Raw genomic sequence first — 144,179 nt, 5'->3', positions numbered from 1 at the left:
ACCGCGGACGTTAAATATGAGGATGCGAGGATGCAGCTCTTAGTTAAAGTCTTGGTGGCTCATTTCAATTAAACCATTTTACTACGCCGATGTATCGCTGCAGAAACTACTCAATCGTTAACAGCTCTGTCTCAGTGCGTATATTGGGAAGAAATTTTTCTGCCCAGTTAGAATTGCAGGAGAAGAAGTCGCGGATGGCTGCAGCAAGAGCTTCAGTGGGCGGTAAACATGCGGAGAAGTTAGCGTCGTCCGAGCACATTCTCTGACGTGACATCTGAACGGAGGGAACGCTGAAAAGGCATCACTTCGACAATTCTGGTTCAAACCACGTATAGCTAGCTACCTAGCAGATACTGCAGTAGCTTGAATTTACACCATTTCTGGTGGGTTACATTTCTGGCTAGGCACATTAACTAGAGTCCTTAGGGGAAAAAAAAGTGCGTTTCTTCGGAGCGCGATGTCCTACGGTATTAGAATTTAACACGCAGGACCAGAAATGTCTACATCTTTGTGAAATTGCATCGTCAAAGCCGAAACTATGGTTTGTAGGAGCGCACTCTTAAAAGGTTCTTCAGTTACGTCGCTCGCCCGCTCGCCTACCGTCAGTCGAAACTAAGAGGGGATGTTAACTTGGACGCCTGCGGGCACAAACGATCTAGACTTTGTTTTCGAAGCTAAACAAACACATCATTTGCAATGGTGGGCTGCAATTATTTTAGCCGAAATTGCTTTATGGGAAGCCGTTTCTTGAGACATTCCTCGTTTCCGGTTGTGCTGCTGGTCGCAAACGGAATCCGATGTCTGTGTGCACGCGCCCACCGTTTCGGCCGCGTTTCGATACCACCTCGGGCCACTTACCAGCATGTTTGCTACTTGAAGGCTCTTTCCTCGAATGAAGAAAAGACACAGCGTTCAAATGGCTCGCGCTGCTTTATATACCGGCCACCGACGCAGCTGCTAACGGTGCGTCGAACCGGCGGGTGCGGGGTGGGGGTGTACAGGGGGGCGGTGGGGAGGTGTCCGAGCGGTGGAGAGGACGTGTCTGAGTGAAAGGGAAGTTCTTTCCGGGGCTGCCGGAGAAGGGGTAGCCGGGGTGGAGGGACCGCACCGTCTCCAACGGGAGCAGGCGGAGAGCGGAAGAAGACGTGAGCGAAGCAAGAGAAATCATTCAGGGTTTCCTCTGGGATATTTCTTGCTTGCTTGCTTGTACTTTCGGCGTGTCCATCTGGCCGAGCAACGCTGTGTACTCGCGGTCGCGCGCCCTCTCCCCAACACCTCCTCCAACCTCTCTCTCTCTCTCTCTCTCTCACGGAAGCCCAGGGACTGACCGGCGCCTGCCGGCCGGCCGGCCACTTCGAGAAGGCCGCCGCGAGGCGTGGTCATCATCTCTGCCATCTAGCCGCCGGAGAAAAAGAAAAAACCTCCTTGCTTCCTCCACACCGTCGATTCTGCGCCTCGCGCAAGGGCAATGTGCAAATGCACGCGCTGCTTTCTGCTGCCGCTGCTGCTGCTAGGCCTCTTCGTACGACATGAGGAGGGGGGGGGAGGGGGTAGCGGGAGAGGCGTTTGCCCTTTCGTCGCTCTCTTAAACACTATTGCGATCGCACGCCGTTTTACCACGCTCCACATCGCCGTACAGTGGACGATGGGGAGCCGCACCCAACAACACCACTTTGCTTCCGATAACTCTTCCCCTTTCCCTCTCTCTTCTGGGCCCTCTGAAATCGCCGCATCCGAATCGTGGTGGTGGGGGGGTAGGAGGGGGGGTGATGAAAGTTGGCGAACATTCTTTTCTCTTTTTTTACTCCTCTCCACGGCCGCATCGGCTTATCACGTGCTTGTTAACAGTGCCCTGGAATCGCCGCTAGTACGCTTGAGTAGCACGGGTACACGCTTGAGTCCGGCTGTTGGGCTGTTACGTTCCGCCTCGTGGGCTGACACAGTCGAATGAGATTCAAACGGACGACCTTGGAAGGACGTTCCACCGCAGGCCGAGGTCAAGTCGAGTCCGTGCAGTGGCCTTTCTGGCTTTGGCGGTATCACTTTGCGATAACGAGGGCCGCTATAGGATAGCGGGGAAATCCACAGAGCGGCGGAAGAGAGAGAGGAAGAAGAAGAAGAAAAAAAGCTTTCTTGACGCATATAAAAATGTCGGTTAAGGCGACACAAGCGGCGGGATTGATAGAATATCGCACTCTTGTAACTGCGCACCGGTTTCGAACACATACGCACAAGCGCAATGAGTCAGAACCAACCACGGTATTAATGGTAATGACGTCTCAATGTCACTTTGTTTGTTTTGTTTATTGTTTTTGGATCGCAGTCTCCAGAAAAAAAAGATGTTAACCGGATGCAACATTAGCGTAGCATTACATTTCTTTAGTTCAATGGAAGGTATGAATTAGCTAAAGTATTTAACAATAAATTGCAAATTGAATTCCAGGGTCACTTCCAGAGAAAGACAAAGCGTGTTGTTTTTTACCTTACCCCATAGTCTGCCGTGCTGCTTTCCTTACGGTGGTTTCCAGAGAAAATTTACATTTGAGATGTGAGGAAATATAACTGCGACTTGCGGCTCACATGCGATAGTAACACCGATAAAGCAACGAAAAATTGGCCGACCTATTTCCCTAGTTCCCTAACTATGCAGGCTGCATAAGCCTGTAGCCACACTATCGTATTTAAATGTCGACTCTGACCGCTGGCTTAGCGGATATGGCATTCTACTCCCGAGCACGAGGTTGCAGGTTCGAATCACAGCCACGGCGGCGGCTACATCTTGATTGAGGTGGAATGCAAAAGCGCTCGTGTGCCCCGCTTTTTGGTACACATCGCAGGACTTTATTGTGTGCCTTGATTTTAATGTAGTTATGTGAACCGGACTTTGTGTTTGCTTTAGTGCACCTGTGACTGGACTTTGTGTTGTTGTGTTTCTGAGTTGACTTTCGGTTTTAGTGGGACATTAGTGTGCTTATGTGACTGGACTTTGTGTTATTGCGAAGTGGAGTTGGCCCTTAGTTCTAATGCGTTTAAGGTGATTACATTTTTTCCCCTATCTCTGTGGGAAAAGGAGTAGCCGGCATCAGCTAAAGGCGACACCTCCTCCTAAATATCATATGATAAAAGAAAGGAAAACCCAAGTGGGTCTAAATAAATCCGGAGTCCTTCACTACTACGCCCCTCGTCACCCATTGGGTGGTTTGGGACGTTAATCCTCAGTCTTTTTCTTCTTTATTGCCGATAAACTTCCAAGCTTGACGACTGTCCTGTAATATTTAAGAAAGTGCTATAACTATCGGAGCGTACAGGTTAGCTCATCCGCAAGGAACCCCGTTTAAAGGAAAGAAAGAAAGAAAGAAAGAAAGAAAGAAAGAAAGATAGAAAGAAAGAAAGAAAGAAAGAAAGAAAGAAAGAAAGAAAGAAAGAAAGAAAGAAAGAAAGAAAGAAAGAAAGAAGGAAAACAAATTCGTGCTCCGTGTGAGTGTACAAATGCATTTTTTTTTCTCATCTCGCATCATACGCTTCAGTTTCGTGTGTGCCTTACTGTTTTTCACTATCGCAGTCAAACGCACACAGGGCCGGAACCTCTTCCTTCCTTTGGCTGCGGCGCAGACCGGGGCTTGTCACAGGCTTAGCGTGACGCACCTCTGACGTCACAAATCCTGGAACAATGTCAGTGGCGTTGAATGTTGCGAATGAACGAAAGATGTGACTGACGAACAGACACTTTCTAGTCGACAACTGCCGCTCGTTCGTCCCGCAGGGCAAGCTGTCTAATTAGGAAAAATATTAAGCAAATTCAACGCACGTGAAGTATTTTGTCAAGTGAAGCTTTCGTGAAGTGGGCAATGCTATAAGGATCCGTCTTGTGCACTGCACATTGCAGCGTAGTGATTACGACGTGCCTGCCCAGCAAGACGGCAAGACGTAACAACTCCCACAAAGTGACTCACGTGACCAACGCGATCGCGAAGCAAACTGTCTATGGTATCGCTTCAGTTTTCGTTAAATCATGCCAGGGATCCGCCAAGCACAGAAATTGCAGTGTCACCAGGATCGGCCAACTTTACTGGCCAAGAAATTGACCTAGGAGATGTGCCAAACGCCGAGGAAGAAAACAAAGAAAGCTTCGCCTTAAGAAAAGATTCACTGCCCTTCCACTCTGAGAAGGGGGACCAGGGATGCTGTGAATCTGGGCCCCTTAATGGCGAACAGCACCACCGCTGTGGGTCGGCCCGGCATTACATCATCCTCGAGATCGGTCAACGTAAGGGGAGTGCTTAACGCCTGCTTAACTTCCGCCGCGGGTCGGCCCGGTATTGCGCCAGCTTCGGGACGGGCCCCCGTATGGGGAGTGCTTAACGCCTTGGATGGAAAGAACTTTATTTTAAATCCAGCAAAGTTTAACGAACGGGGCTCAATCTCCCATGAGGGGACTTCGAAGCCATGCCTCGTCACCGCCTCTCGGGCCTGCTGGACTGCCCACTCTTGTGTCTTGAGCTTGGAGCTGCGCGGAGCGGCGGCCCACTTCCACGCCAGAGCCTCCGGCGCTACTGCCATTTTAGCTGATATCACAGGACAACCCCATAACATGTGTGAGAGCGTCGCTCCAATTGCCTGACATAACTTGCAAAGAGCACTCGGGTACTACGCAGGGAAAAGGTGCCGCAATCGCACCGGACTGAGGAAGGTTTGTGTCTGCAGTTATCGCCAGACAACTGCCTGCCGACGTTTCAGTTCGGGGCGACGGCAGGGGGGGGGGGGGGGGGGGCAACATCCGCCTTCCAAGCTGGTAGTGCTTGGCAATGTCGTTGTATCTGACTAAGCGTTGTCGCGTGTTCCGAAAACCAATAGTTCCGAACTTGAAGAGGCAGTCTCCGATTCTGCGCGGCGGGTCAGTTCTCGCGCAGAGCAGTGCTTAACACCTTCTTAACCTCCGCCGCGGGTCGGCCCGCCATTGCACTAGCTTCGGGATTCGACCACGTATGAAAGAGTTTTGAGCAGTAGCCGGGCATGGCTGGAACTCAAGCATAAACAGCTCCGCTGTTGCAGGGGTACATAATCTTTGCGGCAAGGATATTTATGTACCGTGTCTTGTTGCACTGGGTAATTTCGTAGAAACAACAAAATGTGTGAGAAGTTCTTGCTTTATAAATTAAGCAAATTAAATCCCGATCGCATGCTTCCAATGTATATTTTGTCATTTCTCGTTAATCGTTGCGAGTTCGTAACAGCTAACGGTCATAGTTCACCTTGTAGCAAAGTTCGGTCTGGAGTCCCACGCAGCTCCGTCATGGCATGAATGTTACTATTTATCTAATTTGATTGCTTACCTTTAACAACAAGACATCAGGGGAACTTATTTGCAGATACCTGTGCAATCTTCAGAGAAATGACTACCGAACATGACATCGACCTGCTTCAGGCCTACCTTGGTGACGTCAAAAATTGGTGCCAACTGAAGGAAATTGAACTTCACATTAACAAAGTGTCAGCTTGAGATAGTATCCCGATTTAACAGTCACCTGCCTGTTTACAATCTAAATAACGTTCCCTCATAAATGCCAAATTCACTTGTAGTTACTTGGGCCTGCGTATGACATCGAAGTTAACGTGGAACCGTTATGCTGAATATTTAATTAAGAAATGCAACACGCTTTCTGACATATTTGCGACATCGCTTTTCACGTGCACTATCCCATTAAAACTTCTGCTCTATAAAACCCTGTTAATGTTAAAAATCTGAATAAGCTGCAGCTACATATGGGACCCGTTTCGCGTAAATCTAACACGTTCCCGTTAAACTAGTCCAAATAGCTCTGCTCGTTTTAGTCTTCAGGGTTACAACTGTGCCGCAGCGTATATTCAGTGAAGTCAAATCTGGACCGACAGTCACCATGGCAACGCGTCAAAGATTTACCTGCTGCGGTAGTCCAGTTGCTATGACGTTGCGCTGCCGAGCACCATGTACCGGGTTCGAATCCGGTCGCGGCTTTCCGCATTCCCATGGGGGCGGAGTGCAAAAGCGCCTGTGTGCCATGAATTGGGTGCACAATAAAGAAGCCTAGGTGGCCAAAATTATCCCGGAGTCCCCCCCGCTTCGCTGTGCCGCATAATGAGATCGTGGTTTTCGCAATGCAAAACACCCGGAATGTATGTTTTCTTTATTTAACGAGCCGAATGATTTCTTCTCTATCAATGTCTTTATTAAGCTGTATCACCACTCTGCGCTGCATACGAAATTCGTATCAAGTACATATTACTTGTATCACCGCATTGATCATGAGAGTCAAGATAGAACTTGTACATGTAACACACCACTTCTTTAACAGTCGTTTTTTCCCACGAAGATTGAAATATGGTAATGAACTTACCGTGGTGATGCACCTAATAATAATAAGGAAAATGTTCTAGAAACATTAGCTAATATTACTTATTAGGAAGAATCTTATACAGAAATGATGGTTGTTTTTTATTCTACTTATATTGTATCGCAATAATGGTAGCTGGCGTGTTCCTGTCTGCAGATGTGGAATTTCGTGAACGTTTTCGGTGTCGATGCCGACGTCGCCGAACAGCGGCAGCAGCCTCTCGATGTGTTGAATTGTCTCGCACCGTTCATTTTAGGATCCCCAATTCCTTCTGCACCCACGGGCAATACTTTGGTGAGGCCTTGTGAGGACCATCTGCAGTTAGGGCACTTTAGAACATGCACGCTGCAGGCGCCTTCTGAATGGGACTCAGAGCTCCGCGGGCACACGACGTTGTTCACGCAGACACCCTTTACGTGGCCAATCTTGCAACACTTGAAACACTGGAGGGGCTTCGCTACGAATGGTCGTACTGGATTGCTGACATGACCTATTTTGACGTGGGAAGGAAGGCTGTCTGCTTCAAACAAAATCTTCACACAACGTGTGTTTCCCAGTCTGAAAATCCTTGTAATGAAAATGCCTTCTGTCGTTAGCTTTATCAGTATTGGCAAGTCGTCATTTGGGATGGCAACGTCGACGTTATAAATGACGCCCGTAGCATCATCGCCGCCTGTAGGGATCATTGACTGAACCTTTACATTGTCAATCTCAGTTATATTACGCAGGTCTTGTAGAGCACTGCGATGTGAGGCATCAACTGCCAGGACATTTTTCCGCGAGTTTATTCGCTCGTCCTTAATCTCATTTCGTGCGATACTCTTGAGTAACGAAGAGAGGACGTGCCTGTTGAGAAGCTGCAAATTGGTCGCCGGGCCCACGGGCACAAAAAGCACAGTGTGCGGCCAGCGCAGAGTGTACTCTTCATGGTAGAAGCACTTAATTGGCGACGAAGATGCCTGCAGTAGTCTTCTTTTCGCTGATCTACTCATCACGACCTGGAAGTCATCGTCCAACGAGTCGTCGCTGTCCGAATATATCTCAGTCGCCTCGCTGTTCGTATCGCTTGACGCACTTCCACGTTTCCTAGCGGCTAGCCGCTAGACGCTAGTCGGCTATCGCTAGCCGCTTGACGTTAGCCGACCTGACGGCTGTACATCAGGAAAGTCCTTGGAGATCTCTTCATCCATTGCCCCAAGGAGGGAGCGGCAGGCCCCACAAATGCAGGGAAACAAAGTGAAAAAGCGAAGACAAAAGTACAAGCGTTCTATCAAAGAATCACTACGTCTTCAAAGTAAAAGAAAACCAATGAGCTTGAAGTCAGTGCACTTGTCTTTTCTTTTTTTACCTTTTGTCAGGCTTTGTCTGCAGCTTCTGCAACCATTTTCGTTTAGTGCCACAGTTCAAACTGCACAGAAACAAAGAAAAGCAATAAAATAAGGAACTGCTCTTTTCACTTGCATACAACCACGGTGACCTTGAAATAACTGGCTTTGTACATTGTAATTGGTATTAAAATAGCCCAGAACGATGGGATACGAGACGAAGAAAGACGCATACAACGAGCTGCCTCTCTTCGTATGGTCTCCGGTATTTTTGCACTGTATTAATCCAAGTATGTCGTACTTGCTCACCCAAGCTTCTACTTAGGTTTTTCACTCGGTCTTAATCTTTATCAAATATTATTTTTGGAATGTTTAACTTGTTACTTGTTACTTTTCGTTTACTTGTTTACTTGAAATATCTTCCAGAATCACCTTAGGGGCATTAGATAATGGAGTGTCGCATGAAACTTCGTACACAATCTGACTAGAGAGTCCACAGTATGCATATTACATACACTTGTAATTTGCGTAATACGTAAACGCATATGTCTAAAATTTGAATCTAAATACGAATATAGAATTTCGCAAATGAATTGGATGCTAGTAGTAATAATCGAATAGTGAATCGACCATCGAATAGCCAAACGCAGCTGCAATACTTAAAGCAAAAATAATTATTTTGGCCTAGTTAAGTAGTAGGCACGTACTGACTAGCGAAAAAAAGACAGCTAAAGATCAGTGACAATTAGAACCAGCTTTACACACAAGATGAGTAATTATGATTAAAAAGACTGCCTGAATAGCCTTCAACATGTTTCAATCATGTTGCAAACAAGCTTTCCAAAAAAGATTGGCTGATGCATGACTAGCTTTCCCAAAAGGATCAATAAATGCTTCATGAATAAACTTTCTTTTTTCTGATAATTGGTTGCCGAGGAAAGATTAGAGGCAATGGAAAATGAAAAGGAAAATTGTTGAAAGACTTGAGTGCCGCCGAAGCATGTAAAGGGGTCCGTTGCAAGCAAAGCATGACTGGTCGCAGCCCAAAACATGAAACTGCTGCATGACATGACCGTCAAAAACACTAAATGACATACCACAAGCAGAAGTAGCTGGCTGTCGTCAAGGCTTCCTCCGGGGAACCGAAAACAAAGCTTGCATTATCCTTTATTTTTGTTCTGCTTTGTTTCGAATACTTTTGTTATTATTTCACTTTTCATTATTCGCGATGCTTTGTTTAGCACACGGAGAAAGGTAACTAGATTTACCTTGGTTAGTTTTGAATATTTCAAAATACGAAATAGGTAATTTTCGTATACGAATACGAATATCCAGTGCGTGACATTCGATTCGTATTCGAAGCATTGAAAGAATATTCGCCCACCTTTACAGTAACATAACATATTCAAGGAATTACAGCAACTGATTGCTATGAATTCTTGAAACAATTACGAGTCAACGCTTCAGAAAGCAGGAAAACTAATACAAATACATAGTAGAGAGAGAGAGAGATAAATAGAAGGCATGAAAGGCAGGGAGGTTAACCAGATGCACGTGCGGTTTGCTACCCTGCACTGGGGGAAGGGGGTATGGGGATGAACAGAGAGAGAGAGGAGAGAGAGAGCTCAATTTCGCGCACAGTGGAAGGTTCGCACCGAGTTTACACATGGTTGCCAAGACCTGGTCGACTCGAGGTATTTCAACAGCGCTTTCGTGGCTTTCTGTGCCATCGACGCGTGCGGCCATGGTCCAAGGATCTTCATTGCCGAAAGTGGTCTAGAGTCCAGCTGGTTCAGTGCTGTCCGGAGAGCTTCACGCTCGACTTCGTATTGGGGACAGATGCATAGGATTTGTTCAATCATTTCTGTGGTTCCACAATAGTCGCACATGGGCAGATCCCTCGTTCCAATGCGGAACGAGTAGGCCTTCGTAAATGCCACCCAGAGCCAGAGGGGTGCTGTCGCCTGGTCACCCCTGAGCAGCAAACTTTTGATGGCACTTGTAGGTTTAAGAATAGCCCAGCCTATGAATGTAGCATATGGGCTCATAAAAATGAAAACAAAGAGAAAGAGGAAATAAGCAACTTGTTCAGGGTGCTAGAAAGAGATCAACGAGTCGGTCAGATTACGCAGCGAAATATGGAAATCCAATATAAGGAATGAGGTGAAAAATGAAGATAGACATATCAGGAACTGCCCATTGTGGTAATGTTTAAATTTAAAGATCATCATCATCATCATCATAATCATCATCATCATCAGCCTGGTTACGCCCACTGCAGGGCAAAGGCCTCTCCCATATTTCTCCAAGAACCCCGGCCATGTACTAATTGTGGCCATACCGTCCCTGCAAACTTCTTAATCTCATCCGCCCACCTAACTTTCTGCCGCCCCCTGCTACGCTTCTCTTCCCTTGGGATCTAGTCCGTAACCCTTAATGACCATCGGTTATCTTCCCTCCTCATTACATGTCCTCCCATGTTCATTTCTTTTTCTTGATTTCAACTAAGATGTCATTAACTCGCGTTTGTTCCCTCACCCAATCTGCTCTTTCCTTATCCCTTAACGTTACACCTATCATTCTGCTTTCCATAGCTCGTTGCGTCGTCCTCAATTTGAATTTAAACATAGTAGTATTCTACTCGCACACCGCAGCGGACGGCCCAACTAACGCAAGCAGCTTGACTTTGAAACACTATGCATTAGGACACCTATACGTACCCTCTAATGCCCATGTGCTTTCGCGGCACGAAAGTTCCCCAGGAACCGTCCCTTGTGTGGGGGCCGCGACAGTGATCAGTGATCCCACAATTGATGGTTCCAAACGTTCTCACAAACATGCGCACCTTCAGTGTTTCACAACGTATCATATCACGTTCTCTTTCATTGGATAATTCAGTGAAAGCAGTGTTCCTTTTTCTTTGACTCAGCTAGCACCTAACTGCGCACATTAGTGCAAAGACAAGCCATCATTTCACTGAATTGCGACGACACTATACATCTTAGCAGCTACCACTACCGAATACATCTATGATTAGTGTAAATGTTGTAGTACTATTAGTATCTCATATGTAAGGATTTGTCACTGTTAGGGATAAGGAACTAGCTGATACAACAGCGTGAGTAGGGTACTGGTTTTGGCCTTGGCATTACAGCCAAGATTTTCCGCCCATACTGGGGAATGGTGACGAGTAACAAGACCCACACAAGCGCTTGTATCCGTACCAACGTCTGATAAAATATGTAAGTCAATGTTCCTATAAAGCATCCAATACAATGTTTAATTGGCAATGGTGAAAGTTCATGATCCCTAGGAGCACAGGTATTTCTTAGAGAACCAATGATGGTTGCATTTGCTGCGTCTGTTGTTAGTGTCAGAAATATTGAGTCAGAATTAGATGTGTGCATGCATGACATAAGGGAGGTATTATTTGGGGGGGAGGGGTCGATTTGAGGCTGTATATTTGCCCACTTCCAGGAAATGTGCATTAAGTTTGTTTGCTAACGCAACTCCAGTAAAAAGAAAACCATTTATTGGCATTTCAAGAGATGTTGTACTAGTTTTCTTACCTATGAGAGGTTTAATTTCTTTCCAGACCTGCTTAGGTTGTTCCCTGTGTGTGAGAACTTATTTCTGTAAATGGATGACTGCTTTTTTTTAGATCTGTGTTTAGTATATTACGAAACTTTTTGTACTCGGCTAACTTCTCGGAACTTCTTGTTTTAGGAAAATCGAAGAACATCAAGTTCTTTTGTGCTTTATTCTTGCGATAAGAACCTTAGTTACCCAATCTTTTCGAGCCTTTCGGTGCTTTCTAATCGCTACCACAGTAAAAGCGACATTGTAATGGGTAATCACTTTTGTTATGAAATTATCGTATGCTTCATGCGATGGTTTGTTGTTGTCAGCAATACAAAGAAGATAGCCATATTATTAGAATCATTGGTTCTACGTGAGTAAATAGGAGTGGTTTGTTCTTTACTGAAAGCAAGAAAATACAAAGAACGATAAGTGGTCGCTTTGACCCGAGGAAAACACTCCAGAAAGACCACGTCACGAGGGAAGTTTATGTAACAGAGATCTGTTATTGTTGCTGACGATTTGTTTACTCGTTTTGGTGTTTAAATCATGTTAGCACCGCCATATAGAAGCGTCATTTCAGCTAGGGCCACTTGAATAGGAGATCTAACCATAACATCAATATTAATATCACCAAATGCAATAACGCGCCATTTAACTAAAAGACGACTCAGTAATTAAACTAACTAAATTTTCTAAAAGAGCTAAATTTAACTAACTAAATTTTCTAAAAGACGACTCAGTAAACTGAAGAATCCCAAAACTGAAGAGTATTCAGACTTCAAACTTCATAAACTGAAGAGTCACAAAATACAACCAATTTCTCTGTCGGCTGCGTAGGTTAGATAACCGGTGTACCATTAGGGTTACAGAATGGGTGCCAAGAGAAGGGAAGCTCAGTGGAGGACGGCAGGAAACTAGGTGAGGTGATGAAATCAGGAAACTTGCAGGCGCAACTTGTAATCGGCTTGCACAGCAAGGAGGTAATTGGAGATCACAGAAAGAGGCCTTCGTCCTGCAGTGGACATATACATAGGCTGCTTCTGCTTCTGCTGCTGCTGAAGATGGTGATGTTCCGCTCTTCAATAAACGTCTTTGATTACTACTTGGGTCACTGGGTATGCGCCAAGTCCCACAACATTCATTATATAAGACATATCTTGGACAATAACCTACCAAACATAAGATAGGTTGCTAATATCAGAAAAGTCGCCAATCATCTCCAAATGAATGCATGATTGCAGAGACATTTTGGGTTCGTTAGATGGAATCTGTTAAGAGACCTTCGTAGGAGTTTGGCCCACATATATTTTTGTGAGGGGTCGGCGGAAGGCAATATACAGCGCAGTATGTGCAGTTCACGTAGGAATTCTTGACATTCCTTACACACCCGATTGTATTATTCGCCTTCTTGCAGAGCCCGGAGAGCCGCATTCATTACCTCGGCCATCTGGGTTACTTGCAAGGCGCGCGAGCAGAGTGCGACTGCCACAGCCTGGAACCGAGCCCTCGACCTCGTTTTGACCAGCAGAGCCCCAGATACACTCAAACACCAAGCAAAAGCAAGTATTCGCCAGTGGTATTTTATCCACTGCGTTTAAGCTTCAAGAAAGGAGTTATAAATCCTAATGGGAAACGTCTTTATCAGAACAGCACAATTTATGACATGGGTGAGCAAAAAGAACAGGGGACAGTGTGGATGTCCTGAGTTCTGTTTGCTCTCTTTGCTGTGCCTCTTGTAAGTCCAGCCTTTGCAGTATGAATTGTTACCGACTTGCCCAATTTGCAACACTTACAGAGAAAACTGAGCTCTTGTGAAGTGTGCGCTGGTAGGCTATAGCACTCAGCATTTAATTCCACAACGTAGCCCTGCAATGGGCCATTTCATTACGAATGCGTCGGTAGGAGAGCGTGAGGAGGAAAGGAAGGTGTGGCAAGTAGAGTAGGGGCAGGAAATGCAAAAAGGAAACACTAAATGGCCTTGCACTGCTCCCTCGTACAACCTCCACTGTATTAGAGCCCCGTGGAACGAATGATGCAAGGGTTGGCAAGCAAAACCGTTCCCGCACATGCCCTCTCTTTCCACGTACCCTATAATTTTACATCGATAAGTCCATAAAGGCACTCAAGCCAAGGTCCGCCGCGACATCTGTTGCAGGTGTCGTCCCGATGTGTCTATGTCAGAACATGTCTCTACAACAGAAAATAGCATTTGTTTTCACCCACGGTTCACTCTCATACTCAACACCAATATTCAGACTTTCGGCAGCCCTTCACGGTTCTAAAGAAAAGGAATTATAATTGTTTCTTCCTCGCTCGTTATTCCCTATGTGATCCCGTTGACAGTCATCGTCCGCCGCGTCACCACCATTCACCATCGTCACCTGTAGTCAGCTATTGTCATAGTGGACGATATATATCTACACGGTGATCATTCTTGAGTTTTACGGAATTTTTTAAATATTGCCTGTGGTAGATAGCGCATTTCTTGTCGTTAAGTTGGATTATTTGAAGAGACGGACATTACTAGCACAAGAAATCAAAACATATATGAAACTAACCAACAAAAAGAAAGTAACTAACTTCTTAATGGGTTACTTCCTTGCACTTATTGCAATTTACGAATTGTAGCCGCGGAGATTGCAAGACGCGTCCACCGGATAGGACTAGCTCTCCAGGATGAGACCAGTTTCGAGATATTATTTCCCTATGTGTCGGAGGAAATACAGCGGCGTTCCACTTACTTTCGTGCTTCAATGAATAAGATACTTTTTCTTAAGGTAAGTGGACCAACAGTGCATTTTTACGTCGAGTTAGGTGGCGCATAACTCCAAACTGGCCTCGTTATGAAAATTCAATCCAAATGGATACGCCTGACAAACTCAATAGCTGCCATCCATAAACTGCATTATGTGCCGTAAAGTATAATAATTAACAAGATAAATAGGGATGTTGTTGTTAATTAGTGGGACACGTGTTTCAAGTTGTGCAAGTAATCTTCGCCTCCCTAAACAATCCAGCTCAAAGACTAGAATTATGTTACCTGCAACATGCTGTATTTAAAACGTTCAGCAGAGGCAATTAAGGCTGCTTACGTATATGAGAACGCGGAAGCATCGTAGTCGCCTTTGGGGAAATGTTTTGACTTAAGTATTCATCCGTATGTCATCGTGCACATTGTAAGCTTGCATAGCATTCCTTCTTTGTGCTCCCTTGCTTCGCCTTCTGTTGCGTGCTTCCGTGAGCGGCCACGTTTCACAGATGCCGCTGAGGTAGACGCTTCCGAGTGTGTGCCAGTACAGACAGCATCGATAAAGTCCGACGTGTGCAGGGACTCATGCACTAGCCACATCTCGTTACATACGCTCATGATTTGGCGTCGAGATTGCATCGCAGTAGACACAGCAAGGACGAAATCCGAAGAGCAAGTAACACGTGGGAAGCAGGGACGGAGGCGCAGTTACCTGACGCGTGCAATGACGCACGCACTAGGCACAGCTGTAGTCAACCACCGCCGTGGAGCCAACATGGTGTCGGAGAAGCGTGCCCGTTTAGCAGCCCGGAGGCCCCGGTTCGATTCCCGCCTAGACCGACATGTACCACATTGTCTTCCCAATTACTTTTCTTGGCTTTGTTTACAGAGATCTGCCTGACAGTTCTGACATCAATCGGAGCATTTTTGACGTGATTCTACCAATTGCGTCGTCAGCCATTTTTGGTACCATCTTTCGGTCACCCCGCGACGACAACGCCGGATTATCGCGTAACGGGGCATATAATGCTTTGACCTTAAAATTTCATAAACCTTAAAAATGAGCACCTATGGTGTTTTCGTACTTATGTTGTCTACGTGTATCTTACGGGGCCGCGCGCATCGGCTCCGTGGCGTTCTCCGTGTGTGTGCGGTCCTTCCATCGACGGTCATTTCCGCTGCGTCACTTTGCATTCATTACTGTCACGTAATTTTTCATCGCCCGCCTACGAGGTGCGTTCAACCTCCTCGAAAGCAGACGCCGATTTTTTTTTTTCAGTCCTATAACTGATTCGGCGAGATAAAGGCGCTGCGACCTGGGCCGCGTTGGCTGGGGCACGAAACGGGAGCACCCTCGTCGAACCTTCAAGACCGGACACGGTTCTTTTCTGTTTTGGTCGTTCATATCTTGTACTGTTGGCTGCCTCGGTCTTGTCTGCGCCTAGCCGCTGAGACTTGGCGTTGAGTCCCTACGTTGGGTCTACGGCACTCTCTCCATCCGCTTCGTACTTTGGCTTCAACGTCTTTTTTTTTTTTGCTTTGAGCAGTTAGTGGACGCGATACTGCAAGGTAAGCGCAATGTACCAAGCCATGGTCATTGCGCGACTTGGTGCTAATGAGGGATCCAGCATTCCGGCGGCCCTGTCTGGAAAAGCGTGTTAACATTTTTCCCAGGCGCGATTCGCACGAGATTTCGAAAGGCGACACGGTTTTCTTATCTAATAATTAACCTCGGCGTTCTCGCTAACGGCACACGATTGTTTGCAGTTCGTTTGCTCTTAGAAGTAGCAGCTCAATTCGTTGTCCGTGTGGGTTGTTGGAATTTCTCTACTGGGGACACCGCATCCGCATTTTGCGTTTTGGTACCTTTGAAGCAGATCTTGCAACAGATCTTGAATTACTACACCGAGGAAGCAGACCCCTAAGCATCCTGCCCTCCTTGTGGTTTTCCTTCTCAAGCAGCAGCTGGCCAAGCACAATGCGGCTTAGTTCCGGTGATTTGTTGAGACCCGTGTTACACTGAACGTGACAAATGAGATAAGAAATTTCGTAATTAAACCATGTCGTCCTCTTTCCACACAGTTCACAACCAACTGTTTAATTGCGATGAGCATTCTTCGGGAACTTCTCCAAGTTTGCGGCATGCTTTTCTGCGTATTTATTTGTCAGTCCGTATCAAACCTCACTCGCGCAAACTTCGGTCACTGGGCAGTCGATGGTATAATGGGTAGAGCGTCTGGCTGCTTTATTCATGGAACCGGGTTCTAAACCTAACTTGGGTCACTCGGTATGCGCCACTGGGTATGCTCTGCTTCTCGATGAACCTATCTGACTCCAACTTCACCCACTGGTTATGAGCCCCTGGGTATGCGCCACTCTTCACTAGCAAAAAAAAAAGACTTCAAAATTTCTCTAGTGCCGGCCGGTATCGAACCGGCATATTATACGTTCAGACAATGTTGTCTGAACGTTGTCTGAATATAGATGGACGCGCCGAGCGCGGAATTCGCTGTGGCTTCACTAGATGGCGCAGTGTGTCCCGTGCAAGGCGCGAGAAAGGAACCCGGCTGCAGTAGACGCCTCATGCAATACGCGTTTAGGCGGTGTTCGTACGTTATGCCACTACGTTGTTTCAATACCAATCGCATTAACGGCGGCAATCATCCTGAGATTGGTTTCTGCCGGAATGTTTAACGTCCAATAGGATATGTATACACACGCATCAGATATATATATATATATATATGTTATGTTATGTTCTTACGGCGTGATGTTCATAGCGAAAAAGGCGTGTGTAATCAGATGGAAGAAGAGGTGTCTGGGGGACACCGCTCCTGGTTGATCGCACACCCACTATGTAGACTCAGAACTGCGTTAGCTGTCGGTGGTTTCATTGTCTCAGTATTCAAGCGCAGTTGTCGATTTCGATATGTATGGCATCATCCTCCTCGTCATTACGGGAACACGTTTTTAACGCCTCTGTTGTCTAGGAGAAAATTTTTTTTGAATATCTCTAAGCGCCGTGCGCAACCTCGTGAAAGACGTATGAAATGTCAGATATCATGTACAACTTGCACACAGATTTTGTTGTTTTGAGGAGCTCGGTGTGTCGTTTCGAAGAAGCTGTTTTCAGAGACCGACAGTTTTTCCTAGTCACACTGTGTCAGTCGAGGACAACTTCCAGCACTTTGCAGATTTCTTGCTGATCTCCACATCCGTAGTCTAAGCCTAGTTTCCGCTACTCTTGTCCATGCCGCCAGGGCCGGAAATATTCATTAATTGAGGAAACGAAACCAAGAAACGAAACCCATGGTCAACGAACAGGGATTAACCAGCATTTGAGCCTATATGGCGCCTGGAGCAATCACGTGTGACACGTGGAGGGCACATGCGAGCTTCTGTCTAACACAGCTAATCACAAATTTCATCTTTTCCTTGTGCCGGAGCAGCTAAGAGAAGCCTTGAGCCTGACTACACGTACGCCTCCATACTTGGACTAACGCAACGACATATAATTACGCTCTGGAGCTTACAGAAGCTATAAACAAGGGTATACCCGTGAACGCCTGGCACTCCCCTTTCTTTTATTTCGCATGTGATTTTCTATCTGGAATGATCAAGCGAACAAGGAAGTTGCCGTGGGACCAGCTACAATAAAAACGGGTACGTATACACCGGCTAACCGAGCCTCACACTGCAGCTTTGCCGCATAACAAAGTGCCGACATCGTGGCCTTACCCATGACAGCACAAAAGGCGTGTAACAGCCGATACCCCCGAGGGCTGTATCAGAGCGTGAACCTGAACTTGAACGACAGCCCGAAGCTGTCTTGCCGAAGTGAGTCCTGCTGCTCCGTTCCACTTTGGACATCCATTTTCTTGCCTCCGTTAGCGTCTGGTGCAATTACGCGGAAGAAAAGAAGAGAAGAAAAAAAAAGGAAAGGAATGCAAAAAGGAGAGCTATAGTGTCGGGCGCCCGTTGTCGGAAAGATAACGGTTTCCCTAGCCATCGCGATGTTGCCAAAGCAGTCTATAGGTGCCTTGGGCTAAGCCCTGTTCGGGCTGGCTATTTTCTTTGCGTACACTTTTTTTCTTTTTTACCGGGATTGCTTGTGCTCGCTTTCGAGAGTGCCTGTGGTCGTTGTTTTCTGCGAACGACAGCGCAGGACACGCCGTGAATGCGGAGCGTAATATATTATCAATGGCCCGGTCTCGCAATTATGGCGTTCGCCCGTGCATGCCCATTGTGTGTCACGGGGTGCACTATGAATGAAACAGTCGGTGACTCGAGTCACGGCGCCTTCACCGCTTTTTACGCACAAAGGGAGTTGGAAACGAGCGTCTCTATTCTCCTCGCTATATCGGAAAGCAATTACAAAGGTGCTGTTGTCGTTTCACACAGGGCGTCGTCAAGAGCACGGAGTTTCGTGCAGTGGTGCTTACAGGGAAGCTACCAAATTGCACAGCCATAGAAAATGAGACGCGAAGCTTCCAGCGTGTGTAGGGACGCCCGTGGAAACATAGTTGCGACTATACACTGAATGAGGTCACGTGAAGCGATGTTTGTAGTGCTTTGACTACCCCTTCAGTTGTGGCAGCATTTAAAAAAAAGTGGCAATAGTTTGAGTGCGGCAAGAACGTCTCGGCATGAACGTCTGAAAAGCCAAAAAATCGCAAAAGGCTTTTTGCAGCGCTGCACAATACATACAAAAAATGTTCAAATGGCAGGGATATCAACAATACCATCTGCTCGTCTTTGATTCATTGTAGCACCAGTGGTTTGTTATAGGCCTAGCATAGCAGCTTTGGGCCTTGGTGCTGAAGTGAACGTTGCTGTTGACGACTACATATTGCGACAGCAACGCAACTACGGTGGACGTTAGGTTTGTCCAGCTGTTATATCGTGGAGTTCCTGAGCCCCCTAACGGCCATCGACACAGTATGAAGTCGCCGCCCGGCCACACAATAGCACTTAGACGCGAAGCATTGCGATTATGTTTTGATCGATGACACAAACGTCGGCGGGGTGTAGCAACGGGGCTGCCCCATCAGTCATTCTCAATCAACCGTGTAACTGTTTCTTATGCTACATGCTCTAGAAAGAGAGATAATTATAAAGAAAGGATTGAGAGAATGTTCGTATGATCAAGTTCATTGCGCAGTAGAAACAGTTCAAACAGTTGCTTTGCTGAGACTATATGGTAGATGCAACATAATTACACGTCCTCAAAGGTAATCCAGGTCATTGCACAGACTGCAACGTCTCTCGCATCCAAGATGTCAATGTAATGGTTGAATTGCAGACACTGATAAGGTCACTGAGCAGTCAACAACGTTTTACATTCTTGCAGAGCGACGCGCTCAAAAAAACAATCGTATATGCTTGCTTGACACAATTTGCCTTGGGCTGTAGAGAAACTAAAAAAAAAGTAAGAATCTGTTCGTCTTCGTCGCCTATGTCCCAATGGCGTCTTGTTTCAATCTCGTAAAGCTATCATCTCGCTCAGTCCAAGCTAGATCGAGAAGAAAAAAAAATCCAGACAGACGATCCATCAGCGCGTGCAAGAATTCAGGGCTGTCCACTTCCTCCGACACTCAACGCTCAGGCCCGCAAGCAGCTCGATAACGGATCGCGCCCCCGACATTTCCGGCGAGCGCTTTCCCTAACTCATTCCTGCACGCTTTAAGCAGTGCTGACCACGCCTGCACGACCACGCAACTCTTAATCCGTTTTTGTTTTTTCGGTCACGTGTAAACTGGGTCAAGGCTGCAAAATGCCGAGACCGAGGGGTGGTGTCCCCTAGTTGGAGACGTCTATTTCTTGCCGTCGTCGTTCTTTTTTGGTTTTCTTTTTCCTTCTCCATAGACAAGAAACAGTGCCTGCGCTGATAACGTTTTTAACCGTCACAGTTCCCGTTGCATGGTTGCGCAAATCCACCGCACTGGCGACATGAATTGCGTCGCAGACCGCTCAACGGCCCCGCATGAGGTGCACAGTGCTAGCTTTCCTTGCATGCCTGCTCATTACAGATACGTTGTAAATCCTGTCCAACGGGTACCTATGCTAATATACTTCCTTTTTCGTGTACCTGCTCATTATACGTGTGTGGTAGATCCTGTCCGCCACGTTAATTTATTCGCCAAAGCTTATTTCAACGAACTCACTTGAAAAAAAAAACCTCCATAAATAACTTCAACCCTACTGGAGCACTTATGAACGTTATTCCGCGTTACACCACCAGCAACACATTTTTTTTACCACTGTTACGAAGTGCTAATGCAGTGTGCAAAACAGTTGCTATTTTGCATGTTGTGCATCTCTGCTTTATATCCTTTTTAACACGTGAACTTAACGACAGAAAATTGAAGTTGGGATGATGTATCTCTTGCGAATGAAGAAGTATTGCCCTTTGTTGCAGTGACCCAACGTCGGCCGCCATGGATAGATGGTCGATAGATCTTTCAAGTTTGGAAGAATTAAGTTGTTCGTTTTTATAAACACCAAGAAGCAAAAAAAAATGAAAGATAACGAAGAGAAAGCAAGCCCACGTCGCTTACTCTGCACCCGCCGCGGTACTTCAAGGTCAGGGGTTCCCTTCCCGTGGTAAGTGGCCATATCCTTGTGGATTGTCGGACCAAGATGCAAAAAAGAATAATAATAAAAAAGAAAATAACTAGAAACGCCAGTCTACAATTTTTTTTAGTGCGCCACGTGAGTTAATGAGGTCCAGAGAGTCGAAAATACGACGTATCTTATCGCCACTGAGTACCTTTGAAACGGTAAAGTCAAATAATAAATCACTCGATGCTCCGAATCCCACGACAAAGAATTAACATTGAGGGTGGCACTGAGGGCGCACAAAGGACGCGATCGAATGCGATGAGAGGTTGGGAGCCGTAAACATCAAGCAGACGTTTTCCGACGAGCACATCAACAAATCTGAGATGTTTTGGTCAAGCGGTATAGTGGCACCCCGCCAACGTGACTCTCAAACTCTCTCCGTGAGTGGACCTGTCGTTTGTGTTCTTCTTCTTGAGTCCTGGTCTTCTGCACCTTGCCTTTAGTACTTCAAGCATGAACCAACTAGCCCAAGCAAGAGTTTTACCTGAGCAGACCGTCTTATCTAGTTGCCGTAACAAACGTTCCTGCTTTCGATACGTTACTACACACTACTTCTTGCTGCCCGCCACTCAAGCCTCTGTTTTGTTTCGTTGGTGTTAAAAACTTGCGGGCTACAATTTTCGAACATTCGACTAGCCTCAACGGCAACGACGTGATGGAATAGAGTACAGTGGCAATAACATCCTGACCGAATAAGAAAAATGAACACATGAAATAAGCGTGCTATAACGAAAAGGCCAGGCGTGGTAAGATTACAGCGCATAGCAAGGAGTCTGTGGAGAGCGCACTAAAGTATGCAGAGATGAGAGAGAGAGAGAGAGAGAAAGAGAGAGAGAGAGAGACGTTACATAAAACACAATTAAGGTGGAGCCACATGATCAAGATCAAACGCGTATCACATGCCGAGTTCTAAAAGAGCAAGATCATATCTTTAAGAACTTGCAATATTGTGCAGTTCAAACAAAGTGTATAATGAACAGGATAAAAATTTGACTCACAAAGTCACAACATCTTCGCATATGTTTTTTTTTTTCTTGAACGTACGTAATGATCAGCTTACAAGTAACTGCCGCCTCCTCCTCCAGTTCTGCTTATCCACGGATTCATTCAGGGAAAATTATGATTCTGACGGCGATTATCTTCCTGGCATATTTGCATAAGGATCACATGTATGATGTGGCTACAAAAGTCAACTTGCAGTGAGAGGTCGCTATTTTTTGCAGTGACAAGATATACAAAAGAGGCACACGAGTCAGCACTATGTAATTAAGCTGAATGCTTGATTGTCTGAAATGGAAGACTTAAACATATGTAAACAAAACATATCAAGAGCTTGCGGATGACATATTCGGTGCTGAAACACCGAGATGTTTCGGGAATTAGGCATTATCATTTCATCATTTCAAAGCTGGAAATTTCTGGGCCTGCTCTATGGTTTCGGCTTTCTGCTAACGACTGTAGTTTTCATGGAATACACACGTGTGTGTAGTTCATTACAGCCTCGCCAAACCTTAAGAATGAGCGTACTTGACCTCTGCGAGAAGTGTCACTGAGATTCAAGGAAACATCCGTATCAAGCTAAACATTAAGCTCAAGCGTCACGTTAATGAAGTTGAACTGCGGGAGCCGTGCGAAAGACTAAATATCGGCTGTAGCTGCTCAGTTTAAAAGAGCCGTCCGCGGGAATCACAAAGAAACTAAAATCAGGTGTGGTAGCGACATCTGGCGGCCAGGAGTTTCACTGCTCCGCATCGAAACCAGTTCTACGTTAACCGCGGCCGCCGCTACGTGGCAGCACCTACCGCTCCAGATTTGTTTGTTGCTTCTCGCGTGCTTGCTTCTGTTCCTCCTTCGCGAATCGCTCCGCCACTTATGCTCTACACGTGCGTTCCCGCCTTTTTTTCTGATTTCCTCTCGTGGCGATGCCTATCGTTTTTGACGCGAAATTCAATGACCCCGATTCGACCCGCCCTAATCTCGAGCTCGTAAGAAAAAGGAATGCCGGAAGCCGTATACGACGAGAAAAACAAAAAAAAGGAGCGCGGTAAAAACAAAAGCAAATGCAGACAAAAAAGGTGAAGCAGGAAATACTTGCCTCGTCACGTAGGCTGAGAGCGCACGGCGCCAACGCTCGGTCCTACACGCTACGTTCGCCTTGGTCTTGTTTTGGGCTGCGTTCGACGACACTGAAGCGAACTTACACGGAGAGCAGTTCCCTTGGCCGAAACGTCGTTCTGGCTTCTAAGCGTCTCTCGGCGGAAAACCGGTGGCCACACTTGGGAGCGGTAACATCGCCTAATAACGTGCGGTATCGTCATTAGAAATTGGCCACGATATTTTGCGAAACGTCAAACTGCGGCTTCTTGATTACCTAACCAGACTTAAGAGGAAGCTTTACCTCGTATGCTCCTATCCAAATACATATAAAAGGAGAATTCGCTTTTCTCGGCAGCCACTGCACCTCATTTAACGGTGTTTGTTGCATTTAAAAGAAAAACAAAACAGTGACTATTGGTTACGACTTTTAGATTTCGGTGGTCAATTTTGATTAAGAATTGGCGAAAATCTGAAATTTTCTAGAAACTAAATTGTCAAGTTCACAACACTCCAACCCAACAATGAAAAATGATATGACAGTTGTGTGAATTGCATCTAATAGTACATCTAAAGCGCACAAAACTGACACGTTATACATGAATCTTAAAAGAATTTAGTATTATGAAAATATAACTTTCGGAGAATCTTCTTACACAACGTAACGAATTCACGTAAGCTATAAATTTACAAATCGAATTTGTCTTCTTTGAACGATCTAATGGATGCCCTTTACAGAACCGCGATAACTGTTCTTGATTCAGAGCTATTAATTTGTAAACTTCGTGCTTCTATTTTTTTTCTGAAGCTTTCAATTATTTGAAAATTATTTTAACAAAATTCACGCCCTAAATTGAAATTCCGCTTCCAGCAGTCACTATAATTTAACTTTCTCTCTCTAATGTAGTAAATTCGATTAATATTGATACCGGGGTTATCTCAGAAAAGCGTTTCTACGTTTTACGTGTGTTTGAATAGGTCGCATCAGAGTTGGGCCCGAGCTAATGTTTCCTCTACCCGCCGTGGTTGCTCAGTGGCTATGGTGTTGGGCTGCTGAGCACGAGGTCGCCGGATCGAATCCCGGCCACGGCGGCCGCATTTCGATGGGGGCGAAATGCGAAAACACCCGTGTACTTAGATTTAGGTGCACGTTAAAGAACCCCAGGTGGTCAAAATTTCCGGAGTCCCCCACTACGGCGTGCCTCATAATCAGAAAGTGGTTTTGGCACGTAAAACCCCATATATTATTATTTAATGTTTCCTCTTAAACCTCGCAGTACGTAGAAAAAAAAAGAAAAACCCCGAAACAAAGCAATATTGCAGACCAGATCATCTGGCAAGATTTGTAAAAAGAAGAAAATTAACGAAAATATAAAGCATGTCTACTATGCTTTGGTGAAATACAGTAATACGCTCTTAAGCAAAATTACAACCTTTTGCCACACAACATAATCGTCATCTGTCTTGCCCGCATTTACTGTCTTTAACGGGGCAAGCCCGGTACTTCCAAGTCACGAACGGCATGCCCGTTATCAGCATGACGGAGCATTCTTGACAGGAAAGTAGCGAGCACAGCGTTTTCAAGGAAGGAAACGCAAGCAAGACAGATGACGATTACTATTGTGTGCCAAATATACACCCTAAAGGATGTACATTTGCTTAAGAGTGTGGCTGATATGTTTTATTTCCCTAAGAAAGTCTTGCAAGGGGATTTTTGCTGCAGGGTATAACGATGTATTGGACAGATTTACAGATATATTTAAGGTGAAGTTGCGCGGACTTCAGTGAACGGTAAGTGACTCTTAAAAATAGTCCAGTGAAGACAAAGTACATTTCTTTCCGTAACGCATGAATACTAAAAGCAAGAATTAAAATAGTGCTGAAAACTATCAATTTATAACTACTAAAATGCACCGATTGTCTTGTAGTCGCTTGTTTGGCACGAATGTTATAATATCGAATGGAGAGCGGCGATCGCTCAAGGCGCATCAGTTTAGTAGCAATGTGAAACCTAGCGCGACTTTGAAAATACAGCTCCTCGAAATTGCACTTAGGGATGATTCATACTGCATAGGGTAGACATGATGGTAAAAAGTCACGTGGAACATTAGGGTCAAATTTGGGGGACGCATATTGAACACGTTTCATGGATGCATATCTCGAAGCGCGTCTTATGTGCGGCCTTCATTTCAATGGTTATTTCTTGAGCATCGGCTTGTTTCATTCCTGCTTGAACAACATTTACAATTCAATAACTAATTACTAACATTTCAATGACTGTAAAGAGCCTATTCGAAATTATCAAATAATTCATGGTGCCTACTGTCACGTATAATTGTTTTTACGAAAATGTATTCTGTGTATCTGCGTAGCTCAAGTGCATAGTTTCTGAAAACTGCTTGAATATTTCTTTGAGACAAGTTGTACGGGTTACCGCTAGGCTACGCGTGCATGTGACAGGTTAATGATGTGGACACGATAGCCTAAGGACACATGAAACGACATTGAAAGCCGCATGACGTAATCTGTGACCACGGCGGTCGCATTTCGACGCCCGTGTCTCGTGCATCGAAGGGCCACGTTGAAGAACTCTAAAGGGTCTAAATTAACCCGGAGTTCCCACACTATTGCGCGCCTCATAGTGAAATGAGATCGTGGATTTGGCACCTGAATCTCCAGAGAGAGAGTGAACTTCATTGAGAACCAGCAGTTTATTCAGCTGGGCCTAAATCTACAGATTTTATTTTTTTAATATGACGTAATACGTCACATCGGTTTCCGCAAGGTATCGTTCCTGCGTTGTATTTTCCTGCGCATATTTTGATGCTGTGATTACATTTCACTTTCTCGACTCGCTGCGTCCTTTCAAGCGGACGTAAACAACTTTTCTTTTCTTTTCTTCTTTTTGCACATGGCATATAACACTAGGTCGCTGATTTAATCCGGGCCGCAGTGACTGTATATTGAAGGGGCGAAACGCAAGAACGCATGTGTATTTAGCTTTAGAAGCGCACGTTACATAAACCCAGGCGGTCAAAAATTAATCCTGGGCCCCCAGCTACGCCGCATACCTTGTAATGATATCCTTGTTTGTGGCACGCAAAACCCTTGACTTTAATGTAAACATTGATACTCCTAAGGAGCACGGTGGTCCGCCGTGTGTGCAAGAGTTCAGTTTCCCTGAATTTCGGCACGCAGTAGCGGGTAAGACTTGTCCTTCCAAAACGCGTATAAGTTCGAACTACGTATTCAAACTATGGAGCTTATTAGGGGTACCGAAGGAAGGTGCCCCCGGATTAATTTTTAGCCTTCCGGGTCTCTTTAATGTCCACCGACATCTACGTACGCGCCAGCGTTTCTTGCATTGCGTCCCCATCGTAATGTGGCCGCCGGGGCCGAGAGTCGCACCCTTGACCTCGTTCTCAGCAGTATAAATGCCATAGACACTGATTTACCAGGGCCTATAGGAAATACCTGTTAATACATTTCGAACAATAATTACGAAGTACAAACTTCTTCATGCTTTCCGGCAGTCCTTAACGGAGGTTATGCGAAAGTATGGCGTAGCGTACATCACTGCGTTAATTTCACGGAAAACACGCGAGGTTACCAGGCAGCACAAGGAAACGTAGGATTTCTCGTAAAGATGAGAAAGCACGAGGCACTGAGAATTCGGAAAAGCGTTTACAGGGACAGATGATGCCCTTCTGATAAGAACTGAACGGTATGGAAATTATTCTAGAACAAGCCAGGTCTTTACTACAGGTAATGAACCTTTTTCATTTTCTCGACATCCGTTATAGCCGCCGCTTCCCGAGCTCTGGTGTTAAAGCATCGCGCCGACAATAAACAGATGGAAATCAGTTTCCCTTGGGCGACCTGCGGTGTACATTTAAAGGCAAGGGCAGAATCCATGAATACGCTTGAATTCCCCAGCTACCGAGCACACCGCCACATGTCGATGTTGGAAAACAAGAACAATGCAGATGTGGGGCGCAAGGAACTATGAAAATGAGTAAGTAAGAAGCCAACCTTGTACACACGGTATTGTCTATTTCAAACGATCCGCGGCCTTCATTAACTCCGAACAGCGTCTTGAAGTCGGCACGGCGAAGACGGGAGGTGAATATATGCAAGAACGATAACACCACGCCAAAAACTGCAAAGCCTCTCCTTTCCTCTTTTTTACGCACACTTGAAAAATCGGTGAGCCAGACACAGCGGCAGCTACAGTAGCCCGATTCAAGTTTCCATATTCGCCTTTTTCATTTTGATCATCGCAGTAAATACGAATGCAGCAATAATGACGAGTACTGGCGTTACCCATGAGCGATGACAAGCGTGAGTAGTATGGGTCAACGTTCAACCCATAATGGAAGTTTTCTGTCTGAGTCAACAATGGTCAACTTTACGATTGGTCCGAGTATACCATACTCCACCCTACCAAATACCCTCCACGCCTCCCCCCCCCCCCCCCCCCTAGGCAGCCACGGCAGAAACGTTAGCAGAAAAGAAAGTGAAAATGTGGTGTTCTCTGTTATCGCGCGCATTAAAGGGATCCTATCTATATCTTGCGGTTCTAAGTTGCCCGTACTAAAAGTTCACCCTCTTAGTTTGCACTTTGAGCTACCCGATTCTTGGCGGATCCCCCAGGGTGGGTGCGTGCCAGTATATTACACGGATCTACATCTACATCTACTATATGTAGTACATAATCGCTGATAGGAAACCCTGTATATATGTATCCAATGCAGACGTGAGATCCGTGAAAAAGCAACACGCTGGATTACAGAATGAACATTGACTGCGCCGTTGTCTATACAAGGCACAAGGTTTCCCAACTATCCCACACGGAGCTAAAAAAAAAAGAAAAAGAAAACGCGGATCAATATGCCTGAATAAGACCAAGTGCACGCAGTTTTAGCGTTTTCTTGAGAAACCGTCCGCACTTTTCTCGTCCTTGACATCAAATTATTCAATTAAAGTAATTGTAGAACTATTGTAGCGCTGTCCTCACTGTCATGATGTCGGGCGGTCGTAAACAATCGTAAGAGGCGTGAAAATGAGGTGTTTCCCACAAGGTGAACCTCGCACGCTTACTTTATTTCCAGAATATAAAGAAAGCCCCCGAAAGCCCGCGCACGAGGCATGAGAAGCCCTTTGTCAAGTGCTCCAGAGGGCTTGTATATGCAATTTGCTTGCACCCTTGTGGGCAGCTGTACATTGGACAAACCGAGCGTTGCATGAAGGACCGTGTAAGGGAACATGCACGAAAACTAAAGAAAAAGGAGGATAAGGGCGCCACATATGGTGGCTCATATTACCGCGTGTTGGTGTGACGCTCGATTTTCTGAGACCACCGTTCTGGGCGGGAGCGGCAACGCCTCTTCTATAGGCTTGCACTTGAGGCCTTCTTTATCAAGAATAGAGATGGGTGGATCAGTGAGCCTTCTATCTCATTACTTGACGCGGACTTTGACTACTTGCGCAGCCGCCTTTGACGTGCATGTGCCTGTATTTTTTTTTTGCTTGGTATGCGCATGCGTGACAAGATGATATCTTGCGTATCCTTCCATTAAACAGTTGTGAGTGTAGCGCTTGTATTTTGCCACCTTTCTTGCCTCAGTAGTTTTTATCACGCTAAGTTACTACTTCATTAATCGACTGTCAAGGACGAAACAAAATTACTGCCATTTTTCAACAGCCACAAATATAGAGACTTTTACCTTGTGCGCTATTCCGGTAAACGGGAGTGGTTTGTGCGGATTACCGGATGGTCGGGGCGTAAACGTGAGCGGCCGGAGCGGTGAAGCCACCTGGTGTTGTAGAGCTCAACCAGACAAACGCATAGCTAAAACTGCAGTAACTCACCATATTCTGCTTCGCCACTCGTGCAAATTTTTGGCAGTGGCGTAATTGTGAACACGATTACGCCACTGTCGAAAATTTACGCCAGCAGCTAAGCGGAATATAGTATTTAGCTCTGTGTTTGTGTGGTTGAGCTTTGTGCCACCAGCTGGCGCCGCCAATCTGGCCGCTCACGTTGACGCCCCCGCTAAACCGGAAAACCGCCCACGCTTGCTCGAATACCGGACACGCTAAAGGTCTCTTATATCTGGCGAGGAAACGACGACGAACGATAAAATTTGTGCATGGTGGAACGTGGCTTCACAGTATCAGCTTGATTTGACGACACAGGTTTACTGTCGAGCGTCGTGATTTATTTAAGATGGAATTGTGAGCGTAAAACACTTGACTACTTCTCATCCCGTCATCAAGAGCGTACTTTCAATTACCACTGAAGTCGTTGATTTCTGAAATATGCGGATACCAATGGTTCTCTTGATCGAACTCGCGCAAATTAGGAAATTAGTCAGGCGGATTTTAATGGCCATTGGTTTCAATCCTCATTGAAATGGAGCGTATAACTGTGGTGCAGAAGAAACGTTACGAGACTTGCACGCAGCGTTATCGAAACACGAAGAACAACAAATATTTCGAGGACGCTAAAGCCTCGCACTTAAGAGTGGAACGCGATAGCATTAAAAGGTCCCCGACTGCTTCTCACGCTTCCCGGCAACTGGAGCGCGTGTAACCGTAATGTTTACCGGGAAACGCTGGCCGCGAACGCTATGCATATAGGCGGGCTTTCTCGTAGAAACGCGGTCTCTTTCGTGGGCCGCAATGCGACGGAGGCGAGCGCCGTCTGGAGGTGTTGCAATGAACCGGGCGCGTCGCTGCGTGGCCCCCGAGACACCCGTGCCGGCGCGCGCAAATGACGTACGCCGCGGCTGGTTTGTGTATGGTGGAAACACTGGAAAAGGGGTTTCTTTGAGTTTTCGCGTAACAGAATTATGTCTTCTCCTGCAGTCAAATTACAGTCTGAGAACTATCATGCCTTTAGCTTGAGTGTAAGCCATAGTTTGCGATTTATCTATGTATTTTAGCTTGAGAAATTCAATTAGTTCAGTAAATCCCTTGCGTCACATGGAAGGTCTGGATATGAGTGCTTCGAATACCTTTTCGCCTGAACGACGTCCGACGCCCACATCAGATTTTCCGCAGCACGAGCACCTTAACAGCCAAAACGGTACTTCATGAACGTGTGTCTTCTCAATGAATTCATGTCGAATATTATGCCCGTGCACTTGTACCCCGTGGTTCCCCGCGGTGACTGATTGACCGCAGCACTCAGCAGTATTTCTTCTCCGGCATGATTGATGCGAAAGTCAATGTTGTTCAACCCGTTACGGGCACCGGACGCTGTGTCACGCGAACGCGTCACGCCCGTAGCCGATTCAGGGAATGCATTCCAGGGATACATTCCCTGGCTGACACGTGTGTCCCTCTAAGGCACCGTCAACGGCGCGGCGCTGTCATGGTCAACGGCCGAGCGATTCCCCGCTCCTCTCACGTCGTTCGATCGACGCACTCTCCGACCTCGCTCCCACCTCGGCTGACCACGTGGGCTAACAACCTCAAGACCGCCGGCTCGTCGTATCTCGCCCGGGCATCGCTGTGCGCTCGACGACTTGTCAGGTCTAGCCAGACGCTCGACGTCTGCTGGCACTCCTGAAAGCTCAGCTCGATTGAAGCGCTGCGCATTAAAAATGCTCGGCGAGTTGTCTTATTTGCTTGTTGTTCGGCCTTTGTTTCCGTGGCACTGATTGCGGGCGCATTGCTTTTCTTGTTTTACTGGGGATAAGGCGAGCGGGAGAACGCGGTTCGACCGTGCCATTGATAGAAGGCTGCGATCTCCCGCTGGCGTCGACAAAAGAACACGGCGGCCTAATTGGCTCCAAGCGGCTGGGCGAGCGAGTGAGAAAAAAGTGTCCGCGCTTACATAAGGAACGAGCTTCGGGTTCCGGCTTTTTGAGGTATCCGGCAAGCTGCGAATGGAGGAGAAGTTGCTGCTTGGATGTGCAATATTATTCGGTATATACGGCACATGTGCGTTCAAAGATGATGCGGGCAAACGAAGAGGCTCCATTTTTAATAATAAATTGAATGCAGCATACAATAAAGTCAACGAAAGCAGCTTTTTCATGTAAATGTAGAATAATTATTGATGAGCGGCTAAATTGGAAATAAGCATCGCATTTTTTTCCAAGGACGTGCACCGAGGAATTCCTGTCACCGTAGCTCACTTGGTAGAGCATCGCGCTTGTCTTCTACAGTGGTTGTGAGTTCGGTTCCCATTGGGAGCAAGTCGTGCTTTTGTCACTTTATTTCATTCTATTTATTTAGTAAGAAAATGAAGCTCTTCGCAGATATTATGTGCATTCATAATTAGGCTTAGGTTACAACTAATAAACAACTACTAATGCGAATAGCATTCTTTGCGTTGTCCGACCAGTTTTCTTTCCGGCTATCTATCCAACAGTTTTTTTGGATCGATCACGAAGATAACGTAGTCTAAAAATGTGGGCCGATCTTATGGATAGTGCGGTCCTAAAATGCGGGCCTAAACCTCATTCATGGCACTCCTAAATGCAAAAATAAGAAATAAAAAACAAATATTTGAAAATTTTACCGGAATAATTTTAGTCTCAAAACACTGCTATTCCCATACTTGGGTAGGCATCGTAAATAAGTTCTGCTCGAATGTTTCCCCCTATGCTTCTCCTTGGTTTCAGTCCTGTTCAGCAGAGACGTGTGACTACTGGTGATTTATTTATTTATGGAGTTCTCAAAACAACTGACTTGCTACGACATACAAAGTATGAGAATGCTATGGAGTTTTCACTACAGGGAGTTATTTAACGTGCACTCAAGGGTTGCTAAGGGCATAGTACATTCACCTACACCTCATTTGAATGTAACGGGTGTGGCATGGAGTCAAACCGACGGCATTCTGCGAAACAGCACCACCCTGTAGCCCCTAAGCCAGCGTTTGCCTCACTGTTGGGTCGGCGAAACTATAGCTTTTGCAGTCTGTATGAGAAGCGGCTTGTTTTATACACGGAATTTATTTGCTCACGTCACGTGTCTCGCCTGCCTTTCCACAACAATGAATGTTATGCGACAAAAGGTTTATGACTCAAGATGAAATAAGCAGCAAGGAGACTTCTATGATACGCATTACTCGTCCTTCAAGAACTCGGGCGAAGTTTCGTGGCAGTGATAGTAAGTTTACTCGAAGCAAGTTGTCGAATTTTGGAAGGAGTGGCGCTTGCACGGGACTTATTACTGTTAATCCATTTTTGTCCATCTTTGCGAAGGTGCAAAGTTTGCCTATATAATATTAGAAAGCTTGCTTCGATTGACGTTACGTTTATACCGGAACGCAAATGAGAAAACATCAAAGCTAGATTCGTGGTTGGCCCTAAGCGAAATGCGCATGGTACCAATACTGTGGGTGTGCTCCGCTGAGCACCGTAGAAAAGAGTTAGCCACCCTCCCGCCTACTATGAGGCCTCAGCATTTCGACGCTTGGCGCGTTCATTCCTCCCCCTCGAGAGCCGGCGTCTCAAGACGTAAAGATGGGCAATAGGATATGAACTGACCTCCTCCTTTGCCCCTCCCCGTGTCCTGATGGATCCACTTCCTGGGGCGGCAGCTTTTTATAGTTATTTTAATAAACACATGATGTCATGCAGCGTCATATAGGACGCGACTGCTTTTCGATATGTTGCTCTGCTTGCAGTGATGGAACGCGTTGGAACTCGATCGATGAGGCTGTTGGTGCAGTTAGTCATATACGTCGGATCGCGCACGCAGTGGTACATTATGTATCTCTGTCTGTATTCGGTCATTTAACAAGAAAGTCGCCTTCATGAAATCGGACAATGTTCGCCTTTAAAGCGTGTTATGAACAGTGGTCCAACAAGGAATGTCTCAAGCTGGAGCCGTTTCTCGACGAGGAAACAAGGGAACGTCTTGACACATACAAACTCACGCATGCACGCACCCCCCCTCCACCCCCCCCCCCCCCCCCCACACACACACGCACTAGTATTGTTGATCAGACTGTTGATCACACCAAGCCTTCATCTTCCTTTAAACCAGTGTCCTGTTTGGATTCATAGCATGTTACAATGATAAGGTTGTATAATGCCGCCAGTGCTTCATTTGTTTGTGCTTGGAACGTAACTAGAATAATTTCTCGCTCTTCCATATCTTTTTAAAACTGTTTATTCAAACTCATTGGAACGGACAATCGTGCCGTTAGCCCTCTTAGTACACCACTTCCTCTTACTTCCCGGTCGTTCGTGAGGCACCCAGTTGGCTTCCATCGCGTGCAATCCGGTCTGGGAAGCGATTAGCTCGAGTCACGCCCAGCGGCCGTTCATTGGCCTTTCTCGATGTCTCGGTCAAGTCCATCAATGTGTCTACAGGGCCGTTACACGACACCCCTTGAATGTCTGGTGCACCTTCTACGAGCGCGGAACATTCAGACCTTATCACTTTCGTTTCGAAACGCCTTCTGAACGCCCTGGAGACATCTTTATTTTCGCATCACGACGCCCCAGTGACGTTCGACGTAACATCGCGAAAAGTTAATAACTCGCGAACTTTCGAGCAGAAGTAAGACATCAGCGTCGTCTGCTTGGTTGGCTTCAGCAGGCGTGACTACGGCGCTTAATGCAGCGTACACACGACACTCCACATTGCTGTGTGGATATGCAGGCTGCGTACCACGTGAGCTTGAGTGAATCGTTCCCGCTTCTCTCCCCCTCGCCTGCCGCAGATGGATTCATGTCTTCACCTGCAATGGGAATCGCACTTGTGACATCACGCGAGTGAAATTAAACACCTGGCCCTTGGCCCGAGAGTAAGTCGGGTTATTCCTGACTGCAATTTGCCTTTCTAATTTTTCGTGCAACTTCTAACTGCGCGCAGAATGCTGTCGGCTAGGCTGTCACCTGATCAATCAGTCCGAGATGAGGTTCGTCGTGTAAACTTGTATTTTTAAACTCAAGAGCGATGTGAATGTAGGTGTGCGCACAAATCATTAACTCCCTGTCTTTACGTTTAAGAAAGACGGCATGCCCCACTGCCTTTCTAGCAGCGTGCTTGCTATAAACCTAATTATAGCATAAATTTAGACCTGTATTGTGACCAGGCACTGGAGTTTACACTGGCCTCTTCTTGGATAGGGTGCACGTCCGCACAGAAGCTCACGGAGCATTTACTTATGATAAAGCGTGGAACACGACGGCACACGAACAAAGATAGACATGTTCTAAGTGACGCACCTTAACTATTGGACGGGGAAGAATGTACAAGTCATACCTCTACAAAAGAAGCTCGAGTACAACATGCGAACTTTGTCGCTCTTCATACAGTTGGCTCCGTATTCAGAATTGCACCTTAACTTGAGGTCCACGCTTGACTTGATATAAATGACGCCTGATGCAAACGCGCCCAAGACGCTCATTGCGTTTCCTTTGGTGCGTTCTCGACGGGCATCATTGAAATCAAGTCAAGCGTGGGTTTCAAGTTAAGATGTACTTACGAATACAGGGGTTGAAGTTACATATAGCTAGGAATATGCTTTTTGACTTATTCCTGCGGGGGACGAAGTGTCAACTCTTTCCCGACATCATCCTGACACATTCCTAAGGCCGAAAAGATGAACGCGCCGTGGCCGACATTGCTGTAGCCTCTCTGCCTACCTCTGTGCCGCGCGGCGTTCGGTGGAATCTCGCACACTGCCACTCCGCTCTCTCCGCCTGTGTCTAACACCCGGACGTTCGCTGATCGGACACGAGAACGGGCTCACGCGGCTGTAGGCCAAGCAGAGCGATAGAGGTCCTTCGCGCGAAGGGTGATCGCTACAGCGCGGACAAACCGCGCCCAGCGACGGTGGGCGCCCGTACGGAGAGGGGGCGGCCTTGCTCCGCAAAAAAACGGAGAACCGGCACGACTGACAGGACCCGAGGCATGTCTGACCGCCGCATGCGGCTGGCCGGTGAACGAGGAGGCCGCTTGGTCTCGCGGCTAAGCCTCGAGGGGGTGGCCCACCTTCCCCACACCGCACCTTGTATAAAAACCAGGGCCGGCCAGGAGAACAATTACTCGCCGCTCTCGGTTTGTTATCGCCAGCACACGCAAGTCGACGTCGCCGCCATGAACGCTCTGGTCTGTATAGCCCGCCTGAACGTGCCTGAACGTGCGCGACGTCGAGAAGCTTGCGCTTCGCGGTCGCGTCCGATCCGCGTGTATAGGCTCTGATCCTCGGATTCCACGTCGCACGAGGAGTTGATGATTTCGAGGCTCCCAGGGACGTCCTCCGAGGAGGTCGTCGGTCACGTGTGGCGTGGTCACGTGTGACCGCGCTAAAGTTCTCGCGCGTGGTCACAAGCCCGCGCACGTGACGCCGTCATCGTCACGGGGAACGTCGTGAACGTTTCAACACTGTCACGTGCTGCGACGCGGCGGACGTTTCCCATTTGCATTTGCGGCTGGACCGTGCTGCATGTGCAAGCCGCTCGACGTCACGCGAGGTCAACCGTAAGAAGCTTAGGGGTTTGCGAGTCGTGACCCAAGGACGCTAATAGCCTGCTGTGGTCTCGGTTGGGGTTTTAGCGTTACGTCATAGTTCCGTGTTGCTGGCGTAGCCATGCCTTCCTGACGCGCCCGTTGGAGATCTCAGGCTTAGAAACAATTGGGACAGATGTGCCAATGTGCACCTTTGAGGTTACAGGCCGGAGTGCTTCTTCAAAAACTACGTTTCTGCATGCATCTATCATGCTAGCGACTTTCGGCTTCTCTTGGAACACGTACGCCTTCCATGCCAGGATCTCTGGATTGTCGCCATAGATTCGTGTTAGTGAAGGATGTAAGTTCATTCGCAGGGGACTTTGTCTGATGGTAAGGAAGGGTGTACCTACAGTGAGCACTTCATGGAATTTATCAATTTCTTCAGCAACCTGCATCTGTGGCATATGCAAATTTTGTAAATGCCCATGCACAACTGCCCGAGCTTTACATTATTAAATCATTGAATACAAAAATCTTCATATCGTACCAGACTTCAGATTCTGCGAATAACTAGAGAGCAGTTTGCAATTACTACATATATTGAAGTAATGTCACGAGGTAATGCCTTCGAATTAGGTGCAACATTTTTATAATGCTTGCAGGCTTAACAAGCCTGAGAGCAGTAGTTCAGTAGCCAGGTTTACAAAGCCTACCTCTTCTTGGATAACATTTTAGGGCAAGTAGAGATGGACAAAACGGAGGCGCAGACACCGCGGTGCCCTAGTGGTGTAACCAGCACGCTAAACTATTCTACATCAGGTGCGCAAATAGGATATAACTTCTCGCCCACCGGGTACACCTTTCCACTAAACTTGTTCCTTCCTTGTTTGCCGCACAGGTGACGTCACAGTTGATGGATTTTTCGAACACTGATCCTATCTATAGTCGCGCGGTAAATATTTTTGGCAAGGCCCGGAGCGTGGCGCGGTTTCACAGCTTTTAGCTACGCACGATCGAGTGCCGCCGGCTAAAACCGCATTGAACGACGCGCTTGCGAGAATAGCGGATTAGATCTGTTTGTTTGTTTCGCAAAGCACGTTACTCTTGCTTGTTTATTTTTTGTTTGTTTTCGTAATATCTGCGCCCAAAAGAGGCGTCGTTTTCTTCGCGGCGCTTATCTTCCTCCTGATCACGAGGGAGAAGGCCGAGCCCGAACTTCGTATTTCCGACGCGAACGGAGACGGTGCGGGCGCGTAGAACTGCAAGGGAATTCTCGGCGTTCTCGCACTCGCTACTTTTTTTTTTTCGAAAGTGCACCCCCGATAGTCGGCTACTGAGGAAAGCACTCGACGCTCTTGCGGTCCGATATCGCGTTCTCTACCGGGCTTAATACTTTCCGTAAAGTGCTCCAATCGTTACCGGCCGTCCCGGACCTTGGCGTACCAATGTATGCGCCTGGCGCCCCGGCGACTCTGTTCACCTGCGAAGGGGGTCTCGAACGTTGTGCACCTCAGTTATGGCGGGCCTACGAGGAAACAAAACACGTAAAAATAAAATTAAGCGGAGCACAACAGCAGGCGGACCGCAACGTCTTATAGATTCACGGCGCGACGATGTATCTGCATGCCGGTTTCTTACAAGGTTGCTGCTTTAAATGCACGAGGTCGTTTTCCTCGTGTTTTGCTTAGCTCCTCCCCCCCCTCCCCCCTTCCCGCTTCAAGGACCCCAAGCGCTCGAAGTGGGGTGGTTTCGATTAGCGTTAAGCGTTCGCATATTGCAATGGAAAGACAGATGGCGAGACTCTCGGTCTCAATGTTCCCGTGCCGACTGATCAAAGATTCGGGGAGGAGCTCGCTGGGTTTATCTCTCTCTATCGTGGTTCTCGGTTACACTGCTGATCCTTGCTCGGTTAGATAGCAAGCTTAGAATTAGATTAACTGTAAATGCATTCGAAGTTGTAGACCAAGCCCAGCTACCGCGACGACGGTTTTATCCTGATCGTGGGCTTTACGTTCGGAGGCTGAGAAGCACTTTTGATTTGTGGGTGTTTCCCGGAGACTCGGCTGCGACCTTGTGTCTGTGACCTGTGCTCCCATATTGTTCCACGTTCATTTATCTGTCTAACAAGGCTAGATAAGCTGCAGCTGAGAGGTTTACGTTTTTTTTTTCAATTTCGCATGATCGGTTGTTTGGAACTAGCCGTATAAAGTAGTTGTGCAACAATGAGAAGATGCGAGATCAGTGAACGTTTAATCTCTAAGTGATCGAATTTCATCAGTTATAATCTAGAGAAGAAACCTCAGTGATTTTTAGTTAATCAATATCCCCTTTCGGCAGCCTTTGAAAGAGAAGTAGTGAGATTGTGCTTGAAGCTGGAACATGCAATAAGAAATCAATGTAATGTTAACACCCTTCCGGGGGTAATGTGTAAAGCTTATCTTCAAACTGGAGGACCATGCTCCAACTTGAACGACATTTTACATGAGAAAAGCACTTCGCGCATGAAAATGCATGCGTTATAGTTGATTAACTGAGCAAAGTTCCCGTGAAGCATAACTTTCTAGTGGCGCGAAATTAAAACATCACACTTGTGATGGTAAAGACTTAAACTAGATTACACAACACGGCACAGCGGAACCCTTCACCTCAAGCCTGTGCCTATGTCAGGGTCATGAATACTTTTTTTGTAGCGTCAGCTTTTTAGTCAGTACCTTAGTACCATCTGCAATGACGTACTCTTTGTAATATGAAAGTAAAGTTGTTGACCTCTGCTAAAGCAAATCTGAAAGTTGGAATCCATGAGCTGTGAATGTTTTTTTTATGCATATAGTAAGACAAAGGCAAAGTTGGGGCTTCTTCAAAAAAACATGCACCAGACAGTACATACGGAGACTTCGCATCGTATTACCAACACGGTCCTTGGGCTTCCTCTCAAGTACGAGTGAAACCACGTCCGCTATGTATTCTTCTCGCGCCAGACATTTTTAACGTAAGCATGCTTCAAATGAATTGCGGAGTCTCTCGTTTAATTAGTCAAGAGCTCCCGTACCAGTAATCCATGCAATTGCCCGTCACTGGTCAAGACAAAAGCTGACACTTTGTCGGAGCTCGTCGACTGTCATTGAGCGAACCACCTGTCTTCCGCAGTTGGCCACCATTCTTCTGGGCCTCGCGTCCTACGCCGCCGCCGGGGGTTTCACCGCCCCGTCGCCCTACGCCGCTAGCGTGTATGGTCCGTCTATCGGATCCGTTGGCTACGGATACGGCGGACGCGGATTCCTGCCTCAGGCCTACAACCTCCAGGTGAGTGGTCGTACCTTTCCTTTTTTATGAATCACTGAAGCTTCTCGAAAACGTTTTCGAAAGCAAGTGATGCGTGCAACGTCTTTCGTTGGTCCATGTAATCGCGATACACTTGTGACACTTCTCAAGCTTTCGTCCTTCCATTCCGTTCGTTCGCATCGTCACATTGTGTTCGAAGCTTTGAGCACATTGTGATACACAACATGTATCGGCGAAGAAAGGCCGGGCCTCACCACGCCTTACATTTTCATCGAGCCCACTTGGGTTGCTGCCCACGAGTAAGGCTCTCAGCAAACCTTCACGCGTACATAAACCGTCACTTACCTTCGTTTCCTCCATGCCCAGTGCGCTTCAATATAAACTTTGTGCTCACGTATGCGCCAAAAGTAACAATCGGAATCGCTTTATTGTGCGTACAATGGAACGAATGAATCGCTGAGTTTATGCTTGTTAGGGTCACAGGATAGCCAGATTTTGAAAGCACATGTCGAGTATAGAAGAGCTAACTTTCGTTCCATAAGTACAGGTCCTTGTTTGTGAATTGTTTACGATTGCGATCGACTTTCTGGTGCGTTTAGTTTCCCTCGCGACAATGCTCCTTGGAAGATAGCGCGTAGATTCCTTGTCACCCGAGAAATGTATTTTTGCTTGCTTCACTCAAATTTCTTACTGATAGTCTGCTTTTACTGGTTCGATATGAGAACGTATTACCGAAAGCTTTGTATGGCCGCATGTGGAGCCATAACAGTGACGGCGGGTCACCACGACTGCATCATCCTGCAGCACAGTTGCTTCGACGATCAAATTGGAAGTTGAGCATTCTGGTGGGCATATATTGAGCACTTGGCGCACTAAGGTGTCCTCAGGTGAGCCGGGCGAAAGATAAAAGGGGATTCAAGCTAGTGCGTTGCTTTTGTCTCGCTCTTCACGATAATGCACTCGTTTTCAGCCTGTTTTCCACAACCTTCAGTTATCGTGCCAAGTTGATTCTAGTCCACAAAAGCAGTCAATAGAACTTCTATACATGTTTGCTTGTTTTTTTCCTGCAGGCTTATGGTCTTACAGTTCTTGTTTGACCAATGCCTGGGGACTTTCAGCAAATAATCCAATGAACAAATGAAATAGACTCGCTAACTTTTGTCCTGGGCTTGCATAGGCTGTAAAGTGACGAATTTATAAGTGTATAAGAAGGCTGAGCAGTCTGCAAGAAGTCATAAGAGAACCTGAAATTCTACAGACTGTGCGAATTCTTTTCACGATCGTTCGCAGGTGCGCTTTGGCGGCGGAATCAAGGCCGGTGCCGCCTACGGCGGCTACGGACACGGAGGATACGGTCTTGCCGTCGGTGGCTACGGACACGGCGTCGCCCTCGGCCACGGTCTTGGCTACGGAGGATACGGACACGCTGTCGTCCTCGGCCACGGCGGCTACGGACACGGTCTTGCCCTCGGCTACGGTGGTTACGGACACGGTCTTGGATACGGAAAGCTCTACGGTTAAACGGTACACTCCAAGTGCACGATCCTGAGGCGCTCTGCAGAGATGACTGCCGTCCGATCAATTTTTTTACGCCATTCTTCTTCTTCTTCTACACCGTAAGCTGCTAGGAGCAGTAAATGTATAGCGCGTTCTGAACTAAAGCAAAGTTAGTGACAGGAGACACTACTTCCGTGTCCTAGCTAGTGCACGAGGCCGTTGTTCGTCTCCTGTCAAGATGGATCGCCAACAGGCCCAAATTGCCTCCTTAGTTATATACATTTCTAGCTGGTAAGAGCTCGCATTACGACGTCCGTCCTTGAGACATGGCACATACATCTAGCGCGTGGTACAAACACGTGACACTTGCACGTGGTTTGGGTCATGCCTCGTGCCACCATCAGCTGCTAAGAGCTCGTCTTCGTGGATTAGGAGTCTGCGGACAATTTTGGAGACGGTGGCCACAGGGGAGCAAGAAAGCGTATTAAGGTTAAACTTTGTATGAATGGAGTAGACCTTATGCACAGCTGGCTGAGGACTATAAAGATTGGCGAAGTTGTAAAGCTTAACATTGACCAGCAAGGTTGCTATAAACCTAGGAGAACACAGTCGCAATTTCTCCAAGGATGTTCGTGTAAGCTTTCTAAAGACTTGGATCTATCTGTGTGATGGCTAATACTGAGAGCAAAAGATCGCAATCGAAAAAAGTTATTACGCCTTTTAAGAGGTTTGCTTAGGCGTACGAGAATTCGTGAGACGGGGGGAGGGGAGTTGAAAGCTGGACAAGGATATTGATTCTCGCAAAATAAATTGTCAGGTACCTGTCCATTCTCTTAAAAGGGACACTAAATAAAAAAAAATGTTTCCAAGTGTTTTTGTAAATTAGACTTCGTCAATACCACGAAGGCACTCTTACTGCCAGAAGAGGCTGAATAAGGCAGAAATGAAGTGAAAACGAAAGACAGTGGGCGACGACTCCTTCAATTTCTTGCACCAAGTTCCCGTGACGTCACCATTTTGTCAGCGTCTGCTCCATTACGATTACTTCTTTTATTGCTAAGCATGGGCTGAATTGCATTTAAAGGAAAAGCTGGAGTCTAAATTTAGCTTGCCTTAGGATAGTTTATTCGTACACAAGAGCTTAAGTACGAAAAAAAAAAGATACATTGAAATTCTTGTCGCCACACTGGTTTACCAAGAGCAACAGAAAAAGGAAAAAGAAAGAAAGAATATTGGCATTCATTGTGCCTTTTTAATAATCAATATCTTACGGCGAATATATTAAACCTAGAAATTTTAAGAAAAAACATATTGTAGGACTAAACCAATTTAGTGCTTCTCGTTAGTGTCTCTGGCAGCATAGCTAAGGGTTCCATTGCCAGGCTGTTTCGGAACGTGGGCAGCCGGGCTATATATACGGCTCTCTTCGTCTCGTAATATGCTCTGGCTACAATTTCATTTTTTTTTCTCTTTTTTCCGCTTTCTTTCTTTTTCAGAACTCACCCAAGCCAGCAGCTGCGCGCGTGTACATTAACACAGAAACCCGGGCAAAGGTTCCGCAGGACGGATACGCCGTGTGTTCGCCGTCGGCCGATGCGATGAAACTCGAGAGTACAAACACACCGAGCGAGTATCTACACAAAAACTCTAACAAAAAACTCTACCCATGTGACATGCATTACACGTGACAAGCACCATTCCACGGACCACGAGACACAATAAAAAGAAAAGAAAAACGTTTTGTAAAGCCTGCCTTGCGAGTTACTGGTTGCGTCCGCGAATATCAACTTGCGAATCGCTACGCAGAAATTATAAACGTTTAAACATATTACGGGTTACATAGTTCGCGCTCACTGATGAGACCACTGCATCTGTGCGTGATGGGATCCTTCTCACTCGTGTAGTGGAGCACCCATGGACGTGGTCACATCTGGAACTGCGAGTTGCTGAAAGGACGACTGCTTGACGATTATGAAATTAATGATGGCGTTAGGACTACGCGAAACATTCGGATCTCGCGTGAGGAGTTAAACCACCAAAAGCTGTTTCTTCGCCCTGTTGGCCTGGCAGTGCAGCAACAGTTTCAATGAGGGCGTGCTGTAGGCTCGTGCAAAAGTTTTGAATCGTCACGCCGGGGGTTTAGGACAGCGCGTCAACGTGCGAAATACGGTAAGTTGGCAATAAAACATGCTAAAGCCTACATATATCGTTCGCAGTCAACGGTTGCGACGAAAGTTCGTGCGGTCAAGCATCGCTGAACATCTCGGTAAAGGACCAAACCCTAATACGATGTTGGCATATCGGAATCGCATACGCTTCCCAAGTATATTCACTGTTAAAGAAGACCCGGCGTGGTTGCTCAGTGGCTATGGTGTTGGGCTGCTGAGCACGAGGTCGCGGGATCGAATCCCGGCCACGGCGGCCGCATTTCGATGGGGGCCAAATGCGAAAACACCCGTGTGCTTAGATTTAGGTGCACGTTAAAGAACCCCAGGTGGTCGAAATTTCCGGAGTCCTCCACTACGGCGTGCCTCATAATCAGAAAGTGGTTTTGGCACGTAAAACCCCATAATTTAACTGTTAAAGAAGGAAGATGCATAGCCAGCGCATTTATTAACCTATTCATGCGGAAATGCGCCGTTGTCGCTTATATCCCGCGAAGAAACGTGACAAAAAATTCCGAGCGAGTGATATCGGTTTATCTGTTTGAAGCGTATGTTCTTTTGTGTGCTTTCGGGGGATTCTGTTCAGGTTCAGCACACGCTATACGTCTGTGTTACACCATCCGCCTTCGTGTTAGCGTTCTTGAAAGCATCGAGCTCGCTCTTCGGGAACGACTCGGACCGCGTGAAACGTTGCTTTGGCCGTATGCACCGTCGCCTGCGCCCAGTGCCCGGCGTGCCAAAGGCTTGAATTATAACAGCGTCCGGCACGCGTAATCGAGAGTTGCGCGGCGCCGCATCAGCGAGGACATCGCGTTCCCGCCTTCTCTCCTTCGGCCAGCGGTCAGTTCCTGGGCGGGGCAGGCGAGAAACCCAAGGCGCCCGGCCTTGTTTCAGGTATGCGCGCGAGCATGGCCTTCTTTTTTTGTGTGTGTGTGCTGTTTCGAATGAACGTCGGCGGAGGCAACGACGAAGGCGCCATGGCTGGCGACAACCAACGCGCTGCCCCCGATTGGGAACGCCGGCAATGAGTCGGACGCCTGCTCCTGGCACGCTGGGCTTGACGCCGCGGCGAGGTCTATGTGGGAGATTGTTTCTGCAGCTACCTTCGTTTCTTCTTTCTTTCTGAACGTTTGAGCCCCGGGGCAAAACTGTGGACGGGACTCAAGGAGAGCTGCGCGAACGTGCCACTGATAAAGTATGCCCCTCTCTGGCCTCCACCCTTCTCTTCGCTTCCTCTGATTCGCTGCTTTGGCCGGACACTGTACGGTACAAATAGGCCCCAGTGTGTGCGCGTGCGTTGACGTGTGTGGTATTGCGTCAGTTCTTACGCGTGTCGCCCCCCCTGAACTGGGAAATGGTTTGGATGGCTTCGGGGTTTTCTGGTTGTTCTTTTCGAAAAAAATCTCCGTCCGTCTTGAGTTGTGATCTTGCGTAATTTATGCACGTCACGTGACTGTTGCCGAATCCCTTCCGGGAAAGCCGTCGATGGCGTCAATCACTTTGTGCCCGCGAACTAAGAGATGGTGCTTTTTTTTTTAAATGAAAGCGATAAAGTTTCGGGGGAGATAGCCCGCGTTGGGAAACACTGGGGTGCCACACGAATTTCGCAGACATCTTTGCGACCACTGCACTATAGCAGAGAAAGCAAGCTGCACCTCCCTTTAGTTTTAGTTGAGCTATTCCCTGTTGGTGAGCCCTGTTAATTAAGAAGCCTCATTGGTGCGCCAGTACGACGTCAGTGACGTCATGTTTAAGAAGGCTATCTACTGGCGCGGTAACATGTGTTCGGAGATTTTGTGCGACGAAAACAACATTAATCACCCGACAGCAGACGGGCTTACCGAAACTCTGGCCGCCAGTTTACCACGGGTCTTCCTTAGCAGGCTTCCCCTAGTCCTTTTTTTAAGCGCGAAGCTTACAGGTAAGTACGGTTAGTGGAAGTGTTTCAGCCAAGACCACGTGTCAAAACGACGCCGGTTACCACATGTCTCATTCAACTGCATGTAAAATTGGCATCTTCGGTGACGTAGTTTTCTCTATCAGTGAAGCGGAAGCTCTACAACTAAGTTTGCATCTTGCAACGCCCTGATGAATCAGTATAATGTCACTACACATCAAGGTGCAGGTGGGAGTATAGGTGCGCTGGAGGCACTGTACATGACGTAGTTTTTCTAAAGTGTCGCCATGGCCAATCTTCGGCCTTTACATGCCTGAGCGCTCGTTCTCGAAGTATAGTTTTGAATATTTGTCCCTTCTCTTCTGAAAACAAGAAGTAATCTATCTTTCAGAGTGTTCAGGCAGCATGAAACCTGTCACATTCACCTCGACCGAAGCAGAGTTACAGAGTACGACATCAACACATAACTCAATGTGAAATTCCTTCAGGCAAAACAGCCGTATCTTTTTAGTTTACTTCTGAGCAAAACTAGGTAATTAATGTCGAGGTACTTCTCAGACGTTACACCTTCAAACGTTGTACCCTTAAACGCTTTTTAATGGTAGTTATTGACAAGGCTTGTGTATGCAGGCGCGATGAGAAATTTCAAGAAAGAGTTCGAAAAAAAACTTTTTTTTTTATTTGCAGATGTCAGAAGATATGTGCATTCCGTTCATGAATCCGTCAGTGCAGACACTTTTGTGGATACTTCGCACGTAGATGACTGAGCCTGTTCACGAGCAGCTGATTACATAAGAATGACGGGTCATGTATACTCTTCGAAACAACCCCCTTATTAGTCAAGCGTTGGCCGACTGAAACTAGAGCCGTCGTCTTGACAACAAGGTGTAAGCACGCCAATATGAGTCGGAGTTGGGCTGACTAGTGGCGTAGCCATGTGGTAGTACACTGGACATGTGCCCCCCCCCCCCCCAAGACATTTATGTGTTTATATGGGGCCTATCCAACTCCCCCTTCCCTCCCCTCAAGCTCCCCCGCCCTAATCAAGTGTCCCCACCCTACCTCATTGCCACTGATGGTCATGGTTTAGGAGAGTGCTGCAATAGGTCTTCATTGACGATTAAAAAAGAACTTAAGAACCTTCGCTTGTCAACGACACGGTAACAAGGAAGAGAGGGTGCAAAGGAGAAACAAAGATTAACATGAAAGAGGACGCGAAATCAATGCGTAATTACGTAGTAGTTGCGAAATTCACGATCGTGTTACACTCAATAGTGATAGCATAGAAATATCTCGTGGCGAGAAATGACGGCTATTGCAGAAACAAAAGAGAAGAATAAACGGGACAGAAAACTGTGTGAACGGTGAAACACAAGAATACAAAATGGCGAAGATTTTGTCCTACGTCATCACGAATTTTGACTAAGGCCATAAATTCGGGCCGCGTTACGACGCTCCTGGTAAACGATCTACAGGTGGCAGAAGCACGAAGGGTTGCTCTGGCACACACACACACACACACACACACACACACACACACACACACACACACACACACACACACACACACACACACACACACACGCGCGCGCGCGCACGCACGCACGCACGCACGCACGCACACACAAATTCCTTCCTCCTCTGCTTACTCTGCTTTCACCGGCGCCCGTTATCCTTTTATTTCTGGTTGTACACACACTTCGTGCCTAAGCATCGTCACTTTTCGGCGCCAGATGGCGACACCTGACAGCGGAAAGCCCTGCATCCTGCCTTCCCTCCCACTTTCTCTTCTTCCCTCTTTTCTTTTCCCCTCATCCATTCGCTCTTGTTTCGCCAGAGGGGAAAGACGGTGCAGGCACGGCGAGCGGGCTGCCTCCTGCAAGGCCATCGCGGGAGGCAATCGCCCCGCAAACCTCGCGCATTCGAGATGGAGCAGAAAGCCAGGCGGCGCGCGTTAGGGCGGCCGATTAATCTGCCGCTGCGGCTGGGACGGTGCGGGCGACCTACTCCCAGGAAAACCTTCGATGTGATAAATGTATGCATTAAGATAATCCTCCCCTCGCGCTCGCCGGGACCCTACAGTTACTCCCGCCGTAAATAAGAGCGCACACGCAAGAAGTGTACGTTTGAGGGGCACAACTCGGCTGCATTTTTTTTTTGTCGCTGCGAGTTGCGAGTTTAAATTGGCAGCCACTGTAGAAGGAGGAAACACACACACACACAAAAGCATACAACATTCGTTGTCAATTGTTTTTATTTCGCCAACGCATGTGTACGTGAAAGTAGAGGAGCCCACGGTAAAAGCTGTCTCTCGATACCTTGATAGAGCTGTGGATTCCCAAAACACGTTGGCGGCACTGCAGCGGCATCGAATGAATTGCGTACGTTGCTACAAATACTCGATTGAATTGGTAGAGCAATGCAAGTGGGGAACGAAATGAGCGAGTTATTTCTTGTGCTCCATCAGTATTTAAGTCTGATTGAAACCTGTATATTTAGCATAGAATCCTCGAAACTTGGAATCAAGAGTGTCTGAGAGCGATCACTCGACGAGACGCACTTTTTCTTTTTTTTTTCGTGGCCTTGAAAAAGTAACAAATGCCGCGTATACTCCGTTTTCGAGTCACACGGAATGAAACCAAACTAGAGGTGGAGACGACTGAATTTGTCAACTCCCTTCTCTTCTGGGAACAAGAAGTAATCTGTCTGGTAGAGTGTTCAAGCGAAGTGAAACCTGTCATATTCGCCTCGACCTTAACGGACCGAAGCGGAGTAACGGAGTACAACGTCAATACATAACTTAATGTGAAATTCATTCAGGCAAAGCAGGCCTGTCCAGGCTGAAGAGGTTACATGTGTCTAGGCGCAGCCAGACCAGTGCTAAGCAGCTGCGTGTCTTGAGCTCACGCAGCACTATTCGAAATGCCTCGCGTTCCCGATATGAGTTGCTGCAGAGGCCACCGAGAGGCACCTCATGGGACCTAGTCGACTACAGCGCACGTACTACCGTAGATACGTAGAACAACGAGTTCAGCGTATATTCAAGGAAGTACGAAGTATTGTCACAGTGCTTTGACGAAAGCATTATGACTCTAATTTGGTTCTCGGATCCATCTAGTGGATGGCATAATCTCGAGATGTACGAAATGTAAAAAAAAAGAACTAGAACCACTTCCTGCAACTGGAAGTTACGCAACCAAATAATGGTACCCAGCTAGCTGAGGCGATGACGCACGATTTGCCTTTGCGGAAGCTTGTCATGGGCCAAAGGCCAAAAAAACGAAGCGATCACCTTCTCCCGCATGTGGCACCCTCGCCACCGAATAAGCATCTTGTTGCGTACACGCATGGTTTGCTTGTGAATGGGTATTATGCCACAGCGGCACGCCAGATGTTCAATCTTCTGCAAGGTAGAAGAAAACAATGCTTTGTCGGAACTCCGACTGGCCGTCGATATATTTTTCTCACCGTGCACATTTTACCACGTCCATGTGTACCGATTTGCAAGCGCTGTCAGTGCCCAAATGTTAGCCGCCAAGAAAGACTTCGACCTCTACAGGAAATGCACCAGGAAAGAATAGCGTACCGGTTCATCCTAGCACACCTAGCTTTGAATGCTTCGCCATGGCGGTGTCGGTAACGAAAAAAAAGCCATCGCTTTGCAGTAGAGCTCCGGTTCCAGCACTCCCGCCGCGCGCAATGCTCCGGGAGCACCTGGAGCTCAAAGACGAAGCGCCTCCCGTTCACTCCTAGCTGCCTTCTTTAATAAGTCCCCGCGTGTAACTGACTCAGGGATATGTTTTAGCATTCATTAGGCTGCTTCTTGACAGGCGGATGAGGCAAGCCGTATGGATATCAATGACGGAGAAACGCGGCGCAGAGCTCTCGCCCTTCAGCAGTCGAAGTGACAGTCCCGGGAGCGCTTGTTCTGGCGGTAACGGTTGTGCGGCGGGCTCCGCCACGGGACCCACACACCGCCGAACAGTCCCGGGTCGGCGTCCGAGTCCCCCATCTTCTCGCTCTCCCAGGGAACGTAGTTGTCGCCGTATATGATGGTCTGCTTCATTTTCGCCACAACCTGCGTAGGAGGCGTCGGAGAGTTAATTAACGTGTTTTGCTCGTGTGGGACCCCCTCACCCCTCCCCCCCCCCCAAAAAAAAAGAAACCCTGTGCAAAGGAAAAGCGCATGTAACCTTTCGTCCCTCGTCGGCTGTACCTTCGAGCCAGTCCTAGGATGAGTTCGAAACTGTCGGGTAGGGTACCGTCCGTTTATTTCAAATCACGGTTTTTTTTAATGGGCCTATCGGCGTACACCGTAAACCAGGTGTTTCCCTCGGACGCTCTGCCATTCCGCTTGATCAATCCACAAACAAATGAATGAGTTGATCAGTAAGTAGCCGTCGTGGCATAGGTTGAAGCTGGTGAATTAATAGTGTGATCTTAAAAGGTTATTCATGAATTCGAGAGGGAGTATTGGGGGAGGTCGGAATTTTAGGGGTTGATTGTGTTTTGTTGACATTAACCCTTCCTGATGACAAGTAGAGCATTAAAAGGTTCCTGAATGGTCAAACACGCAGACACTTCTCCGCACACTATTTTTGGCTAAGAAGGTGCATGGCTTCAATTTACACCTTTCATCACGAGACCTGACAAGGCAAACCTTCATTCTACTCTTTACTACAATAACGATCGTTACCGGGTCATTACTGTGGCTACCGCAACATCACAAAGGCGGCCTTGGAAGTGATTTGCATATGAAATCGCTCTACAAAAGAACTTTCGTAGCCTATAGCCGACACCGTTCAGGAGCAACGCTTATGGCATCTGTGTGCCACAGGGTCACGTGACGATGAGATAACGAACGAATGAAACATTTGCTTAGTACAAATTGGATACGCAAGATCACGATAACACACGGACTTCCTCGTACAAGTGATTTGCATATGAAATTGATGTACAAAAAAACTTTCGTAGCCAATAGCCGACACCGTTCAGGAGCAAAGCTTATAATATTTGTGTGCCACAGGGTCACGTGACAATGAGATAACGAACGAATGAAACGTTTGCTTAGTACAAATTGGATACGTGCCTTAAAAGATCACGATAACACACGGACTTCCTCGTAGAGCCCTTTTTCAAATAAAAAGAAGGGTTCAGACTCACAGCGGGATATTTATCAACAACGTTATCTTGCTCGCACGGGTCATTGGCCAAGTCGAACAGGCACGGACCTCGCCCAAGGTTACAACCCTGGGGCTCCGCGATGGTCTTACAGTTCAGTAAAGAGCCCCTTTCTGTGGGGTCTGTCAGATTGAAGCCTTTGCCACGAAGCTGTTGAAGTACCTGCGCAAATGGACATAAACTATAAACGCCGCCCGGTAGTGCGTGATTTATTTACTCATAGTGAAACCCTTCTAACGATCAGACTGTTGAAGGTCCAACGCCACATAGCCCTACCTACCGGCCGTTGGGCGCGAAACCCTTTACATATTCAACAAGGTGGAGAAAAGGATACGTCACGCTTACGGCGTCTGAAAAGCCACATATCACTGTTCTTAAGTACATCACTCTTGAGATATGGATATATATTCATAGATATTCTGAAGAATTTACTGGAATATTTCGCTACGCATTTTACAGATAGCTTCAATTGATCTATTAGCCAGATTTCCCTCACCATAGCATCATATCATATGAAGTCACTCGCAATGGTCACAGCAAAAAAAAAAAAAGTTATTTTAGCTCTGCTGACGCCTCTTACATTACAAGCGGAATGCGTTAGCATCGTACTTTGCACGAATAATTAAACACAAGTATCTTCCCACCTACGTTTAACAGACTGGAATTGTATGATTCAATTCAGGTCCTAATCCTTGTATTAATAATTTTCTGCTCTTCAGTGCTACATTATCACTCACTGTCACGCTTGCTGCCATTGTGCGTACTTTTTGGGGTCCTCTCTGTTTGGACCATCTATCCGCGGTATTCAATAAAATAACATAAACAAATAACGATGCCTAGTATTTCTCCGTTGTTTATTTAACGAGGCTACGTCAGGCAGTGTATGGTCCATGAACTTCCGAAGTCATTACTTTTACACTGCTTATGGAAAATAGAAAGCAAAAGGTTATTAGGCAGTTAGTCCATTGATAGTATACAAAGTTTAGAGAAAGACCTCGGTAAGCTTTTTTTTTTATGTGGCGTAAATGTAGTTCTGCATGGACTAGACCTCTCATCATAGCATCATATGACATAATCAACCGTCATGGTTACAGAAAGCGGGATTCTCACACTATTAATGAGCTAATTGTATCTTATTGTTCTGTACTAATACCCGGTTTTCCTCTTCAGCGAATTATGGACAAATCTCATTCTAGCCATTCGTTATCTGTAGAATCCTAGCATAGTTCTTTTCACGCACAATATGCACAGGTGCGAAGACCTAAAGTCCATAAGCAGCCGACATAGTTCATAAAAAGAACTCGATGTATACTTTCTACAGAAGTAAAAAAAAAAAAAACTTGGACACCGTTAAGGCTGCTTACGCGTGGGAATGCTAAACCATTGTACCGTTTGTAGATCTCGGAGCGCCATGAACGCGCTCATGTTAAACACTAATGACGTGGCGCCACCTCCTCCGAAACTTACCAAATGATCTTTTCAAAGCCAATAATTTACTTTATTTACAGGAAGCTCCCCGAGAAATTTGATGTAATTCTGAGCATTTTCTTGACGTGTCTTTACTCCTTGCGCCGTCGGTGATTTTTGATATCATCTTTCGGTCACGCCGACTACGCCGACGGATTTTCGCGTAATGGAGCACATAACGCTTTCGCGTTAAAGCTTTAATTAAAGCGAAGCTCTCTTTAGCTGTTCCCCATTTCACTCGGACGGCTGTCTGGCCGTGCAAACTGGATAGACTTGATAGACGCCTAATCAAGAGTGATGACTTGGTGGTCCGATACTGGTACCAGTTCGAGATATATGTCCTCGAGAGGGTTTGTGACCTGCAACGAGGGTCAATCCTGGAGGAAGCGCTTTGTCGCAGCGTCGTGCCCTTCATAGCATTAACCAATAGATCTGACTATATGTTTCTGAAGCGACATATCTCAACAGTTCTAACGGAGAGCTGTCGCACGACTCTGACCAATCTCTTCCGGTGGCTTCTGTCCGAATGTCTTGCAAGGAATAGTTATGCGACCAAAGAATCACATTGTTCCAGGACTGTTAATGATGCAGTAAGTGTAAATTTGCAGGGAAGGTGTTAACGGGAGTTCCGCAGCAGTGCTCGTGTGACGGCGGCGTGCGGCAGCTTATAGTCGGTCTCGAGTGCCAATAATAAAAAAATAGAGCCAGCAACACAGCTTGCCTCAGACGTAAAGAAAAAAAACGGCCTTTTGACCACGAAGTCGGTGTGAACGGCCAACCAAACGCCGGCGTTTGTAGCTTGGTGCTAGATTTGGGTGGATGACAATTTTCTTTGACAATGTCGCGGCTTACATGTATAGCATCCTACATTGGCGCCACATCTATGCTGGTGAATGGCTCTGTTATCAACTAAATTACGCAATGAGAGAAAAAATGGCTGTGGCTTAGGTAAGGTTAAGCCCAGGATGCGAAGCATACTAGCCTTTATTTTAGTTGTTGAACCACTGTTTAGCCTGGTGAACTGCTGTTGCTTGGCTATATTTGGTTCGGCTAGACGAAGAAACAACTCATGCATTACTTCTTCGCCTTCAAGAGTGGAACGCGACAGCGTTCCCGTCGACCCGCCAAGGGGTGTAAGACAATGGGCTACAGGGCAGCGACTACGCGCCCCGCATTGGACGCGGTGAGCGTCGAGCAAAGCAGCGTTCGGCGCGGCAACGAAATGTGCGCCTGAGCAAGAGACGCACGCCTTAGAAACAGCGCGTTTCTAAGGCAACACCGCATTCACTAGAGGCGCTTTTGTACCGCTTTGAAGCGTTGTACTCGTGGCTCAGTGGTAGCGTCTCCGTCCCACACTCCGGAGACCCTGGTTCGATTCCCACCCAGCCCGTCTTGCAAGAGTTGAGCCAAAGCCACTTCTCCTCTGTCGTGACGTCACGGTGTCACGTGATTTCATGGTCACCGCCGCGCCTGAGGAGCTGGGTTGAGCCCTCGTAATATGCTTCGCATAAAAAAGGTTACCTAAATATCCTCACTGCAACACGTATGCATCTTCAAGCGCGTCATCTATTAAAGGGACACTAAAGGTTAATATTAAGTCAACGTGGACTGTTGAAATACCATCCCAGTAACCTCAAACGTTTGTTTCATGCGAAGAGACTTATTTTAAGAGAAAATGCGTTCTGAAGCGTCCTCGTACCTGTAGCGCAGTTCAAATCGCCCGCCCTGGAGTGGTGACGTCATGGTTTCACAGTGACGTTGCGCCGTCGGGCACGGCGCTACAGCTTTTCTGCGCAAAACGCGAACGCGTGGCCAGAAACAGAGCCAAGACAAAGCCGACATCAGCGCGAAAGCGGAACTATGGTGGCTAGCGGAAGGGAAAGCGCGCGACGATAAGCTGGTTCTTTATTTTATGACGCGAACTTTGACGCTCGTTGCAATGAACGACCCTGACAACGATACATTGGCTCGCGATGCTGGGCTCGACTTCAGCGATTTAAGCACTTCGTCTTCGATCTGCAGTTGTTCTTACGCTTCGGAGAATGCAGGCAAGACCGACGGAACGGCGCCACGGGAAAGCATTGCTTTGAAAGACACTCCACACAATTTCAGTAAGTCGACGTTGAACTCGCAATCCTCTGGACGAAAGTGCAGCGAGCACACTATGCGATTTTTCGGCTCTTTGCCAATGCGCTGTGGCAGAGTTATGGCACTTAACCACTTCGAACGGAGAGGTTCACTCGTTGGCACACAGTGATAAGTAATGTTCGATTCGCCGCTGCAACTGACCTTGGCCAAGTTCCGCGGACCGTTCGCGCATCCCACGACATCACATGGACGTGGCATTCGCGCTGCCTGTGCCAAATGCAAGTTTCGCGAGCCAGCAGAACCAGCGCAGCACGACGCAATGACGAAACAACTGAAACTCCAAGGCGCGCGGGCGCAGAGTCGAGTGCGCAGAGTCGAGCGAAAACGAAACTTTTCGACCACTCATACTACTCAAGGGTAACGTCAAAATGTTATTTTTTTCTTAGAATCGAACAGAAGTAGACAAGTAGCATTTTCTTCCGCCTTATAACCCAATGAAATGATCTTTTTAATACTAGTAGCTGAGTACAAGTGACATAAATTACCATGAGGAGTGCCTTCGTCATCGGGCTAGTACCGGAATGTCGCTGGGGAGTCTCGAATTGTGTCATGCATTTACCTCGATTTCCCGGCTACTAAAGCTCTGTTCGTGATTATATTGACGCCTTAGATGTTCTACAGCATTGCTTTATCACTTTAACTTGACTTCATAGTAACCTTTACTGTCCCTTTAAAGTGAATGGCGTTCTACAAGCGTTCCGCTATTCTGCACGTATACAATAACAATAATCGTCGATGTTTCTGCAGATTTGGTTTCAGAACAGTACTGATGTTTGCACCTTGTAGGCCTCGCCGGAGGTGATGCGTTTCTCGAACTTTGACGGTTGCTTGAGCTCAAGACCCTGAAGTGGGAACCACTTCGACTTCCTGACCCAGCTGACGCTGCGGTGCTGGGCGATTAAGCCCTTGTATTGACCCAGAAGGATCACGAAATTTTGGCGGGCTAGGTCGAAGTTGTGGATGATGGACTTCCTTGGCGAGACGAGGCTCTTGCTGATCGTCGGCCATTGGTTGAACGAATCGAAGTCGGCCAGGTCTCCTAAAATCTTCGCATCCCCGCCTGCGCAAGACAGAGTCGTCATTCTTGTCTGTACAAGCAATAGAATGGTTAAGAAGCAGCGTCGGCTCGGGTGCGAAATCCTAAATTCTTGTGCAAATACACGTGAAGCGTAAAAATTTTCTCTTAAGAAACCGCTGCGTTGATATGAATAAAATATGGTGCATTCATCCGCTTCAGGCAATGCGTGCACAATTGCGCATGTCAGCGCAAAAAGGGCATCCTAAGCAAGACCACTATATGGGGTGATAATGTTAAAGTTTTCCGGAATATTTCAAAATCGTCTATCGAAGATAACATACTTGTAGTCCTCACACACACGCGTGTGTGTGTGTGTGTGTGTGTGTGTGTGTGTGTGTGTGTGTGTGTGTGTGTGTGTGTGTGTGTGTGTGTGTGTGTGTGTAGGACTATGAGGACCTTTAACAAATGCACTTAAGACTTACTACACACACACACACACACACACACACACACACACACACACACACACACACACACACACACACACACACACACACACACACACACACACACACACACACACACACACACACACACACACACACACACACACACACACACACGTGTGTGTGTGTAGTAAGTCTGAAGTGCATTTCTTAAAGGTCCATTCAGTCGGTGAAAATTAGGTCGCTTTCATATTTTATAGTTGCTGCCACAAGTGCTACCATTATATGGAGCAATATCTTGGCATCGGTAACAGTTTAGATAATAATAATAACGCAGCGTCACGTGCGAGCGTAGCGTAGCCAACACTCCATTTTTGTGTCCTGATAACCAACCACGCCATCGGCGATGAAGTGACTAGCGAATAGCCAGACAGGCATATAGGTCCGCTTCCTTCGCTTTGACACAATGGTTCGCCCTTTTGGAATGCGCTCGATCGTTTCTTATTCGTTTCGGGGCGTTTCGGAAGGCACCGATGACGCAGCTAAACAAGCAAGACGTTTGTGACCGAGAGCTTCGACATTAACTTGTGCAGAACAGGGGCGATTACTTTTTTTCTCTTGCACTGGGATTAAATCTGACTGACGGCAATCGTATCCACTTTAATCGCATCCCGTCGACCCTTCACCCACTTCACCAAGTACGCCGCGCTCTCCCAGCCACTCGCTTGCGTACCGGCGACGTTTACTAGTGTCGGAAGCCAGTCGGTGACGTGCATCAATTGAGTGGACACTCGCGGGGACCCGTCGCCGAGAAGCGGGCTCCACACAAAGGCGGGCACCCGGATGCCGCCTTCGAAGTACGTTCCCTTGGTGCCTCGCAGGGGCCAGTTGAAGGACCAATTGCTGCTCTCGTCTTCCCGATCCGCGAGGCCACCGCTGGAGGAGACGAAAACCAGCACCGTGTCGTTTAGCATGGACCGGTTGTGCAGCGCGCCGAACACCTTGCCCACGGAGTCGTCCACTTCGGCCAGGGCACCTGCTTGTCGCAGACCGCGCATGCGCCAAGCGTTTGGAAGAAGCAGAGAAGGGCCGCTCGCCCATATTCAGTTGGTAAAGATGGACATGAAGCATATCGCATAATCGTATCAACGTGCTACCTTGCGTGCTCAAACGTAACTCTCCCACTTTCGCCGGCGGTGACAACGGCCAGGAGCGGCGCCTGCCCTACCGCCTTCCAGCTCAATCCAATTTCAGCGCGCGCTGAAGTGATCAGATCACTTAGTGGGCACTCATAAAACACAACCCCAAGTGAGCCCAGGAAGGCTTTCGGCTGCCCTTCCCGTGAGCAAAAGGATCCCTCTCCCCATTGTGGGCAGAACTTCGCACTGATCAAGAATGCTGACATTCAATACAGCTGTGTCCGCAGCACAGAACAATTAACGTAGCGAAACTTGACGTGCTGAGTTTCCCACTAAATAGGAACCGTCCTACTCGATACAGCCGTGTTTGCAGCATTTAACGAACACCACGAGGAATATTGATAGGCCTCATCAAGCCTTGCAAAGGATTCTAAAAGCATCTTCGGCTGGGAAACATGAGACTATAGGCTCCTGCGAACAACGTTCGGTAAGTGTGCGTCCACATTATGTTTTGTGAATTCTGAGAACGGCAGCGTTTGGAAACCTTAGATGACCCTTGTGCACCTATGCGGCATTCCTAATGGAGACGTACGAGTAGGTGCTCACAAAGGCAAATTTGTTCCGGCACCAAGAAACGACTACAGTCAGTGCTATCCAGAATTAAGTCAAGGAAGAACGCGAACCCATCCCGTTCTGCATGGGAAGGAATCGGGACTACCCCTTTTAGCTAGCATTAATTGGCTTAACGCAGCGAAGGTGGGACCGACGTGAAAAAAAAAATCCCGAACTGGATCATCTCGCCGATAACGGGATCTTTATTTCGTAGCTTTATACCACGTAAGGCGATTGTTTTGGACGTCGAGTCATATAAGGTATAGGCCATGGCGGCCGCATTTCCATGGGGGCGAAATGCAAAACATCTGTGTACTTGGATTTAAGTGCAGGTTAAAGAACCCCAGGTGGTCCAACCTTCCGGAGCCCCCCACTACGGCGTGCCTCATAACCAGATCAAGGTTTTGCCACGTAAAACCCCCCAATTTAATTTTTTTCACGTAAGGTACATGCTATCTTACCGGCCAGTAGGATCCTTTTTCTGTGTGCGATGGTCGCAAATGTTTCCAGGTGCTCGGGTGGACACTGAACTGAACCGTAGTCGTTGGCTGCCTGGACACCTTGATGAGCGATCAGCATGAACAGAGGCTGTAACGAAACCGTCAACAAGGTTAAGGCTTACAGATTTCTGAGCTAGTTGGTTCGTTGAAGATAATTGAGGTCATAGCGCTGAATTGACATGAACAAGAAATACATTTTGTTACGTCCTGTCGTTTTCCTTGTGCGTGTCAGTTGAACGCTATGACCTCAATTACAATCGCTATGGAACAACGAAAGTGGCGTAAATAACTGGTCATCGGGTGAACCCGTGCCCAGCAAAGAAGGTAACACTGAGCACAATGACAGCGGCGAGCAGAATCGCTGATATTCCATACCTGAAGGGCGGCTCAGGTGCATTGCTTATATATACATGACTCACTCGACCTTGGAGCGTTATCGCTCGAGCTCACTTAAAGAGGCCCTGAAGCACCCTTCTGCTAGGTGAAAAACTCGGTGGATAGAATGCGCTATTGAAGGTATCTCAAACCAGCATTGCACTCGTACGTGGCACGTGGGGCTCACAAGCGGAGTGCGAAGTCACATTTTTTTCAAACACTTCTTTCAACTTCTCATCACTCTTTCAGTGCTGCCTCTTGGCGTCAGCGGGCAGATTCCTATAGAGCCTTTCCGCTCGCCGATAGCTGACGTTATACGAAAAGTGGCTGACGATTTAACTCTTGAAAGAGCGTAAATTAGGGCGTGTTGGTATTCCATAACTGAGGTTTTTTTTAGCGCACGAAAAGGGACGAGAGACAGTGGCAAGACGCGGACACAGCGGTAACTTCCAACAATTGTTTTATTCCACGAAGCGGTACACAAATATATAGGTAACAGACACCACCGTACGCATGCGCATATGTACTGATTTCTAATCAAATGAGACAGCAACGAGACATGTGTAATGGAAAGTTAAGATGATATCGAAGATGAAAAGACGAACATGCATAGTAAAAAAACTTAACTAAAGTGTAACTCTGCCTAAGCATGAACTATTGTGGGCTGGCACCGTCACTCTATAGTTCACCCTGGCGTTGAGGCTGTTTGGACTCTCGTTAGCTTGCACGTTTCTCGTCGCGTCGGCATCAGCGTCGAGACGGCGTCATGCCTGCTACATGTGGCTTGTTGCGCGTCCAAGCCTCGGGGTGTCGCCACCATCGAGACGACGACAGCGCAGCGCCGGCAGTGGTAAACGAAGCGGCAGCTAAGCCTTTAAATAGTTAGCTTTATTTGTAAAGTAGTGTGGTTTTCTGGGCCAGTTGGTGCATGATGACAGTAAAGTGGTTCCAACAAGTACAGATGCGAGCACAAGAAAAAGAAGCGCACAGGGCTTGCTGCTGAAACTTATTGCGAATGGATTCCATAACTTCGCCGCCACGCATGCGTAGAAAAATAGAACAGTAACAAGGTTTGTAGTCAAAGATGAACGCGAAAAATCCAGGCCACACCACCTCCCGACAATGGCCACAACACGTGGATTAATTAGCGCGGTAATATTAAAAATTGAAGTTCCTTATCAGTGATATGGACTGTAGGTTCACTCGCACACAAATGCGCGCCAAACTTTCTTACGTGGAACGCTTCACTTATTTCTCTCTCGAGTGTATACTGCGCCCTCTCCCAACTATCGAACCGCTATGAAAAGCGATGATGCGCACTTTTTGACCACAAAAAAGCGTGCATAACTTTTTGTGATGCAAAAAGTGTACGCAATTTTTTTCAACAAAAGATGTGCATCATCGATCGGGTGTCATAGATATACCTCTCTCGTGCGGACGCTCTTACTTTGGCGAGACAAGCCGCTGCATCTATGAGCGCATGCGTGAGCACCGAAATTTGCTTCCTACTGGCACAGCAGGAAACTTACGCTTCCATTGCAAAAAATGCGAATGCTGACCAGTTTTTGATAGTGTTCCGATAGTTGGGAGAGATCGCAATACACTGGAGCGAGAAATAAGCGTAGTATTCCACATCAGAAAGTTTGGCGCTATAGTTCTGCGAATACCCGCAAGGTGGAGAGAGGTAACTAATTAAGAGAAAGCGAGACATCCACCCAGTCGTAGCAATTTCTACGAAGGAAACTCATACGGGTTCCTCTAAAAAAAAACCTCGCAGTTGAAAAATTCGTCCTGGTACGGGACTCGAACCCGGGACCACCACCTTCCTGGGGCACCCACTCCACATCTGAACCACCTGGTTAGCTCAGATGGCACGGCAGCCCTGTTTTCGAAATCTAGCATGAGACTGCTTTAATAATATTTATTTAATAATCTATAACGCAGTGTTTTGTTGACTATGACCAGTTTGCAAAATCATGAAGCCGTTCAAAGCCAGAATGACGAAATTTAGGCAAATTCCTGTACTGCCCATCGTTCCCATGTTGGCTGGCCCGCCCTGCATGCACCTGCTGAAGACACTAGCACCACACTTCCGTCTAGTAATGGTATCAAACTTTGTGGAAGATGCAGCGCAAAGGACGAACAGAAAAGCTGACAAAAAGGAAAACACAGACATTCAGATGAGTATATGTGTATCTAGATAGGTAACTAGGTTGATTCAGCGACATAGTCAGATGACATGTGCTGCAACGCCTGGCTATGGCAGATGCCGGAAGGGATGTTTCACGATTAACTGTAAACGCCTGCACAGCGAGTTATAACTGCATCAATGGAGGACCACGCCACCGGTCTTACTTACTATACGCTCACCTTCGACTTGTCGTGGTGTGCGATGATTTCCGTTGCCCTTTCCGTGAAGGCGCGGGTCGCGTATGTTCCCGTCTTGTTCCACAGCACCTCCCGATTTAGCCGCAGGTCGTAGCCGTGAAAGTAGTTGTACTTCCGCTGGGGAAAATTGCATAAACTTCACTCTTGCTGAAGGCAATAGTTATTTGGTTTTTCCATGCAAATGATCGAAATGCGCTTCTTGCCCACAAGCCACCGATTAAACAAATTGGAGGCCAAGTTCCCACAGATCAATTGAATTCTGGCGTCTTGCGTGGCAAAACCACGATTTGATTATAAGGTGCGCCATAGTAGGGCACTCCGAATTAATTTTGACCACAAGGGGATCTTTAACGTGCCCCCAACGCACGGGACACCGGCGTTTCTGCATTTTGCCCCCATCAAAACGTGGCCGCCGCGGCCGGGATTTGATCCCGCAACCTCGTGGTTAGCAGCGCAACATTATGGCCGATAAACCACCGCGGTGGGTTCAAATGCCCACGGGAATATGCGCAATGACGCACATTTTGCAGTATGCCCAGCCAATCAGACGACGGGTTTTCAGTTGAGATGACGTGACCTGTGGTCCCAGCAAAAAGCCGTGCAAAGCATTAGCGGGTGACTCGCCGGATCGTATGAACGCCTATTAGGCACTCCCAATTCTTTAAGGGAGCTTTCGTTTTCCACCTCCCAGGGATTGGTGTGGGTTAACGAATGTGTTCACCGAACGGATTTCTGAAGCAGTGTAGGAGTAAACTGAACCACTGCCTGAGATGGTGCGATACAAATTGGGCCGATCCCGGAGACTGGGCAATCAAGGTAGTGGCTTGGTCGGCAGATCCTAACACCAGTCTGCTACACATGTGTCCGCGCAAGCGTTCCACGTGCTTCCTAAAATAGGCCGATCCTGGGGGTAGTACATTTTGATAATCATGATTCCTGCTATCGCACTGCGCGATGTTACAGTAGCTGTTAACAGTTTTTTTTTTGTGGGGGGGGGGGGGTTACGTGCCAAAACCACGTCCAGATTATGGGTCACGCCGTAGTGGCAGTCTCCAGAAATTTCAACAACCTGGGATTTTTTAACGAGCACCTAAATCTAAGTACACGGGTGTTTTCGCATTTCGCCCCCATTGATATGTGGTCGCGCGACCTCGTGCTCAGCAGCTCAACACTACAGCCACTGAGCAACCACGGCGGGTGTTAACCGTATTACAGTTGTTATGGAATAGAATGTGCACGTCTCCTTTTTGCCTTTTTTTGCCTCTTTCTACGTATTGGGCGAAGTTGTCTCGTTGAGTGCATGTAGTAGGGAAAGAGAGAGAAATGGTTGTGTGTGAAGAAGGGGAAGCTCGGCCCTATCTTCTGCAGTTCTGTAGAGAGCACTGCTCAGCGCCAAACGAGGGGAGGGGGGGAGCTGGAGAAAAAGAGATAGAAGAAAAACCGGGGAGCCTCTTCAACAGCTGCGACGCGAAGAGGGAACACCGTAGAACATTCCAGGTGCAAAATGACAGCCACAAAGCATATCTCGCCGGATAGGCTCTGCGGAGGGTCTTCACGGTCACACGGGTTTGCACAGGTTGCACATATAAAGTGTCTCTTTCAATGGCGTTTAATTATAACGATACAAGAAAGGCTAGCTTAACGTTTGATCCAAGTGCGTTGAACCTCTCGTAACTTTTTTTTGTGTTCTTTGTGTTCCTACCACTTTCTAAATATTTCCCTGCTCACGACCCGAGCGGTGAATCGGAAACATTCATCCGGGTAACGTCTGTGCATTTGGTCTTTAAAAAAAAGTTTACTCTTGGGAGTCACTGAAAAATTCCTTGTAGTGTCAACCAATATGATATCATCCGAGGAATCGCAGAAATTCAAAGATAAAAGGATGTTTTCAAGTGTTCAAGCATGGTAATTTCGTAGCTTACATTTGTTAGAGCGCCTATTAAGGTCCAATTTGTCGCACTTTGCTTTTGCAGAGCATCTCCATCTCCTCAACAAAATTTATGCTAGAGACACGTGACCTAAGTGGCAGTAAGGCGTAGTAGAGTTCAGCTCAGCAAGTTGATCGTACATCGTCTTGAAATACTCGCTAAGGCGGAGTTTACGGTACAATGCCTGTTTGTTTTTTTGTTGCTGAGTCAGATGCATTCGCATAGTGTAAACATGCACACGTCTCACATCCGACGAAACGTGTGTCCAGTAGTCACCCGGTCCGCTCCACTTTGCGAAGGCCGTGTCAAAGCCGCGGTTCTCGGGCGTGAACTCGTCCTTGAAGAAGCCCAGGCTCCACTGCTCCAGTGAGTTGGAAGCGAAAGAAATGGCGAACACCACAGCATTTATTTACACTCAAAGCTTTAACATCATCTTCATCTTAAGCGCATACACCTGACACCCGAAGACGGCTCAAACTGCCCAACTAATTGTTATCCAACATTCACACTGAACGGTCACTACTTTTTGTGGCAATTCCCAGGAAAAAGAGACAGTACATGGGATATTATGCTAGAGTGACCTACTTACGGAGTGGTCATTATGCAAGTTATTAGGGCTGGCTGATGGGTGGTAAGGTGAATTAGCCACTGCTACATTTTGTTTTACTTGACGAAAACATTATCCTTTTCATTTAGCTAACGTAGTGTATTCAGCGAGACAACCATTCCGAAAACAACCTCCGCTTCTCTTCGCTCATGAGATTTGAGGAAGGCGTAACGTGGTAGCATTGAGTGTGCCTACATCCAGCAGCGTCCCAAGAACGCAATACGCAGCTGTATGACCAAAAAAGCACCCATGTCTGACTTTTTTTACTCGCTTGAGTATATTTATAGGGCATCTACAGAAAACACATTTACTGCGTAGAAAAACTTGAGGACCAGAGTATGGAAACTGGTGGCGATAACGATGCTGATTCTCTCTGGGCATGGCTTGAGCAATGACTCAGTCTTGGTAACTTAGACAGATATTCGCTGAAATTAGTGAGCTTTTAGTAACGCTTTGTCGTTTTCGTGTCTCAGTTGCTTTGTTTCGACGTGAATAGCCCGAAAATTGTCCTGGTAAAATTGCCCAAGAAATCTTAAGTTCAATGTCACGCACCTATTTTATTACAAGGAAGGTATGGGCGCCTCAATTTCGGTCTACATCTGAAAAATATACGGAAGACCTTATTACGAAAGCTGCTGTTCTAGACAAAACAACATATTGAGATCTGATGTGGTTTCTAGGAAATCTCAGTTTACCTTTTTACACGGCGACTGTTGGTTCGGCCCCACGAGTTGGAATATAAAGCTGTAGTTTAAAAGCTATTAGGAAAATACAAAAAAACAGAACTCATAGTAAGACATACTCATGGTTACGATCTCTGCTTTGGGACTTGCTAAAGATAGAGAATTTTGGGCCACGACTACGCGAAGTCTTGAAAATTTTACAGGTTTTGCCGTGACTGGCTTCCATTCCATCAATAGTAACATGTGCTAGAAACTAACAATAGAAAACTCAAACAATGACGAAATTTTAGTTATTCACAGAGTTAATCTAGATTACCCTTTCAATCTCTGACGCTTGCCAAAGTAAACATTGTGTCACCGAGGTAATAACCTCGTTGTATTTTTTTGCACCGTTTTGTGAAGAGTTCGCTTCTTCGCTAAAACACCCATTTGTACACCTGAATGTACAACAGGCAAACACCACATCACACGGAGTTCAAAACGTATGCAAACTACGCGAAAGTAGTTTGCGCGATATACAGCGTGTCCCAACTGTAATGCACCAAGATTTTAAAATATGGAAATGTCACGTAGTTCGAAGGAACCAGGGTGATGTTGTTTGCCGTCGCTTCGATTCCGGCTAACTTTTGCATTCCGGCTAATTACATAATTTTTCTTAACTAATTAATAAACTTCTCAAATATTATAATTAGATGAAAAGTGTCAATGAGAAAATAGTACAGCAACGTGGAAAGCTCTCAATACAGCTTTCTGTCGCTCAATACGTACTACATGAATGTTTTTCCGTGCGTGAAAAAAGCCCGCGAATACCGTAAAGTTCCTCGAGCGGCTAGTCGCAAGGCAACATTGTGTGGGTTCGCGGGCTTCTTTCATGCTCTGAAAAACATTTTTATGTAGCATGTATTGAGCATCAGAAAGCTGGATCGGGCGTTTATCATGTCGCTCTAGAATTTTCCCATTGACACATTTCAGCTAATTATAATTTTTAAGAAGTTGATGCATTATTAGGACTAATTATGTCATTAGGCAGAATGCAAAAAAAAAACATGATCTGTGTATCTCCAAGCGACGGCAAACAGCATTACCTTGGGTTCCGTTCAGCTACGGGGCATTTGTATATTTTGAAATGTTGGAGCATTTAAGTCGGGACACCCTGTTTATCTCTAAGAGTGGCCCAAGAAAACAGACTCACAACTCCAACGAAGTGCGTAGCGTAGCCCAAGTGCTTCAGAAACGTCGGTAGCGTCGTGAATAGTGTAGGGAGCGCAGTCGGTTGCGAAGGGTGTATCGTTCTTGTTATACCTACGGGTGAGAAACACATGGTTCGTAGCTTTAGCCTCTGTAGTCAGTACATCCATTGAAATAAGGTGTCTTTCACGTTTTTCAATGTCCACTATAGTCTAAGGGATAGAGAGTGGCCGAACCGGGAAAGCTCCCCTCGGAGCGAACGTTTCGACAACGTTTGGGAGACAAAGACAGGATGAAGATGCGTCGTGGAAACATTGGCTCCAGGTTGAGCATTCCCGTGTTACGAGTTATGTGATGCATAGGTTGTCTAATGTGAAAGGGTCCAGCCTGGAGCCAACGATTCGGTGAGCGGGCTTCTACTCGTCGCCCTTCGGACAAAGCGCCGGCGCAACAGAAATTTTGAGATATTTCACGCCTGCTAAACTGCGGCCCCTCAGAGTTTATTGCCCGTAGCCCAGCCATTACCTCTGCGCAGCATCGGGTACTAATAATGTAAGCCACTCCCATTGCGTGGCTCTATTATAGACGTTTCACCAGGAAAGATAAAGTTCGATGCCAGTAAGAACGCATGCTAGTTTGTTTCACAAGGAAAGCTTCACAGGTGAGCAAGAATAAGTTGTGTTTCTGTGTTTCCGATGCACTGAGTATTGCAGTTCAGCCAACCAGGAGACCAGCAGACAGTCAAGGAAGAGCAGATCGTTCGGCAAACTGAAGCACATGAGCGCGAATAAAGCAAAATGGCACTTGCGAAAACGATGGGGCACGGGTTTAGCAGGCGGAGCGAAGTTTGACGAAGAGGTAGTTCCGCGAAAATCGGCTTTTACTGCAATTTTGATGCCACGTTTTCCTGTCCTGGCGGCATGAAGACTTTGGCACCAGACAGCACGGTGACGCCCGCTTAGTACCTGCTCGGTAGGGATACACCCCGGTGAGGAGGCCAACCCTCGAGGCCACGCCGGAAGGCAGGGTGTAGTACTTGTTGAGGATGACGCCGTCCGCCGCCAGAGCGTCGATGTTGGGGGTGTGCATCTGGCGCGAACCGTGGAAGCCGACGTCAGCCCAACCCTGAGCAACAGGTTTTGTGAAGTAAAATGTAAAGTGCAATTATGCACCCAGGTTTACGACGCCTATTGGTTGCCGAGTCTGTCACATAAGCAAACATTTTAGGGTATGCGGATAACATAGTGACTGTTGTAGAAGGAACAAACAAACAAAGAAAAAAAAACTGGCAGTGGCTTAGCTCGGCTATGCCAGGATATACGTAGAAAAAAGCTAAAGCATAGCTTGGTTAGCCTTGGTTTATCTTGATTGCAAGTCTAAGTTAGTCTGGTTGTCTAGTTACGTTTCGGCCTTTAGTCAGTCGTTCGGCGCGCTGTTCATCTGTTTCCTGGGAGATTCGTTTCCTCTTCATCTCGTTCCGATGTCTATTCCAGGCCTTCTCCTGCTTATCAGAATTGTCGCCATCCACACTGCCGCCTCAACTGTGGTTGCGGCGCACGCGAGCTCTCCTTTTCGATCCTCCGACATATTATCAGACATGCGACGCAGCTGGCGAAGCGGGCGGAGGCGAACGCAACGACGAGGAAGGCGTTGTGATGAGGAACGCGGTGTGACGTCATGTGCCTCCTCGGAGCACCGCCACGGTGAAATCGCAAGTACGCGGCCAGTAAAGCTTTCGCTTTAAAAAGCTACGGCAAGCAGAAGTTCACAATTACAACTTTAAACCTGCAAACGCCGGCGTATTTTACGAGTCGTGCAACATTCTCAAAGTAAGGCATGGTTGGAGTCTTGCACCTGGTGGAAGCCTAAGTAATAGAAAGTGTGATCAGGCCTTTAGGTCCCTCATATTTGCCTCCCAGCACAAGAACTATAAAATGAGCTTCCTAGTTGAATGCTAGGGATAGTGTGTGGCGTATCGTGATAAAGAAATGGCGTACTATAATGAGAGGTTAATCGCGATGTGTACCACTTTATTTGACGGACCTTGTAAGACGTTCTGGCACTGTTTATCTCGCCTGCAGGTGCTGTACATCAGCCTCGCTATCTTCCGTCACATATGAAACATTTACAGCGCTTCTCCTTTGTCACAGAGCATGAAATTCCAGCGATGCATGATTAAATTATGCAGACTACAATTCCTTTACCTGAGGGTCGATAAAGCACTATGCAAAATAGTACTGAGCACATACTGTTATTCTATTTAAGACCGAGAACTGCGTGTGTCTCCTAGATTGTACCAGCGGTACACTTTCCAGTCAGCGCGAACGTATAGATTTGTGCGGCTGGTGTAACATTATTTCAATACTCAATCTCTAGTTATTTAGTGAAAGAAAAAGGCAACGCAGGAGATGAGAAAGTGTGAGAGGAAATTTTCCGTTTTCATTTTCGCACTATGATCATAGCCCGTATGGTATTGTATTGTTCAAGGTTTCAAAGCTCGCTAGGTAAATTCTTTCATTTTTTTTTATACGCTGTGTAATCCTTGTTTATAGAGTGGCTAATACTTCTTCCCAGCTGACGCTGTCGAAATTCGTGATGACATGGGAAACTAGTGTCGGAGCTTCCACGTGGCATCGCCATCTGCCTTTAGTTTCTAAGTGTTTCTTCGCGCACCAATCCTTCCATTAACGACATTTGCTATGATATACCAAAGTATAATTTACAATCAAGCCAGGTTTAAAATTCACCTGGCGTGTCAATTTTCTCTGCCAGGAACAGGTCAAGTTGATTCAATGCCACCAAGTCGACTCGAACGACTCGAGGGCGACGATAATCGGCAGGGCCCAGCGAACTCGGGGTCACTTGAATCATCCCCCCCTCCACCCCCCCCCCCCCCAGCCACACATCAGAGTTTTGGTACCTGAATTCTCCATACACAGCTAATGTCAGACTTTGGACTCTGGCTTCGCCACTGTGCCCCCATGAACCACTGCATTTTGAAAGTCTCTCGTCTGTGCACAAGTGAGTTGGTGCTTGGTGAAGCCATTCTAGCGCACATAAAACGAACACGAAGCGTTGTAACAGCGCCCGTAGTGTGCGGTTTCTTGTGTTTGGTTTCAGTTGCGCTGGCAAGGGCTTCACCACGCAACTGTGGCACTCATGATAACACGTGCAGCAAGCGGTGCGGGAATTGATGCGGTCGCAACTGTACAATGTGCGTGATACGACCTTCACCAAGTTTTCTGCGACTGCACATGCTTTGCCTACGCCATAATTGTCCTAAAATCTGCTTTGAATTTACGTGGCGGCTTTATGGAGCTCGAGCACATTCCGCAAGCTTGGCACAGCTCTGCTACTTTGGATGCAACGCAGGCGCTGTTAGTTTACTTCCCGGACACTGAGCTTGTTGCCGTGTGTGATTGTGCTTGTTACTCGCGCATGTCGTGTGCGTGTGTATCATGTACGAGTGGATAATTCCACGCATCACGAAAGTCATCCGCAGTAGCGTGCCAGGTGTACAACCAAGAAAACATCTGCAGCAGCAATTAAAGAGTGCCTGTCTCTCTCTCGAAAGCGTAGAGGTAAGAACGCCAACAGGCACAAGCACTTCTCGTCAATCTCGCTTGAGGTTTAATTAGCGCAAACCCTAATTTTGACTACGAGGGTTATACTCGGTCAGTCGTCTAATTGAGATAGTAAAATGCTGCACGCAAACTCACCAAACTTTCGACCATGATGACGACAATATGCGGCTTTTGCAGTCCCCAGGCGAGCGTAGGCCATAACAGCATGCACAGTGGCACCGCAATGCATCTTCTTAGCATCATGGCCACCTCTTGCCGGTCAACAAACTGTTTTAGGCTAGGTGCACGGCCCGCTGGTGTGCCTTCCGTAGTCGGGGACACTGCCATGCATCGTCATCGGGGCCTGTGAATACTTCAAGCACCACTGGATGTTTCCTATGCCACACGTGGACGGATGTAGTGAACGCTGTAGGTCTTCTATATTAGGGCCTTGATGCTTGCTTTGCCAGCCTCCTTGCTTGCTGGCATAGTGCGACGAATTTGACGGGAGCGTCACGTCAGCCGGTGCGAACAGAACGGGGGCGACAATTTAGTATTAGATGACAATTTACATTGCAGGTCTAGTCGTCTTGCGACACCACGCTACGCCATGTTGACTTTGATTTGACCTGATAATGATGATAATCTCGGTATGTTGTGGCGCACACCCTCTAAGGGAGGGACTACACAGGATTGAGGCGGCTCAAGAAAAAAAAAGACTCATCAAAACAAACGTTACAAAATTAATCAATAAAGCCGAGAAAATGAAATAAAAAGGTGAAATTGGGCAATCACGATCGGATGATGGAAGTTTCGTGTTTGTGTTTGAACTAAACGAATGAAGAAAGGACTACTAGGAGGAGATAAAGAAAAATAGGCGCAGTAATGTAGACTGCTCAGTGGGAGTCACAAATAAGCTTCTTTAGAAAAATTCCATGGCAATCAACGCCTAGATTACTATGGGTTTGCCTTATCATTTATGATCCGAATGATAAAAACACAGGAACGTACAAGAGCAGGCCTGACTAGCGTACAAGAATGTCCGATGCCCTCGTACTCCTCAGAGAGGAGAAGCGATGACATGCAAGGAAATAAAATCGACTTATCTGACCATTAATGGAATTTCTTAATGAACAAGACCTGCCCGCATTTATCTAAATACATCTGTGTAGTAAACTACGTAAGCTACATCTGTGGGGCACACCTGTGTGGTAATTACAAGTGTGTGGTAAAAAAACAAAAACAAAGATAGGATCTTCCTTGTTTAATTAATTCTTTTCGGCAGTGATCAGCTCAATACCATTATAGAGGGTTAACTAAGGGTACGGTAGTACTTGTCGATAAGATCAGCTGCACTCATAATAACGATGGAGAGATTGACGAAAAAAACGTGAAATTAAATAGAAACTATAACAAGATGAAGAAAAATTTTAGCAAGTTCGTTGAATGCAAATAAAACACAAAAGAAACGCAGTGACACAGCGAACCTCCCTATAAGCGTACTCGAAAGCTAAGACTTCCAAAGGAAGTATATCATAATGGGTTAAATTGGGCAATGACCGGCCATGTCGATCGAACTGTACTTGTGGATCTTGTTTGCCTACCGTCATGCCTGACGGAACGACAGTGTAGTGGTCCTGCCGTCAGACGTAGAGGCTTCATTTAGTCATCAAGTGAACGGTGAAGGCGGACTGCCCGGTCCTACGCTACAAGCAAGTGCCGCGCCGCGCGGTCACTGGCGCTGCCCGCTCCTGCGGCAAGCGTCGGCCTCCTGCCTCGTAAACGAGCGAACGAGCACAACGAAAGATGAGAGCGAACGCAGAGCGTAGTGGAGGGATGAAAAAAAAACGGCGAGAGCGAAGAGAGCGCGAGGAGGAAAGCGGAGGAGGAGGGTATGGCGGAAGCGTCAGAAGAGAAGCGTAGTGCCGCGAACGAGGGGCTCTGCGGCGACGATGGCTACGAGATGGCGCCAGAGTAGCGTTCAAATGCCTGCACCGAAACAAGGCGCTGCATGAGCGGAGGTTGTCGGCGGCGGCTGCTGTGAATCACGCCCACGCGTCACCCACGCGCTTCCTCTCACGATCCCACGATTAGCGAGGCAGTCGCGCCTCAGTTGGCTGCTTTTGCGACCCGCCGCACGAGACAGATTGTCAGCGCCAGCCCACATATCACGTATACACCTGCACTCGGATTTCGCAATAGGAGACATCGTAATCATCAGCGAATTTTTTAAAGCAAAAAAAAACGGTGATAACGCATGTGCCACTACAACGTCACATGCCTAGCTGGAGCACCTGATGACCTGATATATCGTACAGCGCCACATCAAATCTTTCCGATCGCACGGATGTGGCACATTAGACTTATATATAGGAGAAGTTGGAACATGGTTAGGTGAAATCGTCAGTAGTTTTGTTTCTTTTTCAGGTTAGATGAAGTTGTATAGGGTCCCGTAGCTGCGAAGCACAAAGCATATTTTTTCGCTCTTAAAAAAATCGGAATGACCAAGCACTGTTTCTTTTTTGAACGCGTGTCTGCGATAGTGATAACGGTATTGCCGAAACATAGACTGCTGCTTTCGCACAGAAGCGCTAGACATCTTCTGAAGAACATAACTCTAATCCGTATACATTCATGGTGGTTCACTTCCGGCATTGAAAAGATGGTTACCAGGCACACTGCTATGCTTGAATCATTCAATTTTATTGCTTATGCCATAATAGGTGTTCGCCCACGAGGCATAATAGTGTGCAGCGATCAACGTATAAGTAGAGCGAAGTCGCTATTGCAAAATAGAAGTGAGGCGTGCAGACAGGACACAAGAGTAGAGAAGTGGACAACACGAACGCCGACTATCAACTGAAGGGAGCACTGAGGCGAAAAATGAGACACAAAACTCATCTGCGCATGCTCAGGAATGGTAACACCACGTGTCAATCGGGTACACGTGCTGGTCAACGTGAGAGATAACTGTTAAGGCACTTAATCTCTTCCTTATGTAAAGTAATCGAAGGCTGACTCACGCACGCACTTCCACCATTATAGATATGCCATGCCTCTACCATAAGACGCGTATCTTCATTCTTATGCCTGTACAGTATCGCGCATTCATCTAACTCTGGCTTGCAGTTACAATCTCGGCAATGTAGCGAAAGATTAGAAGGCGATCCACCGGTTAAAGACCTTTTATGTTCCATTATCTATTATCTATATTATATATTATCTATATTATCTATCGCTATTGCATCTGACTTCCTGCAGAGGAAGTTTAACATTAATCAAAACTGGCGTGTTCTTCTGTTACGTAAATTTTCTCGTCTACGATAGGGAACATTTTACTCAACTCGAAGGCCAGATTTCTTGGAAAAGAGCGTTCTGTCTTTTACTTTAAGGGCGCAAGATGTCGCATGTTTCTGTGACAACGATTTGAGATTATTTAGAAATGGGATATCAGAGATAAACTGATAGTTTCTTTTTTACTTACCGAGCTTCGTAACTGGGGTGGACGGGATTATCTGCAGGTGTAGTCGTCAAGTCGATTATGAACACATTTCTCATTAACTAGCTTTTAGTGCGATAGCAAATATATGGACAGTCAAGGAGAATTTTCACCGTCAGCATCACCGTGATGTTCAAGATATATATATGCGAGATATACGACGGTGTGAGATGACCTCTTGCGCCTTCGATCAACTTTATTTATGTTCACACACACACATACATACATATACATATATATATATATATATATATATATATATATATATATATATATATTCAGGCGAAGCTTACACTTGTACTTTTTTGGTTAATGATCTTGGGGCGTGTTTTATAATTGCAGAATAGAAGTCTTCCAGTACCCAAATCACAACATTGTGCTAGAAACTTGGTACGTGTAGTGCCACTTTTGAGACCCACGCATTCAAATTGTGCCATTATATATATTGCTGTTCCAGTTAACTATTGCGTATAGCATATTTTCACTGTAACGAAAGCACACTTATCGCAACAGCAATGCACTTAGCTCCACATTTAAGTTCCTACTAATCCTAACTGACGCAATGAAGAGAGCTTGCAGCAGGAGGCTGTGCTTCGAGCACTCGCTGGCTTCAATTTTGTAATTACAGCGTGCTCTGTAAAGTCGGTGATTAAAAAGTTAACTTTATTGCTTTAGAAATTGGGGTTCATCGTGCCACTGTTGATGTACACCACTGTTTTAAAGCTCTTATGAAGCGCTGTTTTGAATGTAGTAATTTTTCTTTTTCTCGAATATTGCCCATTGAATACTCTCAGACTGCGGTCATTCAAACACTAGGTATACGAACTCACCATATGGCGCGTGACCAAAGCGCGAGAGGGGAAAAAAAATGGCTGTGGCTTAGGTAAGGTTAAGCCCAGGATGCGAGGCATACTAGCCTTTATTTTAGTTGTTGAACCACTGTTTAGCCTGGTGAACTGCTGTTGCTTGGCTATATTCAGTTCGGCTAGATGAAGAAACAACTCATGCGTTACTCTGCTTCGCCTTCAAGAGTGGAGCGCGACAGCGTACCCGTCGACCCGCCAAGGGGTGTAAGACAATGGGCTACGGCGCAGCGACTACGCGCCCCGCATTGGACGCGGTGAGCGTCGAGCAACGCAGCGTTCGGCGCGGCAACGAAATGTGCGCCTGAGCAAGCGACGCACGCCTGAGCCTTAGAAACAGCTCGTTTCTAAGGCAACACAGCATTCACTAGAGGCGCTTTTGTACCGCTTTGAAGCATCGTACTCGTGGCTCAGTGGTAGCGTCTCCGTTTCACACTCCGGAGACCCTGGTTCGATTCCCACCCAGCCCATCTTGCAAGAGTTGAGCCAAAGCCACTTCTCCTCTGTCGTGACGTCACGGTGTCACGTGGTATTGAAGGTGACACCGCCGCGCCTGAGGAGCTGGGTTGAGCTCTCGTAATATGCTTCGCATAAAATATCCGTTATGGCAATGCTTTGTCGTGTTGAATTAAACGCTATACTCAAAACCATTGAGGCATCGTTGGTCACTCCTCTGAGGCATGCGACGCCATTGGGTCAGTATAGCCGCGGCTAAAACGTGTTCCACAAACTACGCTAAGTGGCTGCACCCTATGTCATCAAGTGACAAAGCAAAAGTGCTTTCGCTCAAATGTCTTCTTTGCTCATCGACAGTCTAGTTTACTGGAACCTACTCTCGCAGGTGTAGCGCTGTTGAACAGTGGTTAAAATCAATCGCGGCAAAAATGCCACCTGCAAGCGGCCTCTAATCATTGTACATATCGACTGATTTGTCCACATACTAGAAGAGTGGACTGCTTCGCGAAATCAAAGCGCCTTCGTGTCAGTTTTCGCAAGCGAAAATTTATTGTCAACCTGTACAAGTTTATTTTCCTTTCAACAACATCCTCGCGCAACAATATATTAGTTTTCCCGAAGGAGCTGAGCGCGCCGCTCACTTCTTCTTCCTCCTGCGAAGCAACTCGATGTACTTCACCTCCCAGCCGGGCTCCTCGTCGAGGCCGTTGCCGTACGAGATGGTCTGACCCAGACCGAGACCAGAAGCGAATAGCTTCTGGTAACTGAGATCGAATGCCTGCGGGTCTACAACTGCCGCGGCGGGAGCAGCGTGGTGGAAGACGGCTGCTGCAGGAGCGGCGTGGTGGACCACTGCGCCGGCCGGAGCGGCGTGATGGACTACTGCGTGCTCCTGTTGGACCACTGTCACCGGAGCAGCCTGCTGGACGACGGCCGCCGGAGCGTGGTGTACGAGCGTCTTGACGTGAGGAACGGCAGCGGGAGCCTGCAGCAGAGCTGGAGCTCCGAAGGTGTGTCCGAAACCCAAGCCGGCGCCAAAAGTGGCCAGTGGAGCGGACAGGGCAGCAGTCTTGTAAGCGACGACCTGGGGAGCCGCGGCGACTGCAGGAGCGGCGAGGTGGTGGACCAAAGCTGGCGCCGGAGCGTGGGCGACGGCGACGGCAGGGGCAGCTGGAGCAGCGAAGGCTGGAGCAGCGGGGACGATGTGCTTCACATGGTGGACGGCCGGAGTGGCGTGGTGGAGCACCGAAGCAGCCGGGCCGGCGAAGGTGTGACCGAAACCCAGACCAGCTCCGAACGTCGCTAGTGGAGCTGCGAGCGCGGCTTGGCGGTAGGCAACTACGCTGGGCGCTGCCTGAACGTGCTGGACTACGGGGGCTTGTTGGACGAAGGTGGCTGGGGCAGCGGCGTGTACTTGCTGGACCACGGGAGCATGTTGAAAGACAGCTGCAGGTGCGGCAGCTGGAGCAGAGAAGATGTGCTTGACATGAGGTACCGCGGGAGCAGCGAGTGTGTGGCCCAAACCGAGACCGGCTCCGAACGTAGCGAGGGGAGCGCCCAGGGCAGCGGTGCGGTAAGCGACTAGGTTGGCTGCTGGAGCGGCGTGGACTAGGGCGGGAGCTGCAGAGAATACTGGCCCAGCAGCGACGGCCGGGGCGGATACAAACTGCTTCACGTGGTGAACGACAGGAGCAGGAGCTGGTCCGGCGAACACGGCAGGTGCTGGAGCCACAGCTGGAGCGGAAACGAAGTGCTTAACGTGAGGAACGGCAGCTGCGACGGCTGGGGCGTGGTGGACCAGAGCTGACGCAGGAGCGAACGTGTGTCCAAAGCCGAGTCCTGCACCGAAAGTGGCCAGTGGAGCTGTCAGGGCAGCACTGCGATATGCAAGAGCCGGAGCGGTGTGCTGAACCACGGCAGGAGCGGCGTGATGGACGACCGTTGGAGCGGCTGCTACTGCGACGCGGGGCGCAGCGAAAACTGGGGCATGGTCGAAGAAACTGGGAGCCGGCGCTGGAGCCGATACAAATTGCTTTACGTGCACGGGAGCTGGCGCTGCCGCAAATGCAGGTGCGGCAAGAGTATGGCCGAAACCGAGTCCAGCTCCGAATGTTGCCAAAGGAGCGGCGAGAGCAGCGGTACGGTAGGCGACGGCGGGAGCAGCGTGGTGCACAACCGGAGCAGCAGCGGCTACCCTGATGCGTGGGACGTTAAACACAGGTGCCGCTGGGGCGTGGTGAACAAAAGATGGAGCAGGAGCGGCGACGACCTGCCTCACAAGTGGAGCGTGGTGGACTACAGCCGTGGCAGGTGCAGGAGCACTGACGAAATGTTTAACGTGAACCGGAGCCTGCACAAAGAAGGGCGGGGCGGGTGCAGCAAGAGTGTGGCCAAGACCGAGTCCAGCGCCGAACATCGCCAGCGGTGCCGCTAGAGCAGCAGTACGGTAAGCAACGACAGGATCCGCGTGGTGGACTAGTGTGGCCGCTGGCGCGGGGGCAGCAACGGCGAACTGTGGAGCGGCGTGATGGACTACGGCCGGTGCGGGAGCAGACACGAATTGCTTAACATGCAAAGGCGCGGGAGCAGCAACGGCAAACTGTGGAGCAGCGTGATGGACCACGGCTGGCGCGGGAGCAGAGACGAATTGCTTAACGTGCACAGGCGCTGGAGCAGCAAAAGCTGGAGCTCCAAAAGTATGACCGAATCCCAGACCCGCTCCAAAGGTGGCTACTGGAGCGGCAAGGGCAGCAGTGCGGTAAGCAACCGCGGGAGCGGCATGATGGACAACAGCCGGTGCTGGTGCGGCCACCGTTACACGCGGAGTGGCGAATACAGGTGCGGCTGGGGCAGCTACAGCGAAGCGTGGCGCTGCGAACGCTGGCGCGGCGTGGTGAACAACCGTTGGTGCGGGAGCGGACACAAACTGTTTAACGTGGACGGCCGCTGGGGCAGCAAACGCTGGTGCAGCGAGTGTGTGTCCGAAGCCAAGACCAGCTCCGAACATCGCTACCGGAGCGGCAAGGGCAGCAGTGCGGTAAGCAATCGCGGGAGCGGCATGATGGACAACAGCCGGTGCTGGTGCGGCCACCGTTACACGCGGAGTGGCGAATACAGGTGCGGCTGGGGCAGCTACAGCGAAGCGTGGCGCTGCGAACGCTGGCGCTGTGTGGTGAACAACCGTTGGTGCGGGAGCGGACACAAACTGTTTAACGTGGACGGCCGCTGGGGCAGTAAACGCTGGTGCAGCGAGTGTGTGTCCGAAGCCAAGACCAGCTCCGAACATCGCTACCGGAGCGGCAAGGGCAGCAGTGCGGTAAGCAACCGCGGGAGCGGCATGATGGACAACAGCCGGTGCTGGTGCGGCCACCGTTACACGCGGAGTGGCGAATACAGGTGCGGCTGGGGCAGCTACAGCGAAGCGTGGCGCTGCGAACGCTGGCGCGGCGTGGTGAACAACCGTTGGTGCGGGAGCGGACACAAACTGTTTAACGTGGACGGCCGCTGGGGCAGCAAACGCTGGTGCAGCGAGTGTGTGTCCGAAGCCAAGACCAGCTCCGAACATCGCTACCGGAGCGGCAAGGGCAGCAGTGCGGTAAGCAACCGCGGGAGCGGCATGATGGACAACAGCCGGTGCTGGTGCGGCCACCGTTACACGCGGAGCGGCGAATACAGGCGCGGCTGGGGCAGCTACAGCGAAGCGTGGCGCTGCGAACGCTGGCGCGGCGTGGTGAACAATCGTAGGTGCGGGTGCGGACACAAACTGTTTAAAGTGGACGGGTGCTGGGGCAGCAAACGCTGGTGCAGCGAGTGTGTGTCCGAAGCCAAGACCAGCTCCGAAGGTCGCTACCGGAGCGGCAAGGGCCGCAGAGCGGTAAGCAACCGCGGGAGCGGCATGATGGACAAGCGCCGGTGCTGGTGCGGCCACCGTTACACGCGGAGCGGCGAATACAGGCGCGGTTGGGGCAGCTACAGCGAAGCGTGGCGCTGCGAACGCTGGCGCGGCGTGGTGAACAACCGTTGGTGCGGGAGCGGACAAAAACTGTTTAACGTGGACGGGCGCTGGGGCAGCAAATGCTGGTGCAGCGAGTGTGTGTCCGAAGCCAAGACCAGCTCCGAACATCGCTACCGGAGCGGCAAGGGCAGCAGTGCGGTAAGCAACCGCGGGAGCGGCATGATGGACAATAGCTGGTGCTGGTGCGGCCACCGTTACACGCGGAGCGGCGAATACAGGCGCCGCTGGGGCAGCTACAGCGAAGCGTGGCGCTGCGAACGCTGGCGCACCGTGGTGAACAACCGTAGGTGCGGGAGCGGACACGAACTGTTTAACGTGGACGGGCGCTGGGGCAGCAAATGCTGGAGCAGCGAGTGTGTGGCCGAAGCCAAGACCAGCTCCGAAGGTCGCTACCGGAGCGGCAAGGGCAGCAGTACGATAAGAGACTGCGGGAGCGGCATGATGGACAACACCGGGTGCTGGTGCGGCCACCGTTACACGTGGAGCGGCAAATACAGGCGCGGCTGGGCCAGCTACAGCGAAGCGCGGCGCTGCGAACGCTGGTGCGGGAGCGGACACAAACTGTTTAAAGTGGACGGGCGCTGGGGCAGCAAATGCTGGAGCAGCGAGTGTATGGCCGAAGCCAAGGCCAGCTCCGAAGGTCGCTACCGGTGCGGCAAGGGCAGCAGTACGATAAGAGACTGCGGGAGCGGCATGATGGACAACAGCCGGTGCTGGTGCGGCCACCGTTACACGTGGAGCGGCAAATACAGGCGCGGCTGGGCCAGCTACAGCGAAGCGCGGCGCTGCGAACGCTGGTGCGGGAGCGGACACAAACTGTTTAACGTGGACTGGCGCTGGGGCACCAAACGCTGGTGCAGCGAATGTGTGGCCGAAGCCAAGGCCAGCTCCGAAGGTCGCTACCGGTGCGGCAAGGGCAGCAGTACGATAAGAGACTGCGGGAGCGGCATGATGGACAACAGCCGGTGCTGGTGCGGCCACCGTGACACGCGGAGCAGCGAATACAGGCGCGGCTGGGGCAGCTACAGCGAAGCGTGGCGCTGGGAACGCTGGCGCTGCGTGGTGAACAACCGTTGGTGCGGGAGCAGACACGAACTGCTTAACGTGGACGGGCGCTGGAGCAGCAAATGCTGGAGCAGCGAGTGTGTGGCCGAAGCCAAGACCTGCTCCAAAGGTCGCCACTGGAGCAGCAAGAGCAGCACTTCGGTAAGCGACTGCGGGAGCTGCGTGATGCAGTACAGCAGGCGCTGGAGCAGCTACTGAAAATCTAGGAGCGGCGAACGCTGGAGCTGCGTGATGGACGAAAGCCTGCGCTGGCGCCGACACGAACTGCTTAACATGCACAGGCGCCTGAGCAGGGAAAGCAACCTGACGGAAGCCGAACGCAGGAGCTGGACCTGCTGCAACGGTCACGCGAGGAGCGCTAAAGACTGGCGCAGCCTGTTGAACGACTGCCGGAGCTGGCGCAGGGACGATGTGCTTGACGTGGACAGGCGCTTGTTGAACGAAGGTCGGGGCCGGTGCCGGTACGGCGAACTGCCTTACGACTGGTGCCGGTTGAGCGAAGGTCGCGGGAGCTGGGGCGGAGAATATCTGTTTGACGTGTACAGGAGCTTGGTGGACGACTGCCGGAGCCGGAGCAGCAACGGCAACCTGTCGGTAGACTGGTGCTTGCTGGACGAACGTTGGCGCAGGTGCCGCGACCGCGACCTGTCTCACGACGGGCGCCTGCTGTACAAAAGTGGGCGCAGGGGCCGATACGAAGTGCTTGACGTGCACAGGGGCCTGCTGGAAGACTGCCGGGGCTGGCGCAGCGGCAACGAACTGTCGCAGCTGAACTGGCGCGGCGGCGGGAACGATGTGCTTCACGTGGACTCCTCCTCCCGGCGCGGGTCCGACCAGCGTCTGTCCCACGGCTGGCACGGGTGCGTGTGCGGCGTAGGACACTCGCTGCGCTACACTGAATCTAACCGGAGCTGACTGGACGAACGACGGCCGAACTTGAGCCACGGCAGGGCCATGGCTGACGAATGTGGCCGCCGGTGCGGCGCCTCCAAGTAGGCTTCGGAAGGCGACCGGGGCCGCCTGCTGGTAAGCGAAGTTTGCAGCGGGCGCGGCGGCTACCGTCACGGTAGGCCGTGATACTGCGACGGGCGCTGCCTGCTGCACGAACGTGGCTTCCGGGGCAGGCCTGTACGCGAGGTTGGCCGGGTAGGCTGTGCCGACGGCTACTCCGGAGGGCGCGGCGGGCTGGAGGATGGCTGCGCCGCCCCCGTGGAGGAATCCTGCGAAGGCGCTGCTGGCCAGGCCCAAGAGTACGATGATGCACTGCGCAGAAGATTACGCAGTATTGGCATTGTGCTGGCCCCACATCTCAGACCACAGCAGCTATTGAAACTTGCCAGCCATTGCGCGCGTGTACCTGTGAATTCTATACTCTGGACACGACCAGACCAACCTTCTAGCGGGCCTGTGTGCTATTTAAACCAAATAATCATGACCGCATTTAGATTGGCGGCTCACGCAAACAGCCCCTCTTATGAGCTCATTTTCAAAGAACGTTACATGTTTTTATCTGTTCTTACTAAATGATGGCTACAGACGCCAACACAACTCGACATTAGTGCAGGATGTTGCAGAAAATGAATTAGAAGTTTATAAAACATTTGTAATATGCAATAATTGACTAATTTACAATGTATTGCGTTTATAACTAGTACAGCTACATTTTAAGATGACTCGAGGTAGTAATTAAACAAGGAGTTATGGAAATTAGGCCAATGTCCTAGATTCAATGCATCTCTCGCTTTCTGATTTTGAGCATGGTGGCGATGTTTTTCATCTTTGGAACTAGTTCAAGAAATTAGTGCCATCATGCGTGGACAGGTTTGTTCCTTTGCGTAGAAATATTACAAAGCGTCGGAACCCATGGATTGGCCGGGACAGAAGCCATCTAAAGCAGCGTAATAAACGAAAAGGAAGGGTAAAACTACGTCAGCATTGACCGCCCTACAAGAACAGCTGGTTACTAAATTAAAGCTTGTGCGCAGTAAATTTTATAGCATAACTCTTACAGCTTTCTTGAAAGAATCTCCTGAGAAATTCTGGCGCTACCTGTCAGGTTCCCAACCGTGCGTGAATTATCTAAAGATTAATGGTAACATGTGTGCAAACCTTACTTTATTGTAAATGAATTTAACACTACTTTTCACCAAGCGTTTACAAGACCAAATGTTCAATATTTACGAACGCAATACTTTGACTCACCGCCCGTTGCAAACTGAATGCCTGACCTAGTTTTTGGTGGCCAAGGAGTACTTTCTCTTCTTTTAAATGTAAAAATGAAAAAGTCAAGCGGCGCTGATGGCATACCGAATGCCTTCCTTGTACGGTACTCAGCGATTGTGTCCCATTACCTTTATGTTCTGTTTAATGTATCACTCAACCAATGCTCCTTACCTGCAGATTGGCTCACGGCAAGAGTAGTTCCCGTATTTAAATCGGGAAACAGGCAAAAAGCTTGTAACTACAGACCAATTTCTCTAATAAGCACATGCTGTACATTGATTGAACATTTAATAGCTCACCATATATCTCAGCACCTTCAATAAAAAAATTCTTCGTTGAGTATCAGCATGGTTTCCGGAAGGCTGTCTCAACAACTACGCAAATAATTTCGGTTATACATGATTTTGCTTCATCTCTAGATAATTACAGGCAGATAGATGCGGTTTATCTTGACATGTCAAAAGCTTTTGATCGTGTGCCGCACACCTTACTCATTGACAGATTAAGCGATGCCGGGCTTCCTGAGAGATTGATATTGTGGTTGCAGGCTTATTTGAATAATCGCTCACAGTTTGTGGAGTCTGTGTGTGTGTTAGGTTTGCTGATCTGCCGGTCTTGTTTGGGGTTCCACAATGTTCCGTGCTTGGTCGTCTGTAGTTTTTAATTTATAAAAACGACATTGCTTCTAACATCGACCATTCTGTTACAGTAAAATTGTTCGCTGATGACTGCGTGATGTATAGTGTTGTCAATAGCTCCTCTTGCCAAACACTACTGAACAATAGCCTCTGTAAACTCGCGGTGTGGTGCGAACGAAACGGTATGCAAATCAATTTTGGTATAACAGTTGCTATGAGAATAACCACAAAGAAAAAGCCACTGTCTCATACGTGCCGCATCGCAAATAAAACTATTCACTCAGTAACGTCTGTCAAATATCTAGAACTAACTATCACAAGCAACTTAAAATTGGACAAACTTTTGAAGAACGTTTGTACAACAGCGTTTAATAAACTTTGGTGTTTGCGCAGGAAATTAAAAGACTCACCGTCAAGTGTTAAACTTGAGGCATACCACACTTTGGTTCGACCAGTCCTTGAGTACGCTTCCGCAGTATGGGACCATACTACGTTAAAGATATCGCACAAGTAGAACGAATTCAGCGTCTCGCTGCTCGATTTATTATATCTCACTATCGGTCTTCTTCATCTGTTACTGACATGTTGCTGCGACTGAATCTGGAACCCCTCCGTGTCCGCCGAAAGATTGCGAGACTAAAGATGCTTTATTTGATCTATCAGAACAAAATTGGTCTGCCGCGCGAAACTTATCTCTCCTGCTCACAACACAGGTCTTCTAGAATTAATCACTCGAATGTTATCCGCCCGTACTTTGCGAGGATGAAGATGTTTCAGAAGTCTTTTTTTCCGCTCACAATTGAAGAGCGTAATTGTCTGCCACTGTCTGTAGCTGATTGTGCAAATGTAGATTCCTTTGTGAAATCTTTGTCATTGCACTTGATGTAAACCTCTCCTGCTAGGGCAGCATTGCTGCCTGCAGTATTTTGAAATCAATCAATAAATAATTATTTAAGTAAGTAAGTCAGTAAATAAATAAATAAATAAATAAATAAATAAATAAATAAATAAATAAATAAATAAATAAATGCATTTCAACCAAATGAGCCTTGCGAGTGTTCCCAATTCCAGACTTGAAGTTCTTCGTCGTAGTAGTTTATAATAATTTCCAGGCATGCGAAAAGTCGACGTTGCTGGTTTACGCTACTTAGTGAATGCCAACCAATGTTACTTTGGACACCAAAGCAAAACTACCGAAGAATGGAACTGTCACGCCCTTACCAGGTGCCCACGAATGATGTAACTGTTCAGCCTCCCTGTCTCTCGCCTCATTCTTTCTCGACGGCGAGGCTTAAACATTCACGCCATTCATTGGCATTTGCTAAGAGCGGTACAGCTGCGTTCTTCGGCAGTTCAGTTTTTTTATTCTAGGTGACACTGGCTGTTTTTCAGTGAACTGCATAAATCAGAAACGTGACATTCTTTCATGTCTCCAATGGTTGCGAACGCCTCGAATGACAAGTTTCAAACCTCACATCAGGACCAGACATGTAGCTTTTTCGGTCAAAAAGGCATTCACTGTAATTTCCATACAAATTTGTAGAATTCGGATCCCGAGTTAATATAACTGTATGCCTTCGCGGTAAAAGGGATCACGAGGAAATCGTTTAGTTATCGCGTATTCTTTGTAATTTCTTCATTAGGACCTTTGTTACATTGACGAGCTTACCTACTGGTTGCCTTGCTTTCATACCTCTCACTTTAATTGCTACTTCTGATATCAGCCTAGCTACTTTTTCATTCATTACGTCTATTTTATCTTTATCTTCCTGTCCTAAAGCTGCATCTTTGTTTGCGAACACCAGCCCAAATTCGTCTACTTTTACCCACACTGCATCTTGGCGGGCCTGTTTCTTATTGATTATTTTTCTCTTTCACTATTAAACTTAAGAGCAATAATATTCCTCACTAACCTATGATCACTACTTTTTACCGCACCTAACACTTCTACATCCGGCACTATGCTGGGATCGGGCTAGCGTGTGAAACCTATTTAATTTCTCGTTTCTCCATCAGGGCATTTCCCGGTGCACTTCCTCTTACTGCGCTTCCTGGAGAAGGTATTCATTATTCGGAGTCTACTTTTTTCCTCGAATTCTACCAACATCTTTCCTCTACTATTCCTAGAATCGATGCCGTGGTTGCCAATTGATTGCTCCCCAGCCTGCTTTTTCACCACTTTTGCAGTGAAGTTGTCCATGACTTCAGTATACTGTTGCTGCACCGTTATCATTGCTAACTCAACATCTTCATCAAGCTGTTATGTTTATTCATCACTGTGAATGGAGGTTGGAGAGTAGGCTTGTACTACCCATTTAATCTATATCTTCCATCAGTCAGCGGAATCTAACACCATTAACACCGCCATGTTTTACCAGCCTCTCCTTCGACCAAGCAGCGCGACTGAGACAGAAGAAGCTTTAATGTGAGTGTAACTTAGCTAGCCTCTCCATTGTGCTGAGTGGTTGGCATGTTTGTAATATTAGAAATACTAATGCTTTGTCACAGAAACAAGATTAATTGAACGCAAAATATGCTGCGCGCGCTCCAGCTTGTCACGCGACGTCACTAAAACAGCGGTAGCTCCCCATGTGATATCACCTGCAAGCACTGATTAGGCATGAATAGACAAAATAAAAGAAAAATAATAATTTTTGATTTGGTGACTTTTCGCCAATAGCCCTCTGCTATTGGTCAAAAGCTTTCGGGCTGCGCCCACTTCGCCTGTCGGTCACACGACATCACTTTACCACGAAAACTCACCGCGTCAAAATCCCGTATACGTGCTAACAATGCATTTTTATGCCGAACAAAACTGAATTTTACAGCGAAGCTGTATACCTCTACGGTCCAAGGAAATTTCCGTGTCGTAAAAAAAATGATCCTCGCACGTAGGCCGATCCCGAAGACCGTGCAATGCTGGGCCGACCCGCGGCAGAGGGGACGCAGGCGTTAAGCACTCCCCATACGTGGGCCGATCCCGAAGATTGTGCAATGCTGGGCCCACCTCCGGTGGAGGTGAAGCAGGCGTTAAGAACTCCCCATACGAGTGCCGATGCCGAAGCTAGTGCAATGCCGGGCCGACCCGCGGCGGAGGTGAAGCAGGCGTTAAGCACTCCCCATACGTGGGCCGATCCCGAAGATAGTGCAATGCTGGGCCGACCTCCGGTGGAGGTGAAGCAGGCGTTAAGAACTCCCCATACGAGTGCCGATGCCGAAGATAGTGCAATGCCGGGCCGACCCGCGGTGGAGGTGAAGCAGGTGTTAAGCACTCCCCATACGTGGGCCGATCCCGAAGATAGTGCAATGCCGGGTCGACCCGCGGCGGAAGTGCAGTTCGCCATTATGGGCACACATATATAGCCAGATTCGCTGGTCATCCTTCTTCACAGAGTGGAAGGGCACTGAGATTTTTTTCTGAATAGCCGGAATAGCCTGTTCTGAAAGTAATAGAAGATGGCTTTCCGCCAATCGCTCATGCACTTGCTATTCCCACGTGCCAGAGAGCATGAATTTATTTGCGTATAATAAACTCCTTGTTGCCTCGCAGTATGACGTTATTGAGCCCTTTTGGCACGGACACATCGCTTTGCCAACTTTTCTTTGCTGAGAATGCGCTTAAGCGGCATTCTTAACATTCCGTTGCACGCCACCTCGACTTTCGACCAGCCACTGCAAGCTAAGTCAGGGGAAGCTGACCAATCGCTGGCGCCAGTACCACCCTCCTCATCCGGTTATCTATTGTCACTGCGCTAGCTCAGCCTCGTCCAAACGCTCTCCAAATGAGCGTGCTCCTCGCCTCTTGTCAGCCAATCAGTTAAGAAAAACCGCATAATGCATGCAATGTTATTCGTTTGGAAAGCAAACAAAAGGGATCTGTTGTCAACGAGGAGGGTGTTTGATTGGGCTATTCGGACAACACCGCGCGTCACCACCTAATGCTTGTGCCGGCGGTTACGTAAATTTGACGGACGGAGATTGGATTAAAAACAGATTGGAATTATTTTATGTTAATAGGGTCCAAAGCCAAAACGTTGTCAAAACGTTGTCTAACCTGGGGTTTACCTATCTCTCACACTGTTAATCTCTTCAAGCATTCAGCCTCCTGTGAACGCTTTCTATTGTTTAGACGACATGTACTAAAGGTAGGAGGGAGAGGTTTCGGAAAACATATCCTAGCACGCAATTTCAGAAGAAGGAATATTACATGACCTTTGGAAGAGATCGTGAAGCCAACTCGTTGTAGCTAAATGACTGTGAGGACGACTATTAAAAGCTTTTCATGGGTCTGGAGATGCATCTGTTGTACTTCCTGATTGTGCACGTACCAATGCTTACTAGCTTCAGGTCCAGCGCATCTATGTGCCATTGGTGTCTGTCCATTTTTTGATGGTGGCTGGCTTGAACTCGGATGGAGTCTCGGCTAAGCTACAACGTTCGATAAGAGGCTCGAATGTGCTCGGAGACGCCAAGCTCTCTGTGCGAGAGGTCGGCAAAGACGTTAGTGCTAGTGATTGTTGCAGTCACCCATTCTTCATTGGGCTACGTATTATTTGTCGTTGTAGTAGATTACCCTTCGAAAAATGTCTTTTTTTCTCATTTACTTCTTTGTCGTCGTTACGCCATATAAAAGAATGGTAAGCCGATATTTATTCTTTTTAGTTCAGTTGACGCCGCAGCACCGACTACGTTTAGAGACGCGCTATGCTTTCTGTATTTGAAGTGCAGTTCTTAGGCACCCTTTCCTACTTTGAACATCGGCGTCTCTGGGCGTGACCAAGCGAACGAGCTCAGCGAAGGATGAAAGAGAGAACGCGGAGCGCAGAGGGGGATGAAAGACGGCGACGGCGAAGAGCACGTGAGGACGAAAGAGGAGGAGGAGGAGAGCATGGCTAAAGCGTGAGGAGGAAAGCGGGGTGCCACACGAGACGTGCTCAACGGCGGCGACAAGGCATGCGGTGAGCGCGTCCACGCATATCATATATGGAAACGAAGTCCTGACGTGGGCTTCGGAACCTCTGTGCTTTGGCGGCTTAGCCTGCGGCTCCATCGCCGGAGAATGTGCACCGCGTGGGCCGCGCGGTGTTCTTGCTTTCCCGTGTTCCTGTGTTCGTGCTTTGTTCCCGCGTTCATGCTTTCTTTCTGAACAAGGAGCGACGCAACTGGTGGAAATGCTTCGTCAGCCGCTGCTTGCAAACGAGCTGCCCGAGCAGAGGCACAGCTACGCCGCCGAGAGGACCTTATCATTTAAAATCAAATTCTTTGCCATAATAAATCGCGAATCTAAGTACCTAAACAGCTGCTCTCCAAAGTCACATTAGGGAGTGCCGTAATCGTCGGGGAATATTTAAAATTTTTTGTTGGCCTCGAAAACGCCTCGGCCTTTTGCCACCGGATACTGGAGAGCCAATTTACTGCTCAAATGGACCACACCAGTGAAAGCAACAAAGTAACTGTGAATGTGTACGGTCGGACAAATGCTGAGACAGTTTCTCAACGGCAACCTACGGAACCTAACCAAGCCTATTGTTATCAATGAACACTTCTTCCAATTAGTATATACATCGTATTAGCCAAATCAATATGGTCCTTTCGTAAGTCAGAGGAGGTGACATGATTGGTGAAGATGCAGTCTTACTATTTGCTCAAGAGTTTCGAAGCCTATCTGAGGTTTGCCAGGATAATTGCCGTCGTGCTATTTGATGGCATGGTCTGTCACAACTAGAAAGCAAAACTTAGATGTGCACTATTTCCCGAAGACTCGTAGCTTTCAGCCATATAATTCTAAATGAATTGTGACGTTGTAGCCTGGCTACTGTATATGGGCACATAAAGCAAGTGCGATTAAAGAATTTCCACCCACCTTGGAAGAACCCCATCTTTCATTTGGGCGTTGCTTAAACAACAGTCGACTCTATATGAATTACCGCAATTGATGGACGGCTACTGCTCGTATAAGGGCCTATAACTATTGAGAAGTGTGAATGAGAATGCAAAGTGGTCGGGACATCAGCGTTGCTTCTAGGCAACAGGGGTGAGCTATAGGCTTTCTTGATACGCAGATTTTGCCAAAACAAGCGAGAGCTCTTGGAACCACTGAATGAAAGAAACGATGAAATGTGCAAGTTCTATGCCTGGAGAAGAAGTAACTCCTGTTGCACTGAAAGCTTTTCGGCAGCGTATTAGGTTAGGAGAATCTGCTCGCGAACAAGTTGGTACACCTTCTTGAAATGTACAAAAGTTGTGCAGCGCAATAAAAAAAATGGAGACAGGAAAGGAACACAGAAACGACATGGACGGGCGATGTGGATTTCAGCGGCGTCAATCAAAAGAGTCGGTGGAATTGGCTGACAGGTGAAATATTGTAGGTCTCCCAAAAAAACTTTCGTTCCACGTCCGTCCTCACAACAAAACACCATAAAGTTTGTCACACCGTTTTTGTTCTTCAGGGATCCATGTCGGCCGAACAAATGAAGCCACAACCACGGAGTGTACAAATGAAACCACACAACCAGTGAAACGACGAGGGAACTTGTATTCCTGAAGAAGACAAGCCGTCTTGCCGAATCGTTGATACCATACTGAGACTTCTTTTGTGTGCCTACCGTTGATCATTTCAAATCTCCATCTTCCTGACCACTTTCCCGAGATTTAGTGACTCCCGTCATTTCCCCGTATCTATTCAGACACAAGCTACCACTTGGTGGTCGCCTTGAACGATTCAACGCAGCATGTCGATGGAAACATTAGTGAAAGAGAGCAGAGATACAATGCTTCGATACGCATCATCGGCCAAGTATCGTGTGGGTTTCGTATGCTAAGGCCTGGTCAAGAGCCTGCCTAGCTTGTCTATCGCCAGAAACGAAGAAAGTTGATTTCAAGGAAACCGCTGCACGAAAAAAGGGTTCCGGAGTCTTTTGAACATTATGTATATAACCAAGGTTATTTGTTAATCAAATTCTTTTGATGTTCGCCTTAGTTCTGAACAGGCCTGCAGGAACAGCAGCGCTGGCACACACCCAATCCTATAACCGAACAGTTACTATCAGAGCAAACGCCTTGTCAAGTGCTTGGTCACCTGGGTCGCAGTATTAGAGCAGCTTCATATGGCTGAGGTGCATTACTGGCACCGGCCTAAAGCTTAGAGAAGAAAAGCTGTCGGTACCCTGTCGGCACGTCACCCATTCTAACAGTCTGCCATGTGCCATCGGTGTTCGAAAGACGTCTGCACTTTTCTTTCAGGGCCAACGTACAACTACCACTCAGAGGAAACGGACGCACACCGGACTACAAAGCAACTCGCCCGCTGCGCCGCGAGTAATCGGAACTAGCACAGGGTTATTCTGACGTCAAGGCATGGTGCGCGCGTCGGGAGCCGTGCCGAGGGAGTCGCTGGTCTCACTGAAGTCGATGACGCAGAGTAATCCATCAGGGTCCCAGAACCACTGGATCACGGACCGCGTCTTCGGAAAGCGACGTGTAGCCGGTTTCGCGGCGCCCTGTCGCACATGGCAGTGCCATCGAGAACTACGGCAGAGTCGCGCGGGGCGTGTCCCGGTACTCACGAGGGCCTGCATCCTGAAGTGTGGTGGCTGGTCCCCCCTCGTCCCAACCGTTGTGGCACTTTTCGAACAGATGGCCTCTGATCCTTGGCGCCCCTTCACTTTTATATACCGGCTCGAAAATCAGTCTCCGCGATCGCTGCTCCTCTCCTGTGCCTCGCGCGCGGAACGCCTCGACGACCGTTACGAAGTAAGAGGATCTACGGGGCTTCGAAACAACGTCTCTTCTTTTGCCGCCACCCTCCCACACAACACAAATACGCGCCTGCCCCTTCTCCACCCCCCCTCCTCCTCCGTGCCCCTCCTTCCACGCCGAAGGAACGACGATGTCTCGGAAACGATCGCCGGCGACGAAAAGGTTGTCGCATCGTCCTCAACATCGCGGGCGCGCGGAGACGTCGCAAGGAGTGCGCGACACTCCCCCCCCCCCCCTCCCCCCCTAGGCCCGATGCCACCGGCGGCTAATCCGATGAGCGCGAGGTATACTGTAAAGATACGCCGCGGCTCGTGGAGAGATCTTTCTCCCCGCACGGCGACTCCCTTGGCTTCAAGGAGTCACGAGCGGCGGGAACACGACGCGACGTCGCGAGACTTAATTCGGCGTTTGCAGGGGGACAACCTCGCCCGCTCTCCTCACCTTTACGTTTTGAAGGGTCGCGCACAAGTGAACAGATGCGTCGAGAATCCCACCCTCTCCCTAAACGGTGCTGTATTGGTTCGAAGAAGAGGCCGTATGTCGACGTAATTCGAATTCAGTTCAGATGAGATAGTGAGTGGGCTGTACACCGTAAGGCAAGGGAAAGCTGTGTTTTTCTCGGTCGGAACAAGGTATACAACGGATCTTGATGCTCGCCCCTACCTTCGAACCCTTGCTTGCTGCGGTGGAGAGGTGTTACTGAAGCAAGCGGGGAGAGGGTTGCAGAGGGGTGTGGCAAGCAGGCTAACAACCTCGACGCGGCAACGACCTTGGCTCTAAAGCAGAATCTGGGTTAAAGAGAGCGCGGAAAGAAAGTGAAAACTTCTTCACATTCTAACACCAACTACACCGTCCGGGAGAATCCCTACCTCTGGTGCCTCCGCAAAGACAGATGTCTGATTACGTATCTCAGAGCGCGAAGAATCGTTTGGTTAAGCCTGTCAATGAACCCAATCGGTTGCCCATCAGGAACAGTACCGCCTTCGAGAATGACGATTTTTGCACTTCATTCTTTTTTCTGGAATCGATGAAATAAATCGTTTTGTAGGCGCTTCACGTTTCTACCTTTTTCATCACGTTTGAGTAAACGGCCCTTTCGCAACGAGACGTGCTACAAATGGGTCGCCGTTTTGTCGATGCATCACGTTGTTCTTTGCAACAGTACAGAAAGTCCGCTTGATTGCGTAGAGCACCGAGCTCCGAGGGCCGTTGTGAGCGCGAGTTAGTTGATGAAAAAGAAACGTAGAGAGACGGCTTCCGTTCCGATAAGAGGTTGCTGCAAGCTGGTTTAGCAGTATTTGTTAAATAGGTAGCGAGTTTGCTCAGAGATAAGAATGTAGTTGGATATTGAAAAGGTTGTTGCTGTGTTCTTTTCGCTCCACTGATGTCTACAGTGGGAACTAATCTTGTGCCGTGGCTAACAGTCGAGCTACGGCCCAAGAACACGCAAATCTTAAGATTGTTTTATACATTATGCTTGTAGAGTGCTATTGCAGGCACCAAATTCACAAGAAGAAAATTTGGAACGAATTGAATAGACTTGGAACGAATTTTGAAACTTGCACCACTTCTCAAGTTGGTGCCGTATGCATTCAAGCAAGAAAAATTGCCTGAACAACAGCATATTTCCTAGCACACTTCAGGAACGCACATCTAGAAACCGGTGTCATTCTGTGAATTAGTTCATAGTAGTGTGGGTTTGTGGGCCTGGACTGCGCTGCCCCGCAATCCACGCTAGCTGGCTTCAGTTCTGGCCGGCCGCACCCAAGAGTGCCCAGCCATGAACTGCGCCTCCGCTCGCGCGTTCCTCGCGGTCCTTTTTCACAAGTGGCTCTAATGTAAATCACGGTGGCGCTCCCATACTGCCCCTGCCTCTGCGAAGGCTGTGGTGGCTCTGGCCCAGGGTGGCTTGCAGTGCCGGCACGGCATCCCCACCGGCAAGCAAACCTTGCAGACTGCTGCACCGAACGAGGATCGGCGGAGAAGACAGCATCCTAAACCTGGGTGGCTTCCCGGATGCACACCTCGCGAAGAGGCGGCAGACCAGCTTGTTCCGCCTCAGAGTTGTCGAGGTCTTTCAGGAACCCGAAGGCCCAAAACCATTCCTTTACGGACACCTGGTATGGGCTTCTCGCCGACCCAGTTCTGACTAGTGCACGCAGCAGGTCGCCATAGTGTGCAGCCGCTCGCTCACTGTCATGCCACTGCACAGAGATCGGCGCTAGGGCTACCTAAGGTGCGCAGTTAACAGAAAAAGATCACAGGTGATGATGACAGCCGCTGGAATGGTGTCGCCGCCGCTACCGTTAGCAACTGGCCTTGAGCTCCCGCGATCTCACCGAAACATCTGACACTGCTGAGCAGGTCCTCTTGAGGTGTCTGTCGATGCTTTAAGGAGGCACATCAGGCAGTTCGTCCCAGGTTCCGTTACATTATCTCACCTCCCTTCCTGCCGCTCGACCTCGTTCAGCGTTTAGCAGGATAATCGCCGCCAACCATGGAACTTTACCATCGAACTTCACACCTGCAGCACGACCATCTCTGCCGCTGTGGTACTTGAATCCACAACAAGCCCTTCTTGCCATACTTGGCATCAAAAAGAAGACGGAGATGACATCTTTTCGCCCTCAAACAAACCTTGCTTTCACTCCTGCGTGAGAAGCACAGAGAAGACATGCACGTTTACACGGAAGGTCTGTCTCTTCCAAAAGTTCAGCTGGAGCAGTGGCAATTTTCGTGAAACCTGTCACTATCCAATTCAAGACGTCTCACATTACATCATGGACGGCTGCAGAGCTCGCAGCTTTCCGTGCCACTCTGGAGATTATTAGTCACATATCATGACAGTCGAGGTTCATTTTTTTGTGACTTGAAGGCAGCGCTCCAGTTTGTGCTGTCCCCTTTTAACAGCGAACCTAACTGGCGATTATTCGCAGACATCCGACTACTCCACCATCACGTAATCGAAAAGGGGCACGTCATCACGTACTAGTGGATTCTGGGTCACTGAGGAACTTCGGGAAATCACAGTGCGGATGACGCTGCCCGATTGGCCCGCGATGGTGCCCATATTATACCAATACCGCTCTCGAGAACAAGGCATTGCTCCCTCACACGCGAGCCTACGCAGACTCTAGGGGACACCAGTGAATTCGCCAACGCATGTCTCCACAGATTGGATCCGCGTCTGCAACTCCGTCTTCCGCTGTGGCTACCACAAGCGGAAGCAACACTTCTGTGGCGCCTGTGGCTCGGCGTGGCATTAACGAACGCCTATTCCTTCCGCACTGGAATCGCCGAAAGCCCTGCTTGTAGCAACTGTGGCTGCGAGGATACAATCAAGCCCCTTCTCTGTGACTGCCCCTGCTACAATGCGGCAAGAAAAGTGCTCGCGACTATGCTCGAAAAACTGTGCGATCGCCCCTTCACAGAGAAAAAAGTTCCAGGACAGTTGTCCAGACCGATTTCGGCACTCGAGGCCTTAAGAGCTCCTGCTGAATTTCTTAATGGCATCTGAACTGTGTGACAGACTTTAAAGGTTGTAGCGCGTAGCATAACGTTATTGTGTGAATTTTTCTCACTTTATTTTTTAAATTTGTTTCTTCTTTCACTTTTTGTACCCTTTACGCCTTTCTCCAGCACAGGGTAGCCAGCCGATGCTTACACTGGCTAACCTCCTTTTCTTTCTTTCTCTTTTGTCTTTCTCTCTTGCTTCCATTCAAATTTTGATGCCTCTTAGCACCAGCTATCAGCAGGCTTACGCTAACTGATCCCTATGTTATTCGGCCTCTGGTTCTTCCTACGTTGCTATTTAAGTCATCATTTTCCCTCAACGTCCGTCTGTGCCTTCTTTAAGTGTTCCTTTCACGATTGCAATAACTGCCTAAAGGTTGCAGGTATTCAGCGGTATTTTTTTTTTTCATCGACGTCGGTCTTACCTTGAGAAGTTCGAATGAAAATAACTTCCGAATGTGTTTTTGCGTGAACAGTTCTTTATATGCCATCATGGCTATATTAAGGCGCGACTTTCCTTCTCTCCGCTTTGTTTCTCATGCCAGGAGGTACGTAACATCAAGCACTTTTTGTTTTGTCGTGCCTGTGATGGAAGGAAATAATTTTTGAGGAGCCCACACATCGAAGGTCATGAATGTTTAGAACATCATATGTATCATTGACCGTGAGGAGGTTTCACGATCCAGCCTTGTTTTTCTCAGTGACACTGGTTTTTTGGAACTCTGGCTGTGCGCTCAGGCGGCGATACTTAGGCGGAGAAATTGCCGGCCTAGGTCACCTTGCTCAACTCACCTGCAGTTACCACCACCACCACAGCCACGAGCATAAACGAATTTGTAGAGATTACAGTAGGGCTGTACTGTGCATTTATCGTATAAGACCACACTGACCAAGAGACATATCAAGACGTGTGTGTGAGGAATTTCAAAACAGCATCATTCGTGTACTTAAAAAAGCGGCATCTTGCGGTATCTAGAACCTAGGGGTTAAGTTCGTGGCTGGAATAGTTAGTAGACGTTGCTTTCTTAATTATGACATGCTGCATGGTTCACAGAATCACGGCTGAAAAAAGTATGTTCAGAAAGCAAAATTTCGGCTCAGATTTGGTGAACGTTGCCGATGAGTACCTGGTGCTATGCCGTTGGATGCTTCAGCTGGTTTGTTCTCGCTTTGGATAATAGAGACGCTTCATTCTGTTTCTCGTATTATGCGCTCAAGAAAGTCCCTGTGTTTTTTCTTCTTCGTATGATCCTGAACGCAGACGTATAAAAAAAAACATTCGTCGACGCCATATACCTCTGGCAGACAGTTCATGAAACACGCCCTTTCCTAATTCCTATTCCGCACTTCGATTCGCCACGCGTCGATAAAACATGTATGCCCCTATATATACAGCTTCAAAGTACCGCCTGGTTCAAGCCGCTTTCCTTATCCAACCTAGTAGTCTGAAACAAGAACTCGACCTTCAGTTTACTGCCGCAGACCCCCCCCCCCCCCCCCCCCCCACACACACACACATAACGCATGCTTTGCATACAAAAAAGCAACGCTGCCTCTCCTGCAATGGCATCCTCGTCGCCTAGCCCTGTAGTTCCGCTATCAAGCGAACGCCGCTAAAGTGCACCAGTAGCCTTTCCACCCACGGTGGAAAGAAAGGACCATCATACACACACAAAAAAGAAAGCAGCAAGGCGGCTCAGCACCATGCTCCAATTTCCGTTCACACAGAGGGCAACAAGGGCAAGCGGCAAAGCTGCAAAAGAAAAATAATAATAAGCGCCACAGTACGCACCTCCCACAGCGAAACGCGTGCCAGACGTCTTCGCGTCGGAGCCAAATCTTTAAACCGAAGCCGTTCGCAGATAGAAAGAGAGCCCGACCATCACAACACCGGCGCCTTACTTCTTTTGTACATTCACATCCGGCATAGAAATAGCATCATTTGAATAGACCGCACAGCTCCCCCAAAGTGATACAAATAACCGAAGCGAGGCCACTTTTTTGTCTTCTTTGGTGACGTGGATTCCGGTCGACATTGGCTGAGAAGGCGGCACTCAAGATTGTGTCAGAGCTCGCTCACACGCCGTTTTCACACGATATAACCCTAATTGTCGACGAAACGCCGCGAGGCAACATCGTGTACGACGGCGAAATGAAATATGAAAGTGTCTCTTTCAGCGTGCGCGGCTGGGGGCTTAAAACGTTGATCGCCGGCGCGGGTGCTCCTTGCATCAGAAGCCTGCGGGTGCTTTTGAGACTCGTATCTCGTGTTTTTTTTCCCCCTCCGTGCCAGCCGACGGTGTTGGCTCCGGGGCATTCGGGGGACGATCGGCGCAACAGAGCCGTGCGTGCAGAAGCTCTATTTGGATGAAATCTGCGATGAGATGCACGAATAGGCGGGCCTCCAGTTTGTTATGAAACGCGCGTTTAAAAAAAAAAACACAAAGAGCGAGAGATTACACGAGTTTGCATCGTCCGATTCTTACTCCGATTAGAGGTTTCGTGATCATGTTTTCCGAGGTGTGAAAAAGCGCGCTGAATCAGCGCTTGGATTTGTGGCTGAGCTGTACGCGTTGCTTACAGCAACGCTTCGGCTCAAGTTGGCAGCGATTTATGAATGGCTTGAACAACGCGTACAAGATAAGAATGCAATACCAAATGCATCTTTATTCGTGCCACATAGAATTTGTGTACTTTGAGCTTTCATTCTTGACTCGCAGCTTTATTTTTAGTTGGCTTTCTGCGGAGATTTCGTGGCTCTGGCAGGGGATTCTTGCTGCGTGGTGTCAAAGGGGAAGAAAGCTTTATAAGAATCCTCTTTCGCAGTTCCTAGAAACTACGTGCAATCTTTCTCTCTTGAGCTAAAAGGGCACAAGACATTTACGAGCCAGGAGTCACTTTAGCGACATTTTTTATCCTACCAAACACTACGGACTGACTGTCCGGCCACACTTGATCGCTCTTTCTGGCCACATGGCCGGTAATGTTAGAATATGTACCTCGCACACCCTCTCTTTTACCTCGGTGTTTCTGCCTCTTGTGTGTCGTCAGCTGGGAAAATTCCAGAGGGACACTGGTGGCAAAGCCTGATGCGTCACCCAAGACAGTTGTAACTGGCTTGGCGACATAGTTGATGTCAGCGACGACTACGACCCGGCGCCGAATTCATGACGGTGGACGCCCGGCGAATCTCGGATGGGTTCGTTCCTGTGGTTCTTTATTGCCCACCTCTCCCGCGAAAACACAATTCTAACTTACCCTACGGAGATATTCACAAGAGATGCCGTGAAATATTGTTGAAGTAGTCTTAATTGACGTGAGGTATTTTGGCCGGTGCACCAGCATTGAAGCCTTGATCAAATGACTTTATTAAATCCTGGGCATCCGATGAACCTCTAATCAATTCCTATAAGACAATTTCTTGTGGTGATTTCTTCTGGCTAAAAAGCATAATTTTCACAAGGCTTTTGGATGTATACTCACTAAATGTACCATGAAAACTAGATGGAGTAGTTTCTGTCCATCATCTTAAGTTTGAACGTTTATTCAATCTAATGTTAATTGACGTAAGGTATTTTGGCCCTGAAAAGTGTACAACAGCTGTACCTTACCAGTACACACCTACGGGGCTGAAACCTGGAAGCTTACGAAGAGGGTTCTACATAAATTGAGGACGACGCAACGAGCTATGGAAAGAAGAGTGATAGGTGTAACGTCACGGGGGGGGGGGGGGGGAATAAGAAGAGAGCAGATTGGGTGAGAGAACAAACGCGAGTTAATGACATCTTAGTTGAAATCAAGAAAAAGAAATGGGCATCAGCAGAGCATGTAATGAGAAGGGAAGATAACCGATGGTTCTCCGATAACCGATGGTTCTCTCCCCTAACTTTCTGCCACAACATGGCAGAAAGTTAGGGGAGAGAACGAGAATAAGAAGTTTGCAGGGACAACATGGCCACCATTAGCACATGACCGGGGTATTTGGAGAAGTGTGGAATAGGCCTTTGTCCTGCAGTGGGCGTAGCCAGGCTGCTGCTGCTGATAATAATTTTGGCCAGTGAAGCAGCATTGAAGCCTTTTTCTGTTGAACTTATAATCAATTCATAGGAGGCGATCTCTTATAGATATATTATGGCCAGAAAACATCATAGGTTTGAGTGTTATTGCCGATAAGTCATTCGCCGCCAAAACGCTTCGACGTGATGCAACGAGATGATATACGAAGCGTCGACAACACAGCTTATTGAATTTGACACCGTTGAACTGTTTTCAAAGTGTACAACACTGATGAACGGGGAGTGTGCTCTTCGCTTACGAAGCATGCGTTAGTATATTGCAAGAGCAACAACAAAAGATATTCTTCAAGAAACTCAGCTTGCTTTGGGCGGTAGATCTCTATAGGCAGTCCAAATGCAATGTACCCATGTGAATGCACCCGCAGCATGCTGCAATGCAATCGGGTGGACCTTTCTTCAGCTTTATTATTCATTTTCTTAAAAGACTCGGAGAGCGCTTACAACACGGCACGTGCTGCTGAAACGTGACGTCCTTACGCACGCTGACGAGGAATCACTTCGTTACGCTCCCGCCGTGCCTAAATCTCGCATCTCGTTTCGAGAAATTTATGAGTTCGACATTTTCGATGACCTCAACTACGTGGCATACACCTGGACGTTCTCATTACTTGCGCAACGTTCCGACTTTCGCGTATGTCTCGGACCGTGTACAACGTATGTCGCGATGTCGCGCGGTTTTCCGTCCGCGTTTCCTTCGCGGCGGCGGCGGCGGCGGCATCGGCTTCGTCTCGGCGGATGCTCCGATCTTGCACCCGGATCACTCGGGAGCTTCCCGTCCTGCGCGTCGATGTGGCGAGGGCGCTGCGGCGGCGTGATCTGGTGCAGGCGAGGAGGAAATTCGCGAAGGTGAACGGCGTCTCCGCCGAACGTCGCCGACAAAACGCAGCCCAGCGATCGCGGGCGAAATGCGAGGCGGGTCGTCCTTTCTTGTGTTTCGGAAGTTTTGACGTTGTGCGTGTCTGGAATAACCAGATTCCCCTTGTGGGCTCGCGTGCTTGCGGCCTACTACATACCTTGGTATGCAGGTGCCGTTCTTCGTCTTGTAATCGGCTCGCTGCTAGCGAACTGAACTGCTTCGACCCGAGGAACGCATCCAGTGCGGAGGAACGGGTAGAGGGGTGGTTGTCTCTTTAATTCCATCGCTTAATTCCATCGACAAGCGAGCAGCGCGCAAGGTACCTCTGTGAACGTGCTCGTGGAGTGGTGTTGCGCGCTGTGTAATAATGTGTACTTCCACGTGGGTCAAAATATCAAATTGAGTGTCCATCGACGAGAAGCATAAGAGGACAGAAATTTGTTGTCGAGAAAGGAATATTCTGCATGTATGAATTGACTGACTTGACTTGTGCTGACCTGACCTGACCTGACTTTACCTGGCTTGACTGACTGAATGACTGACTGACTGACTCACTGACTGGATGAGCAACTATCTAAATGGTTGGATTGCTAAGTGACTCACTGGTGGGTTCAAATGTTCACTAGAAAGTAACGCTAACAAAAGGTAATGTGAAACTATTCCGTTAAATGCATATTTCATTCATTTCTTAGGTAGATGTGTGACAAGTTCCAAAAGGAGATATGCTAGCACAAGCGCCGACTCTCCTACTGAAGCTTTCGTCATAAAATGCACACAATACATAGGCACACGTAGTCATACAAAATAAAAAAATTCTGATAGTAATAACCCAGAAACAGAAATTCTTTTTTACGCTATGCAGCGGTGAAATTTGAATGGAGGGCTGATGCGTTAATCTATTTCGTTGTGCATGCACCAAGGCTGAATCACTACCTTTGTTCTCTGGTCATGATAAGTTAAAACGTCAAGCCGATGGAACGCACGTAGCAGGTAAATCTTTTTGCAAGGAAACTCAAGTAACCGCATAAGCACATGGAATTTTCGTCTGAAGGGCGACTCATGATGTTAATGTCAAAGTAACGTTTTCCGTGGTGTTCGGGTTCGTTTGAGAGTGCTCCAGCGATACGCGATGTCAGCGTCTTGGTGCAACGCCACACTGCCAGGTAACTGCCGCAGCGCAGCAGAAACAGCGCCCGGCAGCTAGCATGCACCTCAAAACGGTGGTGCGATAAAGAGCGCCGCCGGTGACGTCGCAGACATCACGGTTCGGTGGGACAAGAAATGAGACCGACGAGAAACGATGTGCCTTTGTCAGCGCTCATATAATAAAGGTTACATGTTTTACTTTTCGTATGCTGACTCATTCCGCTTACATCAATTTCACGACAGGGCCTTTGAGTACATGGAACGTGCACGTTCGTAAACGCACGTAAACCTGCTGCGCCATCCCGAAGATGAAAGTGAAGGCGTTTGCTGTGTACAGTCAAGCCAATCCAAACGCGCTAGCCGCATCCCTAGCCATATTACAGCACAGTAGCCGCCATCTTGAGAAAAGGAAGTCTCGCGTCGTCCTGAACAAACTATAGAACCACGAGAGAAATAGACCTCCCTCCTTCACCCCACCTCCCGCTCTCCCCGTAAGTGCACAAAAGAACGAGATGCGTGCGTACGCAGCGGTCATGTACTCATCATGTGCTGTTTGTGTCGCGTTTTGCACACGCCAAATGTGCAGAACGCAGCGCTCTTGGGCACGCAACGTCTACGCAGTACTAAATGTGTTTAATATATGTGCGTAGGGGCTCAGTTGTGACTCGTGCCAGCAGCGGAATGAACAGCGCTGTCTTGGCTTTCTCCAACCGAGCCAATAGCGCGAAGCATAATGTCATCGTTTGTGACGCATGAGATAAGCGGAAGGAAAAAAAATGCTTGATCCCTCTTTCAGAAGAATTGGTCATAACCAGAAAGTGAGACGTGCATTCTAAGAAGCAGGGGCACTTTCTTTGTACATTCACAAATACAAGTCCATGAATGCGCAAAGTATTTTATTATTTACGTTTTCTCTCAAAGGGCTAAGCGATGACATCAATAGAAAGCACACGATTCCTACGCTTCTGCTCAGCGTAAACAGCACCCCGCAGCATACCAGGCGCCATAGGTTTGTCCGAAGGGACGGCGAGTGCGCAGGTGCTAAAACTGTGTCATTAGAGCCCTGGCGGCATCACACGCGAGCACGTGTACACATGTACAAATGATGATGATGATAATGCGTGCTGGTTTATTGGCATCCCCATTGAAACAGGGCGCTGCTAAATGGTCACCCAGTTTGCATGGGCTAATCAGGTATTCTATATGCACTTTTCAGTCAAGCATTTGGTCTACATCTCAGTCTTTTTTTCTCTTCCTCAAAACTTTAATATCTACCTGATACTGTTGCCTGTGCCCGTAAAGGATCCGGTCCTATCAATCTCTTCCCTGATTATTTTCCCACCAACAATCTAAACGACTCCTCCTTATCTCGACCGCTGACCAGTTGAAGCTTCCGTAGACATTAAGTCCAAGTGCTTATGGAAGATGTACGTTACCTGCGGGTATCACTGGCTGAATCCCTTCGCATTCCATGAGCATGTGCTGGGTTGGCACCGAATTTTCGCTGGGGCAGATACATTCCTCATCCTGTTTCGAATATTTTCTCCGGTATGTTTTTTTTTCTTCTTTAGGCAACGAGCTCGAGCCTCAAGTAGCAAAGCACTACACTTTATGTTATCGTACGAATTTTCCTTCTAATTTCTTTCTTGCCATTCTTCTATATCTCCGTGGTCTTTTTTGTTTTTATTCCTTGCATCCAATTTACGGTCCTATTTCTCTCACTTTCTTTTTTATGACTCCTGCTTTTCTATTTACGATTTCAATTACCCCGTACTTGGTTGCCAACTTTCTTGATCTGCTGCTCCTCTTCTGTTGATCTTCTGTGTTCACGCTTATGCATATATTTGTGCACTTTAGCTGTATATATATTTCCATTCATATTCCTGAGTCTTTCTTCAAAACTAATTTTGCTCTGTGCTTGTCTAACTTCAAAAGAGGCCCAACCCATGTCACCCTGCGCTGCATCATTTGTAGTTTTATCATCGGCCCCCAAAGCTGTTCCAAGTTGTCATAATGGGAGATTTCAACGCCCCACATACAGCGTGGGCTTATCCAAACACCACCAAAAAGGGAGCCTGATTGCACGACACTGCTCAACGACGCAGGGTGACCCTCTGCAACGACCCACTGCAGGCCACGAGAGTCGGGAACAGTGCCTTCAGGGACACAAACCCGGACCTTACGTTCACAGCGAACGTCCACTGGGCCAAGTGGAGTCCACTCCCGCAGACGCTCGGAAGTGACCACCACATTATAGAACTTGACATCACGCATAACCGGAAACAAACCAAGAGTGGAGTTGCTCGATTAACAGACTGGAAGTCCTTCAGAGACAACCTCAGTGGCAACACAACAATCGACGACATCGACCACTGGCTCAAGGGCCTTCTCATCACCGCAGAAAACCACACCGAGAGCATCCAGCTAAGCACCAACACCCCCGCAGTCGACCCGCATCTCCTTCATCTCTGGGAGGCCAAAAGAAGCCTCCTAAAGAGGTGAAAGAAACAAAAGTTCAATAAAAAACTTAAGCAACAAATCGCTCTTATCACCAAACAGGCCCAAGATTACGCGGAGCAACTTTGCAAGCAAAATTGACACACCTTTTCTGATAGCATACGAGGGGCATCCAGCACCAAGATAACCTGGCATCTCCTACGCGCTCTCTTAGCTACCGATAACACCAAAGTGTAACAGAGGCAAGATCTGTGCAGACTGATCCACAATCACGCTGGATCGGAGCATGAGCTCCTTCGTGAACCTCAGCAAAAACTTAGCAGCGACAAGTACACTTCATCAGCGAGCGGAAAGACGTACGACGGTGCACCAAACCCAGATCTCGATCGACCATTCACCCAGGAAGAGCTCCATGCAGCCTTAGCCAAACTCACTAGAGACACCATCCCGGCAAGGAGAGAATAACTAATGAGCTCCTGCGCAACCTCCCGCAATCCGCCACTACAGCACTGCTGTAGTGGCGAAGCAGCGACTGCTGGGATCACACACAACGACTGCTGAGAAAAGGGGGACCTGCCAGCAGCCTGGAAGCATTTGGAGGTCACCATGATCCCCAAGCCCAACAAACTCCTTCGCATCGAAAACCTCCGTCCCATTTCCTTCACATCTTCTGTGGGCAAACTGCTCGAGCACATGGCGCACGACCGGTTAACACCATACCTCGAGGACAACGGACACTTTCCGCACACCATGTTCGGATTCCGACAGCATCTGTCCACGCAGGACGTACTCCTGCTCTTCAAAAAAGACTTGCTTGACTACCTCGATCACAGACGCAAATCATCCATCCTGGCAATCGACGTAAAGAGCGCATTCGACAACGTGAGCCAACGAAGCCATTCTCCGCAACCTTGAAGATACAGGCTGCGGAGCCCGGATCTATAATTAGATCAGCAGCTTTTTGACACAACGAACAGCAACAGTAGGCGTCTGCAACCTCCACAGCGATAAACTTCGACTACCAAACAAAGGAACCCCACAAGGATCAGTTATTTCACCCCTCCTCTTCAATATCGCAATGATGAAGCTACCGAAACAACTCAACGCCATCCCAATTCTATGCCATGCATTTACGCCGACAACGTCACGTTCTGGACCAAGGCACCTACTACTGGACAACCAGAACGCATCTACAAGAAACCGTCGGCACTATTGAAAGATACTTCCGAGACTGCGGTCTCCAATGCGCACCCGAAAAGTCGGAGGTTCTCGTCCTGAGAGCAGGGACACGAGGAAGACCACCTAACTATATCGAACCCGATCCTAGCTTCTCACTCAAAAGAACCAAGATCCCTACGGCGGACTCTCTTCGCGTACTCGGACTTCACATCCACAAGGACAGATCAGGAGCGGCCACTCTCCCGAGTCTCCAGCGCACACTGTCACAAGTTACGCACCTCGTCAAGACGATCACGAACCAAAGAAGCGGACTCAAGGAGCACGACACACTAAGCATAATTCAAGCTCTCCTAACTAGCCGTATCACCTACGGACCTCCCTAATTGACGCTCAAGCCGGTAGAAATCAAGAAACTCAATGTTGTCATTCGCGAGGCAATCAAAGTACCCTTGACTCTCTCCCACTCATGGCATCAACGGAGAAACTCCTCAAACTCGGCGTCCACAATACGTGGGAAGAGCTTGTCGAGGCTCACAAGATCAGCCAACTAGAGTGGCTCAAGCTCACACCCACCGGACGTGCAGTTTCGCACTACCTGAACTACAGTGAAAGCTTCATTGCAGACACAGACCAGAAAGCAAGAATTCCACCTGTAGTACAGCACTGTATCAGAGTTGCAAGTGTACCGCGCAATATGCATCCAACTTACCATAAGGAGCGTCAGCAAAGCAGAATCCGCGCACTCAGCAAGAAATACGGAACAGACCCTGATACGAGGTACACCGCTGCTGTCCGATATATTGAGCGAAACGCCTTTGCCCTAAGCGTCACGGATCACCAAGGCAAAGAACTTGCAGCTGTAATCATCCGAGACAGAGCCCCCGAGAGAGCAGAGGAAACGGCAATCGCTTTCGCAATAACAACTTGCCCTGAAGTAGCAGTAATCCTCACGGACTATCAAGCAGCAGCTCGCAGCTACAAAAAAGGACGCATATCTGAAACCACACTCAAAATACTTAGAAATCACATTGGACTCGGCCCGACACCCACGTCAACTGGGTTCCAGACCATCAGGGCATGACAGGAAATGAGGCGGCACACGCCGCTGCCTGCGAACATACCAGCCGGGCTTTCCTGCCACCCCACACTAGGCCGGCCACCAACGTTGATGACATCGCCATAAAGTACTCGCAGCTTCTGCAACACCACCGACTCAGCAGAAGAACGTACGCTTCACCACACAAGAATCTGAGCGAAGAGGAAGAAGTCATCCTGCGCCGCCTACAGATCAACACCTACGTACACGGAATAATCATGCAAAGACGCAGTACGCATGATTCGGAGTACCCTACGCAGTACTCATACGCATGCCCCCATTGCAACGTTCCAGACACCCTGCAACACATGGTACAGGATTGCCCACTGCGTGGCACGTCCGCAGACCCTAGCTCACAAGCTCCACAAGACAACTCCAAAGAAGGCCGCCCCATAGAAGCCCAAGAAGAACACCCCAACTGACCGCCGATCCATACGACAACTGAAACGTGAGAGGCCAGGCTTTCCTGTGATGAGCTGGACGACCAACGATGTCTCGTCGCCCGGGCCAAGGAGACAGCCCAAGCCAGAGGGTTCTTGGAATTAGGAATCCTCCCACCTAGGGTGAGCCGGGTTCTGACTCGGATTACCGTTTCAGAAAATAAAAGTTTAGTTCTCTCTCTTTTACTTGCATTTCCAACTTTCACACACAACTCGCGCTTTGTTTTCTCTCTATATATCTCCCTGAGCAGTTCCGCGTAATCGTCATCTAGGCTTTCGTGCTTAATAATATCCCATAATATTCCCCTGTCTACGTTGTCATTTCTACGCGCTGGTTAGTACAAAAACACTATGTTCTAAGTGTGCGCCTGTTCTGAACCAATTCTACAGTTCTTCCAGTATCTCATTTCTCTCCACCCATTTCGACACCTCCAATATCATGACTTGCATTGCCAGTCTGTATATCACCGATGTTACTATTACTTGCTGTACGAGCTCGTCTTATCCTTATCTCCTCCGCCTTTGTACTCGAGAATCATTTTGGTTTCACACCATCCAAACAGAAACTTTTTAATCACTTGCTGTATTACATTAGTAAGCAGTGCCTCGCTCGTTGGACCCAGCTATTTGGTTAGCTGCGTAGCAATTTCTTCAGGTCCTGCGGCCATGTTATTAGGTCCATCTTTTTCTGCTTTCTCGCAGTGTACGTTTCTTGTGCTACACTTTGATCTCCCATGCTTCTCTGTAGCTGGATCTGATTGAACCTGGACTACGCGTTCTTTCTTGCCGAAGTTGTCCACAATAACGTGTCTGTTGTACCGCATTGCATCGTCTCCTTCGAAGATATCACCGTCTTCGTGCCTTAAAGCCGTTTGCGAATTTCTAATTGGAGCTCCGAACGCTCTCACATGGTTTGAAAATCTTTTTGATGTGCCCGTTTCTCTTTTTCAAATGTTATGCACCCAACGTTGAATTTTAATTTTTGTTCTTGCACGAGGTGACCTCCTTTTCTTATGTTAGTACTTGTTACATCTAACGAGCACCTCTTCGCTGAATCCCTGCTTTCCGGCTTCTCTATGACACCTTGACACCTGCTTACTCTTTTCTATAGCTTGTTTTATTTCCTCGTTCCAATACACACGTGGTTTGCTCTTTGCACTCCCGCAATTTTTTGCCGTGTTTGTTGCGTCTCCTGCCGCACGACTTCAACCAGTTGATTATATTCCCAGACTGTTGTAGGAAGCACCTCCATTTACTTCTTTAAGCTTTTTGCGCTCTCTGCTATTTGCTAACAAATAATTTTAAGCCTTCTCCTGCTGTTAGTGCGTGCCTTGCGTTAGTATCTCTCCCAAACTGTAAGGCGAAACATTTATGATCGGTACCCGGGCAACTTTAACGCGATAGCATTGACGGGCGAAAATTCCCGTGCACACACACACACACACACACACACACACACACACACACACACACACACACACACACACACACACACACACACACACACACACACACACACGCACGCACACACGCACACGCGCACGCGCACGCGCACGCGCACGCGCACGCACACGCGCACGCACACGCACGCACACGCACACGCACACACACATATATATATATATATGCGACGCCTTGCAATATTACATGTGGCATATGCGGGTTAACTTGCCACATCATTCGATCACTAAAGTAGCTCGCACCCTGTCCTATATTCTTGACAAAGTTATTCCTCGGAAGTTTGAGAGTGACAGCCTACAAACAAATTTCGTTGAAGAAAACACCGACGGCGCATGCATTTTATGTTCGATCTTCTCAGACTGAAATATTAAAAGTGCGAGACAATAACAGAAACCTGAAAATGATGTAATGTTTTTTGGCGCGGCTGCGCGCAAGCCCCGGGATCGGACTGCACAAAGAGGCCGCGTTTCTTTGCGCCTGAGCGCGGTTCAACGTACAAGTTCGACAACGCACAGAAGCATTGAGTATTTCTTGTCGCGTAGACGAATTAGCGGTGCTCGCCCATTCACTCGCTGGGCCTCTTCATTCGATCAAGTTTAGAGCAAGTGAATAGGAAAGCGACACGTCAGTGTTCGAAGGCGGTGTGGTGGCACGAAATTCTAAGAAATGCAACAAAGACTGTCCGTGGTAGTGGTGCAGTGTTTTTTCTGCCCTCAACGGAGTGCTGAGGAGGCACTGAGCAAAAAGATACCGTATACGGGATTAAAGTTGTCAGGGCGCTTCGATCTCAAAGTTTTATTTGCATGTTTGTTTCTCGAGCGCTTACGAGGTGACACAATAAAGTCCAAAGGCGCCAATACTCGTAGCTAGCAGCGTTCGCTCTACATTACCGGAGTCTATCGCAGCTCATCCCTTCTCCGATACCTTGATCACGCAGTGTTATTTAAATTGCGACACTGCTGCAGCTATGCCCCCCTTGCCGTAGGCCCTCATTAACGTATTCTACGTGTGGTGCACAATGCATCTGCACTTCACGAAACAATCGAGATCTCACCGAGAAACGTAGACAGACACGCCCAAAGCGAGACACACCGTCTCCGTTTTGTCTGTTTGTTTCGCTTCTAGGTCTTTTTTCTTCGCGATTGTCTTATTCGGATGCAGTCAAACGAAAATGGATGCAGCACTACAAAGCTGCTCGAGAGCAGTAGCCGAGATTGAGAAGACGGTAATAAGGCAGGCGGCGCCCGACTTCGAGTGCGGTGTATCTCTCTCTCTATCTCTCACTTCATTTGCCATGCGTCCCCGACGTCTGGCCCCTCCACTCTCCCCCCTTTCTCATCTACTATCATCTTTGTTGTACAGATCGTCGAACGACCCTCACTGTCCTTGGTGCCTCGCCGAAGCCAGCCGAACGTTTCGGGTCCTGCTCAGCTCGTGCCTCCTTGAGGATGTGTAACACGTTCTGGAGCCAGGGCACGCGTTCGCATTACAAATAGAAGTTTGCGCAGGCGGCGTGAGTCTGTCCCGCCGCTTCCCCGCTTTCACGTCCCTCTACGTTCCGGCGCCTACGGAGCACGGAGAAATTCGGTTAAAGCAATATTCGCTGATCGCAACTCGCGATAAGATAAGTGCCCGTAACGAGTTTAGCGAGCCTTCTCTTCCTTTTGACTTTTGACTTCCAGTGCCCTCAAAGAGGTCGTGCCATTCCACCCCCGGTGTCAACACAGATTGCGGTAGAGAGAGAAAGATAGAGAGAGTCTTTTGTTCGTTCGATGTTTTGTCGTTTTGGCTCCAAGTTTCTACGTTGCTCCGAGTGCCCTTCTCCTTAGTCGCTCTTTTCTGTTGACCTCCTTTCTGATTCAATTTTCATGTTGGCATATGGCTATCCGTAAGATGATATGGAGATCCTCGGAAAGTATAACTGCTGCTCTCAGCCGGTCCATCTCAGTGAGCGTCCCCGAAAGGCGGTTACCTTAACTTAAAGAAATGGCAAGACGCTTCGGAGACGCCTTGCATAATTGTGGGAGACTGCGATCCACTGCGATAGGCGAACGCTTGCGCGATGTTGCCCTGTGCGAGCACTCATATTTAAGTGTATGCTAACCGTATATGTAAGCTTTCACAGGGGCCACGTTGAAATAACATAAGACACTGTTAGGCTGAGTCCAAATAATGAGATGGTTTCATTAGCTTCGGGGTCATGTCAATTGGACACGTAGACAGAAGTTTGTTGACTTTGTTTTAAATTCTTAATTTGCCTGACGCAAAAAGCGCAGGAAAGATTACAAAGGCAACTCTATCTCATAAAGATGATAGCTTTCTTTTGCTCTTTTCACGAGATTCCGACCCCATCTTACAAGTCATTTGTGACACTATGGAAGTTGCAGGACAACTCAGCCGATAGGCCTCTCGAGATATGTTCATCCGCGCCGCGTCGTCTGCTCACCGCCTCAGTAATTCGCGTTGCGCGACGTGCATGCGCAGAGGTCCTATCATGTAACATATCATGTACCAAGCTGACATAAAACTGCGTAAAGCTGCAAACTGGGAACTTCTTCCTTCCTTCTCTTTCAGTCCTCTTTCTCCCTTCCCCAGTGCAAGGTAGGGTTAACCTCCCTGCCTTTCCCTTATGACTCTCTCTTTCTCGAATGTCTCCAATAATGAGGAAATTACGCCCGGAACTATCTTTCGCGGCGCAAGGGTATTGACCCGTGTGCGCCTAGTATTTTCGGCAGTGCTGCAGCAAACTACTTGTCAGATGGAGTGTAATAGCAGACGCAAGCGACTCATTGGATTGGAGACGTGGGGATGGCCACAGAATATGAAGATGTCGTGGAGAATAGGACAGTGTAATTAGAGGCAGTGCTGAGAGGGGCGAGAGGACAATACGGGTGCCCGCTGCGCGGAGCTAAGACGGTGTTTTCCCGTAACGTCGGAAGGAGAGGGGCGGGGCGGAGAATCGGCAGCATCACCCTCAAGTTTCAAAAACGAACTCCAGTCGATATACGAGGGAATCGACTCTCCATATATTAAGTGACTGGAATTTCCCAAGTGCCGTGACCCTATTTTTCTTCGCCCCTGCACCGTCGATTTGGCGAGTCAGTGTCGCAAGGTCCGTTGCCGCCATAAATGGTGCACACCCCGACAGAAAGACCGTGTATAGTGAAGCAATCGCCCGCAACCGCCGCCGTAAGTCATTGATCTACGTGGATAGATCTCTTAATTTTCTGCTTTAGAAGATTAAAACTTTTTGTTGTCATTCGAAATGGCTAAATGAAATGCGCGGGTGCTGCACTTTCAGGTGAGGCAACTGCAGGCAGCTCGGGAAAGGACATTTTGCAACACCAAACGCACTTTTGCCAACCGAAAAGAGCGACAGCAAGCGCCGCAGCACCGGATAAAGCGGAACGAAATTCTTGCACACTTGTCGCATCCGACTTTGAGAGAGGGAAGCATTTCTACACGTGAAAGAATTGCGTCACGTTTTGTATACCGATTCGTAACACTCACAGCGAGTCACATTTATGACGCGCTTTTCAGTATGTAAGTTTCATTATGTGTTTTGTAGTTCACTGTTACTTCAACAAGGGGAGCGTTGCTCCCAGGCTTCTGATTAGACACCTTTACTACAGAGCAACAAGGCAATATTGATGCGCGTTGATACTGACCCGTATGAAGCATTGGGAACACGAGTAAAATATAATCAGAGCCGTGGTTTAAGCGATTCGTAGCAGCGCTTGAATCCTCTCAGCATGTTAGTTCACTCCTCTCGGCACGTTAGTTAGAGTGACCCAGACTTCACTGCTTCAATATTCTGAGTGTGCGATAACTATTAATAATTATTGAACGAAGCAAATACTATCGAAAACACAAGAAAAACCTTTTTGCGCTTTTGACAAGCATCGCGTCGAGCTACTCGTAGGCCGGTCATTTCTCCCGAAAAGCAGGAGAGGCACTTCAGCCGACAATATTATCAATGCTTAAAATATCAGCAATGCTTCCCGACCATGCACATTGTAGAACATTTAAGGAAACTCCAGTTGTAGTCTCACAACGAACACAAAAGTTATGAAACATATCGGAAGTGGTAACGAGCACGTTATCACAAGAGTTTGAGTGGCCGTTCCTTCGCCTGTTTCACTTCATACAATTGCGTGGCCGATTTGCTAATATACTTCCACGTACAACTTCTTCGTGCATCGATGCACCATGTGATCTTGAAATCAAAGGACGAAGGAAAGTCTTAGCGGCTAGGGATGCTGCTCAAACCAACTAGCCACAGTCGATCGCAGCATTACTGACGAGGCAAAGCGTCGATTTGATATTATAACAAATGAGGTAAGCAAAGCCACAAGGCTGAGCTGTTGTCACCTGAGAGATGTGTTGGGCCAAATCTGGCCGCAACAACAGTGATACCGACACCTGTTCCGGCAATTGCAATGGTCTGCATGTTCTAAACGACCTCAATTCAGGACCATGCCTGCACTTAGTAGACAAAAAAAGCTAGTCCACCTGGGACAAAGAATCAATTTTATACACAACATTACGGGTAGTCAGTAACAACTGCATGAACATTCTCCCAACATCTTTAGAGGCTAGTCGCCAACAAGCATTCTAAGAATGACTGGCTATTGTATAGAATAGAGCCTAATAAATACGCTAAATAAGTGGTTGCTGAAAAATATCAGAAGCTGTGCTAAGAAAAACAAAAACAAAAAGCTGCTGTAGGACTTGTGTGCCGTAAACACACGTAAAAGGGAAAGTTGTATAATATCACAGATCCCTGGCCGTAGCATAAAAGGCAAAAATGCGATGAACTGCGATGAACATATTGTGACAAACTGCATGCCATACTCACAGGCTGCAATGCGGGTATAAATGCTTGTAATTTGCCCCCGCCATTGGTTAGGTGTCGTCGGGGCTCATTTGTAGAGGCCACGTTCTGTCTTTACCTTGCTCTGTCAGCCTCGGTAGTGGTATGCTAGGAGTGAACCATGATCGGTTTCTTAGCGTACCGCGATGTTTCTGCATGTTGCACGCAGTCGCAGTAAAGCTGTTGCCCGTACGTGTTTGTGAATAGGCGCTATAGAGACTTAAGACATGAAGCAATCATGCGCAGCATGCTCTTTATGGGCTATATTCACACTGAGAACCAGCACACTCTGCTACATAACTAATTAGTGAGCCAGCGCAGTGTGCATGAGATTATTATTTGTTTTGAAAACGTATATACACTAGAAAGGAAAGATTAAAGCCTTATTATTTGTTTTGAAAAATATATACACTAGACAGGAAATGTAAAGCATTATTATGTGTTTTGAAAACATGTATACAATAGACAGGAAAGGGAAATCGTTACTATTTGTTTTGAAAACATAAATGCACTAGACAGGAAATGGAAAGTGTTATTATGTGTTTTGAAAAGATATAGACTGGACAGGAAAACGAAAGTGGTATTGCTTTGAAAACATATATATGTACTAGACAGGAAGAAGAAAGCATCATTATTTGTTTTGAAAACATACATACACAAGACATGAATGGGAAAATGCTATTATTTCTTTTGAGAACATAAATCATACACTAGAAAGGAAAGGGAAGGCGTTATTATTTGTTTTGAAAACATATATATGCACTAGACCGCAAAGTGAAAGTGTTAATATTTGTTTCAAAAATATATATAAGCTAGAAGAAAACAGAAACTGTTATTATTTGTTTTGAAAACATATATACAATAAACAGGAAAGGGAAGGCATTATTAATTGTTTTGAAAACATATATGCACTAGTCAGGAAAGGAAAAGCATTATTATCGTATCGAAAACATATTTATACTAGACAGGAAAGAGAAAGCCTTAATATTTGTTGTGAAAACATATATACACTAGACAGGAAGGGGAAAGCGTTATTATTTGTTTCGGAAACATATATAAGCTGGGCGAGGAAGGAAAAACGTTATTATTTGTTTTGAAAACACGTACAAGCTAGACAGGAAAGGGAAAGCGTTCTTATTCGTTTTGAAAAGATATATACAGTAGACAGGAAAGGGAAAGCATTACTATTTGTTTTGAAAGCATATATAAGCTAGGCAGGAAAGGGAGAGCGTTAATATCTGTTTTGAATACATATTTACGGTAGACCAGAAAGGGTAAACGTAATTATTTGTTTCGAAAGCATTATACACTAGACAGGAAAGGGAAGGCGTTATTTTTTTCAAAATATATATACAATAAACAGGAAAGGCATTATCATTTCTTTCCAAAACATATATACACTAGACAGGGAAGGGAAAGCATTATTATTTGTTTTGAAAACATGTGTACACTAGACAGGAAGGGGAAAGCGTTATTATTTCTTTTGAAAGCACATAAGCATTACACAGGAAGGGGAAAGTGTTACTGTTTTGAAAACACACACAAACACACACACACATATCCATATACATATATATATATATATATATATATATATATATATATATATATATATATATATATATATATATATATATGTATATATATAGGTATACTAGATAGGAAAGGGAAAGCATCACTATTTCTTTTTAATACATATACATACTAGACAGGAAATGGAAAGCGTGATCATTTGTTTCGAAAACATATATCAGTTAGACAGGAAAGGGAAAGCGTTATTGTTTTGAAAACATGTATGCACTGAACAGGAAGGGGAAGGTGTTATCATTTTGAAAACTTACATAAACTAGAAAACAAAGGGAGAGCATCATATTTTGTCTTGAAAACAAGTGTACACTTGACAGGAAAGGAAAAGCATTATTATTTGTTTTCAAAACATATGTACACTAAACGAAAAGGGGAAAGTACTAATTTTTGTTTTGAAAACATATATAGACAAGACAGCAATAGGGAAGGAGTACTTATTTCTATTGAAAATATATATGCACTAGAGAGGAACCAGAAAGTATTAATATTTGTTTTGAAAACGTATCTACACTAGAAACGAAAAAGGAAGTGTTATTATTTGCTTGGATACATACATACACTAGACAGGAAAGGAAAAACGTTATTACTTGTTTAGAAAACGTATATACAAAAGACAGGGAAGGTAAATGTTATTATTTGTTTTGAAAACATATATATACTAGACAGGAAAGCGAAAGCATTATTGCTTTGAAAACATATTCATACTAGATAGGAAGAGAAAGTATTATCATTTGTTTTGAAAACATATATACACAAGACAGGAAAGGGAAAGCTTTATTATTTAATTTGAAAGCATATATACACTAGACAGGGCAGGGAAAACATTACAATTTGTTCAGAAAACATATACAATAGGCATAATAGGGATAGGTCTATCATTTGTTTTAAAAACATATATACATATATTTATACACTAGTTAGGAAGAGGAACACGTTATTATATGTTTTGAAAACACAAATATCCTTGACAGGAAGGAGAAAGTGTTATGGGTTTGAAAACATATATACAGACGAGGACGACTGCGAAAGAGCCGGGCTTCTCGTCGGCTCCTGCTATTATGCCAATTAACGCAGTGTTAATTTACAGTTACCGCGATATAATTGGTACCGAAGTGTGCGCGAAGCTGCGGGACATCGACCAGTACCAGTTTTGACCAAGTGGTACGTGATTCTCTCGATTTACGAGGACTTTTTCTGTTGCGGTGCGGACTTTTCGCTAAGCCTAACGTAGGCCTCCTACGAGTACGGCCACCGGTGGCGACGGGCCCGGCCGCTAGGCCTTGCCCGGCGACAAGTACAACCAAGATGGCGTCCGAAATGGAAGTGGCCACGTCAATGGGAGACAACATGGCGTCAGCACCGAGCATCGGCAGTCTCGGCGGGCGCACTTGCATTGAAGTTCGCGGAGAGGGCATTACACCGGAAGAAGCCGAAGGCTGGTCGACCTCCGCCAAGCGCGTCAAGCAGATTATGGCCGGCAAGGAAAACGGTGAGTCCGCCGCCATTACTCGCCAGTCTAGACTCAAGACTAGGGCCACCTTTGCAAAGAGAGTTGCAGCCTCGGTAACGAAAGCGGCGAGGATGCCGACAGACATGCCGAAAGAAGACACCAAGATAGTCATGCGACCACGTGGAGGTCTCAATGTAGCGAGAACTGAGGTTTCAATAATTATGTCGGCCGTCATGACGGCGGCTCGAGTAACGAAGGAAGAAGCCAAGGCAGACACCATCTGCACGAACGCGCAGCAAAACATCATCGTGGTCAGCACCCCGGACGAGAGGCGTGCCACGCTATACTCTAAGGTCAAAGCCCTTAACATAGGAGGCAGGACATTCGAAGTCAGCGCCTACCGAACGGCGCCGGACGGCACGGTCAAGGGAGTCATCCGAGGCATAGCCGTAGACGACTCCCCGGAGGAGATAGCCGAAAACATCGTGAACCCGTGTAACCCCCTAGCGGTGGAGGCGCACAGAATCGGCAATACAACCACGGTGATAGTACTCTTCGCAGGACAGAACCGAACTACGTCAAGTATGGCTCGATATTAGTCAGGTGCGGGCTTTACCGCAAGCACTTTGACGTGTGCAGGCAATGCGGCACGGTCGGCCATAGAAGAGACGTATGCCCGAATCCTGACACCAGAGTGTGCTTCGGCTGCGGAATCGTGAATCCCAGCGAGGATCACAAACGCGAATGCAAACCCAAGTGCAAGCTCTGCGGGGGACAGCATCCAACGGGCGAGAGGGAATGCAAAAACAAGTACAAGATACCGTACGTGGTCAAAAAACGGCAATGGGAACGCAAGATGGAAGCCATGCAGCAACAACCAGATCCGGAAAGCTTTCCGCCGCTGCGAGCGCCGTCTGCCGATAGACTCCGCGGGGAATCGAGGCAGCGCGACAGCAGCCGCAAGAGGGACAACAGCAACGGAGGCAGGAGCGCCAGCCGCCACAGACCGTCGCAGTCGCAGTCGAGGGAGAGAGTCGCCTGGGCCGACACAGTCAAGGCAAACATGGCAGAGAAGAGACAACCACCAGCGCAAAACGCCGCGAAGACGATCCAAGAAGAGAACGGGATGGTAAAAGCCCTGAGAGACGAGAACGAGATGCTAAAGCGGAGAATCGCCGAACAGGACGCCACCATCAAGGAAATCAACGAGAAGCTAACGACATTAATTGCGTTGCAGCAACAGCAACAGCTGCTGCCGAAGCCCGCACAAGAGAGGAAACAAGAAGAGATAACCGAGGACGAACCAGAGGTCGAGGTGGACCCGAGAGCCACGAAAGAGGCGGGACCGGCTCCCAAGAGGAGAGCCATAGAGGGCGCCAAGGAACGAAAGATAATGGAGAGAATCGAAAAACAGGACGACAGACTCGACCGTCTTGAGGCGACCAGCAAGGTAACCAACGAACGCCTCACTGGGCTAGCGCAAACAGTTCAGCAGATGACAACAAACATACAGAGCACGATCCAGAACATGATGGCGCAGATGCAAGCACAGCTGCAGACGCAGATACAGACACAAATACAAGGTATGGAAGCACAGATCATCGCCAAACTGCAGCAATCATGGACGGGACCGCACGTACAGCAGCATCGACACCACCAGTGAGAGACCTCTTGGTCTGGCACTGGAACTGCAATGGCTTTACCGGCAAGAGAGCGGTGCTGCAGCAACACTTGCAGCAACTAACGAGGAAACCAGACGTCATAATGATTCAAGAAACACACAGCGAAGAAACGCCGAGACTACCGGGCTACCGGTCGCACGACAGCCCGCCGAGCAAAAGGGACACGTCCAAGGGCAAGGGCAGAGGGGTCTGCACCTTCGTTAGGAAAGGGATCACCTTCATGGAACACGAAACGATCGGCAGAAGCGCCATCGAACACTGCACGGTGGAAGTAATCACGGGAAAGAGGAGGAAGGAGAGCACTTTCCTGGTGAACGTCTACAGCAATCCGCCCAGGGACAACAGAAATTCAAGGCACTCTTCCACAAAGCGAGTTCAGTCGCGGGGAGCAATACGCTCGTAGTGTGCGGAGACTTTAACGCTCCGAGCCAAGACTGGGGCTACCACAGAACGACGGTCAAGGGGAGAGAGCTGATGCAAGACGCCACCGACGTGGGACTGAACCTAATCACGGATCCGGCCTTTCCCACCAGGATCGGCACATCGGTTACGAGAGACACCACTCCGGACCTTACCTTCGTCAAAACTGACGGAGGATCGAGAGAAGCAACATGGAGAAACACGGGCCAAGAGCTGGGCAGCGATCACTACATCGTAGAGGTCGTCGTACCGCTCGAAGGCCAAGGGAACAGCGGCATAAGGAAGCATCGCATTACGGACTGGGACGCCTTTCGAAAGGCGCTACCCGCGGTGCAACTGGACATTACAGACATCGAGCAATGGGCGGCCAACGTCGTTGAGACGACGGAAGGAGCCACCAGAGAGCTGGAGACGGACGAACGGATAGACAAGATGGACAGTCGGCTGGCCCACCTGATAGAAGCCAAGCAGTCCATAAAGGCGAGGTGGCAGAAGCGACGAACCAACCGAAGTCTAAGGAAGAAGATCGCCGAGCTCAACAGGCAGATCGAGGTCCACTGCGGGGTGCTATGCACCCAACAGTGGAACGAGGCCTGCAACGAAGCCGACGGACGGATGCACAAGGGCAAGACGTGGAACATGCTGCGGCACCTCCTCGACGAAACCAAGACCAAGGGCCACCAACAAAACAACCTGGCCAGGATCCTACACAAGGCGATCTGCGAACACGGGGAGGACGAGGTCAAGAGGCGCTTGGACGCCAAGTACCTACCGACCACCCCCACGGAAAGACACCCAGATTACCAAGGAAACGAGAACGAGACGCTAGACCGAGACATCCAGACGTGGGAAGTCAGAATTGCCCTGCAGGATCTCAATGGCGGGTCCGCCGCGGGTCCCGATCGAGTGACCAACAGAGCGCTCAAGAACCTCAACGAAGCGGCCATCGAAGCGCTCACGAACTTCTACAACAAGTGCTGGCAAGAAGGAAGGCTGCCCAAGCAATGGAAAGCAGCCAAGACGATCCTCATCCCCAAGCCTGGCAAGCCGCCCAACATAGAGAACCTCAGGCCGATCTCGCTGACTTCGTGCGTGGGAAAGGTCCTCGAGCACGTTCTCATGAACAGGTGGCAGCGTTACCTGGAAGAATCGGAGCTTTACCCAAATTCCATCATCGGGTTTCGTAAGAAGCTCGGGACGCAAGACGCCATGATCTTACTGAAGAACGAGATCATCGACGATATGACGGGCACCAATGACAACAGAGCCATACTCGGGCTGGACTTGCAGAGCGCCTTCGATAAAGTGAGGCACTCGGCTATCTTGGCCTAAGTATCCAGGCTAAACATGGGCAGAAGGACTTACCAGTACATCAAAGACTTCTTGACGGAACGGACCACCGAAATCTGCGCGGGAGACCTGAAGCTCGAAGAGAAGAAGCTGGGCAGCGTGGGAACTCCGCAGGGCTCGGTGATCTCCCCGCTACTCTTCAACCTCGTGATGATCGGGGTGGCCAACCGGCTAGAAAGAGTAGCGGGAGTCCGGCACACCATCTACGCCGACGACGTTACGCTATGGGTACCGGGAGGAAGCGACGGACACATCGAGACAACGCTGCAAGAAGCGGTCAACGCCATCGCGGAGCAGCTGGGCGGGTCTGGACTCGTATGCTCTCCGGCCAAGTCAGAACTGCTGGTGATTCCACCGACAGGAGCGGGCAGGAAAAGAAAGAATATGGAAGCCAAGTACGAGCGTCCCAAGATTACGATCAAGACAGCGGGAGGACAGGTAATACCGGAGGTCGAGAAGATTCGAGTGCTCGGGCTGCTCATCCAGCGAAACCGTGTTAACGGTGAAACGGTCAACAAGCTCGTGGGCAAAGCGGCCGCGGCAATGAGACTCATCAAGAGGGTGTCCAACAGAAGAGCGGGGATGAAGGAGGAGAGCCTGACTAGGCTCGTTCAATCCTTCGCAGTTAGCCACATAACGTACGTTGCCGCCTTCCACAACTGGAGGCCGAGCGAACGTAACAAGATAGACGCCACCATACGCAAGGCGTATAAGGCGGCACTCGGCCTCCTCGGGAGCACGAGTACCGAAAAATTCATGGCGCTGGGAGTCCACAACACGCTGGACGAAATAGCCGAAGCACAGAGAACGGCGCAACTCGAGCGTCTCTCTGAAACGAGAACCGGAAGACAGATACTGCGGGACCTTGGCCTCGAGCCGAGGGAAGCCAACCAGCAGGAAGACGTACCTATACCGGATAGCATCAACAGAAAGCTCAGGGTCTACCCGATCCCGAGGAACGTGAACCCCGAGCACAACAAGGAGCGGAGGTTGGCGAGGGCCAGGGCTCTCGTGGACCTCCACGCCAGAGAAGAAGGAGCCGTCTACGTGGACGCGGCGGAGTATCGAGGGAGCAGCGACGCATACGCGGTGGTGGCTGTCGGGGCATCGACGGGTTGTTGTGCCATTACCACAAGCCCGGATTCCGAATCTGCAAGATGCGGAATCTATCCTGCGAGCGCCCTAATTCTCCCTTCACAAGTCAAGATGCTGAGCCGTCGTGCGGGGGCTGTGGGAGAAGCCTCGGCGAGCCGCATGTTTGGACGTGTCGGCGTGTGCCAGACAGCCCGGCGCCGCACCTCCCTTGCCTGGAGGTCACCGCGCGCGCGAACTTTGAACCGGGTGGCCAGCGCGGTCGCTGGTTGGACCCCTCGGACGACCGTCGTGTGCTGACTTTGTATTGGGCCGTTTGAGTGACAATGGTTCCTCGGGGATTATAAAAGCAGCGACACGCCGCCTGAAAAACAGGATCCGCCGACCCACCGGGAGACAGTGTCGCTCCCGACTGGGGGGAGATGTGTCACGCGTTTTCGCCGGACGTCGTCGTGCGAGAACAGTCGCGTTTGTTGTGAGCACTCGGTCCCAGTGCCGACCCGTTCATGTCCTGTATGATAACCTGTATATAATGTATAAAGTCCCTTTTGTTATTCTCATCGACGCCAGGCTCGGAGTCTTCGCTACCAACGCTCTGTCACGAAACGGGTGACGAGCGCTACGGGACCACAAAGCCGTAATCGGGGTGCAGCGGTGAAAGTTCGTAACACTGCTGGCACCGGTTGGATGTCGTAACACTGGATGGCAGCTACGGGATTGACCGGCATCAGCTACCTCGGCGCGGTGAGTGCCTGAAGTTTACCTCAAACACCAGACTTTCTTTGACACAGGTTATAGTAGCTTAGGGAAGGATTTGGTGTTGCATTGTGATAACCTTGTGTGTTTCAAGCCTAGTAAGAGTGTTTTGAAAACCAGGGGATGCTGAGGGGGTAAACAGGGCAGTGTGTGAAATACTTGCATATGTCTTACTAGTAGTGTTATAGTAGCGTACGGCAGGTATATTCAAAAAGGGTAAACAGCAGGAGGACAGTGTGAACGATGGAGAAGTACAAGGTGAAGGAACTTCTCGAAATTTGTGAGGAGTTGGGCATTGAGTTGGGCTCAACCAAAAGAAAGAATGCGATCCTTGAGGTCATGAGGACTGGGGACGTAACGGCTGAGGAAGCCGCTGAGGCCTGGGCGGATATCAACGAACGTCGGGAAAGGGAGGAGAAGGAACGTTGCGAGCAGGAAAGGAGAGAAAAGGAACTTCGCGAGGAGGAAAAGGAGGAAAGGAGAGAGAGGGAGCGACGTGAGCACGAGCTTAAAATGAAAGAGTTGGAGATCCGAAATAACTCGCCGGCGCCTAGTCTCACTTCTAATGTTCCAAGAATACGCGATCAACTTCCACCCTTTGTCGTCGGAGAGGATATGGCCAAATACCTCGTGAAATTTGAGCACGTGTGCGAACGGAATAGCATTGAGCGATCCCTTTGGGCACAGAATCTGTTAGCGTTGCTTCCTGGGGAGGCATCAGACGTAATAACTTGCTTATCGAAAGAGGCGTTTGAGAGCTACAGTGATGTGAAGGAAGCGCTACTGCGGAAGTACAAATTGTCGCCCGAAGCTTTCCGGCAGAGGTTCCGGTATGCAAAAAAGGGTAAGGAGTCGAATGTTGACTTCGCGTTTCGTCTAAAAGCCGACTTGGTGGAATGGCTGAAGGGCGAAGAGGTTTACGACGACCGCGACAAAATTGTCGAATGCATCGCGTTGGAGCAGTTCTACCGTTGCATTGATGAGGATGTCCGGCTCTGGCTGCAAGATAGGCTACAGGATGTTAAGCTAAACAAGGCAGCAGAGTTAGCGGAAGAGTATTACACACGCCGCAGCTTGCACAGCAAGGCAGTGCGCGTAGAAAAAGCTGATAGGAGAGATTGGTTTTCCGGGAAGCCCGACGAACGGAAGCAAATCACGCGTCGCGAGTTTCGGGACGACGAATCCCTTACCAAAGAAACTGTAAGGGAAGGACAGAATGCATCTCAGAATGATGACGATGGTCCGAAACAGCGAAACGAAATGACGCGTTCTTTTGAAAAACGGAAACCGTTAACCTGCTACAATTGCAAAAAGCAAGGGCACATCGCTGCAAGCTGCCCAGAGAGAATTGCTTTTGCAACGATACAGGAAACTCACAAGAACATACGTCTATTGGAGCCCTATGTGCAGGAAATTAAGGTAAACGGCAAGAAGTGCCGAGCACTGCGGGACTCTGCAGCAACTATGGACGTTGTTCACCCGTCTTTCGTCTCCTCGAGGGATTTTACGGGAGAGTGCGTTAGGATACGGCAAGTGGCCGAGAAGGAGAGCGTCTGTTTACCGATCGCAACGGTTATCATTGAAGGAGAATTTGGGAAACTTAACACCGAAGCCGCTGTGTCAGCCGCCCTCCCGGAGCAATTTTCCTACCTCTTCTCAAATAGCTCGGAGCAGCTGCTGAGGGATCAGGGCAAATCATTCTTTGCCGACGTGGTGTACATGGCCCCCACGCGATCCAAAGCGCGCCCGCTGTCGAGGGAACTTGACTTAGCGTCGGTGAGCGAAAGGCGGTGCGGCACACGGACCGATCACAGTAACTTGAGTGGCGAGCAGTCACGGGAGAGGCAGAGCTCGGAGGCTGGCCTAGACGAGCGGGTCCTGGAGGTGAGTGGGAGTGACGCGTGCAGTGCTAGCCGCGATAGAGACGCGACGCCGCAATTAGGCGACGCGGGCTCCACACTCGCTCCGGTTTCCGCCAGCTGGCAGGAGCAGGCTGCAGTTGAAAGGGAAACTCGGATTCGCGAGCAACAGGAAGATTGTTCACTAGCCGATCTGAGGAAGAGCGTCAAACGGGGAGTGAAAAAAAAGAGGGTTTCATTTGGTAAGGAATCTGGCTTATTGTACCGCCGCTACACGGATAAGCAGGGTCGCAAATATAAGCAGCTTCGGATTCCGCGAAAATATCGCCGGGAAAAATGAATGACCTCAGTTGCTTCCTCAGTAGTATGTTTTCGGTCCAAAGCGATTTCAAGGGGACCATTCTATTTGTCATTATTATTGCTGATTAATAATTGTTTCTATTTTGTTGCCTTGTTAATTTGAAAACTGGTTGCTTGAGCCTTGTGTACTAGATCGTACACCTGCCTCCTGTTGCAGCGGGAGCAAAAGGGGGATAGCTATTTAGTTAGGTTGATTTGGATTATGGCCTTGTCTGGTGTTTGACGGGAGACAGAGGGCACTTGTTCGTGTTGGGTGTTGCCTTTTGCCGGTCGGTTTTGCAAGCTGCAGAACGACCAAGCGGGACCAGTGGCGAGAAGCAAGGTCTTGGGAACGACCCGAGCGGAGCTGGTCAAGGTGCCTTGGCGACGACGCGGTGAGCAGAGCTCCTGTCCTGGCGAGTCGGACCTGGGCACGTGAAGTTACCTGGCGTCCCGACACTGGACGTGAACTTGGACGAGCCTGACGAACGTGCGCGCCCGGCATCCGAGCCACGTGGAGGCAGCTCGTCTTCCCGGCGCCTTATCTGAGGGCGGGGATGCTGTTGTGCCATTACCACAAGCCCGGATTCCGAATCTGCAAGATGCGGAATCTATCCTGCGAGCGCCCTAATTCTCCCTTCACAAGTCAAGATGCTGAGCCGTCGTGCGGGGGCTGCGGGAGAAGCCTCGGCGAGCCGCATGTTTGGACGTGTCGGCGTGTGCCAGACAGCCCGGCGCCGCACCTCCCTTGCCTGGAGGTCACCGCGCGCGCGAACTTTGAACCGGGTGGCCAGCGCGGTCGCTGGTTGGACCCCTCGGACGATCGTCGTGTGCTGACTTTGTATTGGGCCGTTTGAGTGACAATGGTTCCTCGGGGATTATAAAAGCAGCGACACGCCGCCTGAAAAACAGGATCCGCCGACCCACCGGGAGACAGTGTCGCTCCCGACTGGGGGGAGATGTGTCACGCGTTTTCGCCGGACGTCGTCGTGCGAGAACAGTCGCGTTTGTTGTGAGCACTCGGCCCCAGTGCCGACCCGTTCATGTCCTGTATGATAACCTGTATATAATGTATAAAGTCCCTTTTGTTATTCTCATCGACGCCAGGCTCGGAGTCTTCGCTACCAACGCTCTGTCACGAAACGGGTGACGAGCGCTACGGGACCACAAAGCCGTAATCGGGGTGCAGCGGTGAAAGTTCGTAACACTGCTGGCACCGGTTGGATGTCGTAACAGGGTGCAACGAAGACTGCGGCGAGCGTCCGGACTCGAGAGGCACACCGGGCGGAGGAGGTGGCCATCGCCTTGGCCATCCCCGACCCCGGATGCACTACAGTGTTGTGTGACTCTAGAACGGCAGTGAAGAACTACGCCAAGGGTAGGGTATGTAGTGAGGCCGCGCGCATACTGCGCAAGGCCGAACACATCGAACACAAAAGACCTGTGGTGATCAAGTGGTTTCCGGCCCACATGGGCAGTGACGTGTCGGAACGCGGGAACGTGAACCACAACGAGACGGCCAACTCAGCCGCGCGAGGACTAACCAACCGCGCAGCTGCAAGCACGGCCGACTCGGAGTGTTGGTCGCGGTGCAGTGCCAAGGACAAGATGACCACCTTCAACGAAATAGTGAAGTGGTACAGACTTAACAGACAGACTATGCCGCCACCTCATCCGGGGCTTACCCGGAAGGAGGCAGTGCTATACAGGCAATTACAGACGGGGTCCCTGCTCACCCCGGTGCTAGCTAAGCACGTGTGTCCGAGCGTGTACGCAAGTGACGTTTGTAGACTGTGCGCTAAGGAGAGAGCCACCGCGGCCCACATCCTTCGGGACTGTAGTATAAATCCGCGTGAAGCCAGCGAGAAGACAACGATCCCGCCGCAGCTAGAGGCTGCAACGAGGAGTTATGACCAAGAGACACTACTCAAGGCCGTCCAGCAGGTCTCGGCAGCTCTAGAGAGGCAGCGACCGCGCGAAACCGAGGAGAAGGGAGCAGCACCCCCAGGAAGGGGGCGGCGACCCTCTCGGATCCCCGGAAGTAGCGAGGCACGCAGACCTCGAGGAGCACAATGCACGAGACTGACGTAGTGGCCGCGTCGCGGTGAAAGCTTGTCCTCCCTGCGTGGAGGGAGCCTAACCGACTCTGCAGGCATTTTCACTAAAGTTGTTCTCTCTCTCTATATATACAGACGACATGAAAGGGAAAGCTTGATTATTTGTTTTGAAAACATACACTAGACGGGAAAGAAATTGTGTTATTATTTATTTTAAAGATACACATACACTAGGCAGGAAAGGGAAAGTATTTTTCTTTGTTTTGAAATCATATATAAACGAGACAGGAAATAGAAAGTGTCATTATTGGTTTTGAAAACTTATATGCATTAGGCAGGAAAGGTAAATCATTATTATTTATTTTGAAAACATATGTACACTAGACAGCAAAAGGAAAGCATTAATATCGTTTGTAAAAAATACATACAATAGACAGGAAAAGGAAAGCATAGTTATTTGTTTTGAAAGCATGTATGGACGAGACAGGAAGGTGAAAGCGTTATTGCTTTTAAAACATACATACACTACACGGGAAGGGGAAAGCATTATTTGTTTTGAAAGCATACATACACTAGACAGGAAAGGAAAAGTATCAATTTTTGTTTTGAAAACGTACAGACAATAGACAGGAAAGGAAAATCATTACTATTTGCTTCGAAAACATATATAAACTGGACAGGAAAGGGAAAGCATTATTATTTGTTTCGAATAATTATATACACTATACAGGAAAGGGAGAATGTTATTATTTGTTTTGAAAACAAATACACAATGAACAGGAAAGGTAAAGGTTATTTGTTTTGAAAAGATATATACACTAGACAGGAAGGGGTAAGTGCTATAGTTTTGAAAACATAGGAAAGGGACAGCGTTATTATTTGCTTCGAATACTTATATGACTGGAAAGGAAAGGGAAAGCATCGTTATTTGTTTTGTAAACATATGTGCACAAGACAGGAAGTGCAAAGTGCTGTTATTTTGAAAACATATGTAGCTATAAATGAAAGGAAAATTATTAGTATTTCTACTGGAAACAAATATACACTAGACAGGAAGGGTACAGCATTATTATTTGTTTTTAAAACATATATACACTAGAGAGGAAAGAGAAAGCGTTATAATTTATTTTGAAAACATTATACACTAGACAGGAAATGAAAAGGTCATTGTTTGTTTTGAAAACAAATGTACATTAGACAGGAAGGGGAAGGCTTTATTATTTTGAAACCCTGTATACACTAAAAAGGAGAGGGAAAGCACCAATTTGTTGTTTTGAAAACAAACATACACTAGACAGGAAAGAAAAGCATTATTATTTGTTTTGAAAACATATATGCACTAGAAAGTGAGGGGAAAGCATTATCATTTGTGTCGAAATAATATATACACAAGGCAAGAGAGGGAAAGCGTTATTACATGTTTTGAAAACACATATACACTAGACAAAAAGGGGAAAGCATCGTTATATTGAAAACATGTTTACACTAGGAAAGAAGTGGAAATCATTATTATTTGTTCTGAAAACAAAGATACAGTAGACAGGAAAGGGAAAGCAATATTACTTGTTTGGGAAACATATATACATTCGACAGGAAAATAAAAGAATTTGATTTGATTTGTAAACATATATACACTAGACAGGAAAGGGAAAGCATCATTATTTCTTTTAAAGACATGTATACACTACACAGGAAAACGAAAGCGTGGTTATTTGTTTTGAAAAATATACACACCATACAGGAAGGATTGGATTGGATTGGAGCCAATTTTATTTGTGCCTGCAGTTGGCCACTCGCGCCCCCCGACATGGGCCTACGTCATCTACGAAGTCGCCGTTACTCGGCATGTGTCTCCGCTCGCCATTGCCGGCTCGCTGGGTCCCTGCCTTTCGAGCGCCCCTAGGACCTGCTGGACGGCCCAGAGCTGTTCGTCTTAGTCGTAGCTCTTCGCGGCTGCCTCGAGCTACGGTGGGTGGTTCTTGTTTCTGCTTCTTCTGGATTTTTAATGCAGTCCCACAAGATCTGCGTCTAATCTGCCATCTCCCTCTGGCAGACTCTGCACTTATCGGTCGGATATGCCTCTGGGTACATGCGATGCATCTGTCCTGGGCTCGGTAGTGATCCGGTCTGGAGCTGTCTCAGTAGTACCGCCTCCGCTCGACTCAGCCTTGGGTGTGGGGGCGGGAGAGGTCTGCGAGCAAGGCGGTAGGCCTTCGTGATTTCGTTGTAGTCCGTCATTCGGTTCTTGGTTCCGAACCACGTCGGACGGACTGTCGCCGAGATGCGGTTGGTTAGCGCTCGCGCCGCTGTGTGTGCCGTCTCATGGTAGAGAAAGTGTTATTCCTTTGCAAACCTGAACAAACTATACAAGAAAGGGAAAGCATTATTAATTGTTTTGAAAACATATATAAGGACAAGAAAGGGAAAGCGTAATTACTTGCTTTGAAAGCACGTGCACACTAGACAGGAAATGGAAAGGCTGTTATTTGTTTTCAAAAATTATCTACACTAGACAGGAAGCATTACTATTGGCTTCGAAAACCTATTAACCTAGACAGCAAAGGGAAAACGCTATATATTGTTTTGAAAACAAATATACACTAAACTGGAAAGGAAAAGCATAAATATCTGTTTTGAAAACATATATACAGAAGACAGAAAAGCGAAAGTGTTATTACTTGCTTCGAATATATATATAAACTGGACAGATAACGGAAAGCATTATTATTTCTTTTCAAACACACACACACACTAACTGCAAGGGGAAGGAGTTATTGCTTTTAAAACAAAGATACAGTACACAAGAAGAGGAAAGCATTATTATTTGTTTTGAAAACGTATATGCACAAGACAGGAAAGGGAAAGTGTTAATATTTGCTTCGAATACATATATATAAACTGGACAGAAAAGGCAAATCATTATTATTTGTTTTGAAACATACACTAATAAGAAGGGGAAGGCGTTATTGCTTTTAAAACAAAAATACAGTACACAAGAAGGGGACAGCATTATTTGCTTTGAAATCATACATACACCAGATAGGAAAGTAAAGGTTATTTCTTTAGAAAAGATATATACACTAGACAGGAGGGGGAAGGTATTGTTGTATTGAAAACATATATACACAAGACAGGAAAGGGAAAGCGTCACTATTTGCTTTGAAAACATATATAAACTGCACAGGAAAGGGAAATTGTTATTATTTGTTTTGAATACACACTACACTATACACTAGAATATACACTAGACAGGAAGGGGAAGGCGTTAATATTTTGCAAACATATATACACTAGGAATGAAAGGGAAAGCACTATTCTTGTTTTGAAAACAAATACACACTAGACAGGAAAGGAAAAGCAATATTATTATTAGAAAACATATATACATTTGAGAGGAAGGGGAAAGTATCATTATTTGTTTTGAAAAGAAATATACACAAGATAGGAAAGGGAAGGGTTGTTATTTCTTTTGAAAACATATGTGCACAAGATAGGAAGTGGAAAGCATTACTATTCGTTTTGAAAGCATATATTCACTAGTGATGAAGGGAAAAGCGTTTTCATGTCAAAAACATATAGATACTAGAAAAGAAAGGGAAGTCATTAGTATTTATTCTGAAAACAAACATACACTAGACAGGGAAGGGAAAGCGTTCATATTTGTTTGGAAAACATGTATATACTAGACAGGAAAAGGAAAACATTATTATTTGTTTTGAAAAGATATATGCAGTGGACAGGAAGGAGAAAGCGTTATTGCTTTTAAAACATATATACAGTACATAGGAAGGGGAAAGCATCATTGTTTGTTTTCAAAACATATACATACTAGACAAGAAAGGGAAAGTGTTATTATTTGTTTTGGAAACATATACGCTAGACAAGAAAGGGAAAGCATTATTATTTGTTTTGCAAACATATATGCACTCTACAGGAAAGGGAACGCGTTAATATTTGTCTCGAAAACATATATGCACTCAACAGATAAGGGAAAGCGAGGGGCAGGCTGGCAAATGGCAGAGGAATGGGCAGAATGCTTGCCTTTTCTTCAGAATGGAGGCGACAGAAACAGAAATGGAAGATAGGAAGAAGGGGAGGTAAGAGGAACGAAAGAGCAAAATGACAAATCTAGAAGCATCAAGCAGAAGAGACGGATTACAGGTGAAGTATTGCATTTCAAATCCCCGGTTCTGCCAGCTATAGGCGCTTTATTCTTTTTCTGTCGCATCCAAGCTATGTGTCTATAGAGAGCACAGAGTGATTTGCGTACCCTTGTTTGACATTACTGAATTGGGCAGCAGCTCTGTTAGGAACCAGCACGCTTCCAGTGTGGCCGAGTGCGAGCATTCCACAAATAAATCAGTTCAAGCACCCGCTTAAGCACCACCGACATTATGCGAGCGAAAAGGAAGAAATCAAGTTAGGCATTGATGCGTGCGCAGCCCTGTTTCTGTGCACAGTAGTCACATGCTGTTCTCTCCTTGTGCCTTCACGAGTAGGTAAACGCAGCTCATTCATCTGCTTGAATAACTCAGGGAACGAAAACCCGCAACGTTTCGTGTACCCTTGTCACACTTGCCGCATGACGCAACAATCGCTGCGGCCTGTCACGAAGTCGCCACGCACAACCGATCGCTTCCTGTTCACCACTTTTCTGGTATTCGAAAGACAGTTTTGGAGGCTGGTTGACATCTGTTGGCTTTCCGTTCGGACGGAGAACCGAGCAGAGGCTAAATAAAGACGCCGAAAGGCCGCAAACGACACTGTTACCCCAAGGACGCCGCGCAGGGATGCAGGGCGCACACTTTCACGTAGTTTACGACAGCAAAACGAATAGCCACGCTGGCAAACGTGCTGGGCACGAAGTATTTTTCTGTATAAAGTATATATCGAGTGTTTTTTTCCGGGCGGCGCGGAAAGAAAACTCGTGCGGCGATTGCAGATCACACGAACACAAGCTTCTCACGTATCTTCGTGTGGTTGCAGGGCTGTTGCGTGAGTCGCGTCCTCTTTCGCCGGTCGTTGCTGCAGCATACGACCATAGTGTATACCGTCGGACGCCTAATTTTTAGCACATCCCGCTTCTCGCAATATCCAGAAAACAGACGGCTTAGAAGGTGCGGTAAGAACGGTTCTAAAAAAACAACACCGCAGCGAGCCAACACCAACCGTGCCGTAAGTATAGCCATTTCCTCCCGTCTCCCGCGGTTCTCGCAAGAAGGCAGCACCTAGTGCCGAGAATACCGATGCTGCTGAAACTCTCGGCACGAGGCTGTAAGAAATGTGGGGCAACTGGCACGGGAATTGTCCAATTCTGCCGTAAAGTCACACTTTGAAATGGCGGCATTTCGGGCTAACCCGGTTAAAGTCAAGAGGGCTGCTAATTCGGCATCTCCGATTGGCTCAAAACCACGTGATTACCCAGTTTGACAATACGGCGGAACTTCACGGCGTGCAGAATAACACCCCTATGCTGCGCTTGATACATCAGATGCGACGCCGTGGAAGCTACGCAAGTAGTCAGGTCAATAAATTGTATCACTCCGCGCGTTCCGTCTACGTTTCGCTGCGCACGAGCGGCGTTTGTTCACTCGAGCATACATGTGAGGCTGCCGCTACCGGATGCAAATGAATATCAACGAAAAGCGAATTCATGTAAAAAAACGTGTTAGCAGCCAAATGAGCACATGGTTTGTTTCGAAGGGTAAATTTTGATTTTCATTCACAAAGTGCTTCATATACAAAACGTTTTCTCAAAATCGGTCAAAAGACAGCGGTTTCTAAACTGCGAACGCAGCAACTGCAGAAAGTGTCTCTAGCCTCCAGAGCATTGCACCTGATATAAGAAGATATATATGATATATATGATATATGAAGATATATGAAGTCTGAGGGCAGCCCCTTGTGTCGATGGTAATGCCACGCCTGACGCCCTCGCTGCTAGGCTCAGCTGCCCTCAACACTACGGGCGCGGCCTTCTGGCGGGGACTGTGTAATATGGGAGAGAAACGCTGTACTTGAGATGTGCTTGTGTTTGTTGTGTTTTGATGCGAGAGCATTATATGGCTCGACGTTCCGAAAATCCGGCGTAGTAGTTGGCGTGACCATCGACGGAGAACCGTCGACCTTTCGTGGGAGTCTAACACACTATCATTGGTGTTAATTAAGGCGAAGATAGGCAAGGCACAGTTAATTAAGACGCGGTTATATAGGATAGAGGTAATTAAGGCACCCGAACCCGCGGCCTTTGGTGAGAGTCTAGCCCTCAGGCTTTGGTGGGAGTCGAACTCACGACCTTGCGCTGTGGTATAATGTCGAAGCATCGCGCTGTGGTCGCAAAGCTTGCACAGAAATCCACGTGGGGGTACCTAAGTGCCTCTTGAATTTTTTTAGACATGTTCTTATGCACTTGGTGCAGTTCTCTGTTCTCTGCATATTCCGAGAAGCGGGATGTACGAAAATAATTTGTCTGATGACACTGTGCTGTCCTATGCTGCACCATCAACCAGTGAAAGAGGACGCGAAACGTGCAACAACCCTGCGACATACACGGAGAAAGGACAAGCTCGTGTTCGTGTGATGTGTATTCGCCGCTCGAGCTGAGTCACGTCAAATAAAAAAACAACCTCTCCGTTACCAGAATGCTACAAACGAATTATACTTTGCTGTGATTTTGAAGAACTCAGTGTATTATTACAATGAGCTTATGTAATTATTTAAGAAGATTTGATTATCAAACTTTTAAACTATGGATGCAAACTAAAAAGCCTTTAGTGTGAAATTTGTGAAGTCCTACTTAGGAATATATGAATAATTTTGCTCCGTGATGATAGCTGCTCTGGTTTTAGTTTTTGAGGGCTGCGAGGACTATGTGCATAAAGTAATTCTTTATTTCCATTAAGTGTCTGTGCCAACTTGCCCGAATTTCTGTTATTACGATCGATAAAGATGGACTACGTCGTGCTCTAAAAGAGGCCGACACTGGACTTCACAAGTTTCGAAAACTCTTGCTGAGCTACGATTTCCCAACTACGAGGAAATAGTTTTGAAATTCGTGACGTCACATCGACTTAGCGGCGCAGGCATTTCGGTGCAGAATTTTAAGAAAATCGAACTTTGACCTTCATTTTCTCTAGTAATAATCGACCTCTCACCGGAAAAATTGACCAAAGTAGAATTTTGAAAGTGCACTCGATCATTCTGCTCAACTGACTAAGCTTTTCTTTTTTCTCTCTCTTTCTAGTCCTTTTGACTTCTTCACCTGACGCCCTGTTCTGGTTTAGTCGGGCCTCTTTCCGGAACAGTGATCGCAGCATCTACGACCTTCGCACTTATCTCCGCTGGAGGTCGTTCCTTTGTGTTGTTTGTCCTGAGCAGCTCGCGGAATTTAGGGCTGAAGCCGCGCTTCGAAAGACGCGTCCCAAGCTGATACTAAGAATCGCTTCGCTTTCTCGATTGCAAGGAGAGATCGGAAGACGGAAATACTGGTGATTCCTCGTATACAGAGGCCCTCGAAAACGCGCCAAATTTAGTCGATAAGAAGATACGGCAAGGAATCTCCGCGGGCACACTTTTGTTTCTTTTTCTTTCCTTCTCTCGGATTGACTCTGAAACATAATGGTAGAGGACACACTGCGGGGTGAACCAAATGGCTTCCCGGTAGTGACGTCATAGCTGTTATCGACACCTTTCCTTTTTGCACCGCGGTGGCGCTGCTATTGGGGCGTCTGCACTTGCCGTTTTGACTAGGGCAGAAAGAAACAGCGAAAATGTGTACGATATAGCGAGGCTTTCATGTTAGACCACGCGTTCAGAAAATGGCGGTTCCTCAGTGGTTTATGCGGTTAGTGTCGCCTACGCGAGGAACAGGCGTTTCCGGTGAAAGAAAAAATAAAGCGGAAGTGACGCCGTATCTGGCAAGAAAACAAATGACGCCATTTTTTATACTGGCACTTTGTTTTTTGTCCCGTTTATTTTAATTTTAATTTATTATTAGGTTTTGCAGGCTTCGAATGAGGGCGGTATTTCTAAACTTCCTACAACTCGACGCGACTCCGCTGTGGATTAAGCACTGGCAGTTTCAAACCGCTCTCGATGGACGCTGTGATGATGGCTGCTTAGGTTTAAAGCCTTATCATAAGCGGACTAAGGTCTAGTGACAACTGCATGAAATTTAGGCACACTGCCGTCCCACCTTACTTTCGGCGCGAGAAGGAATATTCGGCGTGTTTGTGACCTTGTTAAATTTGCCCTCGGTTATTATTTATTTCGCAGCCGAATAAGCGCACTCGGTGGTGTGCCATGTGTTTCTTTCATCGTTTTATTCTTTGTAATGCATGAAGCGGTTTCTAAAGCCCAGGGTGACACTCCATAGTGCCAGGGATGAAACAAAAGTACTTCTATTTATGCCCGAACTTTTGACAAGAAATCAGTTTTGTTGGCTGAAAACCACGAAACAAGAATTATGCAGTGTTACCTAAAGTTCGAACCAGCCATGGCAATGAAAAGAAAACATACATCAGCACTGCGTGCTTCAAACATCTTGTGCCTCGCAATCACAACGTGCCATGAACATTGCTGCCGCCCTGCCTCTACACTAGAGCTTCTAAGGAATGAGTATGCTCACCGTAACATTCCGAAAACAACCAGAATACAGAACAGCTTTCGCTCAAACTTCGAAAAGTCATTCTTGCTTTGCGAATCTCTCATAGATATTTGGCACTTCTAAATTTTCGACCAGCTGGCAGGTGGTAAAGATCTAGATTTATGTTCGAGGTCGACGTATATTCCGGTTTATAGAGTTTGTTTTACAGTTTTTCGAAAGGAAGTCATGTGTGCTTAGAACAACCCAAACCACTTTATATTTCGCCCTTTTGCAGGATTACAGGAATGATGCGTGTGTGAGAACCTTGGCGTAGACTAAGAAGCTTATGTGGCGTTCTTCACGTAAGAATAAGTCAGTCAGTCCAATCAATCAATCAATCAATCAATCAATCAATCAATCAATCAATCAATCAATCAATCAATCAATCAATCAATCAATCAATCAATCAATCAATCAATCAATCAATCGATCAATCAATCAATCACCTCACTCTATTATTACTTCAATCAAGTCAAACGATCAATAGATCGATCAATCGATCGATAACATGAAACATGCCCTCATCAGGATTGAAAATATCCAATGTACGAGAAAACAAACAACTTTTCTACATGTAAGCTGAAATCTTGCTTGTGGGCAAACTCGCCGCCTGGACATATCCTTTGCGTAGCCTGGGTAACCTCAGTGCTCCTCTGATGCTGGCCTGTCGATCTCAGCAGCCGCAGGAAGATCACTGAATCCGGCACTTTTCCGGTGTTCCTTACACCCTTCAAATGAAAACTTTTCAAGAAACACCTTGACTGACGATGTAACACACCTCGGAAATACTGGCGCTTAGCATACGTAAAATACGCGCCACTTGTATTCAAAAATAACACGGAGAAGCAAAACACCGAAATATTTGGAGAAAAAGCAGTGCAGCAGATGAACTTTCCGAGCGCGTTTTCTTCTTCTTATTCCTTGAAAGTTTGGTACGTACACATGAGGGGGGGATTGGCCATGGTTCTCAGTGGAAACATAATATGAACTTCTTGCGTCCTGTTATTTTATTGCTCTTTCTACAATAGCATGAACGCCCTCTTTTTCTAATGAGGGGCGAAAATAAAAAGATATGTTTTACTATCACCTAAATAAAAGGCAATCTTCTTTTATTTGCGCATCACGTTTATTTTAAGCTAAGAATTACATTTAGTTTGAATAAAGTCAAGCGTGTAATGACGTTGCTGCTTTATTTCAAAAGAGGTTACCTTTAGGAGTGTTGGTGCTTACCTCCCCTAGTGTGTGTGTGTATATATATATATATATATATATATATATATATATATATATATATATATATATATATATATATATATATATAACTTCTATCGCAGCTTTTTTTCGTAACGGAAAGAACTACATATATAAATATTGTATAGTAATTAATGAAATACTCTTATTAAGTTACCTTCTTTCGGCGACCAGCGTGAAGCGCCCATCACATTGTCTCTGCAGCTCGCTTTTCTGTTAGCAAAAAAACCTCGTATTCCGCCTGTTTTCACCGTAACATATATTTCAGCCGTGTTTTATAGCGTAGGCTGCATGCCTCTACTCCCAATGCATTGGTCGTGTCATGGGCAAAAACTGAAAAACTCAACTAATCACAGCAAGAGGCGCGCGCGGCAAGCACACCGAGTACCGTTTGGTTCTTTGCAACGCCACCAGATGGCGCTCGCGTCCGCGCATGCGCGGCAGCGGTGGCGCCGGCCGTGCGGGAGAAAGAAAAAAAAACAGAACCAGAAAGCTTGCCTTCGCGCATATCATTTGCCATAAGTGTTTCCCGATGAAAGGTACTGTAGCGTAAGCTGCAGTTGCCGGAAAGCAGCAACTGTAGCATGGGAAGCAGGGAGTGACTTAACTACACTTTTTTATATAAGAGAAGATCCCGCCTAGCAACTGAATTCATTTGTGTTCTGATAACACTATGAAAAGTCTAGGCGTAGTTAGGACTCCAGAAGAGCAGCGTGAACGCGATGAGCGGCGACGGGAACAGCAACGTCAATATGCACAATGGCGTCGTGCTCAGGCTAGGCAGGACGCAGCGGCTCCTGGGGCTACTTCTATGGACGTTTAATAACTAGAATAATAACAAATATAAGAATGCTTTCTTGTGCGGACTAGGCATTGTCTATGGAACATTTAAGAACGCGTTCTTCGTTAATATTTGCGTTAATGAATGTTCGTGCAAGCCGCCCTTGGTTAAAACAGCCACGCACAGTTGGGCCACCCGCAGAGCAGCGCGAATACGATGAGGGACGAGAGGAACAGCAACGTCAATGTGCACGACGACGTCGCGGTCAGGCTCGGCAAGACCCAGTTCATGGCTACGTCATATTGGCCTATCGGATGAGTTCATACCCCAGCTTCGCTGGTCAACCACCTTAACGGCGCGGATGGGAGCCCATTTTTTAAAGCCAAACTTTTCTTTTGACTGACCGTGACTTCTTTGGTGGTGGCACTTTGGAGAATGGACGCGTTTTGTGGTATGCGTTCGTCTTAGGACCTGCACAGGGTAGCAAGGGCAGTGGTCCGAAATGCCTAAGGACTGTGCATGTCAGCCTGTATAAACCTGTATTATACGGAGCAGGTAGATTCATTTCAATTAATTTATTTTCTTCTTGAAGGCCCGGAGGCATTACATAAGGGAGGGCTTTAATGGTAATTATTGAGGGTCGGTAACTTTTAAAACTGTATATTCTGTAAAACTGTATATAAAAGCTGCATTTTCACGTTGAGTAAATATAATTCCTTCCTTTTCTTCAATAACAAGGGCAAGTTTGATGTTAATTTGCAAAATAGCTCTGTGTAGCATGTTCACTTCTTTAGATGGGCTTTAGACTGCGTATGAGTAAACTTTCTGTGCCTGTGTCCAGTCACACAAACCGTTGCTGACCGACAACTGAAGGGAATTGACGGGCAGATAGTGCGCATTCTAGGTTCCTTACTTCTTCTGGAAGTATTAGGTACGTAAATTGTTAGTTAGGTTCGCGTTTCCAGCTTACATAGATAAACAGCCTGATAGGCTGTTTATCTGAAAGGCTGTTGTGCAACACCCTTTGCGAAGCACATGCGCGCGTGTAAACCGCAAATGAACGTTTAAACTTCAAGCAAACTTGATGGTTCCGAGTCTACGCCATAGAATAAAGCTCCGAGTCAGCGTTCAGCAGCTATACCTCGATACTATGCCTCTGTACAGAGCAGTGACACCTCCACTTTCGCTGCCATATTGTGTCCGAACACGACAAGCGAGAATTTAGGTTCTGCGCTCGCTGACAAAGCAAATATTTGTAATCCTTGGAGTTCGACCGCTTTCGTGCATTTCAATATTTACATGTGACCTTAAAGACAAAGGCGGAACGCATTGCAGTAGAGAAATACTACAAGGTTTCGAACCAAGGAGATAACTAGTCATTTTTGCCGCGCTTTCGCTTACCCACACGAGTCCGTTTCGAAAACAACGTTAACGCATATGGTGTATACTTAACCGTTGTCCTTGAAAAAGGCTGACGGAACGTTGGCTGAAACTGTAGTTGAGTGATACCATGAAAAGGTAAAGGACAAAACTAGGCGAATAAATATGGCAGTGTTGCCAATAACTGAATGCACTGTAGCTATCGAGGTACAAACGTGCGTGTGAAAAGTAATAAGGATAACGAGCACATGGCCCAAGACAGTCTTAGATTAGTAAAGTGTAAAAAAAAACAAGCTCGAGGTCGCGGTTTTGAGCATGGCCACGGCTGCCGAAATTCATTGAGCGGAAAATGCAAAAACACCCGTGCACCTACACGTAGGTGTACGTTAAGAACTCGAGCTTACCAAAATTATTTCGAGGTTCCCCACAACGCTAAATTATCAGATCGTGGTTTTGGCTCCTGAAACCACAGAATTTATTGCTTTTCGAAGTGAAGAGTAAAAGCAAGTCATGCGATCTCAATCGTACGACCTGTATAAGCATTGACAAATGAATTCCGTCGTTGCAGATATCTAGCCTAAAGTATATGTCCATGCGTTAGGCTTGTGAATACTTCTGTGTGTGGTATCGTAAATTTCCTGCATGTACAAGTATAATACCTAAATGTTTTGCTGAAAAACGCATTTGGTTTAGGTTCTGTTGTGCAACAGCCCATAGATGAATAGAGCAATGTGAGAAAGAGCAGCATATAGTGACATATCTCACCAAACGAAAGGGAAAGTTTATTGCCAAAATATATAACCGTCACTCGAATAAAATAAACCTGGAAGCTGCTGCTCTACTACTGTGCCCTCCTCTTTGCATGAGAGATTAAACATGATATTACTTCCTTCTAGCGCCCTTTCCATCCTCACCATTTACATCATAAACAGCAGTGGGGTTAAAGGGCACCCTTGCCTCAGTCCCTCGTTGAATACGTTTTATTGTTAGTTGTTTGTCGGTTGCAGCTCTTTCAGCGCGTTACTTTTTCGTTAGACCCATATAGTGCTATAACTCATGAAGCGGTATGAGCCTTGGAATAGAAGATGAAGAAGCGCAGGAGTCTGGGTTCAGGAGAAGAGGAGAAGGAAGTGAGAATAAAATGTAGACAAGATGGACGCCAGTTCCACAGCAATGCTTTACGTTTACTGTGTCCTTTAAGTAGGAACGCTACATTATTTTGGCGCAGCCGACAGCGAACTCCAACATGTGGGTGAGATTTTTCCTTGAGGAGACCTCCGCGGACAAGATCATCTTTTCGAGATACCAAGCTGAAGATGAACCAGCGGTGGAACTACCTCGCGAACTCAACTCGGCAGAACTCATGAACCTGGTTTTAGAGAAGGCTTCCATGGACCCTGATGAACTACGTCGGAAGGGTGCTGTGAACGTGAACTTGCCTCTGGTGATCTTCGACGAATTAGTTCTTCAACCGATGCGTCGGAAGGACTCTGGATCACAGTCGTCGACGGAAGAGGTGAGCCTCGTTTTGAAAGCACTTCGGCTACAACAAGAACAGATTTCGCAACAAAACCAGCTGGTGACATCGCTTATAAGCTCTTTAAACGCTGAGAAGCCAGTGACTAAATTTGTAGAACCTGATGCATTCGACGGCATGTCATCAAGTCCAGAAGGTTGGCTTGAATTCTATGAATATGCCGCTGGAAAGAACAACTGGCACTCTAATGAGGACAAGATTACTAACATGCGCAGTTACTTAAGCGGTGTTGCACGGAAGTGGTATGATTTGCACATTATTGAAGAGGCTGGCAACTCTTGGAATCAGTGGAAAGAAAAATTCTTGACGACATTCCGAAGCAACCCAGTGCAAAGGTGGGACGCCGCGCTTAATTTCAAATTCAAGCAAGGCTCCCTCGTAGAGTATTTCTTTGACAAATGCCGCCTTTTAAAGCTGGCCGAGCCTATGCTTCCTCCGTCTGCCGTAGTAGCACTAATAATGCACGGACTGCACGCGCAAGTCCTGAAGCAAGTGCAACTACGGTCACCTAAAACTATGGACGGGCTCCTGGAGTGCCTTCACGACATATCATTTACTTCAGAAGAAAATATAAACGCTAGCTCAAGCGGTCACTTCACATGGTCCGGCACGGATTGGTCAAGACGTAATCAGCGAGAACCGCGCCGCCTTGCAGGCGGCACAGAGAGCTTGGGTTGGTGCGCTCCCAGAGGTCGGGTGCATAACATCGACAGCGACCCTGTTCCCCTACTTTCGGACGCTGAAGAGGCTCCGACGACAAAAAAACTGATAAACAAGGGTGATCAGTCCGACCCGATGACCACAACTGAGACTGTTTATTTAACTTGCTCTAGCCTACTTCACATCCCTGTGAAAGTGGGAAACAGACACATGATGGCTTTGGTTGACAGCGGTGCTTCTGTGTCTATATTAAATGCCAAGCTGGTAGATGCAAGTCACCTGCATAGTGGAAGAGTACTACGGCCCAGTTGAAAAAGACAACAGGAATTCCTGTCGCAACTACAGAAATTTCTGTTGTACAACAGGATTTTTCTGTAGTAACTACAGATTCCTGATGGAGCGACAGACTTTTCTGATGTACAACAGACATTTGTTGTTGCTACTACAGAAGTACAGTCTGTCGTATGTCTGTTGTTACAACAGAAAGCTGAAGCTCTACAACAGATTTTTGTAGTACTACAGAAAAATTTGTCATCACTACAGGCACCCTGTTGTCCCAACAGAAATACTCCTGAAGTAACCCGAAAAACTTCTGTAGTGCTACAGAGAGCTGTTGAAATACTACAGAAACCTATTGTGGCAACAGGCCCCCAATTGTCACAACAGAAGTGTTCCTGATGTAATGCGACCAACTTCTGTTGTACTACAGAAAAATGTTGTTGTACGACAGAAACCTATCATTGCAACAGGCCCCCAGTTGTCATAACAGAAGTGTTCCTGAAGTAATGGACATACTTCTGTTGTACTACAGAGAACTGTTCCACAACGGAAACCTATCGCCGCAACATATAACCAATGATGACAACAGACGTGCACTGAAATTGTGTGATGCGACAAGCTTCTGTAGTGCCCGGTTGAAAAAGACAAAAGGAATTCCTGTCGCAACTACAGAAATTCTGTTGTACGACAGAAGTTGTTGACATTTCTTAATTGGGAGACATTTCTGACGTTACGACAGAAATTCTGATTTCGCAACAGAAGCATTCTGTCGCGACAACAAGAGTTATGAAGTCGGAACAACAGCTTTATATCCTGACAGCGACTCCGACGTTATGACACCAACTCTGACGTCGCAGCAGAAACATTCGGTCGCGACGGCCAAGAGTTCCGTAGTCACAACAGAAGCGCTTCCCGTCGCGGTCCTTTAAAATTGTATGTTTTTGCATCGGTTGTGTACACTGTACCTTTCTCCTGCGCGGTATTCAATCGCGCTTCTCTGAAGCCGGCAATGCTGACACCGATGGCACCGACACCGGTATTAAAGTCGACGTGGCGAATAGTTATAATTGTGCCGTGACGACGCGGCACCAGCAACGCCCTACCGGCCTTCTCAAAATCGGCCGCTGATCAAAATCATACCATCTGCGGGAATGGCTGCGTATCCGTTTTTTTTTTTGGTAAGATGTGGCACACAGGCCTGTGGACTTATATGTGCTGTTACAGTGACACATTAGTTAATTTCCCAGGAATATTTCACAAGCTTATGCGAAGCGGAAAAGAAGATTTCGGTTGTTCCACAAAGTTGCGTGAAAAGCTGTCTCGCTCGGGTCTCATTAATCTGATACGGTGCTGCCGTGAGAAGCCAGTATGCTGTCAGAAAGAACTCTCATCCACGAATGTTTATGTAGCTATTTTGCATTGAACACACGAATTATATGCGCGCTCAAAAGTGTAAAGAACGAGAGACAACTGTCGAAACTAGCAGTAATAACCCTAAAAGTCAACGTTGTCTATTTCCGAATTTCTTATTTAATATGGATATCGTACATCAAAATCGATGTTCTAGCACTGCACGATGTACTTGTCGATGGTACGAACACTCTTGCTCTTCTAGAGATGCGGCACTTGATGCGGTGGAGTGATAGCGGATCTTGGCTCTCAAAATGCAAATGTAAACATCAGCGCACCAGCACGTCGTACTATTCACATGGCCAAATCGTACACTCGAAGAGCATGTCAGGGGTGGCGCATCATTCTTCTTCCGGCTACCGTTCGGTGCGGACGCGGAATCATGTGCTCCAGCGGAGCGGCGATAGCGGCCTCTGCAAGCCGCGGAAACAGGATTGAAGACAATGATGGTCAGGACTACGAGATCATTTTGCCTACATTGCCCACCGGACGTGTTGTGGTTAATACTGTGTTTTTGCACGGCGACGTACGAGTTAGGCCCTACAGGGTGGAGGACTTCCGCGACGCCCTAGCCAACGCTGGTGCGCTACCCGACGTGGTGGCGTTGGGGGCGTACCAAATCAACCATGTTTGGGCGGTGACTCTCAACAGCACCGAAGCAACTAAGAAGTTGGCCGCTCTCAAGGAACTGGAAGTAAAAGGACGCCGCTGCATTATCTTCGATCCAGATAACCAACAGGTGAAACTACGGCTGCACTGGATGTTGCACGGCGTGGCGGACGACGACATTCGGACGGCTCTCGCTGCTTACGGCAGCGTTTCCGAAGTGACCCGGGAGCGATGGCGTGTCTCAGGCGTCAAGGAGAAAGGGTCCACAACGAGGACCGTGCTTCTGAAGCTGAAACCCGGTTTGAAGGTCGATGACCTACCTCACCAGCTACGCGTTGCAGGAGAATTGGCCCTTGTGGTGGCGCCTGGGCGGCCTATGCAATGCCTACGCTGCCGTGGTACGGGCCACGTTCGACGTGAATGCAAGGTGCCACGGTGCTCAAAATGCAGACGCTATGGTCACGTCGACAGCGATTGCGTCCGCACGTATGCGGTTGCTACGGAGCCGGCATCGCAAGACAAGTCGACTGAGCTGCTGATGGACGTCGACGAGGCGGAGGAGGCAGCGAAAGGAGCCGAGGAAGTGGGCAAGCCAGCAGGAATGACCGACCCGTCGGGGCTTGCCAGTGGTGACACAAGCACGTCAAGCAATGGGGAGACGCACCCCGATGAGAAGGAATTGCCTGCCAGCAGTGACACAACCAAGTCAAGCAACGGAGAGACGCACCCCGAGGAGAAGGAATTGCCTGCGTCTCGGGCGAAGGCGTCGGAGAATGGGAAGAGCGTTCCGGCACCCACAGTCGTCGACCCAGCGAACAGCTCACCGAACGCTGACCTGAGCGGCGGCCGCGCAGTCAGCGTCTCCGTGCCAGCCAAGCGCCCTTATGGCCACACCGGCAGCGAAGGGGATAAGGTGGCAGCCACCAGCGTCGAGGAGCCGCCTGCAAAAACAACTCAAGCCAGGCGGGCCAGTCTCCGGCAGCGACCTAACGTTTCGTCTGAGAGGCGAACCGGCGATACAGCATCTACGCTGCAAGGTTCGGAGCCTGCACAGGCTGGCTCCGGCTTCAACGATGGCGTCTAGCCAAGCGCTAGACGCGGAGGGTAAGCACCATGCTCTCGGCCTTTTCACTTCCTTGCGAAAATGGCTCCTGCATCTCCGTTGAAGGTCGCTACACTTAATGTCAGGGGCTTGGCAGGAAAGAAAAAGCAAAGTCAGGTGTATCGGCTTTTAACGGAGCACGACATTGATATATTGGCCGTGCAGGAAACAAAAGTTGACGGTGAGGAAGAGACCGGGAGCATGGTGCGACGTTTCACGTCTAGATTCTATGCTATTGTGAGCCATGCTATCGGCAGATCTGCTGGTTGTGTCCTTTTTATTAAGAAGTTGCCGGCTCTGGTCGTGCATGCTGATTTCTCGTGCTTGTCAGGTCGGTGTGTTGCTGTCGATTTCGCACTCGGCGATACAGAATGGCGTGTTTTATGTTTGTACGCACCAAATGCGGTGGATGAAAGGGTCGATTTCTTTAGAAGTGTTGAGCAGCGTCTCAGCTTCGATAAACAGCTGATTATCATGGGCGACTTCAACTGTGTCCTGAGTGCATGTGATAAGACTAGTGATCTGCGGTTCAGGGACGCAAGTACTGAGGTACTGTCGCAAATCATAGAAAAATGGAACCTTGAGGATGTGGCGGAGTGTATGCAAGGCGCGGGTGGTGTGAAGTACACACATTTCCAGCGTGCAAGTCATGCCCGTCTGGACCGCATTTATCTAACGTTGGACGCGATTCCAAAATGCAACAGTTATCAAGTAGTGCCGGTGTCTTTCTCAGACCACTGTTTAGTAGAGTGCGGGATTGGGGCAAAAAAACGTGGCAGTGCTTTTAGCTGGGAACTGTGGAAGATAAATAACAAGCTGATTGAAGACGATGCTTTCAACCTTGCGGTAGTTGAAGAAATCGGCAAAATAGAGCCGAATAAAGAACTGAAAACATGGCAACAGTGGGAGCTTTGTAAGGAACAACTTAAAATAAAAGCAATAGAGCGGTCTTGTTCTATGGCGTACGAGGAGAAACTAAATGAACGTAATCTAAGGTCTATGCTTTCAAAACTGCTCGAGAAAGAATGCGAAGCGCCTGGTAAATGGATCGATGACATTAGGAAAACGAAACAAAAAGTCGAAGTGATAGAAGAGGAGCGTTATCGTGGTGCGCTGGTCCGGGCGAGAGCCGAACATGTAGCTGCTGGGGAGACACCGTCTAAACGAGCACTCGGAATTGAAAAAGCCCACGCTCGTCGAAATCACATAGACAACATAGAATGGGGGGGCGTCTTATCGGATGATAACGAACATATTAAGCGTGCATTTTTTCAGTACTATCAGGCATTGTTCGCATTACAGGTTGCCGACATGAACACGTTTAAGGATAAGTTCCTTGAGGCACTGCCGCGACTCAACGATGAGAAGAAGGATAGGTTAGAGCTGCCAATAACCGAATCAGAGGTAGAAACGGCGATAGACAATTTAAATCCTGGTAAATCGCCAGGACCGGACGGGTTAAGCGCGGCGTTTTACAAAGCTTTTAAGCGTGGAATCGCGCCAATATTGACGGCAGTGTTTAATGAAGCTTACAAAATTAACAAATTGCCTCCGTCTTTTGCAAGATCACACACTGTCTTAATCTCCAAAACTGACGAAGTGGAGAGGTTACGACATGTAACAGCGTACCGGCCAATCGCACTCACAAATGTGGATTACAAAATTTATATGAAAGTTTTAGCGCGAAGATTACAGTCAGTAATCCAGGAAATCGTTGGGCCGCATGAAACGTGCGGGATTAAGGGACGATCTATTACGACTAATATTCACACAGCAAGATGCGTGCTGGAGTGCTGCGATATTACAAATAGCCGCGTGGCCATCTTACAACTAGACCTTGAAAAAGCTTTCGACTGTGTCGCGCATGAAATTTTGCTTTGCATACTAGACTATGTTAACGTTGGTTCTGTTATTCGCGAGGGTGTCGCCCTGGCGTATCGGAACTGCACGACGAGATTGATCGTTAACCAGAGTCTGGGGGCCCCCATTAGCGTGCAGCGGTCGGTACGCCAGGGTTGTCCCCTTAGCCCTCTTTTGTTTTGCATCTACATAGAGGCGATGTGCTTAAACATCATGAAAAAACAGACAATTCCCGGTTTTCGGTTGCAAGCAGCGGAAGTCAAGCTGTTGGCATATGCGGATGATGTGGCGGTTTTTTCAACCAGTAGGGAAGGTGTAACTGAGGCTATTAAATGTGTAGAGAACTTCTGCCAAGCCACAGGCAGCAGAGTGAACTCAGCAAAATCACTAGGGCTCTGGCACGGAGAATGGCAATCGACGCCCGACCGCTTCGCAAACGTGTCCTGGGTTACGACGCCAACGAAGTACTTGGGAGTACCTTTAGAATGCTACCGTGATAGCGCGACATATTGGACAGCGCAGACGCATGATACACGTGGAAAGGCGGAAAGGTGGAAAGGAACAAACTTATCGATTTTTGCTAGAGCCACCGTGTGCAATCTGTTCTTTATTAGTAGGCTGTGGTATGTAATGCAGGTGTTACATTGTGCAAGACTCAATGTACAGAAGCTGCATCGAATTTTTGCCATTTTCGTGTGGGATGCGCAATGGGAAAGGTGCAGCCGAACAAATTTGTTCAGAGGAGTCAAGAATGGTGGATTGGGCCTGGGACACCTTTTTTTGCGGCAGATTGTGAACAGGTTTCTTTTCCTTCGCGACGTCAGCGATCCTTTTTTGCGCACCGCATGCCAAGTAAGGCTCGGGCGCGCGTTGCCAGACTTTGTTGTTTCAACCGAAACACTCACGGGAGGCATTTTTGGATATTTTAGAGAAGTTGTCGCAAGTGTACGATTCCTTGCAACGAGGTTTTCAAATGAATATTTATCAATTGTAAAAAAGAAAAAATTGTACAAAGATTTGTGTGACGTTGTTCTGCCGGAGCCAATGTACAGAGCCCTGTACAGTGGAGGCCCTGGTAGGGACGTGTTAAAGAGAGTAAAAAAAATGCAAGTTGCGCCAGTGGTTAAAACCTTCTTTTTTAAGTTACACACTGGAACATTGCCAGTAAAAATGTTTTTACAGGAAAAGGGCTTATTTCTTCCATGGGGATCTCACTGCCTTATCTGCAAACAACCAGAAACGATAGATCACGTTTTTCTTCATTGTTGGGGAGGGGTATTTTTTTGGGACGTACTACAAAGAACGTTAAAGAAACAGTTTCCCCTCGACCCTCATGGAATACGGTATCTACCCATTGCTAACGAGGATGGTTTTCCGTTTGATTTAATAATGTTAATTGGCCTCCACAGTATTTGGCGCTCTCGAATGGCAGGATACTACTGCGATCCCGACGCACGACCAACGCGAATTTATTTCCGTGAAACTGTGCATCGGTTTGTTGAGATTTTGAAGGCCGGTGGGGATACCCCCGAGTGGCTGTCAAGGGTGGAGCCATTGATGGCTCTAAATGAATTTTAATGTGACGAAGGCAGCCTCCCACCAGGCTGTTTATGTCAATACGACGTGTTCATTGTATCTTTTATGTTTTGTTTTATGTATTGCTATTGCTGTTCTTTCTTTGTCAAAGTCAGGCAATAAAGAAAAAAAAAAGTCAGGGGTGGCGCAGTGGTAAGATGCCGGGCTAGGAATCGAGAGGTCGCATGTTCGAATCCTAGGCAAGGACGTTTTTTTTAATTTTTTTTTTTACTTTTATGTTTTTTTTTGCTAACAAATTTACATAATCTTACGGACGTCTCTGTCAATTTTTAATTAAATATTGATCAAGAACTACAGAACTTTCTACTACAGGACGTCACACTACAGACAACAGAACTACAGGCAACAGAACTACAGGCAACAGAACTACAGACAACAGAACTACAGAAACAACGTCCCAAAATACAACAGACTGGTAAAATTTCCTGTTGTGTTTTTCAACTGGGGGGTGCAAGGCTACGATGGAAAAGTGACAATGCATAATCAGTGGGCCTCAGTAAACATCGAGTTCCAAGGTCATGAAATAGCGAGTGAAGTACTGGTGATTGAGGGGGTGACGTATGACTTTCTGCTATCCAGACCAGATATAAAGACAACGTATACTGGGACGATGCGGTTTTAGTGGAAGGACTATCAAGGCAAGAGACACAGCCGGATAGAAAGGATAACCTGCGAGTTGTCAATTGCGCGGAGGATATTGCAACGACCTATCCTGAACTAGTATGCATAGGAAGCTATCCACCGGCGATGACGTCACACAAGGTGCCTTTCGAACTCACCGACAAGACCGTCATCCGAAAATCACCTTACAACATGTCAAGAGAGCGCAAGATATGGTTGAAGAAGGAATTGCAGGAGATGCTAGACGCCAATATAATCCGGCCTTCGGTGTCACCCTTCGCCTCTCCCATAACTATTGCGCCGAAAGAAGATGGAACTTTCAGACTGTGCACAGATTACAGGGTTCTCAACCGACAGACAGAACTTATACCATTTCCCATGCCGAAGATAGACACGATTATAGATGAGACAGGTGGTTGCCGATGTTTTTCACGTATTGACTTGTGCAAAGGTTTCTGGCAGATCCCGCTAACCGAAGAAACAAAAATGTACACTGCTTTTATCACGCCCTTCGACCTGTACGAGTATAACCGGCTTCCTTTCGGCTGGAAAAACTCACCAGCATGGTTCCAGAAGATTATGAACGAAGTCCTGAAGCCTTTCCTAGGTGTCTTTTGTAACGTGTACATAGACGATATTATCGTCTTCTCCAAAACAGAGACGGAGCATCAGGCACACCTGTCCCAGGTATTAAATGCCTTGAGCTTGGCACACCTCAAGGTTAATTTTAAGAAAAGTGCGTTCTTTCAAAGAAAAGTGGTGTTTCTTGGAAGAGTCTTTGATGGGACTACCAAAAGCACGAAACAAGAGTCCGTCGAGAGGATATCCCAACTGGTAAAACCATATGACGTACACTCATTGCGTGTATTTTTGGGATTAGCAGGACATTTCAGGCCCTTCATAAAAGACTTTGCCATCAAAACAAGATGCCTCACGCGCCTAACACAGAAAGAAGTTCCATTTGAGTGGAATGAGGAATGTGAGAGAGTCT

General features: G+C 47.8%; 5 protein-coding genes and 1 long non-coding RNA gene across 8 annotated transcripts in view; 3 read left to right on the top strand and 3 right to left on the bottom strand.

The window, feature by feature from the left end:
• LOC135910359 (cuticle protein 64-like) overlaps window positions 1–1,017 on the bottom strand; it is a 2,486-nt gene extending 1,469 nt beyond the window's left edge. The window contains exon 1 of the mRNA XM_065442419.1: window positions 859–1,017. Within this exon, the coding sequence (XP_065298491.1) occupies window positions 859–864 (6 nt within the window). The 5' untranslated portion in view covers window positions 865–1,017. The remainder of the gene's footprint in view (window positions 1–858) is intronic.
• Window positions 1,018–34,613: 33,596 nt separating this feature from the next.
• LOC135910360 (cuticle protein 63-like) lies at window positions 34,614–41,694 on the top strand. The gene is made up of 4 exons (XM_065442420.1): window positions 34,614–34,826; window positions 38,316–38,471; window positions 39,741–39,974; window positions 41,444–41,694. Exons 1-3 carry the CDS (start codon window positions 34,629–34,631, stop codon window positions 39,969–39,971), a joined length of 585 nt encoding a protein of 194 aa, XP_065298492.1. The 5' UTR covers window positions 34,614–34,628; the 3' UTR covers window positions 39,972–39,974; window positions 41,444–41,694.
• A 6,059-nt stretch (window positions 41,695–47,753) lies between these two features.
• On the bottom strand, window positions 47,754–67,875 carry LOC135910362 (arylsulfatase B-like). 3 transcript variants are annotated; one of them, XM_065442422.1, is made up of 10 exons: window positions 67,409–67,875; window positions 64,655–64,814; window positions 63,694–63,803; window positions 61,459–61,569; window positions 59,266–59,400; window positions 56,482–56,608; window positions 55,003–55,305; window positions 53,585–53,865; window positions 49,173–49,352; window positions 47,754–48,087 (listed from the first exon to the last, which is right to left on the bottom strand). In XM_065442422.1, the coding sequence occupies exons 1-10, from the start codon at window positions 67,598–67,600 to the stop codon at window positions 47,902–47,904; spliced, it is 1,785 nt and encodes a 594-aa protein (XP_065298494.1). In that variant the 5' UTR covers window positions 67,601–67,875; the 3' UTR covers window positions 47,754–47,901. The 3 variants fall into 3 exon arrangements, with proteins under 3 accessions (XP_065298494.1, XP_065298495.1, XP_065298496.1); XM_065442423.1 differs by lacking the exon at window positions 49,173–49,352; XM_065442424.1 differs by lacking the exon at window positions 55,003–55,305.
• LOC135910363 (uncharacterized) lies at window positions 55,313–130,366 on the top strand. Its single transcript, XR_010567029.1, has 3 exons — window positions 55,313–55,895; window positions 123,244–123,426; window positions 128,702–130,366. It is a non-coding gene; the product is annotated as an uncharacterized lncRNA (long non-coding RNA).
• On the bottom strand, window positions 72,597–87,736 carry LOC135910361 (uncharacterized). The gene is made up of 2 exons (XM_065442421.1): window positions 87,577–87,736; window positions 72,597–78,413 (listed from the first exon to the last, which is right to left on the bottom strand). The coding sequence occupies exons 1-2, from the start codon at window positions 87,586–87,588 to the stop codon at window positions 72,708–72,710; spliced, it is 5,718 nt and encodes a 1,905-aa protein (XP_065298493.1). The 5' UTR covers window positions 87,589–87,736; the 3' UTR covers window positions 72,597–72,707.
• LOC135910275 (uncharacterized) lies at window positions 111,680–113,566 on the top strand. Its single transcript, XM_070523186.1, has 2 exons — window positions 111,680–112,398; window positions 113,268–113,566. Exons 1-2 carry the CDS (start codon window positions 111,759–111,761, stop codon window positions 113,564–113,566), a joined length of 939 nt encoding a protein of 312 aa, XP_070379287.1. The 5' UTR covers window positions 111,680–111,758.
• Window positions 130,367–144,179: the final 13,813 nt, after the last annotated feature.

Source organism: Dermacentor albipictus, chromosome 8 (assembly GCF_038994185.2).
Source record: "Dermacentor albipictus isolate Rhodes 1998 colony chromosome 8, USDA_Dalb.pri_finalv2, whole genome shotgun sequence".
NCBI lineage: Eukaryota > Metazoa > Arthropoda > Arachnida > Ixodida > Ixodidae > Dermacentor > Dermacentor albipictus.
Note: the sequence above shows the minus strand (reverse complement) of the source record. Positions and strands in the feature narration are given on the sequence as shown.

Excerpts from the sequence above, each read along its gene's own strand:
- LOC135910362 (XM_065442422.1), bottom strand. The coding sequence starts at position 67,600 with ATGGCAGTGTCCCCGACTACGGAAGGCACACCAGCGGGCCGTGCACCT. Across the intron at positions 56,609-59,265 it reads CACACCACGACAAGTCGAAG|CCTCTGTTCATGCTGATCGC; the intron begins GTGAGCGTATAG and ends GTTTCGTTACAG. Across the intron at positions 53,866-55,002 it reads GACACTAGTAAACGTCGCCG|GCGGGGATGCGAAGATTTTA; the intron begins GTACGCAAGCGA and ends TGTCTTGCGCAG.
- LOC135910275 (XM_070523186.1), top strand. The coding sequence starts at position 111,759 with ATGGCGTCCGAAATGGAAGTGGCCACGTCAATGGGAGACAACATGGCG. Across the intron at positions 112,399-113,267 it reads CGAAAACATCGTGAACCCGT|CCATAGAGGGCGCCAAGGAA; the intron begins GTAACCCCCTAG and ends CCAAGAGGAGAG.
- LOC135910360 (XM_065442420.1), top strand. The coding sequence starts at position 34,629 with ATGTCTGACCGCCGCATGCGGCTGGCCGGTGAACGAGGAGGCCGCTTG. Across the intron at positions 34,827-38,315 it reads TCGCCGCCATGAACGCTCTG|TTGGCCACCATTCTTCTGGG; the intron begins GTCTGTATAGCC and ends TGTCTTCCGCAG. Across the intron at positions 38,472-39,740 it reads CTCAGGCCTACAACCTCCAG|GTGCGCTTTGGCGGCGGAAT; the intron begins GTGAGTGGTCGT and ends GATCGTTCGCAG.